The sequence below is a fragment of the Macaca nemestrina genome, chromosome 15 (genome assembly GCF_043159975.1).
Source record: "Macaca nemestrina isolate mMacNem1 chromosome 15, mMacNem.hap1, whole genome shotgun sequence".
In the NCBI taxonomy this organism is placed as follows: domain Eukaryota; kingdom Metazoa; phylum Chordata; class Mammalia; order Primates; family Cercopithecidae; genus Macaca; species Macaca nemestrina.
In genome coordinates, this window is record NC_092139.1 from 104668746 (window position 1) to 104806324 (window position 137579).

Here is a 137579-nt window from a genome sequence, read left to right on the forward strand (position 1 = left end):
TAAAGCACATATATATGTGTATATATTGTACATATTGCCTCTCTCTTTTTTGTCCATAGCATTTTGTTTTCAGATAATATGATAGTATGCCTGAAAAACCCCAGAGAATTAATAATAAAAGTTACTCAAACAATAAAAAAAAAAAAATCAATGAGGTATACAATTAACATATGGAAAATCAGGCTGGACACAGTGGCTCACGCCTGTAATCCCAGCATTTTGGGAGGCCAAGGTGGGTGGATCACTTGAGGTCAGGAGTTTAAGACCAGCCTGGCCAACATGGCGAAACCCCATCTCTACTAAAACTATAAAAATTAGTCAGGTGTGGTGGCATGCACCTGTAGTCCCAGCTACTCAGGAAGCTGAGGCACAGGAATCTCTTGAACCCGGGAGGTGGAGGTTGCAGTGAGCCGAGATCATGCCACTGCACTAAAGCCTGGGTGACGGACTCAGACTCTGTCTCAAAAAAAAAAAAAGAAAAAGAAAAAGAAAAAGAAAAAACTAACATATGGAAATCAGTAGCCTTCATACACTCAAACAATAGCCAGTCAGAGGATATAATGGTAGGCCAGGTGCAGAGGTTCACACTTGTAATTAATTCCAACACTTTGGAGGGCCGAGGTGGATGGAACATGAGAGGATGGCTTGAGCCCAGGAGTTCAAGACCAGCCTGGGCAACAGAGTGGGACTCTGTCTACTTTTTTAAAAAAAGAGAAAGAAAGAGAGAAAGAGAGAGACTCCAATGGTAGAGAAAATGCTCAGTTACAATAGCAACAAAAAAAAAAAATCAAAAGGACAAAAAAAGCAACTTAACAAGAAATGTGCAAAGCCTATTTAGGATAGCTTTAAAATAACCTCCTAAAAGACTCAAAAGTAGGTTTGAACAAATGGAAGACATTGCTCGTCCTTGAATAGGACAACGCAACGTCATAAAAATGTCAGTTCTCCCTAAGATAATTTAAACATTTGACCCAACCACAGTAAAAATATCAACACGCTTCTTTATTGGGCTAAAAATGCTCAAGTCCACGTGGAAAATCAAACATGCAAGAATAACAGGAAAACTTTGAAGAGAAAAAGCTACAAAAGGTCTGACACTACAAGAATACTCTAAAGACTCTGTAATTAAAACAGTGTGTGGCTTGTGCATGAATAGACAGACCAATGGACTAGAATAGTGAGTCCAGAAATAAGCTCAAATACTCAAGGAAACTTAGTGTATGATAAAGGCATCTCAAACCACTGGGGCAAAGATGGACTTCTTTTTTGTTTAAGAGACAGAATCTCGCTCTGTCATGCAGGCTGGAGTGCAGTGGTGTGATCGTGGCTCACTGCAGCCTCGAACTCCTGGGTTCAGGCAACCCTCCTGCCTTAGCCTCCCAAGTAGCTGGAACTACAGGTGCATGCCACCACACTCAGCTCCAAGTAACTCTTGAATGTGATATTTTGGCTGCTTAGACTATACATACTCAGGCAAAATACAAAATAAACAAAAAAATTCCCATAACAAATATTGAATTCTTGTTAATAGGTTTGTTTTTCACAATGTTATAGGTTACCAGTTATAAAACTAGGACTGGCCAAATAAGTGAATATATTAAATATACTGGGAACAAACTTTTTCCCTATTGGAAAGAAGACAAACAAATATGGAAAGGGAGAAGACTTGAATGTTGGAGATATCAGTGTGAACTCAGGATTTCTACTATAGACAGGTGCAGAAACTGTGTGTGTGTGTGTATGTGTGTGCACGTGTTTCCCAGCTCTAGCTCTGTTCCTTGAGATTTCCTGAAAGCAATGACATCCTAATGCAATAAACCCACCAAATGCTCAGGTGTTGGTTTTAGTTTTATCCTTTTTTTTTTTTTTTTTTTTTTTTTTTTTTTTTGAGACGAAGTCTTGCTCTGTTGCCCAGCCTGAAGTGTAATGGCATGATCTCGGCTCACTGCAACCTCCGATTCTCAGGTTCAAGCGATTCTCCTGTCTCAACCTCCGGAGTAGCTGGGATTACAGGTGACTGATGCCACGCCCAGCTAATTTTTGTATTTTTAATAAAGACAGGGTTTCACCATATTGGTGTCGAACTCCTGACCTCAAGTGATCCGGCTGCCTTGGCCCACCAAAGTGCTGGGATTATAGGCGTGAGCCACCGCGCCCAGCCTGGTGTTGGTTTTAAATACCATTAGCCATCAAAAGGAACTGGAGCTGCCGGGGCAGGGAAAGTATAATATGAGCCCAGACTGTTTTGCTGGGCCACAAAGGAAGGAAGTGCTCAAATGATAATGGGGATGAGTCAGAAGGATACAAGAGCCGGTTAGGAGAGGAGAATGGAGACCCACTGTTTAAGGGGTACAGAGTTTCAGTTTTGCAAGATGAAAAGAGTTCTGTGGATGAATGGTGGTGATAGAGTCACAACAATGTGAATGTATGTAATGTTACTAAACTGGACACTTAAAAATGGTTAAAATGATAACTTTTATGTGCATTTTGCTACAATGTTTAAAAAGATTCAGTGTTTAAGAACCTGTTTTTTAAAAACGACACAGGGGCCTGGTGCAGTGGCTCACGCCTGTAATCCCAGCACTTTGGGAGGCCAAGGTGGGTGGATCACAAGGTCAGGAGTTTGAGACCAGCCTGGCCAACATAGTGAAACCCTGTCTCTACTAAAAATACAAAAATTAGCTGGGCATGGTGGTGAGTGCCTGTAGTCCCAGCTACTCGGGAGGCTGAGGCAGGAGAATCGCTTGAACCTGGGAGGCGGAGGTTGTGGTGAGCTGAGATCACACCGCTGCACTCCAGCCTGGGCAACACAGAAAGACACCATCTCAAAAAAAAAAAAAGAAAAAAAAAGAAAATTCAAAGGGGAAAGAAGTAACTGTACAGCTCAGAAACCTGGCAGACACCAACTTCACAAAATAATCAGCCGTGATCTCACCAGTAATGGGACAATGGACATCAGGGTCCTTCAGACCTGATGCACTGGCAAGAACACAGCTTCTTTTCTTTTCTTTTCCTTTTTTTTTTTTTTTTTTTTTTTTTTGAGACAGAGTTTCGATCTTGTATCCCAGGCTAGAATGCAATGGCTCCATCTCGGCTCACCGTAACCTCTGCCACCCAGGTTCAAGCGATTCTCCTGCCTCAGCCTCCCGAGTATCTGGGATTACAGGCATGCACCACCACGCCCGGCTAATTTTTTTGTATTTTTAGTAGAGACGGAGTTTCTCCATGTTGGTCAGGCTGGTCTGAAACTTCTGACCTCAGGTGATCCGCCTGCCTCAGCCTCCCAAAGTTCTGGGATTACAGGTGTGTGGGCCACGGTGCCCAGCAACACAACATCATTTCTATGGGAGTCCTGCCAAAAATGCATACGCCAAATCAAATCATGAGGAAATATCAGACAAACCTACACAGAGGGTAATTCTACCAAAAAAAAAAAAAAATCACCTATACTTTTCAAAAATGAAAGAGAGAGAAACTGTCCCAGATCAAAGGAGAACGAAAGAGAAATGACAAGAGAATGCAATTGTCCTAGATGGGCTCCCAAAGGCTTTTAGCATTTTTTTTCCCTTTCTTTTGCTATAAAGGACATTAGTGGGACAAATGGAGATTGGAAGAAATCTGTAAATAAGCTATGGTATGTATCAATGTTAATTTTCTGACTTTGACCATTGTCCTGTGGTTATGGAGAGAATGTCCTTGGTTTTCAGAAATCACGTTGAAGAGTTTAGGAGTGAAAAGTCATTAATTTTGCAGTTTACTTTCATATTTATTTATTTTTAATTTTTATTTTTTTGAGACGGAGTCTCGCTCTGTCGCCCAGGCTGGAGTGCAGTGGCACAATCTTGGCTCACTGCAACCTCCACCTCCTGGGTTCAAGCGATTCTCCTGCCTCAGCCTCCTGAGTAGCTGGGATTAAGGCATGTGCCACCACGCTCGGCTAATTTTTGTATGTTTAGTAGAAATGGGGTTTTACCATATGGGCCAGACTGGTCTCAAAGTCCTGACCTCAAGTGATCCGCCGACCTCAACCTCCCAAACTGCTGGGATTATAGGCGTGAGCCACCATGCCCAACCTGCAGTTTACTTTCAAAAACAGTTCAGAAAAACAACAAAGAAGGTGGAGAGAGATCAACAAAGGAAGGATTGTGTGAACACTTGGTGAATCTGGGTAAAGGCTCTATGGAATTGTTTACCTTAATGTTTGTAACTTTTCTCTAAGTCTAAAATTATTTTCAAAGCGAAATGTTTTGTTGTTATTTTAATGCAGTTTTTTTTTCTGATTTAGTTTCAGTTAGGGCTGCTTGCTGACCCCACTTTCTTTTCTTTTTCTTTTTTTTTTTTTTGAGATGGAGTCTCTCTCTGTTGCCCAGGCTAGAGGGCAGAGGTGTGATCTCAGTCACTGCAAACTCCACCTCTGGGGTTAAAGCGATTCTCATGATGGGATTACAGGTGCCCGCCACCACGCCTAGCTACTTTTTGTATTTTTAGTAGAGACAGGGTCTCACCATGTTGGCCAGGCTGGTCTTGAACTCCTGACCTCAAGCGATCCACCCACCTCGGCCTCCCATAGTGCTGGGATTACAGGCATGAGCCACTGCACCCAGCCGACTCCACATTCTAAAACAAGGTGAAGTGATGGACTCTCGAAAGGATTTCTTGCTACTGAAGTGGTTAAGAGCTAGCTGTAGAACCCTAGGACCACCCCCCAACCCACACCTCTCCTGCCCCCCGCAGAGATAGGAGAGCTGCCACCAGGAGCAGCAGGAAGGTAGAGGATGCTTTCTCTAGCGGCAGGTGGTGCTGTCCCATGGAGGAGGTGCATGGGGTGCCTCCCCTCTCCACAGGCGGAGAGGGCTTCAAGGAGGCCATCTGCGGTGCTTCACCGGTGTGTCCTGGATTCTGGGGTCTCGGAGGCTGGGTGGACCCTTGCCTGGAAAAGCCTGCATCCTGGCCAGCTGCTCCTTGCTGGGGTCAGGAGGCGCATGTGCTCTGAGTCTTGTCAGGGTGGGGCCTGCCTGCAGGCTTTTCTGGGCCCAGCTGAGAGCTGGCTGAAAGGAGATGGCTTGGAGCTGTCCAGAGGAGGACTTGGTGCATGAGGGCACAGAGGCCGGAAGCGAGGTTGGAGAGTGGGTGGACAGTGGAACCCAGTAAGCTGATCCTTGAGTAGTATCCCAAGGGGTGAACCAGAGAAGACACTGCCCAGGAAGAGACCTGTAGTAGGAGCTATTCCCAGCAATGGGGGTACCAAATAACCCCCAAAGCAACCTGCCAGAAAACAAGGAGGCAGCTTGAAACATCTGCTCCAGTCACAGCAAAACCACACCAGAGAACAAAGGATGCCAGGCAAGGAAAACCTTTCCTCCCCTTCCTTCTACCCACATCCCCACTCCCGCCAGGGAGGAAACAGAGGGGCACCAGAGGGTAGAAGGAGCTGGAGGAAAGGCTGGGGCCACAGCAGCACCGAACACTCCTTGGGCTCCTCCTCTGTAATGTGAGATCACGGCCACATCTCCCTGTTGGGTTAGGATTAAAAGAGATCATCCACAAAAGTGCTTGGGCAGTGCCCGGCACATGGAAGTGCCCATAAACATCCCTCTGGCAGCAGGGGCAGAGTCCACGGGGCCCAGGGGGTCAGACGGTAGATCCCTGTTCTGTGCAATCAAGCTGTGGAATTACATGCGTGGGAGCCAAGGAGATGTTGAGGCAGGAGAGGGGAGTCCTGGGGAGGGGAGGCCGGTGAGAGTTAGGCCAGCTGCCATGGCCTCAGTCCTGAAAGCTGAGCTTCTGCAAAAGGAATCAGCCATAGCAGACACATAGGCAGGCAGGTGCCCTGGGGCTGCTGTCCAAGACACTCCCCAAGGACCTGGGCGGCGGGCGCACCCCCTGCTGGTGAACAGGAGTCTCCAGCCACTCTCCTGCCCAGTCAGGTCAGGCTGGGAGCCCGCTGAGCCCCACCCTCCTGGCTGAAGGGAGCCGAGCCAGGGGCCCAGGGGGTCCAGCAGGGGCCCAAGGGGCCAGCATCACTGCCGCCCCCACTGCACCTTCGGGCAAATTAGAGAAGGCACCCTTTCCTCCAGACATTCCTGCCCTTCCTTCTACCCGCATCCCCACTCCCACCAGGGAGGAAACAGAGGCCCGGCAGAGGGTAGAAGGAGCTGGAGGAGAGGCTAGGACCAGACATTCCCAAGCCTGTCACAAGTGCTGAGCTTCAGACTTTCAGAAACGAAGGAGACACAGACCTTCCCCTGGAAGAGCTCACTGGGAGGGCCTGTAATGTCTGCAGACTCCAGGGTTACCATCATATCGTGAAAGGGCTGTCAAATATTCAAGTCTATGAACCCAAATCTAGCCTCTCTGAGAACGATGCTTCCAGCCCAGGACTTAGCACATAGTAAATGCTCGGTGATAATGGCTAATATTCACTGTGTGCAATAGCACTAATAAGCAGGAATTACATGACGATGTAAATACTGCAAACGGTTTGAAGAGGTTGCATCACTAACTAACAAGGTGTCATGAGTGAGGATCCCAGCCCGGAGCAGAGATTCAAACCCTGGGCCGTGGGCCTCTGGAAGCCTGATCTCATGCACCCATAGCTCTGGCTGGTCAGGAAACACTCTCTCTGCTTGGATATGCCTGTTTCTCTCCTCAAATGACCTGAAAAGGTGCAGGCTCAAAACCAAACAGTCCTGCACCAAGGATAAGTAGCAGAATTGGCCCCAGGCCGTGATAGGATTGGATTTGACATAAAGAACAGAACATGGCTGATCAGAACGTTCTGACGTGCTGAATCTGGGGACGAGGAGAACTGAAACCAAAAAACCCAGCAGGGATGAGTGACGTCTTAGTCATAGAACTGACAGCAGCTGTGAAACGAGCTGCTCAGAAGTGAGGCAGAGACTGCTGCTAAGCTGAGAAGGTTCAAAACAGGACTCAGTGATGTGCTCAGGTGAGAACTTCAGGATGTATCTTGTGTTCTTTCAGCTCTATCTGGAGCAGAAAAAAAAAAAAAACTCCTGGGCCATTCTAGGTCACGGGCGGGGCGGGGTGGCATGAGGAAATGACAGCCAGCCTGCTCTGGAGCTGGGGACATCTATTGTGGCCTTTCTCCCTGCCTTTCCCTCCAACCCCAGGAATGGGGAGTTGGTGGGCTTGGTTCTTCCCTGACCAAAGAGAAATGGATGTTAAGGGGCAGCCTTTGCATCAGGCACTGATCTTGCGTCCAGACAATGATAGGCAGGGTGGCAGGACTGGCTTCACCAAAGCCAGTGTTCCCTGGTCTTCACACAGGTGGCCTGGCGAGTGGCCTCCACCTGCTACCTCTTTAAATCCTCACAACAGCTGAGGTAAGCACTATTATTGTTTTCAATTTAGAGATGGGGAAACTGAGGTTCAGAGAAGTTAAGTGACTTTCCAAAAGTTACCCAGCTGATAAACCACGAAGCCTCGGCTAGCATCCTTGTCTGGGGGCCTGTACCCCTTAACCATATCTCTGTTCTATTTCACTTTCAAGTGCAGTCCAGAGCCATATTAAAAAGCACTGAATGGGACATGCACGGTGGCTCATGCCTGTAATCCCTGCACTTTGGGAGGCTGAGGTGGGATGATCGCTTGAGGTCAGGAGTTCAAGGCCAATCTGGCCAATATAGCGAGACCCCATCTTTTAAAAATGACAATAAAAATAAAAATAAAAAGCACCAAAGCACCTGATCCCTAGTGGTCTTGTGGTTGGGGCAGGGCGCAAGGGTCGGGGTCCGGGGAAGAAGGAAAGGAGAAAAAAAAAAAGTACTTGAGGCTGCTCTTCCCAGAAGAAGACATCAGGGGGCAGTGTAACCAGCAGACATTTGAAATCTGGCCCTCCTCCAGTTTAACCATCTCCCTGAAAAGCAGCTAAGGAATGTTTGGATTTTTATCATTATCCTCCAAATGGGGAAGACACGCAAAAATCTATGCAGACTGACAGTCCATGACTGCTAATAGGACTATCTGGGATTCCATGTTTTGTCCAAGCCTCCCAAGCCCACCTACCCCAAACCAAAGCCTTCCCTAGGGCAGAGGCCACCTCTGGCATCTTCATCTCTGTGTTTCAATGTCTGGCATATATAGTGGGTGCTCAGCAAGTCCAGCCGTGGCCTGAATGCTGGGTTGGTTGTGGGGAGGGGCCAAGCGTCCTTTTCAGAGGTGGGTGCACCCTTTCCCAACCCAAACATGGCTTCATCCGGACAAAGCCCAGGCACGGGCAGGGACGTGGTGGCATCTGTCGGCTCTATGTAAGCATCCCGGGTCTTGCCACCTGGCTCTTGGCTGTGGCCCTCACCGGTGAGGTTGTGGGTTCAGATGGGAGCATTTTAGAAGCTTGTTGAGCAGAGTGCTGTGTCCAGGGATAGGTTGGGGTCTCTGTGGAAAGGAGGGGGAGTGACACTGGCCCAGACAAAGCCTTTCCCTCCACTTTGGGACCAAAGATGCTGGCCAAGTCCCTTCCTGGCTCCTCCAGGACTGTATCCCATAGGCAGCGCCTATGGGACGGCGGAGACCAGCCCTGCCCCCGGCTCAGACAGGCCTGTGTTGGACCAGCCCTGCGACTGCAGTTTCCTCATCTGTAACATGGCGTCAAGAGCACCTGCCGCAAGGGTGCTGTGGGGTTCCATGGGAGGCCGGAGAGCAGAATGGTTATCAGCTGTAGCTTCAGAGCCAGCGAGACCAGGCTTTGAGGCCAGCGCGGTTCTCAGTAGCCATGTCCAGCATGACCCAGTAAGGACCCCTGGTCTCTGAGCCATGGCCTCACCCTCTGTAAGATGAGGGTGGGAACAAGATGGATCTCATGAGCTTGCTGTGAGGATTACAGGAAAAACACATGGGCACTACTTGGTCCAGAACAAACCCTCAATAAATGACAGCTGCTGCTCCTGCTGTTACAGGATGCCTGGAACACGGTCCGTGGTACCTAGCAGATGGTAAAGTTGTCTTCATTGGATACACACAGTACGTGTGGTGTTGCACTTAGGACAGTATCTGGCACATGGGAAGCATGAAGCAGTGAAATAAAATAACATGGGGGCAGGTTCTCACATCTGTAATCCCAGTACTTTGGAAGGCCGAGGTGGATGGATCACTTGAGGTGAATAGTTACAGACCAGCCTGGCCAATATGGTGAAATCCAATCTCTACTAAAAAATATAAATATATGAATTAGCCAGGCATGGTAGTGGATGCCTGTAGTCTCAGCTGCTCAGGAGGCTGAGGCAGGAGAATTGTTTGAACCATAGGAGACGGAGCAAGACTCTGTGTCAAGAAAAAAGCAGGCCAGGCGCAGTGGCTCACGCATGTAATCCCAACACTTTGGGAGGCCAAGGCAAATGGATCACGTGAGGCCAGGAGTTCGAGACCAGACTGGCCAACATGGTGAAACCCTGTCTCTACTAAAAATACACACACACAAAAAAATTAGCTGGGTGTGGTGGTGCATGTCTGGAATCCCAGCTACTCGTGAGGCTGAGGCAGGAGAATCGCTTGAACCCAGGAGGCAGAGGTTGCAGTGAGCTGAGATCGCACCACTGCACTCCAGCCTGGGCGACAGAGTGAGACTTGGTCTCTAAATAAATAAATAAATAAATAAATAAATAGAAAAAAAATTAAAATAACATGGAAATACAGCATGAAGGAAGAAGACTCCATCTCTGCCCTGAAGACATTCCCAGTGTATTTGGGTTCTTGTTCCATTTATCCCCCTCCCAAGTCAGGCCCAGTGTTTGACATCTTTGACACCTGCAATACGGCAGAATGGGGACAGGGCCTGTCCTCAGGGAGCTCACACTGTAGAGTGAGGGAAACAGACCAGAAAATGGTGCTACTGGAAGTGGGGGTGGTCTCTGGGTAGGTCCCCGACAATGTAAATGTTGGCTCTTACCCTTCCCTCCCCCTTTCTCCCTCCCTGACCCCGGGACTTTCCCCCACCCCAACTATCTATCTTGGCACCAACGCCAGGTTAAGATTCCCCAAATGCCACACTGACGACGCTCCTCCTTTGCTGAAAGACTCGGTGCTATCCAAGTTCTGTCGCAGCATCCACATGCCTCAATAGAGAGAGGCAGCCCTAGGTGGGCAGGGGCTGGCCCAGGAAACGTGGGGGCTCTAACTCACCTTTCTGACTTTGGTTTTTTTGAGACAGGGTTTCACTCTGTCACGCGGGTTGAAGTGCAGTGGTGTGATCATGGCTCAGTGCAGCCTCGATCTCCTGGGCTCAAGGTATCCTCCCACCCCAGTCTCCCCAGTAGCTAGGACTACAGGCACATGCCACCAAGCCTGGCTAATTTTTTTTTTAATTTTCTGTAGAGATGGCGGTCTTGCTGTGTTGTCCAGGGTGGTCTTGAACTCCTAGACTCAAGAGATCCTCCCACCTTGGCCTTCCAAAGTGGTGGGATTACAGGCGTGAGCCACTACATCTGACACCTTCCCAACTTCTCCTCAGGTCAACTTGTTTCATCCCAACTGGCCCACACCTGGCCTCGGGAATGCCCTTATTCCTCCCTATCCAGCTTTGTTCTTTTCTCTTTCCCCACTCCGTCCACCCTCCCTTCTCCCCACCTCCCGAGACCCTCCCTGGACCCTTTTCTCTGACACTTTGTTGGCTGGGATTACAGGCGTGCACCACCACGCCTGGCTAATTTTTTATATTTTTAGTAAAGACAGGGTTTCATCATATTGGCCAGGCTGCTCTCAAACTCCTGACCTCAGGTGATCCACCCTCCTTGGCTTCCCAAAGTGCTGGGATTCCAGGTGTGAGTCACCACGCCCGGCCTGGGCTCCCCCTACTCTTGAACCAGATGCAGGTGGTCTCCTAACTGGTCTCTCTTTGCTTCAAACCACCCTCCCTGCAACCTAAGGTTGATCCATGTTGCAAATCTGACCGTGTCACTCTCCTGCCTGCCACCCTTGCATGGATGAAGAAGTATCTCCTGCTCTAGTTTTGCTTTAGCTGACAATGGTTAAGGCCTCACTAAGTGCCATCAGTCCTGCCAATCTTTCAAGGCCACTTCACATCCCGTCTCATTCACCCATTCATGCATTCAAACATAATAAATGCCAGGGACTCTGCTAGGTGTTTTTTTGTTGGTTTTCTTTCTTCTTCTTCTTCTTCTTCTTTTTTTTTTTTTTTTTTTTTTGAGACGGAGTCTCACTCTGTCACCTAGGTTGGAGTGCAATGGCATGATCTCAGCTCACTGCAACCTCCACCTCCCGGGTCCAAGTGATTCTCCTGCCTCAGCCTCCCGAGTAGCTAGGATTACAGGTGTGTGCCACCGTGCCCGGCTAATTTTTGTATTTTTAGTAGAGAAGGGGTTTCACCATGTTGGTCAGGCTGGTCTTGAACTCCTGACCTTGTGATTCGCCTGCCTTGGCCTCCCAAAGTGCTAGGATTATAGGCATGAGCCACCACGCCCCACTGTTTTTCTTGTTTTCTATCATTTTATTTTTTAAAAATAGAGATGGGGGGGCAGGCGCGGTGGCTCACACCTGTAATCCCAGCACTTTGGGAGGCGAAAGCAGGAGGATCACTTGAGCTCAAGAGTTCGAGACCAGCCTGGCCAACGTGGTGAAACTCTATCTCTACTAAAAATACAAAAATTAGCCAGGCGTGGTGATGCATGCCTGTCATCCCAGCTACTCAGGAGGCTGAGGCATGAGAATTGCTTGAACCCAGAAGGCAGAGGTCGCAGTAAGCCGAGATGGTGCCACGGCACTCCAGTCTGGGTGAGAGAGTGAGACTCTATGTCAAAAAAGAGAGAGAGAGAGAGAGAGAGAGGGGGGGGGGTCTCACTATGCTGTCCAGGCTGGTCTTGAACTCCCGGGCTCAAGTGAGCCTTGGCCTCCCAAAGTGCTGGGATTACAGGTGTGAGCCGCCGCACCCAGCCTATGCTAGGTATTTACAGACATTTCATAACTTAATCTTCACAACAATGCTCTGGGGTCACAACTATTGTAAGTCCCATTTGGCAAGGCAGAAAGCCAAGGCTCAGAGAGGAAGTTGCTCAGGACACACCTGGTGAATTTTAAGTAGCAGGATTCCAGTACACCTTTGATCCACTCCCTGCCAAGGAGAAAAGCTTTATGCAGAAACCAGGGCATTGAGTGGTAACAGGGAAACTTCTCCCAGTACAGGGCCAGGATGCCCAGTGTTCAGGCTAGCTGTGTGTGACATTGGATCAGTGAGGGGAGCCTCTCCCACATAGGCCAGGACCAGGACTGAAACCAGTAAGGAGAGGAAGCTAAGGAAACAGCTTCCTTGTCAGCCTCTGTCCCTCCCTGGTCCCAGACCACATGGTGGGGTCCCTTTCCCCATCCTGAGGTCCACAGAATGACAGTCCCCCTCCAAGTTAACTGGGAAATAACTCAGAAAGCCACCCGCAGAACTAATCCCTCCTCCTGCTTGGGGAGGACTTGGAAAAACTGAGAACAGCCAAAAGCCAGAATGGAAACTCAGTTCTCCTGACTGGGATCCAGGGCCTGCTCTACTCTTCCTCCTTAGAAGTCCTTCCCAAGGATCCCTGACATTCCATGGTCGGGAGCAGGAAAGAGGCCTTGGCGGGTACTCACTCACCAGCTATGTGAGTAGAGCGGTCACTTCGCTTCTGTGGCTTCATCTGTAAAATGGGTATAGCCCAAAATACCAGACTCACAGGGCTGCTGAGAGCTTAAATGAATAACACACTTACGCAAAGTGTCTGGCATACAGGTGCTCAGCCAACCTCAGGTCCAGCTATGTCGTTCTCCAAGAACTTAGATGAAGGAAAGAACCCACTCCCACCCACCCCGCCCCCACCCCGATACACACAACGGGCAAATGAAAAAATATGACGAAACACATGCGGGTCAAGGCTATGGGGATTCCTCGTCGGGGAAGTTTCTTCCCTTATCAGCAGTTGGATGACGCAGATGGCACAAAGGAAAAACAAGAACGCTCGGACCAATGGGAAGACTGCGATTTGGGGAAGCACTCATTCTTTTCCCAGAGATCGGGAGTTCGACCTTCCCCATACACAGTGATTTAGCTTCACTAGCCCAGACTGCGGGCCTGCAGGGAAGGGCGAAGCGGGGCGGGACCGGGGGCGGGAGCTGCGCGAGGAGGGAGCAGCGCGGGGCGGGAGCAGCGCGGGGCGGGACCCTCCTCGCGGCCCACGCGGAGCCAGGAGGCGCGGACTACAGCTCCCGGCCTGCCCCGCGCGTGATTCCCTCCCGCCCCCCGCGCCCGGGAGGAGGATGCAGACGCCGCGGCCGGCGATGAGGATGGAGGCCGGGGAGGGAGCGCCGCCGGCGGGGGCGGGCGGCCGCGCCGCAGGCGGCTGGGGCAAGTGGGTGCGGCTCAACGTCGGGGGCACGGTGTTCCTGACCACCCGGCAGACGTTGTGCCGCGAGCAGAAGTCCTTCCTCAGCCGCCTGTGCCAGGGGGAAGAGCTGCAGTCGGACCGGGTGAGGCCCCCGGGGTGGGCGGCGAGCGGGCGGTGGGTCCTCTGCTGGCCCGACGCAGGGCTGTCGGGCCTGGCTCGCCCGCCAGGCTGGGGACCCGGCTGCGTTCATTTCCGAGGAAGTGGAGGCGGGAAGAAGCGACAGGAGGAGAGAAGGGGGAGGTGGGTCTGGTAGTGAGGGATGTGCCCATTGCCGTGGCAACGGGACAACGCAGGTCGCGGCCATTAGAAGCTCTCCAGCCGCCCTGGATCGGGGTCTCACCTTCTCCTTTGGGGCAGTGGACAGGGAGATACCTGGGGCCTTTCCTCCCTCCCAAAGGGGACTCCTGCTCTGGGGAAGGAGTCGACGAGGCTACTTCTCCTGCCCTTTGGGATGTGGGTGGCGGAGGGGTGCAGGGAGCTAGCTGGATGGAGGAGCCCTGGGGCGCCTTTTGAGCGGGCTGAATCTAGAAGGAGCGCTGGCCCAGCGGGCACTGTTTCTGAGCACCCACCCTGACTCTGCTGCACGCTGCCTGCTACGACCTTGGGTCGGACCCTTCCCTGCACTGCGCTCAGCCTCCTTCCTCATCTGTAACACGAAGGGCTGGTCTGAAGATGACCTCTAAGGTCTCCTGTCCCCCATCCGTGACCTTCCGATGCTGTGGCCTTTGGCAAGTCGCCTCGCCTCTCAGTGTCTCCCATCTCTCTGTAGAGTCGCATGGAAGCCCACTCTGCCTCCCTGCCTGCCTGAATGTCCAGTGAGATAGTGGCTTCTTTGGAAACTTGTAAACATCCCCTGAAAGCCTGGGGACCTGGGGGCGACAGTGGGGCTGGCATCAGGGGACAGCTTCTAAGAGGGACATTCGCTGAGCCCTGTGCTGGCCCAGTTGCCACTCAGACCTCCTGTCACCAGATGCTCACAGCGACCCCTGATGATGGGGAGAGGAGTGAGGCTCAAAGAGGCCAAATCATTAGCCTAAGGTCTGAATGTGTATTCAGGAAAAGTCAGAAGCAGGGTTTGAACTCAGGTCCACCTGACCCCAGTGCCTTTTTGCTCCTTTGTGCCTGCTCCATCCAGGGAAGAGCTCTCCCTGGACTCGCTTCCCTCCCTGTGCATGTGTGGGGTTGGCCTGGGAGAGGCCTCACTCTTCGCTCACGGAGCATCCCTCACCTCCATAGGATGAGACCGGGGCCTACCTCATTGACCGTGACCCCACCTACTTCGGGCCCATCCTGAACTTCCTCCGGCATGGCAAGCTGGTGCTGGACAAGGACATGGCTGAGGAGGGTGAGTTGGTTCAGGGGACTGGCCTGGGGCCCACATCCTAGCCTGGCCCTCTGCAGCCTGCCAGGGCCCTCTGTGGAGGCCCCAAGCCATTTGGACAACCAGGATGGCCGTCTGCCTGCTTCGTTGTTTCCTGCCTCTTCCCATCCGGACGAGTCTGATTCCCAAGCATCTGCCTGTGCCCAGCCTGGGGCTCTGCCAAGCGGACGGGCTCAAGCTTTCCCAGGGTGCTGTCAGGGAGGTGACAAAGACACACGCGCAGGGGATAGAGGAAGTCAGCAATGCCCTGTGGCCTCTGCGGTGGGCTGTGATGCCCTTTCTCTCTGGCCTCCTAGGAAGCCAGATGTGGACCGTCACATCCGGAGGCTGGGGTGACAGGAATTTGGTGTTGACAGGCATGGGGAGAGCGCTCTCTCCCTCTTTCTCTGGCTGATCCAGTATCTCCAATTCTGCCTGGTGAGGGCTTGTAAGTGGGTGGAGCGGGTGACTGTTCACTAAGTCTGGCAGCCTGTGCGGCACAGTGCTGGTTGTGGGTGGAGGCAGGGGAGGGGGGAGTCTGCTTCCCAGTGGGGCTTTGGTTATCCCCAGGCCTAGGTGGCAGAGGCCCTGGATATGCCCATATCTGGGCCTAACAAACAGTGGGGAAGCCGTGTCTGGAAGAACGACCTGTTAGCAGAGCCCCAGCCAGGGGCAAGGACTAGAGTCAATGCCAAGTTAACTCTTCTTTGGGACACAGGGTGTGGCTCTGGGTCAGCTGATCCAGCCAGACCAGCTTGAACATGTCACTTCTCCTCGCTGCGTCTCCACTGGTATCTGTTAAATGGGGGCGGTGATCTGCCTCCTGGAGGGAGATGTCATGAATCCTGTGCACAGACAGCACCTGCATCTGTGCATGCCTTCCTGCTCTGGGCCATGGTCTGCCCTCCCTGAGCCCTGTGGGACACAGTGGTCTGGAGGCCCAGCAACTCTCTAGCAGGTCAGGGCCGCAACACCAGAGTCCACTGTGGGTACCTGGCCCTGCAGAACCCCACAGCTTCCCTGTTAATCCCTGCGGGAGCACAGATACCATGGGAGTGGCCTAGGCTCAGGAGCAGGCCCCGCCGGGAAGGAAGTAAACACCCAAGCTGCGTCACAGCCAGCACCTGTTTACACGCCCTGCGTTCTCAAAGCCCTGCTATTCCCACACCTGCAGACAGGCCTGTCCGGGACTAGAGGATCAGACAGGGCTATCCGGGGGCTAGGGGATCACGCAGGCCTGTCCGGGGGCTAGGGGATCACGCGGGCCTGTCTGGGAGCTAGGGGATCACGCGGGCCTGTCCGGGGGCTAGGGGATCACGCGGGCCTGTCCGGGGGCTAGGGGATCACGCGGGCCTGTCCGGGGGCTAGGGGATCACGCGGGCCTGTCCGGGGGCTAGGGGATCACGCGGGCCTGTCCGGGGGCTAGGGGATCACACAGGGCTAGGGCTCATCCAGGGGATAGGGGATCTGAGATGAGACTTACTAGCTGTGTGACATTGAGAAAGTGACCTAACCCCTCTGTGCCTCCATGCCCCCATCTGTGAAATGGGGGACCATAACACCCACCTCACCGAGCTGTCATGAGGATAAAAGGAGTTAATAGCAATGCATCATGGAGTTCAGTGCCTGGCCGGTGGATGTGGGTTGTGGTGCTAGCTGTCTGTCACCTGCAGGGCTCTGCCCAGGGCACTGGGGATAATTCTCGCAATCAGGTAGCAGCACTCCCTGACCTCCTGCTCTGTGTTCGGTCCTGTGTGGGCCCCGGGGACAGAGGGCAGATCAGAAATGTGAGCCCCATCTTAGCCATTTCAGGCGGCAATCATGAAGTACCATAGATTGGGTGGCTTGTGAAAATCAGAAATTTATTTCTCTCGGTCCTAGAGGCTAGAAACCCGAGATCGGGTCCCTGTGGCAGCTTCTGGTGAGGACTTTCTTCTGGGCTGAAGACTGCTGACCTCTGGTTGTGTCCTCACACGGCAGAAAGAGAGGCAGCTAGCCCCCGCCCGCCCCTTCTTGAGAGCTTGTTTGGAGGTTCTAGCAGGGCAGCGCAGCTACTCACACACCCTTGACCAAAGACTGGTCCTCTATCGGGGGTGGTCGCCCTCTTCGACGGAGCTGGCAGTTTTGGGAGGGACACACCTGGAGCGGTGAGGGAGGAAGGGGACATGCACCTAGCCAGCCAGATCCGCTAAATCAACCCTGGCGATTCAGTGGGGTGACAGACGTCACAGCCAGATCACCCTCACATCCAATCAATCTTTCTTATAGGAAGACCGATCCCACCCTGGGGACTGTATCCCCTGATCTCATTACCTCCCCTCCTAATCGCATCACAGTTTTCAGCAGGTGGATTTTTGGGGAACACACACATTCAGCTCATTTGAGCCCTGTCCCCAGGGAGCCCAGAGGCCAGTCAAGGAAAGGGCCCGAAGGTCCCCTGTCTTCTGGGAGCCTAGGGGAGTGGAAACAGCTGGAGGCTCATCGCTTCACTGGTAGGCTGACATCTTCATCTCCCAGATTAACTTAACTGTCAGATGGGGACAGTAAGGCCGGCTCTCCTCACATCCCTGGGACTTGTGATGAGCTCGTGTGGGGTGTTGCAAACTGTAAAGTGAGGCAGTTGGGGGAACGTGTGGTCACAAGGGTATGTACTTACAGTGGGAAGACAAGGGCTCTGGAGTCTGCGGTACTTGAGTTCCCTCTGCCACTTACCAGCTGTGTGACCTTGGACAAGCTGCTTCTCTTTGGGAGCCTCAGTTTTCCCAGTTGTTCAGTGCGGATGATGAAAGTACCTCCTTCTAGTTCTGAGAATTCAAAAACGTAATGCGCCTAGCACTTAGAGTGTGCTTAATAAATAGGAGCACATGATCGGGAGTTAGGCAGGGCCCTGCTCATGGTGACATTCTGGGGATCAGTCCCAATGACCCTGCTGTCTCTTGATGGCCCTAAAGCTGCCCCAGACTGTGGCCTGGCAGGTGCCCCTGGGTCACCACGCTCAGCACAGCAGAGCTGTGTGGCAGCCTCTCAGCCCCTTCCACAAGAAGCATGGGATCCAGTGAAGGAAATGCTCCCTTTTGCTTGACCCCTGAGCTCACAGACACTCAGCTCACCCTCAGGGCGGGTGATCGGAGCAGGAGGTGGGTTCCGGGGTGGAGGGAACAAGACGAGAATGGGGCATGGAGGCAGAAGGAGTGACCTGGGATCTGTTCTGTCTGTGCCAGGGGTCCTGGAGGAAGCCGAGTTCTACAACATCGGCCCACTGATCCGCATCATCAAAGACCGGATGGAAGAGAAGGACTACACGGTGACCCAGGTTGGGAGCAGGGGCAACATACATGCCAGGGCAGGGGCCGGTGGGGAGAGGGAGGCTGGGAGACGGGGCGGGAGGCAGAGGAGGTTGGAAAAGACAGGACCAGTGTTTATCATGGGGAGACCAGGCTGGCCTGTAAGGAGAGGCGTGGTTGTTCGGCTCCCAGGCTGCCCAGCACAGCCCCAGACTGGGAGATGGACACTGGGGTTCAGTCCCTGTCTCAGCCCCATTTGCTCTGTGATGTTGGGCCAGGCTCGCCCTCTCTGGACCTTGATTTCCTCTTATGGGATAGAGAGGGGTGGGAATGGCACACCCATCCCTTCCTCATAGGCAGAAGGGGGTCAGTGTGGAGGTACAGGGTGCCCTGCAGAGGGCAATGCAGGATTAGCAAATTGTGCATTTCGTGGCATCAGATGGTCGCCTGGTGGGCTCGGCACAGGCTGTTGGGGCTGGCGTTTGTGAGCCTGGAGCCTGGGCCTCCCTGGCCAGTCTGCAGGAAGAGGGAGGGAGATTTTCCGCCTGCTCTTGGGGATGTGTAAGGGTTGGGGGACAGGTAGTGAGGAACCATCTCCCAGGCCCACGGGATTGAAGAGGGGAGGCTCTGTGTCTCCTTGAGGGCCTGACTCCTTGAGGGTGACCCAGAATGTTCCCCAAGCCCCACCCATGTTCTTTCTTGAATTACCTGTGTTATGGTTCTGTCTCTACCCTTGAGCTGGGTGACCTTGGGCAAGTAACTGGACCTCTCTGAGCCTCAATGGAAAGTCCCATAATGCCTAGGATTCTTGGAAGGATTAAGTGAGATGGCGTATGGTGAATGCCTGGTGAGGAGCAGGCACTCAGAGCATGGCTGCCTCCCCGCAGCCACCTCTTCTTTCTCTTCCTCTCTCCTTCTTTGGGTATGTTGCGGGGGTGGTGGCAGGAGGTGCTCATGCCCCTCCTGGGGTGCCTGGTGCTCCCACAGGTGCCCTCTATGTGACCCTTCTGCCCCCAGGTCCCGCCTAAGCACGTGTACCGCGTGCTACAGTGCCAGGAGGAGGAGCTCACGCAGATGGTCTCCACCATGTCTGACGGCTGGCGCTTTGAGCAGGTGCGCTGGGGATGGGGCATGCCACCAGGACCACCCTAGGGCTTCCTGGCCTCTGACCAAGCAGGCCCCTCCCTTCCTGCAGCCCCAGCCTTGGGTTCCCCACCACATTCCCCGCTGCCCCAGGGGTCTTCTGAAATCAAACTAAACAAGGTTAGGAGAGACCACACTTTGTGGCAGGTTAACCGAGAGAGAGAGGACAGGAGCCCCAGTGGCCACAGGCCAGCACGGGGCATCCTTGTTGGTGGGAGTCCTCACAGCAACCAGGTGGTGATCTGTCTGGTGGCATGAGCGAGTCTCTGGCCCCCGAGTGACAGCCCAGGTACAAGGAGACCAGATCCACATAGGTGAGCGGAGTCCACCTGGAGTCAGCGCCTCTTAGAACTGAGTCAGCACCACGTGATCCAGCAGTTCCTGATGCACAGTGTTCAGGGTCTCTGCAGGGGACATGCCCAGCGGCCAGCATTGCAACATGCAGGGGAGCCCAAAGCAGTGACTTCCCGTGAGGTCTTTGTGGTGAGCGATGGTTCCTCCCAGTCCAGATGCAGTTTACCCATCGGGAGATCCTTATCCCAAGGCACTTTATCCCTAGTCATGCAGCTGACCTCCCACCTCTCAGGTTTCCAGAGGAGCAGAGCCAGAAAGTGAGCCCAGGGTCAAAAGTGCCTTTAGAGAAGGAGAGGGTCTTGGCTAACCTTTCTCCACACCTACCCACACGCTCCCTGGCACATGGAGACTGCAAGGCAGAAGGTCGGGGCCCCCAGGATGGCCTGGAGGGATGGAAGAATGGGCCCAGTGCAGAGCCAGAGGCCTGGCTTCACCCCTGGGCCTCGCCACGGACATGCCTGCCACGTTGGACAAGTTGCATCTCCTCCACGGGCCCATTTCCTCATCGGTGAAGTGGGCTAACAGTACCTCCTCTGTAGGACTGTTGTGAAGATTAGAAGGGCCATCAGTAAAGCTTACAGCCCTCCGTAGGACTCCCTATGTTGGCACTAGTGTCGTGCAAATCATTAGAAATCCATATTGAAGTATGCGACCCTCAGAAAGGACTTGGGACCCCCGATGCCATTCCCTGCTCCACCCCTTCCTGGCTGTGAGGCCTTCAGCAGGCCTGAGAGTCCCTCCAGGGTCCCTGAGAGCTGAATGAGATTCATCACCTGGAAGAACTTTCTTATTTCTTAGCCAGAAGGGCTCTGTGGGCGTGGTTATTCTAGGGACCCTGGAACAAAGGCAGGGCCACTCTGAGAGCCTCTGGGCATCTCTGGCAATTGCACAGGCTCTCAGAGGCTGAGCAGGCAGGCCAGGGGCCATTGGTCATTTGCCCTTTGGTCTCAGGAGTGGACCACCTGTCCCACCTCTGCTTCCAGGAGTGAAGGGAATATTCTGTGGGGCTCCACCTTGTCAATGCCACCCTGCAACCTTGTCCTGTGTCAGCCACATCTGGAACGGGGGACAGCCGCCCTTTAGAGGCCTCCGCCTGCATTTAGAGAAGGGCCGCCTGGCTCTGGTGCTAGGCTGGGGGTGCTGGCGGGGACAGCGGTAATGCTGCCACCCTCCACCAGGGATCGGACCAGCCAAGCCAGGCGGAGAGGCTGGTCCTGGGGCACAGACCACAGGCACAGGTTGCAAGGGGGAAGACTCCACTCTCCTGCCCAGAGGTGCCCTCTACAAACCCGGGAGCGGGCCCGGCAAGCCACAAGAGCAGAACTTGAGCTGGTGTCTTGATTTGAGTGCCGAGGTCTGCCCTACCCGGCCCCACGGCCCCCAACACCAACCTGCGTCTTTCTCCCCATGCTCCGCCCCTCTAGCTGGTGAACATCGGCTCCTCCTACAACTACGGCAGCGAGGACCAGGCAGAGTTCCTGTGTGTGGTGTCCAAGGAGCTCCACAGCTCCCCGAATGGGCTGAGCTCAGAGTCCAGCCGCAAAACCAAGGTGAGCCCACCCGCCTCAGCCTGTGTCCAGAGAAGGTTCCTGTCTCCCTCCACCCTCCCCGCCTCTCCCACCCCTGCGCCTGCACCATCCCTCCACCTCTCTACCCCTGCTGCCCATGCACAACCCCATGCTCACAGCCACCGCCATCCATCCCATGCCACCTGCCGTTACCCAGGCCCAGGCTGGGAGCAGTGAGATGAGAGCATCCCAGGGTGCGGCCGGAGTGGACTCAGAGGCTGCGTGAAGGGGGCCGCGTAGTGGCCACCAGGCACTGTGGCATGGACTAGGGGTCAGGGCACAGCGTGGCACTCTGTATGACTTAGGACAGGGCTTGTCCTCTCCCGGCACCTTTGCTGTGCTCTCTGAAGTGAGAGGGGAGGATCACGTACTCTTTGTGGTGCCTTGGAGCCTGGAGCTTCTGGGATCCCACATGGCCGTTTATTCCCCAGGGACGGGTGCATGTCCCCAGCTGGCCTGAGCCAGGATGGGGAAGCCACCGCTGTAACTCCTGCCCCTTTCCCAGGCCCCCTCCTTGGCCGCTCTGCAGGATGGGGGCAGCCTGGTGGCTGCCAGTCCTGTGTGTCTGCCTGGCCTGTTGAGGCAGCCTCCTGAGAGTGCCCTGGCAGCATCCACTGTACCACTGTGGGGAGGGGGCCGAGCGGGGGTCCTGCCACCCTGGACACGGTGCTGTGGTGGGAAGTCCCAAGGGCCTTCGGCAGAGCCACAGAGCAGGCGTGAACCAGGCTGGGAAGAAGGCAGGCTGCCCCACCTGGGGCCCAGCCCTGCACAGTGGAGGCTGATCTCTGGCTTCCTGTCTGTCTGTCCGTCTGCCTCCCTGTCCTGCTGGGACGCACCCTGCCTGCCCACCCACCCCCACCACTGCCAGGGCTGGTGCTGCCCTGCAAGGGTGCAGAGCGAGCCTGCTCCTTCTGCCTTTTTGGGCCAAAGCCCCTGGACCTGGGGTGTCAGAGACCTGGTGGCATCCCAGATCTGGGTGGTGTCTGCCCTGGGGCTTCCTTGGCCACATTTCTACTCAGGAGCAGTCTTTCCAAACAAGGCCTTCCCAGGCACCCCTCAGGGATACCCCAGTCCCACACCCTCCCCGTTCTGCTTCATGCCCTCGCTGTAGCCTCACTCTATGTAACAGCAGCCAGGCTGACCCCAGAGCATGACCACAGCACCCCATCCTCAGCTGCTTTCCCCAGGCCCTCCCCAAGCTGCCCGGGGGACTGGAGAAGATGCCCCCAGCTTCTGTGGCTGGAGCCCTTCCCTCTCCTGAGGTCCCTTTCACCTTGCCTGAGACTGGGTCTTTGGGGATAGCCAGCAGGCCCTGGCCCCTCTGTTAGTGTCTCCACTCTTTCTTCCCTGGGTCCGCCGGCTGGTTCACAGAGCACGGAGGAGCAGCTGGAGGAGCAGCAGCAGCAGGAGGAGGAGGTGGAGGAGGTGGAGGTGGAACAGGTGCAGGTGGAGGCAGATGCACAGGAGAAAGGTGCAGCCAACCCCCAGGAGGATGATTGCTAAGCAAAGTCGGAGCCTCCCGCCCACTCCCTGCTGGAGCCAGCTGCAGAACCGGGGGCCCCGGGGCTGCTGGGGGGGCACCAGGGTTAGCTCAGCCACTTGCCTGGCGCCTCACCCGCATAACCATCCCTTCTCTCACTTTCTCTTTGCAGCCCAGTCATCTCAGGATCCCGCTAACCTTTTCTCCCTCCCACCACTGCCTCCTCCTCCGCTTCCCGCTGGAGGTCCTGCCTCATCTTCATCCACCTCTTCTTCCTCCTGGATCTCATCTGCACCCTGCCTCTTCCCTCTCTGCCCCTGTCCGGGTTTTCTCTCTGCCTGCTCACGCCTCCATCCCGGGTCTGCCCTGGTCCCAGCCTCCCGTGCCCTCCACCCAGGCCCCCTGGCCCTGCATCCCAGAGCGTCCTGCCTGCCGCCTCCTGCGCCCCTTCTGGTACCTCCTGCCTCCCAGCCCGGGGAGGAGGGGCGCAACTGCACCTCCTCTGTGCCCACCAACCCTGCCGGGCACCACTGAGGCTGGGCCCCGGCCGCAGGCCCTGCCCCGCCTCCTCTCCTCCCGGCCTCCTCCTCACGTTTCCTCCTTGCAGGTTCCCGTCCGCACTCTCTCAGACCTGAGGCTGAGCTTGCAGTGAGGGCTTCTCCTCGGCCCCTCGCCCGCCCCCAGAGCTGCCATCCCTGGTTTGTAGCTTGGCGGTGCTGGAGGGAGGGGTGGAGCGAGGAGGGTGCTCATCTCTTGATCCTTGGACTTGAGCCGAGCTTTCGGCTGATTATCTCCACCCACCAAAGTTTCTCATCCGACCTTGGCCTTGGGGGTGAAGCTCTGAGAGAAGAAAGTTAGGGAGTGGGAACTTTCCCACCAGCCCATCAGCACCAGAGCCAGGCTTGCGGGGAGGGAGGGACCCGCTGAAGCCAGAGGCCTTGGCCGAGTCCCTGCACATCCAGGAGCTCCTGTGTCACTGCCTTGTGGCATCCCCTATTTCTGTGGGGATGGGGAGGACAGGCCACTTTCGGATACCCTTGGCCTATGAAGTGTCAGCCAGAGCTGGCTTAAGGATTGCAGAGTGTCAGAAAAAAACCTGGCCACATGCCTACAAGCCCCCACCCCAGTCTTTTCTTCCTGCTGTGTGAATTTGGGCAAGTCACTGTCCCTCTCTGGGCCACAATTGCCTCTAAAACGGGACAAACAGCTGCTCTCCGTGGCTCCTTTCGCCTGGGGCATCAGTGCTTTTCCCAGCCTGACCAACCCCCATCCCACCCCCTTAAGAGTCTTGGCAGAATCTGGCCTCTGTAGGTGGCTGCCACTGAGCCCAAGACAGGGCATGGGGCTCCTGGATGGGTTAGTTGGGCACCCTTCCTGCTCCTCCCCCACTCAATTCTGAATCCACCTTCTCTGGGCCTCAGCCCCATCGCCTTCTCCAGAAGGAAGCCTGTGACTCAACTGCCTCTCTCTCTCTCCCTCTCCCCACCCCTTCAATCTCCTCCACCCCCTGGCCCTGCATCACCCCCTCCTTACCGGCCCCACCTCCGTCCCTCCCATCCTCCTGTCCTTCCCCTCTTTTTTTTCTAGCTGTTACAAGCCAGAGGCACCCGGATGTGAGGCCCCAGATCACCTCCAGGGACTTGGGGTTCCCATCTGAAATCCTTTATTTTCGTACCATGGGGTGGGCCCCGGGCCTGAGAAGGAAGAAGCCTCCTCTGTCTGCACCTGTGGGGCTGTGACTCACCCCTGCCTCCAGGGCCGGGCCGGGGCGGGGGCCCCCGGGACCTCTCAAGGCCCAAGGTGGGCCCCAGGATCTCTGGGCAGAGCCGACTGCTCATGGTGGACGTGTGGCAATGTCTGGCTGTGTCTCTCCAGCCCCCGCGTCCCCTTTCCCGGGCTCCCCTGCTGCATGGCGGATGCACTCCTTCCTGGCCCAGTCACATCGCCTCCTTGAGCCTTAGTCCAGGGGGTAACTCCTCCCACCCCACCTACCTCACAGGGTTGTTGTGAGGGTGCACAGAGGAGCAAGGTCCCTGAAGGCCCTCGGGCAGTATATAGGGGCCGCCCACCTTCAGCTGCCCTGGGATGGGAAGGACCCAGCCCAACCCCTGGGCGTAACACTGTGTTTGCAAATGGAGATTCAGGTATTGGGGATGCAGGTTGTGGGGAGCTGGCCTGTCAGAGTAGGGGTAGGTGGCTTGGCCTTCACCTTGGTGATCCCATCCCCAGCCATTTGCATTGCTGGCCCAGCGCCTGGCCTGGGGGGCGGGGAGAGGCAGCAGAAGGGGCTGGGCAGGGGCGGTGGAGGACTCAGGAACTGCCCGGGGCGAGTGGGTGTGGCGGCTGAGCCAGCGGCCGTCCTGTGTTTGAATTCCTGGAATGGGTCCTTGCTTCTCGGCTATGTCGGACCCCACCGTGTAATAAAACCCGAAGGAACAGCCCAGCCTGGCTGTCACCCTCTCTTTCTCTGGGCCACTTTTGGGGAACTCAAGGTGTGGTAGACTGGCCCAGAGGAATGCAGCTTTCTCCTGAAAGCCCAGGGACGCTGCCCTGTTGTCATTTTCCTGGGTGTGTTGCAGGGAGGGCTTGGGGAACTGGCTACATCCTTTGCCCTGGGGCCAGATACCAAAGCACCTGCCCTACCTGGCCAGGAGCCAGAAAACAGAACTCTAGGGAGAGCCCTGGGCTGCCTCTGCCACATCCTAAACCTCTCAGGACGCCGCCACCCCCACTTCTATTCTAACACCTGGGCCACCTCCGTCCCTCCCTATTGCTGCCACCCCTCTGCCCAAAATCCCGGGAAATATAAACACCCCGCCCTCTCCTTTCTCTGAGCCTGCTGGACCCAGCCCAGACCCCAGACCTCCACCCACCCTGGCCAGTTCCTTCAACTCCCCAGTCCTGCCGAGCCTACCCGCTGCTCGAGGAAATCCTGCCGGGCAGTGAGCCCCTAGGGCGCAGGCCCTCCATAGGCTGGGGCAGGGGCACCCTCTTGCCAGCTCAAGCCTGGAGGGCCTCGCCACTTCCCCTGAGGACGCTCCACTTCAAAGCTGGCCTCACTTTTGGGGTCCAACTATCCTTGCGAAAGAGTCACCAGGAGGCTTGTTAGGAGAACAGATGACATCCCCCACCCCTCCAGGATTCCGACGAAGACTGGGGTAGGGCCCACGGTGATTCCAGATCACCCAAGGGATTCTGCATGTGTTCTGCCCACCTGCTCTGGAGACGCCCCCTGCTCGCCCAGCTGCCCCGGCTCCTCCTGGCAGGATCCAGGTGGGTGCTTCCCGTCCCTGGTTCCCCTTCTGCCTCATTCACCCACAGACCTGGAAGCAGCGCCCATGCTGGAAAAACCCCTCTTCAGTCTAGGGCCCCTCTGAAGCGCCCTCTGTCCCTTCCGCTCCCAGTTAGGCTTCCAGAAAGAGTTGTCCACACTTGAGCACCCACCCTCACCTCCAGCGGGTCCCCCAGCTCCGTCACAACTGCCCTCAGGGGTCCGAAATCATCCTCCAGTCCATCCCGTGGCGCCGCTCAGTCCCGGCCCATCCTCTCCTTCCCGGAATCCTGCAGTGGCCTACCCAGCCTCCCTGCCTGCCACTCCCTGCACACTGGTGCCAAGGCTGGTTCCAAAATGTGAGTCCACTCATGTCACCCCTATGCTATAGAGCCTACCATGGCTCCACAGAACTTGCAGGGTCAAATCCTTGGCTCAACTCCAGGCTCTGCTATCCCGCCTCGGTTTGCCCCTCTGAATTCTTCAGTCCTTCCCCTCTCAAGCTCTGTTGTAACACTCACTCGGCTTGCTGGGTCCTAGTGTGTCTCATTCTTCCGGGACTCTGTGCCTTTGCACATGCTCTTCCCCTGCCTGGAATATCCCTCCCGGATATTCCCACCTTGACTACCTCTGAACCTCAGCTCAAGTCTCACAGCCTCCAGGCAGCTTGCCTTGACTTGCCCGGTCTGCGCTCCCCTCCATCCCCTTCCCACTGGATCATCCCCATTGCTTCTGGGGTCAGGAGCCAGGTCCTTCACCCCTGTGGCCCCAGCACAGTGCCTACTCAATGATTCAAAGAATTCAAAGGGAATGAGTGTCGCGCTGGAGGGGGCCATGGCAGACGGGGAACTGGGAGACCGGAGTCTATGCCACCTCCACTCCTAACCCCCAGTGCCACCATGAGGATGTCTTAACCGCCTCTCTGAGCCTGTTTCCTTTAAGGTTCCAAAAGGAGACCATTGCTCCTCACATCCCTCCCTGTGACCTGAGGGTCCCCAAACGATTGCCTTCCCAGCATTTCTCCTAGGACCTGGGCAGCTCCCCCAGAGGTCCCAGCCCTCAGTGGCCCTCAGTGGCCACGCCTGCTGCCACTGAGCCCACCTTGGCCTTCTGGACACTTGTCAAACAGGCTGTGCTGGAAGCAGGGACTGCTTCAGTCAAGGGCATGAGGCTGGTGCCCGGGTCCCCATTTCAAACTCCAGCAGAGGGGCTTGGATCAGGCAGCTTTATTCCAAAGGGCAGCTGAGCTCACCTGCCGGTGAGGGTCTGGGCTGTGAGGGGCCAGGTGGCAGGCAGGGGTGGGGCAAGGACCTTGGAGTCAGGGCTTCCCCACCTTTTTTGGCTTACGGTGGCAGCCGGCCCACCTGGCAGTCCCCAGGGCTGTGAGGGTCCCCTCCTATGGGGGCACCTTCCATTCCCAGATCCCAAGTTAGACCAGGGGCTTCCGAAGCTGGCATCTGCTCTCTAGAGGCAAGGCTGCCCAAGCAGCCTCTGTACAGAGTGGGGCACAGCTCAGACACTCCTGGGGACGTAGAGCCAGCATTCTTGCTGCTGAGCCACTTCCTTGCAATAGGCAGCAGTGGAGGAAGGGGACAGAGGAGAGAGAATCGGGAGGCAGAAGGGCTGGGTGTGGGCCTGGGTCCCCAGGGGACGTCTTGACCCCCAGCTGCTGGCACTCCTCCATCCTCCTGCCATCACTGGAGCAGACATCAGGGACAAGACAAGATGCCACCTCCTGCCACCACAGGGCCTGCTGGCGCCCCCCTCCCCCCAGAATACTTGTCCCCCTGCTTGGCAATTGCCCTGGGCTCTCTGAGTCCAGAGGTGGGACCTGCTCTGCAGGGGGGCAGTTCCTCAGGTTACCACTTGCTGGATCCAGCCGATCACACCTGTGATGCGGGTGTAGACGCCGAAGTAGTTAGGCCGGCCACAGCCCAGGCCCCAGCTGACCAGCCCTGCCAGGAACCAGCGGCCACTGAGTGCCTTGCATACCAGCGGACCACCCGAGTCACCCTGAAAGGGGGAAAGGAGAAAGGACTGAAGCAGGGTAAGGGCACCCCCTTTCCAGGCGAGGGGCCATGGGGATTAAGTCCTGACTGTTGGGAATTGACTGGGTGCCAGAGACTCACGTTCAGTCTTAAAGCTCTGCTTTTTCCTCGCCTGCTAAATGGAGAGAGTCCAAGCCAACCCTCTTTGTCCTCCAGCCAGCCTGGGCCCTCCTGGAACTGCGGCTGTGTCCCCACACCCCCACTCTGCCTCCGCCGCCCTTCTGTGGCTGACACGCCTTTCTTCTTCCTTGCATCCACCTCACTGTGGGACCCTGGGCCTAGTGCCTTGTGATGGGCAAGGAGCAGAACTGGGTTTGAGCCTAACACCTGCCCGTCACAGCATCTCTTCTGATCCATGGCTCTGCAACCTTGGGCAAGCTCCTCAACCCTTCCAACCCCCAGTCTCCTCTTCTGTAAAGTGAGGGCGGCCATCGCCACCTTTCTGGGAGGATGGGAGGCTTCAGCAGGCTGATGTGAGCATAGGGCCAGCCCCTGATGATGTGAGCAGCATCCTTTCTGCTTTCTCCCTCCCACACTGGGGGTACTCACCTGGCAGGCATCCTTCTTGCCCTTGCGGTAGCCGGCACACAGCATGCGTGGCGTCACCTGGTAGCGATAGGCCTCGCTGCACAGGTCCTGTGGGATCAACTGCACGTCCACTTTCTGCAGAGCATTGCTGGTGGGGCCTGTCCGTGGTCAAGGGCAGAAGTGAGATCTAAGGAACCTGGAGCACCTGTTCTCCCTAACGCTCCTTTGCATCTCAGGAGCCTGCTTCTCTCCTGCTCTGCCCACCCTTACCTCTGCTGGGGTTGCACCTGCCCCTCTGCCTCCCTGTCACTTTATTCTAGCTCTTTCTCTGTGGGGTTCATGGAGACAGAGCCCCTGACCAAAGCCCATGTGGAGAGCCAGGCGAAGTGGCTCATGCCTGTAATCCCAGCACTTTGGGTGGCCAAGGCGGACAGATCACCTGAGGTCAAGAGTTCAAGACCAGCCTGACCAACATGGAGAAACCCTGTCTCTACTAAAAATACAAAATTAGCTGTGTGTGGTGGTGCATGCCTGTAATCCCAGTTACTCAGGAGGTTGAGGCAGGAGAATCGCTTGAACCCAGGAGGCAGAGGTTGTAGTGAGCCAAGATCATACCATTGCACTCCAGCCTGGGCAACAAGAGTGAAACTTCATCTTAAAAAAAAAAGAAGCCCGTGTGGATGAGTGTCTTACTCCAGCGTCTTGTCCCCCACCTCTGTCTGTTCAGGCACCTCTGGGCTCTGGCTGGCTCTTCGCTGCTATGTTATAGCACCTGGGGATGTTTCCAAAGCCCACATCTGACCCCTTCACCGTTTCCTTACAACTCTGCAGAGCCCCAACTCTGCAGTCCACCCCAGTGCTTCTCCAGGAGGGCAGCATATCACAGTCCCCTGGGAAGCCTTGATACAAGGGTTTTTCTTGAACCACGCATGGTTCTAAGGTGCAGGTAGGAGGGAGAACTCCTGGCCCAAGATCCTTACACTGGCTGCTCCTTGCCCAGGCACACCTGCCCCCCACCTTGGCCCCTCTGGCAGGCTGCGGATGTTCTCAGGTCTTCCTGTCTTGGCACCTGTGTCTTCACCTGAATGTCTTTTCCCTTTGTCTGGATGTTGCCAACTCATCTTCCAGGCCTCAGCTTAAACAACCCTCCCCTAGAAGCCTCCCTTGACCCTACCTAGGCAGGAGCCTCCTCTGTGTCTCCACTGTCCCTACACCTCCCCATCCATGCCAGCCCTTATCACTGTCTGTCTCCCCCGAGAATGTTCTCTCTCCATCCTGATGTACCCTTCCCTTAACCCCATACCTGGTACATAGCTGGTGCTCAGAAAGTGTCATTGAGTGACTGAATGAGTGAAGGAATAGTGAATGAACCAGCCTTTGCTTTGCCATGACCTCTGCCATCCCCTTGGGTAAGTCACTGTTCCTCTGAGCCTCAGTTTTCCCATCCTTAAAATATCTCTGCAGCCCTGCCTGCCTCCAGATTGTAAGTCACTGTACACATTTGTGAAGCCACCAACACTAAGGCTGCAGGGCATGTCTGTAGGTTTGCCACCTGGGTCTGTGTCCCCAAAACTGTACGGTGGCCACCAGGGACAGCCAGCTCTGGTTAGTGAAGGTAGAAAGGGGAGAGACCCTGTTTCTGAGAGCAGTAGCAGGAAGAGCGGGGGCTCTGGAGGCAGCCAGTCCTGGGTTCTAATCTCTGCTCCAGTCCTTTCTGGCTGTGTGTGGAGCCTTGGTTTCTCCATCCATAAAATGGGGCCACAGCATCCGCCCCAGGGCTATTGGATGGATTACGTGAAGTCATGTTCCCCTAAAATTCAGCCTGGATGTGGAAAGTGCTAATAATTAAGAGCCTCCGCCCTTGCAGGCCAAGGAGCAGCAGGTGGAGCTTGCACGTGGGCAGTGGCCCCCCCGACCTGCCCCTTTGCCCCACACATAATGCCCTTCCAGAATGAAGGGAAGAGCTAGGAGGGCAGGGGCGGGGGCCTATGGGCCGCATTAAAGGGTGGTTTTGTACCGTAAAATTCAGCCCAATTTGAATCCCAGGAGTAAAGGGCCTGTGGGGTGGAGCCCCGGGACCCCCCAGCCCCGCCCTTCTCCAGGCCGGGTGTGGCGAAGCGGCTCCGCACGGTCTCCCTCCGCCTCCCGCCCTACGTGCCGGCCGCTTACCGCCTTCGCGCAGGGCGCCCCAGCCAGTGATCCAGCAGTGCAGGCCGGGTTCGAAGAAGTGGGAGCGCGCGGGCAGGCAGACGGGACGCACGGCGGCCGAGCGCACCACCGGGTGGTCGAGCTGCAACAGCGCCACGTCGTAGTCGTGGCTGTCCTCTTCGTGATACGGGTGCAGGAGCAGGCGGCTCACCTTGAAGGACACCTCTCCAGGCCAGCGCGAGTTCTGCCACACCTTGCCCAGGAACACCGTCCACAGCGCCGGGGAGGCCATGCTGGGGTGGGGTGGGGTGGGGTGGGGTGGGGGGAAGCTGCCTCTCCCCATCCAGGGACCCTCAGGATAGCCAACTGCCGCCTGGGACAGTGCCCTCCACACCCAGCCCTCCCTTCCCTCCCTGAAGGCCGCCTAGCTGGTGGTACAGCTTTCAGCCTTCACCCCCTCGGCCTGCCTGGGTTCCAGGCCCCAGCTTTATCCCTCCCTAGACATGTGTGTGCCTCTCTAAGCCTCTGCCACCTCATCTGCAAAATGGGAACGGCATTTTCTACTCGACTGTTCTTGAGAGAATCCAGTAAGACCGTATATCTAAAAAATGTAGCACAGGGCCAGGCCCTCGACACAAATTTCTTTTTTCCTTAGCACTTTACGGACCCAGGCTGCTCTGAGTTCCCCGAGGTTGGTGGGTCCTGGTGGGGAGGGGGTGGGCGTTGACCGTGGAGGAATTGGACTGCCGCAGTCAGCTGCCTGCGTGGCAGGCGGGCAGCCTTCGGGTCTCTCTACCTGAGGGCAGTGCGGAGCCTGGGATGGGGTTAAAGAGAGCTAGGTGGTCAGAGCAACCTGTGCCCCAGAGAGGACACAAAAGAGGATCCCTGTGCAGGTTCTGGGGGCAGGATCTGGAGCCCAGATCTGTCTGCGGGTGGATTGGGGGAGGTTTCAGCCCACCAAGCAGATGGGAAAGATGGCCATGAGGCCTGATGAGATGTCCCCTGGGGGCTCCCTGCTACTTCATGTCACACCTGGGGGAGTGTCATAGCTTATGACCAGGTAGGGCAGTTCTGTCCTTTACTGTATCCCCAGCATCTACCATAGCCCCTGGCACATAGTAAGAGCACAACAAGTGTTGCTGAATGAGTGAATGAGATGAATGAATGAATCACTGGCCCAACTTAAAGCAAGATACCAAAAGTAGATGGCAGAGAGGTAGAACAATGTGTCCAGGGACCCAGTAGGTCCTGGTGGAGCCAGAACTAGAACCCACATCACAGTAGCCTGTCTGAGGGGTTCACCACCCTTCCCTCTATCTGCAAAGAGCTCAGACACAGTGCACCGCCCACCCAGCCTTCCCTGCCCTTGCCTCTTATGGCCTAGGCCCCCACACCCTCCCCCTTACCTGTCCTCCTGGAAGCAATGGGCAGCTGTTATCACCCAGCGGTCAGCGATGAGGGCGCCCCCACAGATGTGTCGACCCCGAACCTGGAGGCTGGCCTGCCATGGCCACTCACCCTCGGAGGACACGGCCCCACCAACAATGCGACTGGAGGGGCCCTGGAGGCCACAGTCTGGGGATGGGGGGCAGGTGGTGGGGTGGACAGAGGAGGAGGGGAAGGGGAGAAGCAGACAAACAGAGAGGAAGGGCAAAGGAAAGAGATGGAGAGACAGAGAACAGGAGAACAATGGAGGGGGAGAGATCATAAAGACCCAGGTGTGAGGGGGCAGAGGGTGGGATAGAGAGAGACCAGGGAACGGGGTGAGATTTCCCTCCAGCGTCCTGCTGTGGGCACCCCCCTCCCTCCCAAGCTCCAGGGCCCCAGGCAGCCGGGCAGGGCTCACCACAGTGCTGCTCGTCTGAGCCGTCCCTGCAGTCGGGCCGCCCATCACACTGTGGGTTGGGCTTCTTCACGCAGCTCTGGTCCTCACACTGGAAGGTGAATGTCCCGCAGGGCACCCCTGGGACAGAGGGGATGGGGACAGGGCACAGAAGGTGGGTCTCTGAGCCCCAAAGGAGACTTCCAAAGTAGGGTGCAGGAACGATGGAGCCAGAAGATCCAGGAGGTGACTGGAGAGTCTTTTCCTGAGTCTCCTTTAGGGTTTCCTAAAAGCAGGCCATGTCCCCCGCACCCCCAGCCCCTCCACTGAGACTGGTCTGTTGCGTGCAAAGCAGTGTCTCCATTCTCAGACTGGAGCTCCTGACCACAAGATCATGCCTCCCCCTCTGGTGTGGAACTTCAAAGCAGAACTATGCCTCCACTTTCAGACCAGAGTCCCCACCTAGCCTGGCAGTCTCCCAGGCTCTGGCCCTGCCCGGTTGCCACCTTTTCCTCCCTGCTCTTCACTGTAAAGAACTTTCCACTCCACCACTTGGTCTTTGCCGCTCTCCTTTCCTCCTGCCCATTTAAGTTTTAGCTCTCACCAAGGGCCAAACGCCTACCTCCTCCAGGAAGCTTTTCATGTCTGACCTCCTCCCTGCCCCACAATCTGCCTACACGGCAGGAGAGTCACTCATCGTATCGTCCTAACAGATAAGCCTTGGAAGGCAGGGGCCGCATCTCTGCTGTTTTATTCCCACTTCCTCACTGCACCTTGCCTATTGCTGGATAGTCTGCAAGTGATGGTCAGTTGGTCAGTTGGGTGGGTAGATGGATGGATGGATAAATAGACCCAGACAGAAGATTGAGCAGAAAAGCCAATGGGTGGAGTGGTGGTCCATTAGGGAGACTGACAGACAGCTAGAAGGTTGGATAAATGTGTGGATGTAAGGACCAGTGGATAGACAGGGTGCTAGGGAGATCAGTGGATGGGTAGGTGGATGGGTGGATGGATGGATGGATGGATGGATGGATGGATGGATGGATGGGTAGATGGATGGATGGATGATGGATGGATGGATGATGGATGGATGGATGGATGGATGATGGATGGATGGATGGATGATGGATGGATGGATGGATGGATGGATGGATGGATGATGGATAGATTGATGGATGAATGGATGGATGGATGATGGATGGGTGGATGGATGGATGATGGATGGATGATGGATGGATGGATGGATGGGTGGATGATGGATGGGTGGATGGATGGATGAATGGATGATGGATGGATGATGGATGGATGATGGATGGATGGATGGACAGATGGATGGAACAGTGGCCATTACAGGCAGGTAGTCAGCCAAACTAATAAGTGAGTAGATTGACAGTTTGATGATAGGAAGATCAGTGGTTGCAAAGGTCAGTAGATGCATGGATAAATGGGTAGCTGTATGAATCGATGGACAGACAGGGTGATTGGAGACCAGAAGATAGATGGATGGATGGATGGATGGATGGATGGATGGATGGATAGATATACAGGTGTAAATACAGAGGGGTTGGTGGGTGTTGGGACAAGAAGCTAGAAACCTTTGCTGAAGCATGTAGCAGGCCTAGACTGCCTTTGGTGTCCCTCCAGACACTCAGCCAGGCCCTGCCCTACCTTCCTGGCACCGCTCTTCATCGCTGCCGTTGAGACAGTCAGGCTGCCCGTCACAGACCTTAAGCAGTGAGATGCACGTGCTGTCCTCTTGGCACTGGAATGTGGCTCTGCAAACTGTGTGGAGATACAGAGAGGGGACAGGTGGGAGGAAGCCAGAGGAGCCAGCTGGGGCTTGGCGATGCCTGTAGAAGGTGTGCTGTATTGCACATTACCGATCACAAATCTCTCGCTGCTACTTTATTTTAATTTAATTTTATTTTATTTTATTATTATTATTTTTTTGAGACGGAATCTCACTCTTGTCATGAAGGCTGGAGTGCAATGGCACAATCTCACTGCAACCTCCCAGGTTCAAGCGATTCTCCTGCCTCAGACTCCCAAGTAGCTGGGATTGCAGGCTCCTGCCACTACACCCAGCTAATTATTGTACTTTTTGTAGAGATAGGGTTTCACCATGTTGACCAGGCTGATCTTGAACTCCTGACCTCAGTTGATCCGCTCTACTCGGCCTCCCAAAGTGCTGGGATTACAGGCGTGAGCCACTGCGCCCGGCCTCTTTCTCTGCTACTTTACACCCAAAGTTTCACAGCAACCCTGTGAGATACCCCATTTCATTGGTGGAAACAGATGAGGTGACTTGTCCAAGGTCACTTGGCTGAGCCAGAACTTGAAGCCAGATGTTCAGTTTCCGAATATCAGGCACCTCCCCCAGCACCGTGGCAGGATCATCCCCCCGGCCATGAACATCTTGCTTCCCTCTTCCCACATATTTAAACCTTTGACAGGGCAGAGGAGGGGGACATCTCCCTCACCCATTCTGTTCCTTCTTGGAAGGCTGGCTGGGACAGGGGTGGGGGTGATAGCCCTGAGCTGGAAGTCAGGAGACCTGGCTCCCCACTTGTCCCTGCCACTGTCCCACGAGGTGGTGTCATCTTGCCACCCCCGCACAGTGAGAGAACCCCACTTCCTGGGTGTTGATAATGGAAGCTACATGTAGGAGTGGGGTCTCCACTCAGCTCAGAGCAGGGAAGGTGAGGAGGGAGGAGGGATTGGCGGGGAGAGGAGGGATGCGCGGGCGGGTTGCTCACCGCAGTTTCTCTCATCCAGGCCGTTGGGGCAGTCCTTGACCCCATCACAGGCAGGGACACAGAGTCCGTTCACAGAGCAGAGGAACTCTCCAGGGCAGGCTGCGAAACCACAGGGGACCGTGGAGGCAGGGAGGGCGCCGTTAGGCCATGCATAGCCCCGGAGGCGCACAAAGACATGAATGCACCTGTTCACTCACACACACATGGACAGGCACCATGTGTTCCTGGGCACCCGTGTACACATTCCAAGCAGACATACATATCCAGACACACGCACAGAACACACATACATATCCAGACACACGCACAGGCTATGTATGAGTGTGTATTCTTGCAAACCCGTGTGGCTGCCTTGCACACGTGGGCACACACAAAGCTGCATAAATTTGTGCAAGCACAAACACACTCTCTCTCTGTCTCTCTCTCTCTCTCTCTCCTTTTGTTCGGCCTCATAAGCAGCTGCCTACAGCCCCCTTGGTGGTTCCAGGGATGGCCAAGAGGCAGGGAGTCACTGCAGGGGGTTCCCCCGGCTGCCCATACTCACGGTCCGACTGGTTGTACAAGCCATAGTGCACCCGCACACCAGGCCCTGTGAGGGAGATCTGGGAGGTGAAATTGATGGTGATGCCGGCCGTGGCCACCACGGGGATCCTCTCGGCGTAAGGCTGCAGGATGCGCAGGCCACACAGCCTGGGGGAAATCAGACACAACTCAGGGCTGCACTGGCTGGTCTCCTGGGTCCCGTGCACAGAGCAAGGACAGGGCAGCCAGAGGGGCAGGGGGAGCTGCACCCCCACTGCGCCTCCTCTGCCCTGATTTCTCCCTTGGGTGACTGTTCACCCCCAGAGTTATCTTCTAGAAAGTAGCCTGGCTATATCACTCCCCTGCTCAAAATTCTTCAATGGCTTCCCATTGCCTGCCAGATAAAACTCAATTCTAGTCACAGTGACCTGTGAACTGTGAGGTTCTAGCAAGTCAGGGTCCTTCTTTGAGCCTCACTTTCCTCCCTCATAAAACAAGAAAAATTGGCCAGGAGCAGTGGCTCACACCTGTAATCCCAGCATTTTGAGAGGCCGAGGTGGGTGGATCACCTGAGGTCAGGAGTTCGAGACCAGCCTGACCAACATGGAGAAACCCCGTCGCTACTAAAAATACAAAATTAGCCGGGTGTGGTGGCGCATGCCTGTAATCCCAGCTACTCTGGAGGCTGAGGCAGGAAAATCACTTGAACCCAGGAGGTGGAGGTTTTGGTGAGCCAAGATTGTGCCATTGCACTCCAGCCTGGGCAATAAGAGCACGAAACTACATCTAAAAAAGAAAGGAGGGAGGGAGGGAGGGGGAGAGAGAGAGAGAGGAAGGAAGGAAGGGAGGGAGGGAGGGAAGGAAAAATTATTTCTGTTGACCTTGAATCTGACAAAAGGCTTCAATGTGTCAGTCGAGGCAAAAGCCCTTGACTGGCCTACTGTCCGCAGATGTGCAAGGTTATTCGCCTTGAGGTTGGTGTGGGACGAGGGGGCAGCAGTGCTCCCCGTTTAGGCACCATCCTTCCTGCCTCCTTGTGACACTGTGGGTTTGAGGGAAGGACCAGTCCTTCTCCCATGACCAGTAACTTAGTGCTGATGGGCAGCACCTTCTCCATGCATGGCCTCACGGGGTGGGACCACCCCCAGCTGTGGGAGCACCCTCACATCCCTGCTGGACAACACCGCCCCTGCTCCCCTGCCACAACACCACCAAGAAGATACACTTGTTTAAACAGAGCAGGTGGGGGAACCTCCAGAGAGGCTGAGTCTTTCTCTCCTACCAGAGAACAGGTAGGAGCCCTCCCATCTCTAGGTCATAGGTCCAGGGGCTCCTCCTGTAGAGAGTCCGGCGCACCTCGTCCCCCAGAGGAAGTGGGCAGCGGCGTGCCTTCACAGAGTGGGTGCAACCACTCCCCGAGAACAGTGGAACCCTCCCCTCCACAGCCGCCGGGGGTTCCTTTTCATCCCAGGTGGGACACGCTTGCAGAACAGACGGGGACAGCTTCCTCAGCTCATAGAAATGCCTGCCACAGAGCAAATCAGAGCGCTTTGCAGATGGGGAAAACACACACAGGGCGCAGGCTGAAAATCTGCAGGGAGAGCTGAAAATGCCCCCTGGCAGAGAAAGCAGAAGGAAATCCAGAGAGCATCAGGAATACCCCTGAGGGCCGATGGAGATACCCCACAGCAAATCCAAACCCCTGGGAGCCAGCCATGATTCCCAGGGGCCAGGCACTTCCCCAGAACTTCTAGAACGTGGTAAGCACTTAACCGTTCAATAAGTTAATCAATTCACCAGCCACTGAACAGCTGAAGATGAGCTTTGAGGCTGTTTTAACATCTCAAGGTGTGTGGCTGGGGCTGAGCCTCATCAGCTATGGCATCACAAGGCCTCGTTGCATGGGGATTCTGAGTTTCAAGCAGCATCTCCGCCCAGGGAGGGAGGAATTGCTCTCATCCCATTTTACAGATGAGGCTCATGAGCGCAGGAGCCAAGGTGTCGTCAGAATCTGGCCTCAGGGCCCAGAAGAGCTCACCTAGCTTGCTTGGCGGGAGGGATCCTGATTCCCACTGCACCAGTAGCTCTGAGGTCTGAGCCCTCTACATCCCCCATGTCCTCCACAGACTTGGCCTAGACTCTGGCACCCCCATAAGTCTATCTGGCCACAGTGATCACGATCTTACCCTTACACCAACCAGCAGTTCTCAGAGCACAGTCAGGGGACCCCCTGGGGTCCAAAAGTCATTTTTTTTTTAGTAACATTCAGATGTCATTTGCCTTTTTTGCCCTCATTCTCTCATAAGGTGACAGACGAGTTTTCCAGAGACTACGTGACGTGTGACATCGGGACTGATGGAACTCGGAGGCAGATTCGAAGGTCCCGCCTGTGGTCTGTGAAGCCAGTTGTTAAAGAAATGTACAAAAATGTAAAAGGACAGTGCTCTTGCCACTAAATGTTTTTACTTTTGGAGAATGCAACTAATTTGCATAGAATATTATTTATATTCAAATGTGTAATGGGCTGATAATTACATTAAAGGAATTAATAAACATTTTAAAATTTTGTTCCAATTTCTAATGCTACAGGTATAGATCTATAACCTGTATAAGCAACAACTCTTTAGGGTGCTCAGTCATTTTGCAGAGAGTAACTGGGTCCTGAGACAGAGCAGGTTGGGAGCCGCTGCCTCCCACCGTGGTTCCCCCAGCCCAGCAGGGCCGGTGGGGGATGAGGCACCGCCAGGGGGCGCCCCTGAGCAAACCCGGCCCTCTTGCCCTCGTAAAACCCAGGAAACCCTGGTTTTGATGTCTGTTTATAAAGTTATCATGGATTGTTTTCCTCACAGAAGGATCTCAGGAAGTAGACAGGGGAGCCAGGGGTTGCAAAGGACTGGTCCGGGGAATGAGGAGTCAAGCACATCCCATGGGCCTTGGGGTGTCCCTCCCACAGTCACAGGGAGATTGTGGAGAGACAGAGAAGGAACCCAAGCCGGGGTTGGAGGGGAGTGGAACGTTTCACCCTAGAAGCAACTGCGTGGAGGGCTGCAGTGTCACCCAAGCCTTGGGCAGGGGCTGTAAGGCAAAGGCACCTGTGCCTGCTACAGGAAGTTCTCTCTATTAACCTCCCGGGAGAGTCCTAGAACCAGCCTGTAGCTGGCAGCAACCTTTCCCCAAGGCTTCACCGCGTACCCGGGAAACTGTCTGCCTGGGTGGCATTTGGTTCTCACTCTGGAGGCCTGGAGCAGGGGTAGAGGTGGTGGACCCCTAGGACAAGCCTCTGCTTAGAAAGCACCAGAGAGGAATTCAAGGCAGGGGCTGAAATCTAGTGGCCCAGGGGGAGTCACTCAGCATAAAGACAACGTGTTTATGCAGCGTGTAGAAATTGCTTCATTGAGTCTCGAGCTAATTTCACATAATAATCCAGATTCTTGCTCCTCTAGAAGGAGAAGGAGAAGAGGAAGAGGAAGAGGAGGAAGAGGAGGAAGAAGGAGGAGGAGGAGGAAGAAAGATGAAGAGGAAGAAAGGAGAAGGAGGAGGAGAAGGAGAAGAAGAGGAAGAAGAAAAAGAAGAAGAAAGAAGAGGAGGAGGAGAAACAGAAGAAGAGGAAGGGAGAAGGGAAAAGGAGAAGAAGGGAAAAGGAGAAGAAGGGAAAAGGAGAAGAAGGAGAAGGAGGAGGAGGAGAAGGAGGAAGAAGAAGAAGAGAAAGAAGGAAAGAAAGAAGGAAGGAAAGAAAGAAAGAAAGGGAAAGAAAGAAAAGAAAAGAAAGAAAGAAAAAAGAAAGAAGGAAGGAAGGAAAGAAGGAAGGAAGGAAAGAAAGAAAAGAGCCTGGAAAACTACCCCCGTCATAGGCTCTAGCCCTGGCCTGGCCCCTTGGCGCATCTGAGTTTTCTGTTTCTGCTGCAGAGCTTTCTGGGAGAGGGTGCACATTCTCTGGCTCTCCAGGGCCTCCTGTCCATCAAGTGCTCCTCTCTAGCCCTCTCCAAGAAGCACCAGAAGCCTGACTGCTGCGATGCCTGCCAATTCATCTCGGCTACAAAGTACTGAGTGTCTGAAGGCACATTTTTGCACCGTGTGGCCTGCCTTGCTTCCTCACCTCGTTGAATATGGGGAATATTTCCTTCTTGCCTCATCCAGGAGGTACCCTGTCAGGAAGGGACCTGTCAGGAAGTACTGCCTGGAGGGATAAATGCATGGATGGGTGGATGGATGGAAGGGTGGGGAGAACACAAGAAGGAAGAAGGAAGGAAGGGTGCATGGGTGGATGAGTGCACACCACCATGCCCTTACCTACAAACAGGTTAAAGGGGAAGGAGGGTCACAGAAGGCAAGTGCTGAAGAGGGGAGGAGAGCATCACCCAGCATGGCCAGAGCTCTGGACCTGGGGCTGCAGAGCTGAACTGACAGCCTGACTTTGCCCCAGGAACAAGCTGTGTGACCTTGGGTCACCCTCAGCAAGCTCTAGTTTTCACATTTGTAAAATGAGTGATCATATCTCCCTTGTGGCATGGTTTAAGGCATGCATAGGAAATGACTTCTTTGAAGCACCTGCTGACGTCAGGTTGTGAGCTCATGGAGGAAGTAGCGGGCGCTCTCCTGCATGGCCAGCCCAGCTCAGGTCAGCCACACTGAAATTCTCACTGAGCGTCTGTGGCTGCCGGCTGTACTGGCCACCAGGGCTCCAGAGAACACAAGGGCCACCCAATAGCCAGGCCAGGCCAGGTCGGGGGTGGCTTCAGCTGGCCTAGGGAACCCATGATTCTGCCTGTCCCCACTGGCTGGGAGTGAGTGGAAATGGTGGAGCGGATCACAAGAGAAGTGATGTCACAGGAGAGGAAGCTGGCAGGAGGCAGGTTCCCAGAAAGGGGGAAGCCTGTGCTTTGGTGGCAGCCCGTGAGAGTGGCTTCTGCTAAACGGAGCAGCCGTGGTCAGATCTCACAGGCCAAGTCCTTCTACCACCCTCAGGCCTCTCAAGGGCATGAGGCCTCAGCTGGGCTCAAGTGGGCACCAGGAGAAGCTAGGTAGACAGCAGGTAGGTCGGGGTGAAGGAGGCACCACGGGCTCAGAGGAGTCAGGTGAGGTGCCTAAGGATGCTCAGCCCGTGGGAGGCCCAGGCCAGCCTTTCCTCATCACTACGCTGGCACTTGAGGGTTAAGATATCCTCTCCCCTGACACACCCTCTCCATCAATGGGCATTCTGGGCCAAAGGACTGCACCTCCCCCTCCCTAAAGTGCCTTGTCTGAAAATCTGCTCTTCCCTAGACCTCTCATGTCTTTGCCACCCACACAAGCAGATTTCCAACATCGCTCATTCTAAGAATTTCTCAGCATCTACATGGGATGATCACTATCGCCCATGATCATAACTAGAGGGCACGGTGTCCCAGTGCAGATGGTTCGCAGGTACCACCTCTGCCTTCCCTTCCACAGTCATTCGCACAGGAGGAGTCTGCGGGGAGGGGACAAGAGTCAGCCCCTGGGGATCCTGGACCCTTAATGAAAGTCTGAGAAGAAAGGGCTGGGACTTCCCAGGCCACTCTGCAGCTGGTGGGACAGCCACAGAAACCATCCATCCCCCCATCCGGATGCCGGTGGGTTGGCTGGGGATGGCTGAGGGAGTCACCAGCTGGCATGGGCCACTAGAGGCCCAGAGGGAAGAATCGCACACGTGGACCACACACACATGCATACACACGTGCACAGACATGCATGGACGCCCGCACACAGACATGCATCTGTGCACCCACGTGCACTCCGGATCAGGCTGCCTGGCCTTAGGTCTGGCTCAACAAGCTGGGTGACTTTGTGCAAATTACTTCGTGTCTCTGTCTTGGGTGTCTCACTGGTCTATGAAGTCTGTACAGGCACGTGATTCCTTGCTGGGTTGTTGAGGCTGAAAGAGCCAGCACCGTAAACCCCTCAGCTTGTGCCTGCCCAGAGCGGAGTGACGGCCGGTGAGGAACGCAGGGTCGCTGCACTTGACCCACGCCCACGTGTGCAGTGTTCTCCATGCACTGTCTCATTTAGTCTTCCCAGGGCGGGGGTCTCTTTCACGACCTTTTTTCAGATGAGTTACCTGAGGCTGGGAGATCTAAGTCCTCGCCCAGGTAGGAAGCAGAGGAGACAGGTGCTGAGCCTTGGCCTGTCTGGTTTCGACACTAAAGCACTTTCTGCCTCACCAGCCTGACTTGGAATGGCCTTTGGCCAGGAATTAATAAACGCAACTTGTATGGGAGACAGCATCTCCCTGATGGGTAAGTAATCAAAGGTTGGGGCTGGCCTGAACCCCTTGTTTCACAGACAAGGAAGGGAGCGCATCTAGAGATCCATGCAAACCCTGACGCCAGATTCCACTGAGCGCTTCCACCCCCATGTGGCAAGGGAGGCCTGGACAGAGAGAGGGGAGCTATGGGGGCACGGGGAACTGCCAGGCCTCATCCTCACCACCCAGCCACCGCTTAGCTACACCCTGACGTCCATCTCCACCACTGAAAGGCAGAAAAGACAGGGACAAAAGGCCAAGTCCTTTTAACCATCGCTGATCCCAGTTTCCCCACCTGTACCATAGGTTGGGTGCTAGGACCAGTCCAGCCCACACGTTCTATAGCTCAATGGTGCTCAGAGACTCTGGGGAGATCCCTCCACCCCATTGGAAGCTGTCCTAGCGCCTCAAATTCACCATTGAGGCATCATTCCTTTGGATTAGGGAAAAGATTCTCCCATCCGTGTTCCACACTCTCTCTGTCATTACCCAAGGGTAGCTCACGAAGTACCTGTCTCCCCAGTACCCAGACCCTTGCCCGACTGCATCAGGGAGGGAGGAGGGCCCTCCCCCAGGAAGCATGGGGTGGAGCATCCTTTGGCCTGCTGTTTGTGGCTGGCGGGGTATGGGAGAGACCCCAACTGTGGACCTATCTGCGTGTTACCTAATCCTGCTGAGCCTTGATTTTCTTCTCTGGGAAATGGGAACGGTGCCAATGACCACACAGGTTGTTGGGCCAATGCACTGAACACCTGTCTTAGCCCCTAACTCCAGGCCACTGAACTCCCCACAACCCCTGAATGCTGGGGCCCCACCTCTGGCAAATGGAATTGCCATGGGGGTGAGGGATGAGATGGGGGTGTCAGACCCAAGACTGTTCCTTCTCCTTTCTGAGCCTCCCTGAGACATAAAGTTCAGCTCTGGGGTAGGGCGGGAGGCAGGAAAACATGTTCTCATCATTCGCAGAACTGTGAATCATGGATCCATCTCAGCGTCACCCTGCGGGTTCCTGTGAGCGGGGGTGAGGCCAGCCATCCTCAGCCTAAGTGAGCAGCAAGGCAGCCCCAAGGGAGCTCCATGAGGGTCAGGGCAGCCATTCCCAGAGGTGCCCCCATCATGCTACAGATGCCTTCTCTCCAGACAGCACAGACCTGATGTCACCGGACCAGCATGTCACCCCAGCAGCACAGGCCTGATGTCACACTCCATCAGCATATCATCACCAAATGCAAAGCCCTGAAGCCACTGCTTCACCATGTCACCCCCAACAGCACAGGCCTGAAGTCACACCCCATGTCACCCTCAACAGCACAGGCCTGAAGTCACATCCCATGTCACCCCCAGCAGCACAGGCCCAAAGTCACTTCCCATGTCACCCCCAACAGCATAGTCCTAAATCATACCATGGGTAATTCTTCTCCTTTCCTTTAATCCTAGTCCCAGATAAATTGCAAAAAGGGAGTCAAGCAAACCTTGTCATTCTCTGTCACCTTTTGTCTGGATGATCCTTTTGAATAGGATCAACCAACAAGCAAATTACAAGTGTTGGTGAATGGGAACTCAGACCCCAGAAATCCAAGAATTCTAGAGCCCCAGAGCCTTCCAATTTTGGCATCTTCCAAGACTGGCATCTTGGATATTCAAACTCTGTGAAACCAAGAAATGATGAATCTTGCATACTAGACTCTCAACCCATTAGGCCCCCAGAATTCTGGGGTTGGAAGGGAGGGCAGAGCCCAGTCTGTGATGAGGGGTAGTCTCCTCTTTCCTGACGCTGACACGATGACCGTTTTCACCCTGGATTCCCAGGGGAAGGGTCTCCCTGGCTCTGCCATTGCTGCTTCAATATTCCTCTTCTCTCTCCCCAAACCTCTGCTCCCCAACAATGGAGCCGTGGGAGGGCCTCCCTCTCCTCTTGCCCACCCTCCACCCTCTAAACAATATTACCTGTACCTGAGCCTCCTTCTCTCCCTCTGGGGATGCTGGGATGATCCACACATTTGAGATACGGAACCTCTCCTGTCTTAAATGCCCCTTCCTTGAATTGCCTAGTTCTCTTTTCTTCCCAGACAAATGAAAACCTGTCCATATACCCTGTCTCTGTTTCCCTGCCTCCCTGCCCACCCCAGGCCTCTGAAGCTGCTGGCAACACCCATGGCCTCCTGGTGGCCAGGCCCAGGGGGCACTTATTGGCCTCATGCCATAGTGACCCTGGTGACGGTGGTCGCTTAGCCTAACTCTGCTGTCTCTTGCTCACATCCCTGGAAGGACTCACTTCTTTGTCAGAAACTTAGTTACCAGAGGGGGCAAGGGCAAGAGCAGGGAAGAGGGCAAGTGCCCTGTTGGGGATTCGGGGGATCCGGGGCACCCGTGATTTCCATGTTACCCTGTGCAATGGGATTGGACCTGGCTGTGCATCAGGGGGTCATAATAAGGGAGAGGTCCCTTGGATTGTACACCTTGGGTTTAGGGGGAAGGCACCGAAGTGCCCATGAGTCCTTTGGCTCTGGAATCATTTTATTGAAGAATTGAGGGTGCCAGAGGGGGTTACAGCACCCAAGGAGATGAGACTATTTTGCTGTAATTAGAACCAACATCCAAGGTGTCTGATGACCAAGAGTGTCTGAGACTGCTGGGGTAGCTAGAGAGGAAGCTGGGGCCACAGCGGGGGACCGGGACGAGGACAACAGGCCCAACACCAGCCCCAGCCTCTGCTGGCTCTCCCTGCTGTCCCTCTGAGGCTGGGGACTTGGGCTTCCAATGAGGGGGTCACCTGTAGGGGAGGGAGGAGAGGGAGGGGGAGGGAGGAAAGGAAGCTGGAGGGAGGAGAGGAAGTAGTACCTCCTGTTCTGGATCGTCCACTGGCCCTGGGTGCACGGCAAATCATACTTCTGCCTCCGCAGTGCGTAGGCGTCAAACCAGAGGGCCAAGCCGTAGTCCAGAGAGGGCACCTGGGAGGGAGGAGCGGGCCATCAGGTGGCCCATGGGGTGTGGCCAGATTGGTGAACCCACCTCCCTAACAACAAAGAGAAGGAGACATAGAATCCCAGGTGGGGCTAAAGTCTGTCAGTCACTCAACAAACAGGCATTGCTGTGATCCACAGAGGGAGACCTCGCCCATACCCCTCTCCACCCTAGCAGGATTGGTACCCAGGGCTCAGCCTGTGGGCGCTTCAGCAGAAGCAGGACACTGCCCGCTCTCATCCCGGGTTACCAGGGACCGGTGCTGTGCTTGGGGCAGAGGACAGGTGGGCAGGCAGGGTGGGGTCTCACCGTGAGGTGCCAGGAGCAGTGGGTTCGGGGCGAGTAGTAGCTGGGGAAGTACGGGGTGCTGAGGACGCCCTGGGAGTCCAGCCTGTCATCCAGCGTCAGGTTTACCTCGCAGGCTGGATGAGGAGAGCAGCCGTTACACGGGGTCCCCTGGCTGCACCTCCCAGCAGGCGAGCGCAGCTTGTAACCCCACCACCCCTACCACCTCTGCCAGCAAAGTGCTGTGGTTAAGTGTAACTGTGTGAACTTGGGTCTCAGTTTCCTCATCTGTAAAATGGGGACAATAATAGCACACACCTCATAGGGTAGTAAAGAGGATTAAAAAGACATAAAACATTCAAACAGCCTGGCATGTAGTAAGTGTTCGATCCGTGTTAGTTATTGACATTTGCGGGACAGCACCCACCAGTTTACAAAATGCATTCACACCTGCGCAGGCCTCACGGTGGCGGCTGGGAGAGAGAGAGCTGTTCCCCTTTTCCAAGATGAGGTTTGGAGAAAAGGAGTGGCTTGGTTGAGGCTACACAGTGAGAAGCTGAGGGGTCCAGGGGTCAGGACAGGAGCACGCTCAGCTGCCCTGGCCATCTCTCCATGGAGCCAGGGCCCCCAAAGCCGTTTGTTCCCTCCTGCCTTGAGCCTGTGTCAGACTCCCAAGAGAACAGCTCTGCTACCCATTTAGAGCTCCAGCTTGGCCAGCTGGGGACCCTGGTCCCTGCCAGAGAGTTTAGGGATAAACTGAGAAGAGGGCAGGGACCCTGAGTGGGAGGGAGCAGACTGGGGACAAGGGTCGGGGGAGAAGCAGCTGCCAACACTCTGTGGCTTCCTCTCTGCCATCTTCCCCTCCCAAGCTCCAGAAATGGCAAAGTTTGAGCTTCCTGCCCAGAGGTATGGCTGGCCCCGGCCCAGGACAGCTGTCCAGTGCAGAGTGGGACGTGCCCTTCCTAGGAAGGGGGCAAGGGGGGAGGTCCTGAAGCAGGAGGAGGGTGGGGGCTGGGAGGGCAGTGGGGGACCTGTCACACCGGTGGCCCTGGCCTGGCTGTGCTGCCATCATGCCTCCCCAAGCTCCCTGTGCCCTCTTGGCCGTAAGCGGACTGTCTAGGGCAGAATCCAAGGAGTTCTGAGTCCTGCTGCAAACAGACCTGTGTTCCAGGCCCAGCCACTGGTGGGTGCCGAGGGAAGAGGGCAGGGAGGGGCAGAGGGGAGGGGACACAGGTCCAGGAGGGTGAGGAGGGAGGAGAGGCAGTCAGCACAGAAAAGAGAAAAGGAGGAAGAAGGATGGAGAGGGAAAGAGGAGAGAAGTGAGGGAGCGATGCCGGGAAGACAGAGACTGCGAACGGGTAGAAGGGTCAAGGGGCAGAGCGGGGTGGAAGTGCAAATGGCGGAAGGAAGAGTGGGGCCAGGGTGGGGAGTGGAGAGCAGCAGGAGCTTCCAGAACCTTCCCTCTCCATCCCGTCCCCAAGTTGGGCAAAAAGGTGAGCAGTGAGCCCAGTGGAGGGCCCTGGGGTTCTACCACCACCCCTCCCCTGCCCCAGAGTCCCCTCACCCCTCACCCTGGAAGACCACCGACTGCACGGAGAGCATAAAGGGGTCGTAGTAGCTGTGCAGGCCCTTCTTCCAGACCACCGCCATGATGGCCCCCGATGCCAGGACTTCCACCACAGGCTCCTGGCGGCTGCAGCCATACACCCTGGCAGAACAGAAAAGTGGCAAGGCTGGGCCGGGGTCTGGGAGGGGAGTGGCAGGGAGGGTGGCAGGCAGCTGCTCCGGGATGGTGGATGAGAGTCTGGACATCTGGGTTCTGGACCCAGGTCTGCTACTAGAGACCGCTGTGTGTCCATGGGGAGTCTGTGTCTCCCTGGCCTCAGAGGACAGACTGAAGGCCCTCCAAGGACCAGGCCAGCTCCTTGGGTGAGAGAGGCCTGGAGGTTCCCCAGACTTCTGGAGCTTACAGTTCAATGATGATGGCTGGCTCAAGTCTCATGCTCCCTCCCCAGCCTCCTCCACCCTGCTACGGAATCACCTGTGGCCCCTAGCATCCCTGGCAGGAAGACTAGACTGGCATCTGCAGGGGCCACCCCTTCTGGCTGCCTGCACTGCAACTCCTGGCCGTGTTCAAGGATGCGACAGGGAGAAGGCAGGTGTGGTCTGGTGACCCCCAGGGTGCCCCAGAAATCTGCCCAGAGCTTGGTGCCTGGGGGGCTCGGAACAAATAACCGTATCTTAGACTTCTGGGCTTTTAGAAGTCTGGAATGTCAGCCCGGAAAAGACTCCAGTGACACTGTTGAAGTCAGCTTCTTGATTCCCAGATGGGGAAACTGAGGCCTCACCGGCAGTCCATGGCAGAGACAGGCCTGCGCTAGGCATTGCCTGTGATGACTGGTACCCTCCCACATACACAGATGCCCCTGGTCTTCCTGTCTCAGACACGGGTTCCCCAGCGCCCCTTCACCCTCTCACCAACCTCCACCAAACTTCCCAGTGTCAATGACAATACCCTCTGGAGGCCCAGCGCATCTGATGGGCCAATTTATAAGAAACTAACAGCCCTGCCTGCCCCTGAGTGGGTAACCCAATAGCCTCCCTGCCTGCTGACTGTGTGTGGGCACCTGGGCCTTGACAGGAGGAAGGGGTGCCGCTGGAGGGATTTTGGGCACCTTGGCAAGCGAGTACCTGAGCTCCTCCAAGGACAGCCGCAAAATCACTACACGTGGCATCCAAGCAGCCTGCAGCCGGTTGAAGGCGTGGTGTGCATAAGCCCAGGGGGTCTCCCTGGGAAGGTCTTGGTGCCCAGAGTCCGGAGATGGGGCAGTTCCCCTGGCCTCTCGCCAGAGGAGGGAGGTGGCCTCGAGTAGCAGGCACCACCCCGCTCGCCCCCCAGGCCCTCGTCCCTTCTTCCTACCATTCCAGCTTGGTCTTCCTGCAGTGCTCTAGTCTCCCCAGCCAGACCGCGCCCCCCCCACCCTCCCACACAGCCATGTCCTTTTGGGCCTTACTGGCTCATCTTCCCTGGGAGGTGGGAGATACGATATTAGGATGGAAGAGACCTGGGGGTCACTTTTAAAGGGGGCTTTTGCTTTCATTGTTGGGGGGGGTTATTTTATTTACCTAGCAGCAGAGCCCTTGTCAATGAAACATGGAACGCAGAAACAAAGCACATGGTTGAACCTGGGCAAGGGGCCACCTGCTCTGTCTTCCTGTCACCACCAAAGGCCCCCTCACTCCCATTCCCTAGCAGGTTTCTGGGGTACGAGCTTGAGAACCCCAAATGTTGTCTGACCTGTCATTTTAGAGCTTCTCCAAGGGTCTGGGATGAGGGAGACACCAGGAGCCACAGTGACTAGGAACAGAGTTGGGCCTGGCAGTCAGGTCCCCTCCCAAGCTGAGGGGCACCTGGAGAAGCCCCAGGGGAAACCCCTAAGTGTCCCCACCCTTTTTGGACCTGGAAGTCAGATGGTGTCTGGCTTCTCTGTGCTTCCCAGAGCCCTCCAGGAACTCAGCTCACGCACATGCCGCAGATCTCAGAACTTTCAATAGCTCCCCACTTATCAAAGTCCAAACGGCTCCTGGTACTCAACGCCTTTTGTGGCCCAGTCCCAGTTAGACTATATATAATGATAACAATAATGGCTAGCATTTACTGGGCACTCACTATGTGTAAGGATCATGGTACAGATAGTCTGATTTAAATCCTCCAATGATCCCGCAAGATGCAAGGTAAGAAGGTTCTGAGAGGCAAAGTAACTTAGGGCACACAGCTAGGAGGCAGGGGGTTCCCCATCACACCCCCACACCCCCACCCCACACACCAGTAAACCTCTCCGCTCTTACATTTAATCCATGAGCTCTGATGCATTGCTAGAGCTTGCAAAGCAGTACCACCTACATCATTCATTGGTTCACTCAAAATAGATGCTGCACACCAACTGTGCGTTTGATCTAGGCACCAGGGCCCGGCAGTGAAGATATCCCCTCCCATTGCGAATCTAGTGTCTCATTTAAACCCCACCAGCAGCCTGGAAGCAGGGAGGGTGGGTGCTCTGCCAGGAAGCAGTCAGGATTTAGGAATGAGCCCAGAGGTTGAAAGTCCAGGCTGCAGCCAGGCTCTGAAATATCCCAACAAGCCACAGTGCCTCCCAGAGCTGTCTGTACGGGTCATCTAGAACAACAGCTTTGTTACAAATGGGAAAACCGAGGCTCGGGGAGGGGAAGCACTCGCACTACACAACCATCTCCAGCCTCCTCTCTCCTATCCCCTCTAGACTAGCCGTCCTGTCTCCCAGATACCCAGGCCCAAGGTCCTACCCCCACTTGTCTAAGAATGTTGTGTGTGACTTTTAACCCCCTAATCAGCCATTCCCCTTTCCAGCCCTCCCTCCCGCCCTCCTTCCCAGGGACTCACGAGGTGATGAGCCTCTTCTCCAGGGGCCCAGCCACGTCATACATGGCCAGTCGGTCCCGGCACTCGGCCAGCGTCCACTCCAGCCGGAGTTTCAGCATGAGGTCTTCGGGGCCCTGCAGGTGCCACAGGCAGCTGGAGGCCAGGTGGTCGGGTCCCTTCAGCCGGAGGACCTGACCCTGGCCCACGTAGCTGTAGCGGTAACAACCTGGAGCGGGAAGAGGGGCAAAGCCCCTGATTCCTGTGACCCAGAAGGAGGGGACCCTGGGGAGCCAGGTTCCTCAAGGTCCTCCCCAAGGCAGGATGGGCTGGGCAGGGGAGCCAGGTGGGGACAGTCAGACACGCTCTACCCGATCCTTCTCTTTCCCTGCCAGTATCCTCATTCACGCATTTGTTCATTGGTTCAGTCATTCACTCATGGAACGGACACCCACTGAGCTTCATGGTTTCTCAGTGCCCAGGTAAAGATACAGTCACTGCCTGGGGACATGGATGACAGCGGAGACAAACAGACACAGAACAGGCAAGAATAGCTCAGGAGGTGATGGTTCCAAACCCAGCCTATAGGCTGGGGGCGTCCTGGGGGTCCCCGCGTGAGCAAAGAGGCTGGGGCGAGCCAGGCAGCTTTGAGAAAAGTACACACAGGGCACATGTGTCTAGAGGACAAGCTGAAGGCAGGGAGGCCCGGACCAGGCCACTCCCAGGACCGACGCTGCTTTCTCCTGCAGCCATAGGGAGCCACAGAAGGTTGAGCAAGGCTAGACATGGGCTGGCTTGGACCACACACTCCTCTGGCTGCTGCGAGCAACACTGTGGAGAACAGCGATTCCACACGCAATGAGGAGGCAAGGGGATGAGGGCTTCACTTCTGGTAGAGAGAAGGGACTGCCCCAAGGAGGAGTCTGGGAGGCTGCCTTGAGGGGAGGACGTGAGCTTTGAGCTAATCATGGTGAAGTCGTCAGAATAAAACAGGTGCTTATCAAGCATTTGCTACAGGCCAGAAACCGAGCTGAATGCCTTCCCTCAGTGTCTCACTGAATGCCCACAACAGCTCTATGAGATACGTTCAATGATTGTGCCCATTGCACAGACCTGGGCCAGACACATCTAGGTTTGCCCAGCCACCACCTAATCTTTCCTGGGCCTTGGTTTCCTCATCTGTAGAATGGGACAATAACACCACCCTTGCAGGGTCATCAGCAGGTTGTGACATGACGCACGTTTGAGTGCCCAGCACGGCGCCTTGCACAGTAGGGGCTCAGTAAAGACATTGCCTGTTCCTCAGGTGGGTGTGATGGAAACGGAGCAGGTAGGGCTGGGAAGAAAGGCCTGTGACTTGTCATCCTGCCGCTGGCCCCGCCTGAGGCTCAGACCTAGCCCATCTCACGGCTGCCTCGCTTCACAACTCCTTCACCATTACACCCTACACCCCTACCCCACACACCAGTGAGCCTCTGCTCTTCCATCTAATCCATAAGCTCTGATGCGCTGCTAGAACTTACAAAGCAGTACCACCTGCATCATTCATTCATTCATTCATTCATTCAAAACAGTGACTGTGCACCTACTGTGTGTTCCATCTAGGCACCAGGGTCTGGCAGTGAACATATTCTCTCCCATGGAGCATCCAGTATCTCATTTAAACCTCACTAGAAGCCTGGTGTTCTTCCAGGAGCCAGTGGGGATTTAGGAATGAACCTGGGATGTGGGAGGCAGCCTGGTGACATGAAATTATAAAACCTGAGTTTTCAGTCTATTTTCTCTGCTTTAAATCGTCTTATTTGGAAGGCCACCGACAAGCAAAGGTCCCCCTGTTAGCTTGGACAGACTGAGGGCAGCTCCCTAGGCTAGCCATCTGCTGGGCCCCCGGGGGAGGGGGGAGGGGGAGAAAACTGGAGAGAAGGAAGGAGGGGCACTACCCTCCCCACCTAGCACCAACACTCATCAGCTGTGTGATGATGTCATTCTTGGTCAGGCAGCAGTGGACCAGATTCGGTGTCCAGGCTGCAGTGAGCCAGTCTCTGTCCCCAGGCATCGTCTGATTAAGTCCCCCGGAGGCTCTCAGGAATAATAACTCTGACTTACTATTGATTGTAGATTATCAACCTCGGACTCTGTAGAGGTAGATGTTCACTACCTCTGGGTAGTTAACTGAGTCTGGGCCAGTGGCTTAGCCATTCCAAGTTCTGTCAAATGGATGTGATAATAATCCCTGTCCTATGACCTCCTCCGGGCAGTGCTGAGGACCAGGAAGGGAATGAAGGTGAATACACCTTGCTCTGATGCTGCCGCCTGTGGCTCAGCTCCTTCTCCCTGACCCCTGGCTGTGCTGACTGCAGTGGGGAGCCGAGCTCCCCAGGGAGAGACCAACAGTATCTGCCTAGGGAAGGGACAGAGCCTCCACCAGCAGCTGGGGAAAGATGCCTGGCTCTTCCTAGGGTTTTGTGTTCTTTAAATCTTGCTCTAAGCAGATTCTTTGTTCTTGCCACTTTAATAATTACTCTTTTTTTTTTTTTTTTTTTTTTTAGGTGAATTCAGTGGAGAGGTGTGTGCTAACCTCTTGTTAATCAGAAGTACCGTCAGGGAGCCTGGCACCTCTCGGGGCTGGGAGGAAGTAACTGAACATGCCTTGGGTGTTGCTCTCCCTTGGCCTTTGCCCCTGCCATTCTCTCTGCCCAGGGAACCCTTTCTCCTTCTCACCCTGACAAATCCCTGCCTACCCCCACGCCTGAATTTCTTTTTCTTTTAAAAATTATTTTATTTTATTGTTGAGACAGCCTGTCACCCAGGCTGGAGTGCAGTGTTGTGATCACAACAGCTCATTGCAGCCTCAACCTCCTGAGCTCGGGTGATCCTCCCACCTTAGCCTCCCCTCCTCCACCCCCGAGTAGCTAGGACTGCAGGTGCACACCACCATGCCCGGCTAATTTTTTTTTTTTTTTAATGGAGTTTGCTCTTGTCGCCCAGGCTGGAATGCAATGGTGTAATCTCAGCTCACTGCAACCTACACTTCCTGGGTTCAAGAAATTCTCCTGCCTCAGCCTCCCAAGTACCTGGGATTACAGGCATGGGCCACCACGCCCCACTAGTTTTGTATTTTTAGTAGAGACGGGATTTTGTCATGTTGGCCAGGCTGGCCTCGAACTCTTGACCTCAGGTGATCTGCTCAACTCGGCCTCCCAAAGTGCCGGGATTACAGGCGTGTGCCACCACGCCCAGCCCATGCCCAAATCTGATGCCCCCTCCATGAAGTCTTCCAGGATCCCCCAGTCAGGAGCACCCCTTCCTCCTGTAGATCTGGGACTCTGTGTGAGGCTCTTGATTTACCCCTCCTCTGCTTTGGAACAAACAATTCCCTCTCTCCACTGCCTCTGGGGCCTCTATTTTCACACTGGCACTTGATGTTATGAGAGTCTGTTTATGTGCTCTGTCTCCCTCATGGGGCTTGAAGCTCCTCCGAGGGCAGGGGTGAGGACACGGTCGTCCTGGTGTCCTCAGCACAGGAATGGGGCCTGGCATAAAGGAAGTGCTCAGAAAGTCCACTTCAAGGGTTTAAGTTGTTACCGCTGCTCCCTGAGACTCTGCCCTGGACGCACACTGAACCAGTCTCCTCATTCATGTTTTCATTCATTTGTTAAATCATTCACTCATGAAACGAACACCCACTGAGCACAGATAATTACAGAACAACTGTAGACAGACAGATATCAAGAGAGGGATGATAGACAGATAGAAAGATAGATAGATAGATAGATAGATAGATAGATAGATAGATAGATAGATAGATAGATAGACAGACAGACAGATCAGTTTCTTGCATTCTTTACCATTCCGCTGGTTCCCCTGTTAATCAGTTAAATACATATTTGACACGTGGTCACTCTATCTTTGTATGAGAATCATGATTTCACCTCTTTGAAAACTGTACTTTGAGCTCATCACCTCCATCCAACAAAGAAGCAAACATTTGACCAGCAGGATGGGAAAAGGGGAAGTTAAGGAAAAGTATAACAAGGATTTAAACTCTGCCTCCCTCCCTGAGAAGGGGTTGAGACGCTCACCCCCACCTTGGCTCTGGGTGACAATGCTAGATACTGTAGGAGGAATCTGAGAATTTAGGGGCCGTACAGTCCAGCAGCCCAGTTGGTGCACTGTACAACTCACACAAACTACAACTTGGACAGCACCTCCTGCCTTGTGCAGTGCGGTGACTCTGCTGGTCAGCTGAAAGATTATGGGTCCACTTGGAGAAATGCAAGGTGACTCTAGCAATATGGCACCAGGTAGGGAGGGAGGGCTGATGAGCCTGACTGGGAAGGAAAGGAAAAGGTGGAAGGAGTGTTTTTGAATGCAATGGCACCGCTACCTCCAAAAGACCTGACACACCGTGAATTGGCGAGGTGATTTTCTACCATCAGTGGAAAAATGGCTTGTGGGCAGGTTGAAGTCAATGATAGAGAAGGAGAGTCACGTTTGTGGACCACTAAATCTGACTCATTCTCACACCCACACAGGAACACATGCACACTTGTCTACAAGACACACACAAAATACATGCGTGCACAAAGCCACCTCCTCTCCCCCTACAGGTTCTAAGACTTGCTGGGGACACATCACTGAGTCCACCATGGCATCCCCTGGGTGACTCTAGGCCAGGGCTCTCTGCACCCACGACAGAGGCCATGTGTCCCCCTGACACACAACAAAGTCAATACAAACACCAACTCAAAAGGAAAGTGGGGAGGGGAAAAAAGTAGCGTACCCAGCGTGGAATTCAGTGCAGCTATGTCTTTCACACTGGCTTCTGATAAAAGGAAATGAACAAACAAATAAACAAGGACAAAATAAATAAAAGAAAATACAATGAAAATAAAATTAGAGGAGACTCTTGGAGCCAGCCTTGTCTGAGATTGACCCTAAGCACCCCTACCCCACCTTTCCTTCCTGGCTCCTTGAATGCAATGGCTCTGCTACCTCACCTGGGGGGTCCTCCTGGGGGGCCCACCCTGAGGGCACCCCAGCCCTGGCAGGCAGCCTCCCCAGGCCACACCACAGCTTGTTTCTCCCAACCTCACGAGGCCAACCCCACGTTTCCACTCCCAGTACCGACCTAGGATCACTAGGCCCTCGGGGTCCACTTCGTACTCGGCCCTGTAGGGGACGGCCGCCGAGCTGTTGACTGTGGACAGCAGCTCCTCCACCAGCAGTGCCTGCACCACCTCGGGGCTCAGCATCAGCCGGCGGTGCTCGGGGATTTGGAGAATGAACCAGAAGAAGCAGGTGAGCGGTCCCTCCCTAAGGCAGGCAGAAATGAGAGGGGCCAGGGAAGGATTCTGAGGTCTGGCCCCTGCCCCGCCCCTGCTCATGCACATTGAGCACTTTCCACACCCCAGCCATTGCTGTCCGTCTTCACACAGAAGCCTCCTAGCAACCTCTGAAGGAGGCGCTCTCATCATCCTTATTTTACGAATGAGAAAACTGAGGCACGAGAGTTGAACTTGTGCCTCATAGACTATGCTGCAAGGCAAGTAGCAGAACCAGATGCGAACAGGGCAGCCAGGCCATGGAGCCAATGCTCGTAACCCCATCGCCCTCCAACATGGCCTCACCTGATGGTGTCAAGCCCTTGATCACCCATCACAGTCATTGCCTGGTGCAAACCTATCACACCCATGTTTCCATTCTACAGATGAGCCCAGTGAAGGGAGGGTGACATGCAGGAAGCCAAGTTCCCTCTCCGTGCCTTAGTTTTCCCATTTGAAACATGAAGGCATTGCATCAGAAGCCTACAGAGTCCCCTCCCACTCTTTGTATCTCAGCTTCTTGCAGGAGCTTGTCAGGGGCAAGGACAACTCACCCAAAGGAATAGACGGAGCTGGAGTTGTAATAAGTTCCCAGGCGGGTGCTGGCGATGAGCTCCTTGAGCTGTAAGAAGGGAAGACAGGAGCTCCTGGGACCCTCTGCAAGGAGGGCCACTTCCTACTTCAGGGTGCCCTTTGCTCCTCCCGGCAGCCCTGCTCCATGCAGGAGCCTCCAAGGTGGACAGGCTTGATCACAGTCACACAGTGCTGAGTGGCCAGGCCGGGGCATGCATGAACCTCACACCCCATCCCCTTCTTTCCCTTTACCCTGTACCTGACTCTCACCTCCACCCGCACTGCCGATGACCCCTCTGCGCCTTGCCAAAAGTCACTCCTCAACTCTGAAAAACCCCACTCAGCTCCTGGGTCCCCTCCGCACCTCCTCCCGTGGCCTGGGACAAGCCAGCAGCTCTGATGGGTAGCACAGCTGGCTGGATTTTTTGCACATCTCCAACTACAGCGCTGCTGGCAGGATTACAGGCTCTCAAGCATTTGCGCGGCGTGGGAATAGTGTTCGTGTTATCTCAACTTCACTGCAACCCGCAACAAATCTGCAGCCGGGTCCTGTTGTTATCACTCCCATTTCATGGAGGAGGAAACAGGCAGCCTCAGGCTGGGTCCCTCAGAAGCAGACCCTCCATTGACAAGGTGGGGCAAGTGGTTTATTTGGAGGTGATTCTGGGAAACAGTAGTTGGGAGGGAGAGACTGGAAAGTGGGTAACCAACACGGGGCCATGAATGTGCAGTGTAGAGCTGAGAGCTTCTGAGCTTAGCCCAGCAGGGCATCTCTGGGAGACAGCCTGGAACACTCTCTGAACCGTTCCCCCAGCCAGGGCCAAAGAAGCTGTGGTATTGATCCACCCACTCCAGCGCTCATGGCTCAGGGGTGTTCCTGGGAATAACTCCCTGGCACTTCTGGCCTGCCTTGCTGGGCACTGATCCTGCAGCCTGAGAGTGGCAGGCAGTAGACCAGCCTCTGTGCAGTGAACCACCGTCCTGTAACGGAGAGGCAGGAGCAGGCCACGTCCTGTAATGGAAGGGCAGGATCGGGCCCTTGACAGTGTCAGCTGCACTGTGGGAGCTTTCCCAAGGTCATGCTCCACCCCTGGTAAGAGGCAGGATCAGGATCTAATCCGAGTGCGATTGACTCAAGCGTCCGCTAACTTTCCCATCACCCTCAACCTCATCTGCTTCCATGGTGCCTGGAGCAGGGCTGTGGTCCCCGTGAGTGCTCCAGATGGGTTGACCAACTGGCTCCATGTGATCAGACCCCACTGCTCTCTTTTCACCCCCACATTCCCTCCCTCTCATCCCTCAAATCCTTTCCTACCATCTTCTGGGCTTTGGCGGTTTCACTGCGGAAGGCACTGGATTCCCGGCGGGTAAGATCCTGGGAGAAGTGGCGATTGAGCACGCGAAGGCTGCCTGAGTACACCTGGCTGACCGTCACCTCCGCCTTGTACCCTGCCCAGGAAGGAACCAGCAGGGTTAATGGAGGAAGCTGATGGGAAAGGCCCCTGTCTCTTCCATGCCTTCTCCTGCCACCCACACCCTCCGCTCAGCCTCAGTGTCTTGGGTCTCCACAGCACCATCATCCTCATCATCATCATCTTTGTTACTGCCATTGTCATCATGGTCATCCAAAGTTTATTGGATGACAAACTGGTTGCACGGTGCCAGGGAGGTGAGAGGCTCCCAGATGGATGGTGTCCTACAGGTTCCCAGGGAGAGGCTGACACAGCGAGCAGTCCAGGACACCAACGACAGGAAGGCCAGGAAATCCACATAGGCCCAGGAGGCCAAGGCTGTGGGTCAGCACCACTAGGCATCCTTCCATTCGTGAGCTCATCCAGGGATCCCACAGGTGTGTGCTAAGCACCAACTACATGGGGTACGCTAGTTAACCAAGACAGATGTGTCTCCCCTCATGAAGCTGACGGTGGATAAGAAAGGCGTGGCGCTGGCAAACACACAGCACGCGGCACCCATCTGTAAGCAGTGCCATCAGGGAGCAGTGCCACTCGGTGCTGTTGAGGGGACGTGACGAGGACACTCAGGCTGGGCCAGAGTGGAGTGACCCTCCAGCTGGTATGTAGGGATGGGGAAACCGTAAATTGGTAAGAGAAGAGGAAGAGAAGTACCTTCAAACAGAGGGAGCAGCATGGGGCACAGGACTGGTGGCACGGGGACCATGGTGAGGACCCGGGCTGAAAGCCTGTTTGACTGGAGCAATCAGGGATGGGGAGGGGTGGCAAGGAGCTGGGGCCTCCGCAGGGCAGGGCCCACTGGGTCTTTACCCGAAGAACAAGAGAAACCGTGAAAGGTTTAAAATCAGGAATGATGTCATCATACTTCTGTTTTGCAAAGACTATTTTGGCTGAAGTGAAGAGGGTAGACTCATAGCCCTGGTTTACACCCCTATCTATCCACTCAACAAATACTTCCTGAGAGCCTGCTATGTGTAGGAACTGAGCCAAAGCACTTGGGACTATATGAGCAAAACAACGAACAGAACAATCAAGAAAAAACTGCCCTTAATAGCTTGCAGACTAGCAAGGAATCAGACAGTAAACCACACATAGCGTATAACAGGTTAGAGGTGATCAGTGCGGTGGAAACCAGGGCGTGGGGCAGACTGCAGTATGGAGGTCAGGGAAGAAGGTGATGTACATCTGTGGAAAGAGTATCACAGGCAGGGGCAAGTGCAAAGGCCTGGTGTGGTTCAGGAGCAGCAAAGAGTGAGCAACAGGACAGCAGGAGGGTATGAGATTGGGAAGGGGACAGCAGGAGGGTATGAGATTGGGAAGGGGACAGCAGGAGGGTATGAGATTGGGAAGGGGACAGCAGGAGGGTATGAGATTGGGAAGGGGAGAGGCCGGGTAGGGCTTGTCAGGCCTGGGAGGACTCAGGCTTTCACCCTGGGTAAGATGGGAGGAACGGGAGGTATTTTGTTTTGGTTTTGTTTTGTTTGGTTTGGTTTTGAGACGGAGTTTCGCTCTTGTTGCCCAGGCTGGAGTGCAATGGTGCGATGTTGGCTCACCACAACCTCTGCCTCCCGGGTTCAAGTGATTCTCCTGCCTCAGCCTCTCGAGTAGCTGGGATTACAGGCATGTGCCACCACGCCCTGTTAATTTTGCATTTTTAGTAGAGACAGGGTTTCTCCCTGTTGGTCAGGCTGGTCTTGAACTCCCGACCTCAGGTGATCCATCCACCTCGGCCTCCCAAAGTGCTGGGATTACGGGCGTGAGCCACGTGCCTGGCCCCACGTGAGATTTTAAGCAGGGAAATTAGAGGATTTGGTTTGCTTCATCAAATGGTCCCTCTGTTGTTACGTTAAGAAAGGCTCTAAGAAGGCTGGACAGAGGCAGGCAGAGCATCGAGGACACACCTGCAGGGCTCCAGGGCAGAGATGTCCAAGGGGACAGAGCCTGGCCCCGGCTGCGGCAGAGGAGAGGGTGGGAAGTGATTGGCTTCAGCCGTTTTTGATGTATTTTGGAGTCAGAGATGACCAGGTTTGCTGGCAAATTGGGGCTGGGGTGGAAAAGAAAGAGAGGAGTAAGGGGAAGGTGCCAGAAAGAAGTGGTCTTGGACTGGGATGTGGGAGATGCAGGTCTGGGGGAAATTATGCAGAGACCTCACGGTCTGAACGCCTGGGGTCTGAGATGCTCCTTAGACATATGAGAGGAAGAGCAGGGGCAGCTCTAGAGTCAAGCTCAATGGAGAGGCCCAGGCTAGAAATGCAAATGTGGGTGTCATCAGGGTATAAAGGGCACTCGAAGCTAAGGGTAGCAGATGAGATCACGAAAGAAGTGGTGGGGAGAGAAAGGAGAGGCCCCCCCCCATCAGCAGGGACACAGAAAAAGCAACCCGCTGAGCAAAAAGGACCCAGTGGCGGCCCAAAGTCAAGAGAGGAAAGGGCTTCTGGAGGTGGGAGTGAGCCCCCGGGTCAAGTGCAATGAAGACTGAGAACTGGACATTGGATTTAGCAACCTGGTGAGCTTGACAATGGCCGTTGGAGTTGGGGGGCAGGGGGAACCAGGTTGGAAAGGGCACAGAGAGACTAGGTGTGTGGACTGACAGCTCCTTCAAGGAGCAGAGAAATGGGGGAGGCACCCCAAGGGACACTGATAGACGCTGCTGCTGGGGGAAAGAGGGCACCCTTGCTGGTGCCGGGCCATTGTGTGCGCAGAGGGGGCGGGATCGGGGGCTCCGGAGGAGTGCACGTGATGCAGCTGGGAGGGCAGGTGGGCCGACGTGTGTGGGGCTTCTCTTCTAAGCCATTCTGTTTTCTCACTGAAGCAAGAGACAGGGGCAGGCGGGTGCTGGGGGCTTGAGAACATATAAAACTCCTGCCTGGGAGAGCAGGAAAGGAAAAGGACCCAGGAAATACGGTTGGTGGTATTAAGGGCTCTGCTACCATCCTCCTTGAGAAGCCGGCCCCACCCTCTCCTTGGGCCAGGCTGCCCTCCTCGCTTGGGGCCTGTGCACCAGTGTCACCGGCCACTTGTGTACCTCCTCTTCGAGACGGGGCGGGGCATGTCTCTGATCCACCTCCTTGCCCAGCTCCCAGTCTCAGGAGCACAGCCTGGTCCAGGCGGGAGGAGTCTTTCAAACAGCTCCCGAAGTGCCTCCTCCAACCCTTAATCCCTCTGTGGGGGAGTTGGCTACCCCCAGCCGAGGCTTGGGAGCACTCACCCCTTGGGTCCTCAGCCCCGTGGAGCACCTCTCCTGGGGTGGGGATGATTTACCCCAGGAGCATAATCGGGGGAATTAAACTCCTCTGCAAAGAGAAATAATTGGCAGGTGAGTTCCTGCCCCTCCAGCCCAGTGCCCCATGGTTTACCCTTAAGACTCATTAGCCCGAAACCTGAGGAGGCCCCCACAGCCCTGTGCTATCTGGGGCACTGGCTTCTTGCCGGTGGTGAAATGCACACAGCGTCTACTGCCTGCGTTGCTCAACTCCGGGTAGAATCACTGTAAGTCATTGCAAGCAGGCCCACGTCAGACCTGGGGTTCCCAACAGCGTCACTCCCAGAGGCTGGTTCCAGACACCACCAACCCTGACCCCCTTGGATCTAGGCCTACGTGGATTTCGCTCCACTGCTGCAAGGTTGGTCCCCAGGTTGCTTTCAACAGGCCTGGAATTCCACCAGGAGATTCGGCCAGTAAAAGCACTAGCTAACCTTTGCAGGATGTTTAATGGGATGCCTCTGATCACGCAGGCAGCTGGATTGTCCCTGCCGTGGCCTCCCAGCCCTCAGCTTTCTCTGTCCCAGCACATGCTGTGCTTTAGCGTAAGTGTCAGGTCTGACGCCTTGGCTAAATCACAAGGACAGGGGCTGACCCCAGTACCTGGCACACAGGAGGTGCTTGGCACTGAATAAATGAACGAATGAATGGGTCTTCTACAGCGTACAGTGTATAGGCACAGTCTAGTTTGGTTTCTCCGTTACTTCCCACTGTCAAAGGCAGAAGGAAGAGGATAGACTCCATCAATCTTAGAGAAAGATAATAGATGCTCAAGAGCATTTATTCAATGAATGAATGAATGGAAGCCTGGATGGATGGACCCAGAGCACAGGCCAGTTGCTCCCCAAGCACCAGGACACTGACTGAGGGTTGTGTGCCGGCCATAATTAAGGACATGGGAGAGGCCCCTAAGGCTAGCTGCTCTCCAGCTGCCCGCTCCATCCCCCATTCATGCTGGACCCTGGAGACCCAGAAGGGATAGAGCTGTGGTCCCCACCCTAGAGGAGAATGCAGGCTGGGCTCAAGTGAGCAGAGGCACTAATTGGTACCAGGCACCATGAGTGCCTCTGGGCCTCCTCCTTCAGGCCTGGGTTGGCTCCAAGCCTCAGGGGCAACCCAGGAGGACTGTAGGCAAGGGAAGGCAATGTTTATGCTCTGGGGGATGCTGGTTCACAAGAACTGACTGCTAGGAGAGCCCATTTTCCCCACCTGGTAGGGAGCCTTGGGGCACTTTGCCCAAGCAGGAAGCAGGCCTGAGCCATAGGACCTGGAGCCAGGCTCTGACAGCGTCTCCATCTGGCAGGACAGGGAGGGAGACCCAGAGAGGAGAAGTGACTTGCCCAAGATCACACAGCAACATGCTAAGCATGGCTGAGCCTGGAACCCCGTTCTGTCCTGCTGTGCCTGCTACTAAGTCCTCCCCAGGTGCCTCTCCCAGGCAGTCCCACGACATTACCTAGGAAATACCAGAGTAGCACCCCCACTGAAGTCAGCACAACCAGGGTCAGCCACAGGGGCGCCAGGCGGAGGTAACCCTGGGCTTTTCTCTTGGAGTCCTCACAGGCCTCGAACATCCCCTCTGGCTCCGCTTCCTCGCCATCACCTCCGTCCCCCTGCCCGCCAGCCACCTGGGGGACCTTGGCCACAGGCATCCTGCCAGAGAAACAGACCGAAGTTGGAATCAGCCTCGCATTTGCAAGGGAGCCTCTGCTGAGCACTGGTGGGGTACAGAAGCAGGACTTCCCTGCCTTTCGGAGTGGAAGAGTAACAACATCAGGCGGCAGTGACCGGAAGTGGGTGCCGAGACAGTTCACAGAGGAGCGAAGTGCATCTCAAGGCAGCTCACCCCAGAGGGCAGGCACCAGAGCTGGACTGGGTGTGGCTCAAGAACCCCACCTTTGCTTCCCACTGGCTTCCCTGTGGTCAGAGGACAGATGGAGGTCTCAGTGCCTGAACACCCACCTCCCTAGAGGCTGCACCCACAGACAGAACTGAAGTACATGGGGTGTAGACTTCTGTAGGCATCGGACCTTTTGCCCTCATTTCCCTTCCACTCAAGGAATGCTGTTTCTTGCTCCTGGTTCTGGTTCGCAGAGCTTCCCACCACGCCCACACAGCCCATGCACTTAGCCCCTGCCCCAGAATCCCCTGAGCTGGCACTGTGCTGGGCCAGGGACCTGCCTTCCTTCACAGAGTACCGTCTCTCTCACCTTTCTACTCTCAAACTCTCACAGCAGAGGAAGGGAACAAAAACTAATATTCATTTCCTGCCCTCATGAGACATTTCACACTTAATCTTCAGGTCACCCAGGGTTGTGGAACCATTGTCCCATGTTTTCTTCCTCAAGCCCACACCACATGGGTACTTCACCTGCATTATCTCACTTAAACCTCCAGTTCTGTACCCATTGAACAGATGAGGAAACTGAGACCCAGAGTGTTCTAGCAATAACGCAGTCTAGGGCTTTTCCTAGCTGCATTTTTCCATTGTGAGTTGAATACCTGGCATTCACTCTCAGATGCATTTTACAGATTAAAAAAAAAAAACCATGAAGCCCAGAGAGGCTAAGCCACTTGCCCAAGGTCACACAGCAGGAAAGCGGAGGTTGAGTCTGGATGTCTGACTCCCTGCTTTTTCCACTAATCTAAGATGCCTCCCATAACTGAGCTGTTGATTAACAAATCATGATTAAATAGCAACTGAATGTCACCCCTCTCCATGTTCCAGGGTTCCAACTCTATTTTGAGAGGCTTTGAAGCAAATATCCCAATGTATGTGGCCTTTCAGGCAGGTTTCCCGACAGTACAGAGAAAGCCTTTGACCCGCCCACCAGGAGAGCAAGGGCTCCACACTACTGGGAAGCTCATCTTCTCTTACTGTATCCACAAATACTGAGTAGCTTTAAAATGCACCCCAGGGCCGGGCGCGGTGGGTCACGCCTGTAATCCCAACACCTCAGGTGGGTGGATCACCTGAGGTCAGGAGTTCGAGATCAGCCTGGCCAATATGGTGAAACCCTGTCACTATGAAAAATACAAAAATTAGCTGGGCGTGGTGGTGGGCGCCTGTAATCCCAGCTACTCGGGAGGCTGAGGCAGGAGAATCACTTGAACCTGGGCAAGGGAGGTTGCAGTGAGCCAAGATCATGCCATTATACTCCAGCCTGGGTGACAGAGCAAGACTCTGATCAAAAACAAACAAACAAACCGTTAAAAAAAAAAAAATGCACCCCAGATGCAGGCGGGGGCTCCCTTTGGGCTGTGTCTTAGGATTTTACAAAGTGGGTTTCCAAAAATGCGGCTCTTTAGTGACGCTCAAAATCCTCCCAGGTGGATATGACGGGTCCTGGCCCTTCTCCCAGCTTCCTGGCTCCCTCCAGCTCCCCTTGGCATCCTTCCCAGCTAAGGGTCTTTGGTGTCCAGCCACAGTGACTCTGTTGAGCGGTCCCCATCAGATACAAGGAAGGGAGGGACTGCAGGGGACCCTCATTGGGCATGGCACCCCCCTCCACACCCTAAGCTAGGATATTCCCACATGTGGGATGGGCCCTACTGGCTTTTATGGGGCCAAGGCCAGGGAATGGTAAATGATAAATGTCCGGCAATGGGCAATGGGTGGGAGAGCCCTGCCCACTTCCTCAAATGTTCACAGTATCCCTGGTGCCCTACTACCTCTCAGATAATCAGTGTAAAGAGAGGGAAACTGAGGCTCAGAGAAGGTCATGGGTCCATTAGAGGAGCCCCGAAGAGGGGCAGCTCAGGGTGAAGTGCTTCTTGGGCCTCCCCTCCCCTCTCATCCTCCAAGCCAGGCCTCCTTCTCTATGCAGATTTTGCCTCCCTCTCAATACCCCTCGCATCCATCTGGGAGGACTTGAGCATCACAGAGGGGTTCGTTTTCAGGAAACCCTCTGTAAAAACCCAAGCCATAGTCCAAATGGTGGTAGTAGGAAATTAACTCCCCCAGGCTCATCATAACTTCCCACCCAGGCCGGGCGCGGTGACTCAAGCCTGTAATCCCAGCACTTTGGGAGGCCGAGGCGGGCGGATCACCAGGTCAGGCGATCGAGACCATCCTGGCTAACAAGGTGAAACCCTGTCTCTACTAAAAATACAAAAAAAACACTGCGTGTTGTCACTATGTGCCCTGTCCACGAGCCTCCCACGGCTTCCATCCAACTAGAACTCAGTCCCACAAGGCCCAGGGGCTAGGTTTTCTGTCCTCTTTGCCGAATGGGAGTTTGCTCCTTGCTGAGCCTGGGATGCTTTCCTTTCTGCTTGCCTCATAGCTCCCTCCTTTACCTCCTCCAAGGTGTCACATGTCACCTTTCCAGAGAGGCCTTCCCTGGGCATTCCCCTGTCTCTCCTGCTTTTTTCTTTATAGCAATGACTGAGGCCTAAATTGCCTGATATGCAAATACGTTGTTTATCTGTCTCCTCCCTGTCTGTAAGCTGCGTGAGAGCAGAGTCTGGTACTCAGCGGACACTCAGTAATTGTTGAACAAATGAATGACAAGGTCCCAGCTCCTTCCTCCCCACGGAACTCCAAGGTGCTGTGTGCATATGTGGCCTGGCCACCTTCTCCTGCCTCCTCTTTTCTCACCCTCTCTTCTCCCCGTCCCACCCCGGGGACACTGGACTTCCTTCCCTTGGTAAGAAATTTTAACAATGGGATGGTGGCAAACATTTACGGATTAAGAGCAGCCAGCCAGCACCAAGAGCCCTCCTGGACCTTGAGCCCTGTCAGTGCTTGTTCACGGCCAGGCATCCCCACACTCTTCCTTCTGCCTGGACCCCCACCTCCCAGCCTGGCCAGCTCTTATGCAGCCTCTGTCACCTCCACTCAGACCTCACCTCTTTGCAGCTCTCCCAGAGTGTCCTAGAAGGAACAGCTGCGCCTCGCGATGTGCGGTTCACCTATGGGCACCCTCTCTGCCCCCCACATTGAGCTCCTGGAAGCGGGGACTGTGCTGCAATTGCCACAGGGGCCTGAAGCAGTCCCGCAGCTCTGAGCACCTGGACCCCACCCTGGCACCTGCTCTTCACTCCCTCCTGCCCTTCTGGCCATTGGCGGGTCTGGAGTCTGCCCGCTGGAGGCTGAGCTCCTTGGGGCGGGGCCGCCACTCCCCGGCAATGCAGATCTGTATTCAACCACTGCATGTGAACTCCTACCATGTGCCAGCCCTGCGCTGGGCGGCGCTGCGAACTCCACTGCAGCCTCCAACAGCCTGGGGTGTGTGCTTTGCTAACTCTGTTTAATGGCTGGGGAAACTGAGGTAGAGAGCAGTAACATGACTTACCCGAGGTCCCTTAGCCAGGGCAGAGCAGAGCAGAGCGGGGACTCTGGGCTAGGGTTGTAGGTGCATCTTTCAGTGAAGTCATTAGGCCCTAGAGACCTGAGAGTGTGGGAGACTGGGCGGGGCTCCCTTCCACACATATAAACACATTCACAGACCCACAGATGTACACAGGTGGAGACACGCGAGGGATATTCATGACACAAAAATTCACAGATGCATGCCCTTCCCCCCCCCCCCCCCACACACACACACACACGCCAACTCTGAGCCTTCGAGCCCAGGGTCCCGTGCTTAAGTCAGTACACAGGTGCAATGTGGGGCTCTAGGCCTGTCTCCTACACCAGAAGGCCCAGGTGGGGTACCGGGTATGGAGGGGGCAGCACGTCCAGTCCTGCGAGGCAGGCGTAGGGTGGCCTCTGCCTTCCTCCTGTCCCTGCCGCCTGAATCCCAGGCCACTAACCACCCAGCACTGATGCTGTGCCTGTCCACACACCTGGTGTCACCCTGCATGGTCCCTCCCCTCCCCAGCTCTGTGGGCCCCTCACCTTCTGCTCACTGATCACCCTCTGGCCGATGAGGCCCTGCAGGCCTGGCCTTGGAGCAGGGTAGGTGACTCAGGCCCCAGGGAGCCAGGCCCAGCTCTTAGGGTGGACACTGTCACTAAGTCATTTATAGATCCTGGTCCCCTGTTCTGGAGGCCCCCGCTTACCTTTGGGAGTGGCGGATAGGTGCTGGGCCTGCACGCAGGCCTCAGAAGCCTTTGTTTGTCCAGGCCAAGGCCTCCCTACCCCCACCGTGCCAGCCCGGCCTGGATCAATGGCCTAGAGCCATGGCCAGGGTGTCTGGCCCTTGTCCCCTGTGGCCTGTGGTCCCAGGCTCCATGGGGCTCCTCCTGCTGGGCCCAGGACGGCACTGTGACTGAGGACAGGTAAACAGGCAAGAGGCAGGAGAAGGCAGGGCCGGCCTGCCCCATCCCCCCGCCCATGGGCACCCCAGAGGCTGGCAGGCAGGTGCGGGAGATCTGAGCTCTCCCCCGAGGCCTGTTGCCTGGTGACATGCCTGCCTGGTTACAGCCCCTGGTCCCCAAGAGCATGAGGTAGGGGGGGTCAAGGACTGGGGACTATGCAGAGCCCAGTGCAGGTGAGTGTAGGGGCTCACACAGGTAAGGCCAGGTGCTTACCCGGACGGGAGAGACTAAAGGAGCTACAGGCCTGAGAGAGAGTAAAGGAGGCTGGGCCCATGTACTCTGGGGACTGGAGAGGAGAAAGGAGAGGCAGGGGTGGGGTTTGATGCTATTTTCTGTTTATTTGAATTCCTACCTTGTTCCTTTTTTTTTTTTTTTTTTTTTTTTTGCGGGGGTGGGGGATAGAGTCTCACTCTGTTAACCAGGCTAGAGTGCAGTAGTACGATTTCAGCTCACTGCAACCTCCACTTCCCCAGGTTCAAGCAATTCTCTTGCCTCAGTCTCCTGAGTAACTGGGATTACAGGTGCCCACCACCATGCCTGGCTAAATTTTATATTTTTAGTAGAGACGGGGTTTCACCATATTGGCCAGCCTGGTCTCGAACTCATGACCTCAGGTGATCCCACCCACCTTGGCCTTCCAAAAATGCTAGGATTACAGGCATGATTACCACCATACGCAGCATGAATTCCTACCTGGTTCCGTAGCCCTGTGCTGTCCATGACGGTAGCCGCTGGTCACCCGCAGCTCCTGAGCCAGTCTGAACTGAGAAAAGCTGCACAGGGAAGACGCACAAGAGGTTTCCAAGGCCAAGTGCAAACAGGATGTCAACCAACACGGTAACAATTTTTTTATTGATTGCATATTGAAATAACACTTTGGCGATCATGGGATAAATAAAATGTATTATTAAAATCAATTTTCATCTGCCCCTCTTCACTGTTTTTTTTTTTCAGAGACAGGGTCTCATTGGGTTGCCAGGCTGGTCTGGAGCTTCTGGGCTCACATGATCCTCTTGCTTCTGCCTCTCGAGTAGCTGGGATTACAGGCGTGGGTGACCACCCCCCTTGTTGCATGTGGCTATTAGAGAGGTTAACTCACAAGTGTGACCTGTATTGTTGTTCTATGGAACAGCATTGCTGTGTAGGTGGCTTTGAGCCATATGTGTGCCAAAGTGCTGGCTGGGAGCCAGGGCTTTCTAGGGTACATGCAGGCTGGCGGGCGTCTGTCTCAGACAAGGCTGACTTTCAGTGAGTGTACATCCTGAGGCCAGAATGCGGGGTGCACACCTGAGATGCTGTGTGCTGTGGGTATATGGGTCCCAGAGTATGTGTGTGTGAGAGAAAGTCTGGAATTTGTATGTGTACAATGTGTACACGTGTGTGTGTGTGTGTGTGTATGTGTGGAGAGTAGGGATTGTGAGTGGAGTATAAGATTTGTGTGGGGGTGTGTCTGTGAGGTGTGTATGGTGTGGGGTGGGGGGGGTGTGGACTGTGTATGTGTGTGCAGTGTGGGTGCTGGGAATGTGCAGTGTAAAGTATGTGTGTCTATGAGGTATGTATGGTGTGAGGTGTGTGTGGAGCATGAGAGGTGTGTGCAGCTGTGTGTGTGTGTGTGTGCATGCTCACAGTGGGTGTGGAGTATGAGGCATGTGTTTAGTGTGAGGTGTGTGCATAGAGTGAGGTGTGTATGTGTTGTGTGAGGTGTGTGTGTAGTGTGAGGCATGTGTGGAGTATGAGGGATATGTGTTTAGTATGAGGTGTGTTCATAGTGTGAAGTGTGTGTATAGTGTGGGGTGTGTATCTAGTGTGAGGTGTGTGTAGTGTGAAGCATGTGTGGAGTGTGAAGTGTGTGTGGGGTGTGAAGTGTGTATGGAGTGTGAAGCATGTATGTAGCTTGAAACATGTATGGAGTATGAAGCATGTGTGGAATGTGGAATGTTGAGTGTGTGTGTGGAGTATGAGGAGTGTGTGTGTGGAATATGAGGCATGTTGTGGAGTGTGAGGTTTATGGAGTATGAAGTGTGTATGGAGTGTGAAGCATGTGTGGAATATGGAATGTGAGGTGTGTGTGAAGTGAAGCATGTGTGGAATGTGGAATGTGAGGTCTGTGTGTAGTGTGAGGCATGTGTGTGGAGTGTGAAGTGTGTGGAGTGTAAGGAATGTGTGGAGTGTGAAGTGTGTTTGGAGTTTGAGGTGTATGTGGAGTGTGAGGTGTGTGTGGAATTAAAGTGTGTGTGGAGTGTGAAGTATGTGTGTAGTGTGAATTGTGTAAGGAATGTGAGGCATGTGTGGGGCATGAGATGCGTGGAGTATGAAGTGTGTGTGTAATGTGAAGTATGCATGGAGTATGAAGCATGTGTAGGATGTGGAATGTGAGGTGTGTGCGTGGAGCGAGAGGTGTGTGGAGTGTGAGGCATGTGTGAAGTGTGAGGTGTGTATGTGGAGTGTGAGGTATGTGGTGTGAGATGTGTGTGTGGAGTGTGAGGTGTGTGGAATTGAGGTGTAAGCAGGGTATGAAGCATGTGTGTAATGTAAGGCATGTGTGTAGTGTGAGGCATGTATATGTAGTCTGAGGCATGTGTGTGGAGTGTGAAGTGTGTGTTTAGTGTGAGGTGTGTGTGTGGAGTCTGAGGCGTGTGTGGAGTGTGAGGTGTGTGTTTAGTGTGAGGCATGTGTGTGGAGTGTGAGGCATGTGTTTAGTGTGAATTATGTGTGGAGTGTGAGGTATGTGTTTAGCATGAGGCATGTGTGGAGTGTGAGGCATGTGTGTGGAGTGTGAGGCATGTGTGGAGTGTGAGGCATGTGTGTGGAGTGTGAGGCATGTGTGTGGAGTGTGAGGTGTGTGTGTGGAGTGTGAGGCATGTGTTTAGTGTGAGGTGTGTGTGGAGTGTGACACATGTGTGGAGTGTGAGTTGTGTGTGTGGAGAGTAAGGCATGTGTGGAGTGTGAGGTGTGTGTGGAGTGTGAGGCGTGTGTGGAGTGTGACACGTGTGGAGTCTGAGGTGTGTGTGTGGAGAGTAAGACATGTGGAGTGTGAGGTGTGTGCGGAGTGTGAGGCAGTGTATTTAGTGTGAGGCATGTGTGTGGAGTGTGACACGTGTGTGGAGTGTGAGATGTGTGTGTGGAGAGTAAGACGTGTGGAGTGTGAGGTGTGTGTGGAGTGTGAGGCAGTGTATTTAATGTGAGGCATATGTGTGGAGTGTGAAGTGTGTGTGGAATGTGAGGTTTGTGTGGAGTCTGAGGCATGTGTTTAGTGTGAGGTGTGTGTGTGGAGTGTGAGGTGTGTGTTTAGTGTGAGGTGTGTGTGTGGAGTGTGAGGTGTGTGTTTAGTGTGAGGCATGTGTGTGGAGTGTGAGGCATGTATTTAGCATGAGGTGGTGTATTTAGTGTGAGGCCTGTATGTGGAGTGTGAGGTGTGTGTGTAGTGTCAGGTGTGTGTGGAGTGTGAGGCATGTGTGTGGAGTGTGAAGTGTGTGTGGAATGTGAGGTTTGTGTGGAGTCTGAGGCATGTGTTTAGTGTGAGGTGTGTGTGTAGTGTGAGGTGTGTGTGGAGCGTGAGGCGTGTGTGGAGTGTGAGGCATGTGTGTGGAGTGTGAGGCATGTGTGTGGCGTGTGCAGCGGGTGTGGAGTGTGAAGCGTGTGTGTAGTGTGAGGTGTGTGTGTAGTGTGAGGTGTGTGTGGAGCGTGAGGCATGTGTGGAGTGTGAGGCATGTGTGTGGCGTGTGCAGCAGGTGTGAAGTGTGAGATGCTTATGGATTGGCTGGGATGGCACACGGCCCTGCGCCCAGGTTTTGCCATGACCGCAGGTTTTCAGCCCTACCTGGCCCCCTTTAAGTTGCAGGAACCTAGGCAGATTCCCTGACTTCTAAGCTGTGGTTCTTCCATCTGTTGAATGAAAAAAAATCGCCCCTTCTTGATGAATGAGAAACAACATGTGCAAAGGCCCAGAACTGTGGGGGGCGCCCAGAGAGGGGTTCTCCTCTTCTCATGGTGACACACTGGTGTGTCGGGCCCAGGTCTGCTTGTGCACTGAAGTCCAGGCAAAGACAGGTTGCGTGTGTGTGGTGCCTACCTGTGTGGCCCCTCACGCATGTCTCGAGCACACAGATGTCCCATGCTCTCTGGCATGTGCTCCCTAAGGGGGCCTGTGGCAGCAGGGAGGGACCTCCCTGACATGTGCGTGGGGGGCACCCATGTGTCCTGAGGTGTGAAGGCCCGTGCCCGTGCCCATGGGGGCTGGGCATGAGCTCAGTACAGCACCATTTCCAGGCAGGGCCAGGACTGAGCCAGGGCAGGAGGGAGCACTGTGGGGCTGGTTAGGATTCTGGGTTAGAATCCTAACCCACCTTCCCTCACCTTCTCCTGCTCCGTAATCCTCCCCAGAGCCCTGGCCCCTGCCCATGGGCCTAACCCTGACCCTGAGACCGAACACCATAGCCCTGCCCACTGTCCCTCGTCCCGACCCCAGCAACTCTCCCTCCTCCCCACAACCTCCCCTCTTCCCAGGCCCTGGCCCCCACCTTGCAAACTTCCCAAGGGACAGGTGCTTGGGACAGAGCAGGGATAGTGTGTGTGTGTAGGGGGTAAAGACACCCCGAGCCCAGCCTCTGTACCCCATCCTGTCCTTTGGGAGGTCAAGAGGCCCAGGCCCCCAGCCCAGGCAGGCTGCTAGCCTGACAGTCTGAAAAGCAGACCTTGCACAATCAGTGTCCTCTAGACTTGGCGGCCACCTGGCCATCGATCCGACATGGCCTGGGGGGAGGGGCTGGCACTAAGCAGGCAGCAGCAAAATGCTGAGAGAGGTGTTTGAAAGCACGTAAGCGGTGGCTTACCCCCACACCTATAATCCCGGTACTTTGTGACGCCAAGGCGGGAGGATCCCTTCAGCCCAGGAGTTTGAGACCAGCCTAGTCAACATAGTGAGACCCTGTCTGTACAAAAAAAAACCCAAATTTTAATTAGCTGGGTGTGGTGGTACACACCTGCAGATCCAGCTACTAGGGAGGCTGAGGTGGGAGGATCACTTGAGCCCTGGAGTTGGAGGCTGCAGTGAGCCATGACTGTACTGCTGCACTCCAGCCTGGGTGACAGAGCAAGACCCTATCTTGAAAAGAAAGAGAAAAGAAGAGGAAAGGAAAGAAGAGAAGAGAAAAGCACGGACAAAGGTCCCAGAGAGCCGTGGAGGTGGGGGACAGCCTGCCAATGACTCAGGGATTTCCTCTGTCAACAAGGGACATTCTTGTTCTTTTAGCAAAGAGACACGTTCACGCAGATGGCACAGAAGCCTTGTTGCTCTGGGAATCTGCATTCCTAACCAACACTGGGCCTCAACCTCTTTGATCCCCAAGGACAGTGAAGCCTCCGGGAGGGCGGGTGAGGGGATGAGGGGAGGCTTGGAGGCTGGGCATGGTGGGGGCCGGACGGCGAGAAGCACAGACCTGCACCAGCAGGACAGGGCAGAGCAGGCCTCGGTGTGCCCACCACACTCAGGTGACCAAGATCCAGCTGGGTGCTGGAGAGTGGGCAGACCCGGCCGAAATCCCAGTCCCTCCACCTGTTGATGATCCACAAGACGTCCCCAAGCTACCACCTCATGGCCTATGGACTGTGGGTGATAAAGTGGGGCTGTTGGAGCCCCCCCAAAAAAAGTATGGTGGGCTCCTTGTCCGTATGATTGGTGTCCTTATCCAAAGGGGAAATTTAGAGACAGAGACACACGTATGCAGAGAGAATGCCGTGAAGGTAAAGGCAGAGCGTGGCGATGCTTCTACAAGTCAAAGAACCCCAGTGATTGCCAGAAAGACACCAGACACTGAGAGAGAGGCCCAGAACACTCTTCCTCACACCTTCGGAAGGAACCAAGCCTGCTGACACCCGGATCTTGGACTCTAGCCCCCAGAACTGTGAGACACGTTCCGTTGTTCAAGCCCCCCGGGTGTGGTATCTTGTGAAGGCAGCCTTAGCCAATGAATATGATGCCCTTTGCACTGGTCCTGGGTAAATGCTGTGCAAAGCCTGTTCCTGTGACCAGCTTCCTCCCAGGCTCCTGCACACAGCAGGTGCTCACTCATTGTCCATTGAAGAGACTGAAGAGCCAAGATATTTGTATTTTTATCAGGAGCCTTCAGGCAATGTGATGCCTTAAGCCATGGAGTGGACGCTCCGGCAGGGCAGGCTTGGGGGTAACCTTGTCTGAACTCAGAGAAAGCCCTAGAAGCAAGAACGCAACAACGTAGCTCTTATGTACAAACCGCTGAGTCACAGCACTTGTTCTGCGAAATTTTCCAGTTTGGGGTCTATTTGTTTCTTTCCCTGTTCTCCCCACCCCCTTTTCACTGTGAGTCCCATGAAGATTTCTCAGTCTGCAACTTGTCGGTCCCGCTCTCTCAACACGCTTAGCCTAGAACAGTGCCTGGCACACAGGAGGAATAAACATTTGTTGACTGAACAAATGACTGTTAACTCCTTTCATGATAACACAGTAAGGATTTTGGCAGCTGGGCCCTCCACACAGTCGATCACAGATGCCACAAATCTAGGCTTCAGAGTGGGAATATGCGTCTCCACTTAGCAGAAGAGGAGACTGAGGATCTGAGAGGAGAAGTTGACCTGCCCCCGGTCCCACAGCCCACCGGAGGTGGAACATGGACTCTAGCCTGGTCTCTTTGATTAGGGGGGTGTCACTGTTTCCAGGGGCTGCCATAACAGATGACCTCAAACTGGGTGGCTTAAAACTACAGGGATTTGTTCCTTCACAGCTCTGAGGCCAGATGTCTGAAATCAAAGTGTTGGTAGGCTCATTCCCTCTCCAGAGGCTCTAGGGAAAAAAAAAAAAAATCCTTCCTTGTCTCTTCCTAGCTTTCGGTCCTCTGGCAATTCTTGGTGTTTCCTGGCTTGGAGGTGTAACGCTCCAATCTCAGCCTCCATCGTAACACGAGCTTCTTCCTTGTGTGTGTGTCTCGGTGTTCAAGTGCACACACTTTACAAAGACATCAGTCATCATGGATTTGCACCCCACCCGAAACCAGCAGGACCCCATTTTAACTTGCTTACATCTGCAAAGACCCTATTTCCAAATAAGGTCATATTCACAGGTTATGTGTAGGCATGAATTTTGAGGGGACACTGTTCAGTCCTAGTACAAGAACTGACGGTACTATTCTGGGTGGGAGGAAGGGATCAGATAGTAGGAGGGTCACCCTCTCCTCATCCTCCTGTCCTGTGGGCTAGCCACGTCTCCGAGCTCAAGGAGGCTTCTGTGGGAAATACCTCACCACCTTCTCCACTCTTTGCTGAGCCAAACCTCTCTCTGAAACCTGCAGGGGAGGCCCAGGGTCTGTGGTGAGGAGGTGAGGGGCGGGCTCTGTGTGCCCCAGCCAGACGCTGTCTAGACGGTGGCTGGAAGCATGGGGCTTTTCTGGGCTCCAGGGTAGGGTATGAGCTTCCCAGGGCTGCCAAAACAAACTGCCACCAATAGGGTGGCTCAAAACAACACGCACGGCCGGGCACGGTGGCTCACGCCTGTAATCCCAGCACTTTGGAAGGCCAAGGCGGGCAAATCACGAGGTCAGGAGTTCGAGACCAGGCTGGCCAACATGGTGAGACCCCATCTCTACTAAAAATACAAAAATTAGCTGGGCATAGTGGCAGGCACCTGTAATCCCAGCTACTTGGGAGGCTGAGGTAGGAGAATCGCTTTAACCTGGGAGGCGGAGGTTGCAGTGAGCTGAGATCAAACCACTGCACTCCAGCCCGGGTGACAGAGTAAGACTCCATCTCAAAACAACAACAACAACAAAAACCAGACACTTATTCTCTCCCAGTTCTGGAGGCAGAGGCAGGCAGACCAAACTCAAGGTGGCAGCAGGGCCACATGCCCTCCCTGAAGTCTCCAAGAGAGGATCTTTCTTGCCTCTTCCTGGCTTTGGTGGTTGCTGGCGATCCCTGGTGTGCCTTGGCTTGTGACAGCATCACTCCAATCTCTGCCTCTGCCATCTCATGGCTTTCTCCCTGTGTGTGTCTCCGTGCCTCTTCTCCTCTGCTTAAAAGGACACCAGCCATGCTGGATTAGGGTCCATCCTAAGGACCTCATCTTCTTCACATCTGCAAAGATCCTATTTCCAAATAAGGTCACACTCATGGGTAAAGGGGTTAGGCCTTCAATTTATCTTTTGGGCTGACACGATCCAGCCCTTACTAAGCAGGGTGAGGCAGGCAGGGACAGGCTGGCTGTTGACAATGCTGTGGACAAGTGTCCCAAAGGTTCCACGTGACCCTGAGTCCTCAAGTCACTTCTGAAGCGTGTCCTCTCTCTACACCTGAGCTACCACCATCCTAACTCTCCTCCCCCAAAATCACAGTTATGACCTGCTTCCTTCCACCTCCCACAGGCCTCTAAAGCCTGAACTGCTCAATAGATGAGACTTTTCTGAGGCCACCCAGGCAGGGTCCCCAGAAGCCACCTTTCCCATCTGTTTCCAATGCACGGTGTCCCTACAGCAATTCCCTTGTTCATTCATTGATCTGGTGTTGAGCCTCAACACAGCCACAAAAGAGAACAAGAAAAATAACATAAAAAGGATAAGGAGTCTGGGCAAGGTGGCTCATGCGTGTAATCCCAGCACTTTAGGAGGCCAAAGTGGGAGGAATATTTGAGCCCAGGAGTTCAAGACCAGCCTGGGCAACATAGCAAGACCCAGTCTCTACAAAAATACAGACATTAGCCAAGTGTGGCAGCATGTACCTGTAGTCCCAGCTACTTGGGAGGCTGAGGGGAGAGGATCACTTGAGCCCAGGAAGTTGAGGCTGCAGTGAGCCATGCTCCTGCCACTGCACTCCAACCTGGGCAAGACCCTGTCTCTAAATAAATAAAAATTTGAGGAGTTTAGGAAGCAGCAAGGAAGAATTTTTTTTCTAGAGCCTTCAAAGAGGGAATGAGCCAGCCAAAACTTTGATTTCAGACAAGAATAAAAAGAGAAGGGGGCCAGGCATGGTGGCTCACGCCTGTAATCCCAGCACTTTGGGAGGCCGAGGCAGGTAGATTATGAGGTCAGGAGATCAAGACCATCCTGGCTAACACAGTGAAACTCCATCTCTACTAAACATATAAAAAAATTAGCCAGGCATGGTGGTGCCTATAGTCTCAGCTACTCAGGAGGCAGAGGCAGGAGAATCGCTTGAACCTGGAAGGCAGAGGTTGCAGTGAGCCAAGATCCACCACTGCACTCCAGCCTGGGTGACAGAGCAAGACACTATCTCAAAAAAAAAAAAAAGAAAAAAGAAAAAAGAAAAGAAAAGAAAAAAGAAAGAACAAGAACAAGGATGTAAAAGAAATAGAACAAATCTCAGTTGCTGCCCTTGAAGAAAGCTGCCAAGCCTAGGGAGACAGACAGTGGGATAGACACTTGGCAGGCACTTGGCCGTGGTGCTTCCTGTCCCTGGCTTCCCATGTCACAGCACCCGGTGGAGGACAGGACCCTCAGAAGTACATGGAGATGCTCCTATGTGCTTGGAGGAATAAGCATCCATCGGAATGGCCTGTCACCGACAGGTGTGAGACCTCTCAGGAGTCCCCACCACCGTGGCTTGTCTTCCTCCATCTGTACAGGGATTTAGGGGTTCTAAGGCTTAGAATACTCTATGGCTTACAATACAGCTAACCAGACCCAGGATAGGCCTGATCTCCAATAAGAAAAATGGTCACTTCACCCCATTTTAGAGGTGAGAAAGTGGAGGTTCAGAGCAGTGATTTGCTCGAGGTCACACAGTCAGGAAGTGCTAGGAGCTGTATTCAAGCCCAGGACCCTCTGGCTTCAGAACCAGTTGTCCTTCCCAGTGACACTTTCTCCTGTGTCTGTGTTCCTCCCTACTGCCCACACCACCACTCCTGAGCCCTCACCCTCCGTCTCTGCCCTGGGTACTGGCCTCTGGCCTCTGTCTGAAGATGCCGCTGGGACAAACTCACCACCAGGCCCTGGCAGGCCGGTCGCTTCTTTCCCAGATGGGCGGTCGGGGTACAGATGCTGACAAGGGGCTTGGGGTTTGGGAGGGGCTGCTTCAAGCCATCTTGGGGACACAGAATGGAAACTCTGCATGCATCACTCAGCCTGACCTTCTCCTCCACTGTGGGATTGTTGTAGGTGGGGCTCCCAGAACAGACAGGGGGGCTGTATTAGTTCATTTTCATGCTGTTATGAAAAAATACCCAAGACTGGGTAATTCATAAAGAAAAAAGTTTAATGGCCTCACAGTTCCACATGGCTGTGGAGGCCTCGCAATCATGGCGGAAGGCAAAGGAGGAGTAAGGGCACATCTTACATGGTGGCAAGCAAGAGTGTGTGCAGGGGAACTGCCCTTTATAAAACCATCAGATCTCATGAGACTTATTCACTATCGCGAGAACAGCACAGGAAAAACCTGCCCCCATGATTCAATTACCTCCCACCTGGTCCTTCCCGCTACACGTGGGAATGATGGAAGCTACAATTTGAAATGAGATTTGGGTGTGGACACAGCCAAACCATTTAAGGGAGCCAGACCCAGAGAGTGGGTGGAGACTACCCAAGATTGCACAACAATGCTGAGGCAGGGTTGGGACTGGAACCCAGGTGACCTGATTCCCAGCCTGTACTCTTCCCAGTATACTGTCCAAAAATGAATTCCAAAAACTAAAATGAACAATATTACTCATTTCCATATACGTAAGACTTTAGGCAGAGAGTTAACAAAAATTTCCAAAGGACACAAAATGGCAATTTTCAATTTTTTTTTGTTTTTTTGGCTCAAAACGTTGCAGGCAGAGCCTCCTCTAAAGACAGTCCAGTCTGTGGGACTAGCTCTTGCCCTTGAAGGGGGGCCCTGTCCAAGGTCATAGGCACCCAAACTTCCCCAAGGAGGCTATTTCCTGCTGCTCTTTCATGGGAAGACCCCAGCACTCACTCACGTTCCCCGAGTGCCTCTATTCTCCTTGGTCATCTGTGTCATCAGACAGCTGTTGACTTGGTGGGTCCGAGAGAGCTCCTGATAGCTGTCGGCTCTGTCCCTTCTTCCCTCCACGTTGGTTTCTCAGAACCTCGGTCATTCCAGGTTCTCAGAGCCTCTGTGTAACTGCCCCTCCCACCTTTCCTTCCTTCCTTTCTCCTTTTCCTTTTTCCTTCCTCCCCTTTGCCCATTTACCAACCTACACATCCATTCAACAAACATCCTGTGGCAGGTGCTGGGATTCAATAACTGATGGGTCACCGAGGATCGTGACCTGGAGAGAGATGCAGCTGAGCTCAGAGAGCAGGGGATGGGGGCACGGAGCAGCCAGCACAGCCGGGGTCGGGAAGAAGTGACCTTTACAACAAATCCCGCAGGATGGTTTTCCTTTCTCCCTCCCTCTCTACTGTGCAGGCACATTTTGCTTGACTTGCCCATTTTCTGTTTTTAAAAGATGAGTGGCCAATATTTAAAAATAAGGACACTTTGCAGGAAAAACTGAATTTTCAGCTTCTCTTAAAAATATAGAAGATCGGGCCGGGCGTGGTGGCTCAGGCCTGTAATCCCAGCACTTTGGGAGGCGGAGGTGGGCGGATCACCTGAGGTTGGGAGTTCGAGACCAGCCTGACTAACATGAATAAACCCCGTCTCTACTGAAAATACAAAATTAGCCAGGCTTGGTGGTGTACGCTTGTATTTTTAGCTACTCAGGAGGCTGAGGCAGGAGAATCGCTTGAACCCGGGAGGCAGAGGTTGTGGTGAGCTGAGATCACGCCATTGCACTCCAGCCTGGGTAACAAGAGTGAAACTCTGTCTCAAAAAAAAAAAAAAAAAAAAAAAAAAAAGCAGACAGTCTAGCCAACCCTGGAGCAATTTTGCTTTGACACAGACCCCACCACTCCCTATTGTATCACACTGCATGGGTTAAAAACAGATACTAGAATCAGGAGTCTGGATTTGAGTCCTGGCTCCACCAATTATTAGCCACAGGCCCTTGAGCTACAAGGTATTTGATTTTACTGGGCCTTCATTTCCTCATATAGCAAATGAGACAATAAGCGTAAGTGTTGTGAAGATGGAGAGAATCTGTGTGAGGAACTCAGAATGGGGCCCGCATCTACTGGGTGTACACTGTCAGCATTTCATCACTGCGGCTAATATCTACCCAAACCCCAGCCCCTGTCAGCATCTGAGTTTGGGATCCCAGCAGCAAAGGTTTCATTGTTAGTTTCATATTTGCATAAATTATAAGCAATAGAATTCTCTCGCCAACATGTACTGTTCCTGGCTGATTGCTCGGACTGACACTGTAACAGGTGCTCTCCTACACCCACTGTTACGAGAATCACTGAACCGTTGGCCGGGAACAGCTGGCCACCCACCCAAACACTGGGATTGCCCATCAAGCCATTCCAAGCAATCCCAGCTCTCTCAAACTGAAATGTCCAATTTGAACAGTCCAGTGCACATAGTAGAAGCTCAATAAATAGATTAGAATGAATGAGTAGTAGTTGCTGGGCACAAGGTAGGCTACCAAACATTGAAATTTCATTTCTTTCTTTTTTTTTTTTTTTCTTTTTTTTTTGAGACAGAGTTTCACTCTGTTGCCCAGGCTGGAGTGCAGTGGTGCGATCTCAGCTCACTACAGCCTCTGCCTCCCAGGTTCAAGCAATTCTCCTATCTCAGCTTCCTGAGCAGATGGGGCTACAGGTGCAGGCCACCACACCCAGCTAATTTTTTTGTATGTTTAGTAGAGACGGGGTTTCACCATGTTGGTCAGGCCGGTCTCAAACTCCTGACCTCGGGTGATCCACCTGCCTCGGCCTCCCAAAGTGCTGGGATTACAGGCGTGAGCTACCGCACCTGGACTTTGAAATTTCACTTCATCCCGTTTTAGATGAAGAGGCTGAGGCTCAAAGGGGCCAAGCGGTACAGAATTGGGAGGGACACAATGTCCTTGGCCCTGAACTAGGCTGGTGGCAGCTAGCATGGCTGGATTTGAGAGGTAGAAAGAAGACCCCACAGGTTTTCTCCAGTGTTTGTCACACCTCCTAGAATCTTGTCATCATAGATTTGGGCCTTATCCCAAACCGTCATCCCCCAAGATCTACCCAGGTACTTGAGGGAGATGAGCTGTCAGGGATAGGAGGTTGGAAAGGGCAGGGAGGTGTCAAGAGACACCCAGCCTGCAGGTGTCCGCCTCATCCCCTGCCCCAAACAGCCATCACCGACACAGCAACAGAGTATCCAAAAGGCCAGCCAGCAAGTCAGCAGCTTCCACATCTGTGGCCCCTGGGCTGCCTGGTCACATCTCTGTGCCTGTCTGTCTCTCCCATGTCTAGCTCTTCTCTCCTAAGGACTTTACATTCACTTACTTCTTTTTTTTGTAACAGGGTCTCACTCTGTTGCCCAGGCTGGAGTACAGTGGCACAATCACTGCTCTCTGCAGCCTCAATCTCCCATGCTCAAGGGATCTTCCCACCTCAGCCTCCCTAGCAGCTGGGACTACAGGTGTGTACCACCATGCCTGGCTAATTTTTTTGTGTATGTTTTCTGTAGACAGAGGGTCTCACCATGTTGGCCAGCCTGGTCTTGAACTCCTGGGTTCAAGGGATCCTCCCACCTGGACCTCCCTAAGTGCTGGATTACGAGTGGGAGCCACCACACCCTGCCATGTTCGATTATTTCTTTCATCCTCACGACAGTCCTGGTATTGTCCCCTTTTACAGATGAGAAAACCGAGGCACAGAGAAGCTTAGGTATTTGTCCAAAGTCACAGCTGATAGGCAGCAGGGCCAGTACTTAACCCAGGCTGTGGGGCCCCAGAGTTAGGGCTAACACCACTACACCACACTGCCCCAAAGCGGCCACAAAATCTGAAAGGGTAGAACGAAGGGGGCTTTGTTCACTGCTGGATCTCCAACACCGTGGTTTGCGCATACTAGGCCCTCCTAATGTCTGTTGAATGAATAAATGAATGAATGAACAATTCCTTCCTCTTCTAAGAACGATCCTCAACCAACTATCCAAAACCAGCTGAACTCTGGCTCAGCCTGTCTTGCGAAAGCCCCACACAGCATTCCACAATTCCTCCACACCGAGGGAGGGCTGTGATCAGCTGGTCTACTCATGTGTGTCCTCCAGAGTCACTCCCTCCGGGACAAGGCTGGAGACTCTTTGTGGACCGAGCAGTAGCCGGCCTGCTCTCTGTGGCCAGTACCCGGTATGAGGCCAGGCACATAGAGGAATGGGAGATGAGACATCGTCTGCCAGCTCTGCTCCTCCCTCCCTCTGCATCCTGGCTTCCTGGAATCATAGACCGGGCACTCCCCCTCCACTACCCAACCTGCGTCTCTCACCACTCAGCGCTTCCTGCCTCACTTTCTGCCAGGCTCTGTGATGGGAGCCTCAAGTGTGTCATAGCCCTGGTGGTGGAAAATGTCTCTAAGCAAGTCAGCCTAGGGGATGTCCCAGGCCTGTCACAGGTGCTGGTGGTGAGCTCACATTTAATCAACACTCCCTCCCCCACTACCAAATGCACTGTGTGGCCTGGGACATGGCACCGCCATCCCCTCAGGGCCTCCGGGCCTCAACTGAGGAACAGGACTCAGAACCTCTGTCATTCCTATCTTGTGAGGTCACTGTGTGATTGTATGAGATACCAGGGGTTCACACACTTTGGAGCTGTAAGGAGCTGTGCCATGTGGGTACTAAATATTGCCTGGATTCAACTCCTTGCTCCACTGCATTCTAGCTGTGTGATCATGGGCAACTCACTTGACCACTCTGAGCCATAGGCTTAGCTATAAAATGGGCTAAGAATAGTACCTCCCTCATGGCATTTGTTTAAGGATCCAGTGAGTTAAGGATCCTTCTAGCGAGTGGAAGGATCAATGTGCTTAGAACAGAGTCTGACGCATCTAAGTACTCAATACCTGCAGATTTTGAAGGACCGAGAACATTCCACAGTGGCTCTCACAGATCCTTGACCCCAAAGCTGTCCACCCCCCACTGCCTGTTAATAAAGCCCAAATTGTTAAATCGTGGCTGCTAATCTGCAAGAACAATTCCTCTCTCTTCCAAACACCATCCTCAGTCAACTATATCCCAAACTAGCTGAGTACAAGCTGAGCCGCCTTGCTAAAGCGTAACCCAACATTCCACCCTCCTTCCCCAATTAGAAGGTCCTTTCAGACTGTTCTTGTGCCTGGCTTTTCTGACTAAAGGCTTGAGCTAATGGGGCTCTATCTGATGTTCTTCCAAAGCTATTAGTATCACCCTTAGATCCCCAGAATGTAGCCCAGGGTCTGACTCACGGCACAACAGTTGGTTATAACAGAGGTAGCTCAGGACTGGGACAGGAGGAGGAAGTAATCTACTCTACTTGGGGGCAAATCAGAGGGCCTGCCAGAAGCAGAGATGCTTGAGTGGGGTTCTGAGGGATGCATAGGAACCTGAGGGCAGACTGTTTGGGTGGCAGGGCTACTTCAAACCCAGGATCAGCTGGTGCCAGGCAAATGAGTCAGTTGCAGTCCCTACTCTCATCCCCACCACCAACACCTGACATGAAATACATGTAGTCCAGGCCTCAAGCCATATTCCACGTGGCACCTGGAACCACAGAATGTCAGGGCTAGGAGAGCACTTAGAAATCATCCACTCTGCCTGCCCAATTCATAGATGGGGCAACTGAGGCATAAGAGCCGATGGGACCTCCCCAGAGTCCCCCAAGTCATGGAGGATCACATTAAGGGCCTCAGCCATTATCCTGAAAATGACAGTGGGTCACTGGAGGTTTAGCAAGGATGGGGTGTGGCCAGATATGACCCTTAGCCACATCAGCCTGGCAGGGCTCAGAGGTGGAAGGATCAGAGGGGCAGGCGGCCATGGGGACAGGCAGACCGAGGAGGAAGCTGAGCAGGAATACGAGTGATGGTTTCAGGTCTGTGGCACAGGGGTCACCAGGGTGGGGGTGGGAGCAACCAGTGAAATGCTGGCCCAGAGGGACATTGGACCAGCTTGGAGTGTGGAGGCAGCAGGAGGGGCCCAGTTACAGAGGAGGAGGAGGGGGTAAGACCACCTCGGCCTCACCAAAAAGCATCGCCCTCAGCCTCCTCTCCTGGCCACCGTTCTGCCCCATCGACCTGCCAAGCTATCAGAGGGCTTTGTTTTTTCTCCCACAATCACAGTCATGGATCGTGACATCTTTTTCCCCCCTAAGTTGACTGCCAGGAAGCTGAGAATGAAATTTTAGTAGGTATTTTCCCATCAGTATAATTATCCCCTATGTAGCCTTCTATATGCTAAGGGTTGACAGCTCTGGAGTCAGTACCTGAGTTTGAATCCTGGTGCTACCAACCATCAGCTGCGTTTCTCCACCTCCCTGGGACTGTTTCCTAATCGGCAAAATGGGGAATAAAGTACCTGCTTCTCAAGGTTGTTTCGGGATGATGAGAGACGACGCCCAGGCCATGCTGGCACAATGTGTAGAGTGGAAGTATTGGTTCTCTTGCCCCTTCTTACTGTCCTCCTTGGTCTTTTTATTTCAGCTGTCAGTAATGAGGAGGACAGTGGTGGGTGATTCTCCCTAGATCTGGGCCTACACTTTCCACCATAATTTACTTTGGAAATGCAGGCACTGGAAGTTGCTTCGAATGAGAGATGGGAATTGGGGGAACGGGGGAAGCAAAGGAACAAATCTAGTTCAACAAAGAGGAAACATGAGAGGCTGAAAGGCTCCCCCACCACCTCTGCTCCTTTTTCTCTTACCCACCAGATCTGCCCTGGCTCCTGGCTGCCTCCTGCTTCCCGCTCCGCACCTGATGGTTCTCCAGGGCTCCAGCGGCTGCCTGGTCCCCAGCTGGTGCCGCTCCTGTCTCCTGAATCTGACCCAGGCCCCTCCTGCAATCTGACCACCACCCCTGCCACCAGCTGCTTCCTCTTTGTCTCCTCTCCCAAGATCCTCACTCGGATGCACACTGAGCATGAAACACAGTGACCGCTGGCCCATCCCTCCATCTGCACCTGGCATAAGATGACCTTGACTCTGCTCTCTGCCAGATCAAGTCTCTCACCAGACATGGTGGGGACACCTGGGCTCCCTGGGCTTGCCTCTCACAGCTGCCTCTCAGCTTTCCAGTCTCCATCCTCTCAGCTTCAGTTTTCCCTGCCTGGGAAATCGGAGTTGGGAAACAGAAGAGCTCCTTTTGTGTTAGGAACCTGAGGAACTATATGGTCCAGAGAAGTCATCAGTTATCAGCTGTGACCACCTGGGGCCTGCCTATAGCACAGCGTTGCAGAATCTGAAGCTGCACCCAGGCTCTGCAAGAGGAGGGCTGTGGTCAATTAGAAATGTCTGCCGTGCATGGGTGCAATTGATTAGCAATGTCTGCCGTAAGTGTGGATTTATGAATGCCAGGAATTGCCATCCATGGTCTGGTCCAACTTTTATCAGGACACTCTCTATCATCTATCTATCTATCTGGAGGGACAGAGGGAGAGAGAGAGAGAGAAAGAGAGAGAGAGAGAGAGGGATCTGTCATCAAGTGCAATACTTCCCCAGGCATAGACTTGTGGGATATGAGCTGATACCTGGACACAGAATATGACAGACAGTCCTGACTCCTATTAGTGAAGAAGATATTCCCTTTACAATCCTTTTCCTTTCTCTCAAGGAGGAAGTTTGCATTTGGCCCTGGGATGTCTTTAACAGCTCCCCAACAGCTTCTCATTTCTCCTTTAAGAGACAACAGGTTTACTGCAGGCAATGAATATCAACACTATTTTGCTGCATTGTACTTATTTTGTACAGTTACCTTTTATTTATAGCGAAAATCTTTTTTTCATTTACAGAGTAACATGAAGATTCTTCTTTAAATAAATGTATTTCAACAAAAATGAATTGACTTAAAGAAAAAATATTAAGAAAATAATCACAAAGATGGTACACACAGACCATTGAAAGATACGGATGTATACATACATATATCACAAATGATTAAGACTTAAAAAAATATAACCCTCCCAAGAAGTGGGAGCCTCCCAAAGTGGAGCAGGCAAATACAATTTCCATTTGGGGGGATAAGAAAACTGACTTGCAGAGAGGTTTAGTATGTACCTGAGTTTGAATCCTGGTGCTACCAACCATCAGCTGTGTTTCTCCACCTCCCTGGGCCTGTTTCCTAATTGGCAAAATGGGGAATAAAGCACCTGCTTCTCAAGGCTGTTTCCAGATGATGAGAGATGACGCCCAGGCCATGCTGGCACAGAACACACAGCAAAGGTGTGGAGCCCCTTGGGGTCTGAAACATTCAGGACCCTATGGCAGGAGGTGAGACTGTCCCATAATTAAGCTCTTTTCAAGGCACAGACCCAAGACTCAGACAACCCCAAGAAAAGGGAGTTTATTTTGGATATAAAGGCAACAGGAATCCTGACCAAATGGTCGGCAGCCCTCTCAGCAGTAAGTATTTTTGTATTGGGAGCCCAAGGTCCTCTGCTTAGTGGCTCAACGCTTGTCTACCTTTTCCAGGGAGCCTCGTTCACAAGCACCTGCACCCACAGGCCTCCCTCCCTGAGTTCAAACGCCCGAGACAGAGATGATCTGATTGGCTAGTTCAGGCCGGGGCTACCTGATTGGACAGAGCTTGGTGCCAAGCCCCCTTATAGGCTGCTGGTCAGCCTGTAGGGGTGTGTAGTCAGGTGCCCAATCAGTTGTGAGCAGGGCCTATAAGTGCAGGTGCTTGAGGACTGCCAGGTCAGAGTTAGCTGGGACTGGGCCACTGTCCTGCTGGGATAGAAGGTTGTCTGAGCCATTGCAATGTTATCTGCCTGAGGCAGAGGAAAGATAAGTGGAGGGGTCGTGGTGGGGGGCACGAGAAGGAAGGGGCCAGTTGTGTGAGAGGGGGAGGACTGCAAGGTGGAGGGTGAGCCCCTTGCAGTAGGGGGCATGCCAGACCTAACGGGCACGGGACTCTGCCTCTCTGTGTGAATGTCATGTGCAGGGAGCCCAGACGAGGTGGTGCCAGGTAATTAATTCATTCACCCAGGGTATACCATGGGGCACTGGGCACTGTGTCTGGGGCAGTGAAAAGATGATGAGGCCCTGCCCTGTGAAGCTGTCCTTCTGAAGGCCAGTGTGCCAGCCCCTGAGCTGCAGAGGAGACTCTCCGGTGGAGGGGGAGTGGGAGGTCCCAGGCCTGGCAGCATCAGGGCCCACTACTAGGAGGGGACTGCTGCCCGGGCCTCAGACTCCAGGGTTTACTCTCTAGCAGCTTCTCTTGTGGGTCTGTGAAGCCACTGTGGGAAGACGCAGCAGGCGTCCACTTTGTGGGGGCATCTGTGCCCATACTTGGGCCCCAGCATTAAGGATGCAGCAGCCAAGCACTCTGAGGTCTCAGAGATCCCAAGGGAAGAGTAACAGGGCCTCTTTCTCCAGGCGCCCTGGGTCGCTGACAGCTTCTCCCTCCAGCACTGATGCTAGAAGTTTCTGGCAGATTAAGGGAGGCAGTGCTTCCCTCCAGGGGAAGCAAAACCGGCATTTGAGGGGTCAGGGAAGTTTGTCACCCAGATAAGGGGGAGAGCACAGCAGGCCCAGGGAATAGCCTGAGAAATGGGGCTGAGAAATGGGGCTGAGAAATGGGGCTGAGGGCAGTGCGGCCCGTGCAAGGTTTTGAACCGAGGAGGAGCATGGCCATATTTGGGTTTTGGAAAGCACATTCAGGCTGCCCTGTGGAGGTGGAGGGGAGGGGAGGAGGCTGGGGCCGAAAACCCAGGGAGGAGGTCAGGGCAAGGAGCCCTGGAGAGCCTCGAGGACTGATACTGGTGAACAGCTGCAGGGCTGGAGAGGAGTGATGCTTCAGAGCCTAAACTCGTGGGACTCTGTGATTAAAGAGGGAGTTGGGGAGTGACCGCCCCCCTGCAACACACACAGTTCCTGGCTCGGGCAGCAGGACCAGGGAGCAGCAATGGAGGTTTGGAAATGGATGGGCCAAGTGTGCAGGGTGGGGGCCATCTGGGTGGAGACATCCAGCGGCAACTGGACACTGAGTGTCCTCATCAGTGCACTAAGTACCCTGGACAGGGTCCTCCTCAGGCTGGGCACAGAGCAGGCAGCTGCCTGCCTCCCCGGCCATCTGTCTACACCAAATGAGTTGGGTCCTGATCCTGGAGTTCTTGGAGGGACAAGTAAGCATCAGTGTTCAGGGGCAGGCGAGCATTAAGGGCCCTGACCTCCCCCTGCCCTGGAGGCCTCGCCCAGGGGAAACTGAACGTCTCCCTGGGGCCAGGATCAGGGACCTGCTCTCCAGCCTCTCGCAGCACCAGCTCAGGGCGTGGCTGAAAATCCACCAGGTCTGGGACTCCTGGGGTGGGAGGCCCCAGGGGCTGGGGGTCCCAGTCTCTGGGGACTCTCTCCTGCAGGGAAGGGGGTAGCCTCTCTTCACCAGCCCCGCTGCCCCCAGGGGCAGTGCTTGGGGGGCTGGGGCCACCAAGGAGACTTGGGGAGAAGAGCAGCAGGTCATCCCCGGAGGGGAAGGTGCAGTAGGCATCGTCCTCCGCTGACAGAGGCCGCAGGGGTTGGGGGGAAGACCCTGTGGGCGCGTCGGCCCCACCCTCATCAGGCTCTTCCTCTGCGCAGGGATCATAAGTAAAGTACACCTGGCAGGCCTCTATCTCCAAGGCATCCGGGAGGTGGAAGAAGAAGTAACCCTGGTTGGTGAAGCAGCTGGTCAGTGAGCGGTTGCTGCTTAAGGATGAGGGCTCAGGCACCTTGTCCTGCTGCAGGAGCAGCTGTGTCACCTTGTCCCTCTCCAGCACTTCCAGTGGTGAGATCTCAGGCGCCAGGCCTCCAGGGCTGAAGGACGATGAGGGGAAGGGCGAGGAGAGCCACTTCTGGAGGGAGAAAGGCGGGGGGTGGGTGAGTGGGGGCTTCCTTCACCTTCCTTCACCCTCCACCCCTTCCTCTGGATTCTCAGCAGCTCCTAACTCCTCCTCCTGAAGCAGTTGGCCCAGGGATGCCCCCTCCAGGAAGCCCTCCCTGACTATAGCCCCGTACTCCCCCAACTCACCTACTGGCTTGGGGAGCCCTCTGGGCCACCAGCCCAGGGAGACTGCCTGACCCACAGTCCAGCATAGGCCTGCCTGGCTCCCAGTAGTGCCCAGGAATGTTTGCTTGCTGAAGAGTGACTGTTTATTGGAAACCTGCTGTGAGCCTGGCACTGTTCTAGATGCTGGGGACCCAGGAAAGCAGAGAATCCTCAAACTGTCCAGTGGGTACTAGCACAAGTGTGTGAATCGATCCATCCATGCCAAAGCAGAAGGGCGCTGAGAGCACAGCCTGTTCAACTTACAGATGCCCAGAGACGGGACACGCCCCGGCCCGGATCACAGACCGGCAGGCGGCAGAGCTGGGACCCAGGGTCTCCGCTTACACTGTGGTGGGAACGTCTCTTGTGGGAGCTGATAGTTTCCTGATTCACCTCTCCCCCAGTTCCCTGTGGTCCCCACCCCTACCCACTCCACCTCCCATCCCCAGAGAGAGGAAAGTGCCCATCAGAGCACTTCTCAGTTGCTCGGGATTCCAGAGAGCCCTGGCAAGGAGTGGGAAGACCTGGGTTCTAGCCCTGGCCCTGGCACTCACTAACTGTGTGACCCTGGGCAGGCTCCTGCACCTCTCTGGGCCTCAGTTTCCACAACAGTTAGCCGAGTCTCTCCTGACTTCCTTGCTGTCACCCATCGGGTCACCAGGGAGACATCAGGTGAGCAAATGGAGATGTAAACACCCAAATAGGGTAAGACACAGACTGCACAGCAGAATGGGGACAGCAGGCCCTCGGGTGGGCGAGTTTGGGAGCCCTGACAACCCTCTGTCCCCGGAACCCTCAGCAGCTGGACTTGGCCCCCTAAGCACAGGGGCCAGGCCCAGTGGGCTCCCCAGGCCTCTGTGCTCAGCACGGGGCTGGTGGGTCCCATGGACCTATTTCAGATGAATTAATGAACCAGCAATGAATGCCCAGTTCTCCTCTCCAGGGGGAGTCCCTGAGGCTGAGTCAGCTGCTCCACAGACACACACACACACGCTCACAGGCATGCACACATGCACACACGTGCACACACCACTCAATTAAATCCACTCCCTTCCCGCAACCAGGAGTTACGTCACAAAAGAAAAGGCCGAGAGAGGCAGAAAGGATAAACTGAGGATGGCAAAGAGGGGTCGCTGGCTGGGCAGAGAGGGAAAAAGCACTGTTCGGGTGAGGTTCATGATATCCGGGGCAAGGGTGGAGCCAGGCAGCAGCCCTGAGTTTGCAGCCAGAGAGGGAGCGGCCGGGCCTGTGGCCAGTGCCGGTGAGCCAGGAACCCAGTGCCTGTGGCCAGCTACTTCCTGGGCCTGAGCCTCTGCCCACAATGCCCTGAAAGGGGCTTCAGGAGAAGTTCATGCCCCTCACACACACTCCCACACTCGCACACACATTCCAGGATCCCCTGGGAAGTGCGGTGGGCCTTGTGGCCCCTGTGGGTCCTAGGGTAGAAGGGTAGGTCTCTCACCCAGATGCGGAAAAGGTGGGGCCGGCTTTGCCAGCCCCAGTCCCCAGCCACATCATACCTTCCTCCTCGGGACCCCGCTCCACACACTAGACCCAAGGATGCCCTCACAGGAAGCTGGAATGGTTTGCAGCTCCCACCTCACAATGTTCTAGGTCCATAGAATCAGGACTTGAAGCTGGAAGGTATCTGAGCATGCAGCTAATCTAGCTCAGCCTCCAACCAGTTCAATGGGGGAATCTCTATGCTTCTGACACACTGGCAGCCATGGCTTGCTGGAATACCTTTATAGATGGAATCTTGCTACCCTCAAGGCTGAGGGAAGAATTTTAAGGTAATGCATTCCTACACATTAAGAGTGCTGCAACTAATGGCCAGGCACAGTGGCTCACGCCTGTAATCCCAGCACTTCGGGAGGCTGATGTGGGCAGATCACCTGAGATCAGGAGTTCAAGACCAGCGTGGCCAACATGGCAAAACCTCGTCTCTACTAAAAGTACAAGAATTAGACAAGCATGGCGATGTGTGCCTGTAATCCCAGCAACTTGGGAGGCTGAGGCAGAAGAATCGCTTGAACCTAGGAGGTGGAGGTTGCAGTGAGCTGAGGTCGCGCCGTTGCACTCTAACCTGGGTGACAGAGCAAGACTCCGTCTCAAAAAAAAAAAAAAAAAAAAAGAGTACTGCAACTAAGATATTCTCATCTTGGGAGTTTTCCAAGGAATTCCAGAAGGGGGCCCTTGATCAGCCCTGATAGAGAACTACAAAGCCAGGTCATGACAGCTCTGGTCCTGCATGGCTTTCCTCGCCCACCACTCCTCTTGACCTCCCTCTGCCCCTACCTCACCCCACTCTCCAATCTTAGGAGCCTAGAGTAGGGCTAGGGTGGTAAAAAAAAAAAAAAGTACCCCCCACCTCCCCCCTTCATTCTTGAAGCTTCCTGCCTGAAGGGGACACGGGCTGGGGAAGAAGAGACGGCTGAATTTGAGACGGAGTTCAGAGCATTGCTGCTCTGTGGGCCGGCACTTTAAAAATGAATCGGTGTTTTGTGACTCAAAGTGACTGGAAGACTTGTTAGTATCCGTGCTAAGTTATGGAGCCTGCTCAGGAATTTTGGGCAGGGACAGGAGAAGCACGGAGCACGTCTACACAGACAGTAGGGCGGAGAGAGCTAGTGCTGGCAGATCCTGTTCGTTCAGCACACTGGCAACGGTAATACCAGATAGGGAACTTTTTTTTTTTTTTTTTGAGACGGAGTCTCACTCTGTTGCCCAGGCTGGAGTGCAATGGCACCATCTTGGCTCACTGTAACCTCCACCTCCTGGGTTCAAGCGATTCTCCTGCCTCAGCCTCCTGAGTAGCTGAGATTACAGACCCGCGCCACCACGCCCAGATGATTTTTGTATTTTTAGTACAGATGGGGTTTCACCATTTGGTCAGGCTGGTCTCGAACTCCTGACCTCATGATCCACCTGCCTCAACCTCCCAAAGTGCTAGGATTACAGGCGTGATCCACTGCACCCAGCCTGATAGGGTTCTTTTGAACACTAACTGTGTGCCAGGCAAAGTTCTCAGGGCAGGACACATAGTAACACAGTTTTTCTCCCCATCTAACCGGTGGGGAAACTGAGGCCCAGGGAGGCTCTATAGGCCCAAGGTCACACAACCAGAAAGCGGTGGAGCTGGGATTAAAACCCAGGCAGTCTGGCTCAGACAGAAAGTGCCAGAGCTGGAGAAGAGACCCATGCCCACCCTGGAGGCTGCTCACTTCAGCGTTTGGTCTCCTCTCACAAAACACAAAATTAGCTACTCCCCTACCACCCCCTCATCCCACTCACACCCCTGGCCACCTCTGCCTCTCCATCCCAGCCTCCTACCTGGACATCTCCTCCATGCTCTGAGGTCAGCTGGGAAAAGAACTTCGAAGGGTCCGGGGTGTGACACTTCAGGACCTTCTTCAGCCTGGACAGAGGAGAGAAGGGAAGGAGGAGGGTGAGAACGGGAAGGGCCATGGTGTCCTGCCATCAGCGCCACAGCTCTGGATGCCAGGCGCAGAGCCACACCACATTCACTCATGTATTTATTCCACCATTACTAAGTGCTCACTGTGGGAGGACGCTGTGTTGGGCACTGGGGAGACAAGAATAGCCAACAAAAGAGGTCCCTGCTCTCAAGCTGACATTCTGATGGGGAGACAGACACAAAGCATGTTGCAACATCATCATTCATTCCGTGGAGACAGAGAGCAGAGTGCTACATGAGACGGGGAGGTGGGGGTCAGAGGAGGCGAACACACAAGCCAGAGCAGTCAGGGATGGAGATGGCTAGAAAAAGTGGAGTGAAGCAGGAGGGAGAGAGGAGAGAGGCTTCCTTGTCAGGGCTGCCATGGATGGTGGTTCAGGTTGTGCACTGCCCAAGGGCATTAGGCTTGGGCAGGAAGTGGGAGAGGTGGTGGTGAGTGAGGCTGAATTCCAGCCCATGTTCTGCTTGCCAAACTGAGTGCCTGGAACCTGTGTACATCGCCCTGAAGAGGCACCATTTTTGATTTGCACAAAGGTTCCACATGATTGGTGGAGGCCCTCAGGGGCTGGGGTGTATTACAACGCAGTAGGCAGCCTCTGAAGAGCGTTAAACAGGAGAATGACGTGGTGGAGAAAGGACTGAAGGGGCACAAGAATGACAAGGAGGAGGGCATTCTGGAGGCCACTGAACCCACACCTGGGAGAGGACCTCTCCCCCTACAGGAACATGGTTTCCCTGAAGGCTTGCAGGGAGCTGTGGGTAGAGGGAATGGGTGGGTGGAGGAATACCTGTCTTCTTGGGAGGAAAGAGTAAACGGGCTCCAAATACTGCCGAGAACCACGGCTCCAGGACGAGGGTCAGGAGAGCAGCACTCACTACTAACTGGCTATGTGACCTTTGGCAAGTCAGCTGACTTCTCTGGTCAGTCCTGGCATCAGTTAAAAGTCAGTGGTAGCCCCTGACTCACTGCCTTCCCGGTGCTATGGAAAATCGAGTGAGGTGATGCAGCTAGGCACGCTTTGCAAACCTCTTGGGAGAAGAAGGGCTCTCATCAGGGGGTCACATAGCCTGGTCAGAAGTGTCACCTCCTCACCGCTTTGCCCTCCACCAGGTCACGCTCGGCACAGCAGCCAGAGCCACAGAGGGCAAAGTGAATCCTGTCCCACTCCTGGGGAAACCCTCCATGGCTGCTCGGCACACCGCCCAAGTCCTCACCATGGCCTGAGGTCCCAGGAAGCCTCACTGCCGCCACATGTCCAGGTTCAAGTTCAGCTTCCTCCCCAACCCGCTTCTGTCTCCAGCCACACCGCGTCCCTGCACTCTGTTCCTGGAAGGTTCTTCCCTCCTTCCTGCCCAGGGCCTTTGCACACGCTGTTTCCGCTACCTGAGACACTCTCCCTATCCCCTCCACCCACCCCCACCATGGGCTCCTGCTTCAGATTTCAACAGAATCACCACTTCCTCGGGGAAACCAGCCCTGGCCACGCCCCAGCCAAGGTTCCCCTCCCTGTTGTCCGCTCATGATACAGCCAGCAGTCAGTATCCGTGGGTTCTGCATTCACAGATTCAGCCAATCCCTGATCAAAAATATTCAGGGGAAAAAAAAACCCCATAGCAATACAACAATAAAAAATAATACAAATTTTTAAAATACAGCATAACAACTATTTACATAGCATTTACTTTGTATTAGGTATTATAAGTAATCTAGAGATGACCTAAAGTCCCTGGGAGGATGTGTGTAGGTTACACGCAAATACACTGCTGTGTTAAATCAGGGACTTGAGGCCGGGCGTGGGGGCTCACACCTGTAATCTTAGCATTTTGGGAGGCCGAGGCAAGTGGATCACCTGAGGTCAGGAGTTCGAGACCAGCTTGGCCAACATGGTGAAACCCTGTCTCTACTAAAAATACAAAAAATTAGCCGGGTGTGGTGTCGTGTCTGTAATCTCAGCTACTCAGGAGACTGAGGCAGGAGAATCGCTTGAACCCTGGAGGTGGAGGTTGCAGTGAGCCGAGATCGCGCCACTGCACTCCAGCCTAGGTGACAGAGTGAGACTCTGTCTTACAAAAAATAAATTAATTAAATAAAATAAAAATCAGAGACTTGAGTATCCACCGGCTTTGGTATCTAGAACCTGGTCCTAGAACAGGTTCCCCATGGATCCTAAGGAATGGCCGTACATCGACATCCTCCCCCACCATCCTGATCCCGGTGCGTCGTTACACACCTGCAGGATTGTCTGCCTTCCCCCACTGGGCTGTGAGCTGCCTGGAGCTGGGTTTGCACGCATGTGGCCTGCCACTGTGTTCCCAGCACTTTGAGCTGTACCTGGCATGCAGCTGGTACTCAGTGAATATGAGAATAAGCGAATGACAGTCAGACCTAGATGGACCAGCAGGGACCCAGACACAGAGACAGCTGACGTGGGCACACGGGCATCCCCAGTCCTGAGAGCAGTCCGAGGGCCCCAGGGACTCTCCCTGGAGGGCTGCACCTCCCACCTTCCCCTCAGGTTGGTTCCACAGGGTCCCCCTGTGGGGATGGGACACAGGGAAAGGCCAGGTTTTGGACAGGAAGGACTCTCTGGAGGGTAGAGGAAGCACGGGTGTATCAGAGCAGGGGGCTCGGTCCAGAATCTGACCCGGCAATGTGGCATGTGCGCATGTAAGTGTCTGTGTGTATGTGCGCATGTGTGTATGTGTGCTTGTGTGCGTGTGTGTGTGCATGTGCATGTACGTGTGTGTCCATGTGTGTGCATGTTGGAGGGGTGGGAGCACGAAGGAAGGGGAGGAGAACCTTCTTACCATGGCCCGGTGTTCCTGCAGTTGATCAGCAAGTACACTAAGATGATGAAGCCAAAGGCCCCGCTGAGGCCCACGAGGAGGTGGCCGAGCCACGGAATGGTGTCCTTCCCAAGGGCTGCCCGGGGGTGGGAGAAACAGCAAGGACAGGGGTTAAAGAAGTGCCGTCACTCACCCTGGCTCACTCCAACACCCTGGTCCAGGGCCCCGCCAGACACTGCTGCGTCTGGAGGGCTGGGGACAGGGTTTGGCTAAGCCCGTCCTCTCTGGGAAGCCACATTTCATACTAAAAAGAAATGGCATTCCAAGAGCCCCTCTGGCTCCAGACAGATCCCATGGGCCCACCTGGTGAGCCTACAGCCCCCCACAGCAGCCTGGGCTCCACCTGGCTGCACCCCTCTCTCCACCTGCCTCCAAGCACCACTTAGAGGACCCCAGGTCTTGCTTGAACTTGAACTCAAAATGTGATGCGATGAGGGACAGATGTCCGGCAGACCCGCTGAGGGCCAGGCTGCTGGAATGTCACATGTCTTCCTCACAGCAGCTCTGCCTCACAGTCAGTGTACCCGTTTCACAGATCAGGCCGAGAGATGAAAGCAGCTGCCCCCAGCCCCGGCAGAAACCAGGAGTTTGAGATTTCAGGGTGGAGAAAAGTGAAAAGAGCCTTTCTACCCCTCCCCAACTCACAAGTCCCATGGCAAGCCCCGTCCGCTCACTGAACCCCTGTTCCTGTAGGAAAAGCGGGCCCCCTGCAGGGTTACAGCAAGTGAGGCATGGAGCTGACCGCTGTACCCTCGCTCCAGGCAGGGAGAGGATGGAGCAGCTCCTCCCCCAACCACCCCCTCCTGCCTGAGCCCCCTCCCACCCTTGCTGCCCACCAGTACCTGCAGGCTTTGTCCTGAAGGCCAGGGGCTGGCTCCAGGGGCTCCAGGTCGTGAACTCGCCTTGCAGAGGCTTGACCCGCACCTGAAACTCATACTGGGTGTCTGGGGTGAGCGTCTCCAGGCAGATCCATTCCTGCTTCTGCTTGAGGGTCATCAGGGGGGCCTCCTGGGTCAGAGACAGGACTGTCAGCGCTCACCTCACCTCCCATGGCAGGGCCAGGAGGCTGAGCACCACAGCACCCTCCTCAACCCCCGCCAGTTGCACCCCCCCTTCCTTGCCCCCTAAGGCTCCCTCACTTCCCAGTCGCTGGGGCCTCAAACCCCGGGGTCATCCCCTAAAGCCCAAGTCGTCAGCTAATCAGCTGGTTCCACCTCCAGAACCTGGTTCCACCTCCACAGCCGTTCCAGAACCATCCCCGCTCTCCGAGCTGCACTCACCCCAGGCCTGAGCTGCCGCCCTCTCCCAAGCCTGCAGCTGGTCTCTGGTTCCCATCCATGCCCCTCTGCAGTCTAGTCTCCACAGGACCAGAAAGCAGGACATCTCCACACACCTCACCACCCCGGGTCGCTCTTTTCGCCTCCTCTTGCTCTCCATACACATAGCAGCACCCTGCCTTTGCCGTGGCAGGTCTTTCTAATTTTGCAAAACTCTCCCCAGATCTTTGCAGGTGAGCTCCTTCTGGACGCCCAGGTATCCAAGGGGCCTTCCCTGGTCACCCGAGTCTGAAATAGCCTGTGCCAGTCACTCTCAAATACTTTGCCCCATTGGGTTTCTTGGTGGAACTTATCCCTGTCCCGTAGCCTCACTATCCCAGACCCTGTCGCTGTGTCTGCTGACTGCCTGCCTGCCCTGCCCCAGTCTGAGATTCCTGAGAATGGAAGTTTGCTGAGCTCACCCTCCACTCTTTCCCCATCATCCAGCGCATAGTAGGTGCTCAGCAAATATTTGTTGAGTGAGCAATTGAGTGAATAAAGAAATGAATGTAAGTGAATGAATAAGCAACAGACCCACATGGATGTGGAGCAGATGGGCTTTGACACGTGGAGGGGTGGCTTCCCTGGCCTCTGAAAGCCCATGGGGCTGGGCAGCTGCCTGTCTCCCGGCTTTCTGAATCTTTCCCTGAACCTGCTGCCAGCCGGATCCCCAGGGTTAGGGGGGCTAGATAAGGATGTGGAAGTCGGGCAGGCAGCCCCAGGCAGTGCAGAAAGAGCACAGGAGTGAACTCAGCCACCCACCATCCACCTGGGGCTGATGGGACCTCACCGCAATGAAAAAGGGACAGGACAGGGACCAGGACAGGAAGGAGGAACCAGAGCAGGTGGGGACTGGGCCACATTCTCACCTCCCAGGTGTGGCCTGGGGACAGCGTCCGGGCCTCAAACTCCAGGTGTCTTTCAAAGTAGTGGGAGGCTTGGGAGATTTTCCAGCTTATGTTGCATCTGTGGGTCTCCACGTGGACGACTTGGAGGGAGATGGGGGCCATCAGGCGAACTGGAGGCGAGAAGGGGGAAGGGAGAGCAGCCAGGCATGACCTCCACTTCCCACTTTGTACCTGCCACTCCTCCCTCCTGGCACCCACCCTACCCCCCACCCAAAGCCCTGCCTCCCTCCCTGCCTCCAGGCCTCTCTCAATGATCACCTCTTCAGAGAAGCCTTCCCTGACCACTCACCACTCTGCATCCCCCTTGCCCGTTTCATTTTTATTCCCAGTGCTTATCATTACCTGACCTATGAAATATATGGTTTGATTTCTTTATTCATTTTCTGCCTCCCCCAGCAGACTGTGAGCTCCTTGAGGGCAGGGACTTGGTTGTCTGCTGTGTCCTTGGCGCCTGGAAGATTACCTGGCACTTGCTTCAGTAGCTGCTGGATGAATGATTTACCGCAGCTTTTCTCTGCACTTAGAATTGACCTGAGAGCTTTCCATGGATCATCTCATTCATTTCAAGTGTGAATATAACACTGTGTGATTCTGAAGTTAAATGAATCTCAGTTTCTATACTTCTGAGACTCTATAGAACCACATAAGCGATAAGCAGATGCTGAGTGCTGACTACATGGTAAGCAGTTTCTGTGTCTCAGTTCAAAGATGCCTCACAAGCCTGGTGGGTAGGCAACTCTGATTCTCCCCAAAACTCAGGCTCGGAAAGGTTCGATAGTCTGCCAGTCAGATCACATCCAGGTCAGGCCTGACTCTCACTTTCCACCCCACTGCTTCCCTGGAGATGGACCCCAAGGTCAGCAGGCAGGCACTCAGGCATTCAGCAAACCTTCCCAGACCACTGTCCTCATGAGATCTAGTGCTGGGTTCGTGGCAAGGAGACAAAGGGGTGGCAGAGACTCTACCCTCAGGTTGCTCACGGCCCAGTGAAAAAGACAGGCCTACAATCAGGCAGTGACAACGCAGGACATACATGCCCAGAAAGAGGAGGTAAAAAGGGCTAGGGGAGTCTAGGAAGGCCTCCTGGAGGAAGTGACTCTCAACTAAGCCTCGAAACATGAGTGGGAATTTTCCAGGTGTCAAGAAGGATTCCAGTGGGATCAGCATGCGCAAGGGCTCAGAGGCATGAATAGGCAAGGTGGGTTTGGAGAGCTGGCCTTTGGTTGCAGCAGAAATATAGGCCTCAAGAAGAGGAGTGCCAGGGAGGAGGCCCAGGGCTGGATCCTGAGTGGCCTTGAATGCCAGAGTAAGGAGCCAGGACATCATCCCGAGAGCAGCGGGCAGTGAGGTGGTCAGATGTGGGTGTGGAAGCTGCGGGGGAGAGAGGCTGGAGCAGGGAGGATCCCAGAGGAGGTGGGAGGAAGGAGGTGCCCAGCCCTGCCCCAGCCCCACCCTGGCTTCCTCACTTACGGTTCTCAAAGGGTTTGAAGTCCTGGATGGCCATCATCCTCCATCGCACCCCTTCACGGCACATCACCCTCAGGGTGACGATGTCCACTGCGGTCAGTTTCTGAGACTGCGGGGAAGGAGGGCAGGGGTGAAACTTCTAGCAGCTGGGGGCAGGGGAAGGGGGAGGCCACAGGGATGACCAGGGAAGGATGGGAGCTTCTCCACATGCCCCGCCACCCAAGGCAAGGGCAGCAAACGTTTTCTGTAAAACATTTTCTGTAAAAGGCCACATCGTAACTATTTTTGGCTTTACGGGCCACACGGTCTCTGTCACAATGACTCAACTCCACCACTGTAGTGTGACGCAGACACAGACAACATGTAAATGAACATCAGGGCCATGTTACAATAAAACTTTATTTACAAACACAGGCAGTGGGCTGGATATGGCCCGTGGGTCAAGGTAGTTTACCAACGCCTGATCTAAAATGAAGTGAGCTGCCTTGAGAGGGAGTGAGCTCCCTGTCACAGGAGGCATGCAAGCTGAGAAGCCCCCACAAAGGTACAGATCTGGAACTATACCTGTTTAACATTTTTCAGTGTGAAAGGCCCTCCCCTCCCCTATCTCTTCCCATCCCTATGCCTTGAATTTTCTGGAAGAAAACGGCCAGGTATTGAGCATCTCGTGTGAGCAGCCACTGCTCAGATGCCTTAGCCCCTCAATGCACACAGCATCCATCCCATGGTATGGGTGGGAAGCCTGAGGCTTGGGCTGGTCAAGGGACCTGCCCCAGGTCATGCAGCTGGACAGCAGGGGAGCCCAGGTTTAAACCCAGGTCCTCTGTGTCCCCCTACAGCGTGACTGCATCTCCGAGTCCTGGCCTGTCATGCCTGACAGAGGGCTGCCGAGTGAGCAGCTTAGAGCAGCCTCCCACTGTAGGGGTGCCAACCCTGCAGCCCGGCAGCCCTGCGGGAGGAAGCTCCAGTGCAGGCCTCTTAGGATCTGGGGTCCAGGATGCTGATTTCACGGCCAGGACCTCGGGCACAGTCCCTCTGATCTGCATAAGACCCGCTATGAGCAAACCTTGAACCTCATCATTAGAATTCCCCAAACCGGCCAGTTCCTCTCCACCCCATAGACCCTGTCCTAGCCTTCTTATAGCTGCTAGGCAGACTAGATTTTCCCAGGTAATAGTAGTCTCATTATTATTACTATTATTGTTATAAAAATATTGCCAGTCATACATTCTCATGAGCACTCACACCGTGCCAGGCACTCTTGAGAGCACTTTACTATTATCTCATTTAATTCTGTCAACACCCTTGGACACAGGCACCGTCACTATTTCCATTCTATAGCTGAGGAGACTGAAGCACAGAGAACCTTAGGGACTTGCCTGAGGTCACACAGCTAAGAAATGGTGGAACCAGGATCAGAAACCAGGCCACCTACAGAGCTCCCTGCCGGGCACAGCGTCCGGTTCCGGGGGCTATGATTTTCTCAGCTACACTGTGTGACTCCATCTTCACACTCTCCTGCCCCTCAAGAAGACACATAACCTGATAGTGGTTAGAAGATGTGGTCTGGGTGTCCTTGGAGCCCGCTGCTGCCCAGGACGCTTTGACAGACAATAATTTGATATACACCCATCTGAACACGGCCACATGCCCTGCAAGAGGCAGCCTAGTGCAATGGTGCAAAGCCCGAACTGGGAGTCCACAGGCTTGGGTTCAATCCCAGCTCTGCACTTCCTGGCTGTGTGACCTTGGGCAAGGACCATACCTCTTTGAGCCTCAGTGTCTTCATTGGTAAGAAAGAGACAGTGCTGATGTCTACCCATGGGGCTGTAGGTGATGGCAGCAGCTGCCCATCTGGAGTGGCCGCTGCTAAAACTCTGGCTGCAGTGGGGAGGCGTAGCTGGGGCCTCCTGCTCCACGGGGTGGGTAGGAGCCCTGCCCTCCCAGGCAGGGCTGTAGCTGCCTAAGTCTTGGCCGTGGGCCCAGACCTCCTGTTGCTCTTGGGGGCTGGGATCAAGCAAGAGCCCCACTCTCGTGGGTGCAGCTGCAGGCACCCAAGTCGCGACTGCAGAGCCAGGCGTCCCTGCACTCTCAGGGGCTGGGAAGGTCTCCGCTGCCTCCGCAGGCTCAGAGCTGTCTGTTCCCACTGCCTGGGCTCTCCCCTGCTTCTGGCATCAGATCTGATCCTGGAGGCACGGTCGGGGCTACACACTCCGTGGATCCAGCGCGAGTTGAGGACAAGCGGGACCCCCGCCCCTTCTGAGGTAGCCAGGAACTCTCCTGGGGCAGCTGCAGCTTCCCAAGCCTGGACCCAGGCATCTCTGCTCCCCCTACAAGCTCAGGGGTGTCTGCTCCCATTGTCTGGCCTCCCCCTGCTCCAGTGCCCGCTCCAATCTCAGAGCGGGGCCAAGCCCAGGCACTACCACAGCCTGGCACGCTCGAGGCAGCACTGAGTCACTGGCTCCAGCTGCCTGGGCCTCCTCTGGACTTTAGGTGCCAATGAGCACAGGGGGATGGGAAGCCACGGGGGCACAGGGGGCAGCTTGACACTGGCCTGCAGGTGTCCCTTGGCCCGAGCAGCCTGGGCAGAAGGGGGCGGGTCTCTGGTGAGGTCCCACCTTCAGGCTGGGGAGGGCCTGAAAAACAAGGCCCTTGTTGGGCCTTGACCCAACAAGGTAGGTGCCATTATTATGCCCATTTTACAGAAGGGGAGATTGGGGCACAGGGGTTGCCCAATGACACCCAACTGGCGAGCCAGGGCTGGAGCATCCAGCTCCAGAGTCTACACCCTTTGCCCCCCACACTGCGCTGCACTGCCAAGACCCCGGAAAGAGCTGGGTGTGGTCATTACAGTTACTGGAGTGCTGTCTTACTTGATAAGGAACACAAGTGTCACAGGAGCCACGAAGCGCAGGGGAGACGGCAGGAGCAGAAGATGCCTCACATACAGAGGGCACGTCAGCCCTGGGGCAGGCCTGAGTCCGTGCCCTGGGGCGTCACCTGTTTTCCTCTGCCTCCTCCTCAGCGCTGGGCATCCTGCTTGGCCACAGCCCCGGCCACTGGGCCCCCGTTCTTCCCTTGGCATCCGGCCCACCCTGAGATCGCAGCCCGGAGCTGGGAGACCACCTTCTCCCTGCACTCTCTCCCTGGGTGGGTTACTCACATCTGGGGTTCCGAGGATCAGGTTGCAGGCCCAGGATGCTTGACTCACAGGGAGCAGCTCACAGGTTTGGTTCCACCGCCTTTCATGGCAAAAGACCCTCCTTAGAAGAACAGGAAGGACCCACACAACTGGCCCAAGGGACCTTTCTCAGATGTCTCTGCTGCCAGGATGGCACCAGGCAGCAAGGCCAGGCTGGGGCTCCTTTGCCAACCTCCATGAGGGGCACTGCCTCCCCGACTGGCTCCATGGTATTCCTCCCTCATGGGTACCTTGTCCTGCCCCCTCATCCCAGCCTGCTCCCACGGCCGCTGGAGTGATCTAGAAACACAAACCAGTTCAAGACAGGCAGTCTTCCCCACCTAGAGCCCTCCAAAGCTCCATGAGGCTTAGGATGAAGACAGATCCTTAATTAGGCCTTCAGAGCCCTGTGGAATCACCACCCACCCAGAAGCCAGGGCCCCAACCTGCTTTGCCCCTCCATCTGCCTCCCCATTTTCCCCCGCCCCACACCCTATGGAATCCACCAGGGCCCAGCCACCTCTCTGTGACCTTCCCCTTCTCCCTGACTCCAACAAGCCTACCTGGGGTCAGTCCCTCACTCACTGGCCACCTGGATGTTTACATCACAGTGACATCTCTCTCCCAGCCCCCAGTCACCCCAACCATTCCCAGGTTCCCTGCCCCCACAGCTGCCTACAGGGTCTCTCAAAATCCAAGATTATCCAAAAAGCTTGGGGACCCTCCTTTCTCCCCACTTCCTCTCTGCTTGCCTCTAGAGTAGAGTCCAGCCTTGGCATAGCAGGCTTGCAGCTCATTGTCCCCAGTCTACCCTGTCCAGTTCATCCCCAGCCCCTCCACTGCAGCCTGGACTCCACCCAGGTTCTAGAAGTCTACATAGCTGACTTCCAAATTATCTTAAACGATCCCTTGATTCCAGGTCTGGGCCCTAACTCCCATGATTCGAACAGTCTGTGGGTCCCATTAGTCCAAGATTCTGTAAATGGAGGCCAATGCATAGGATCCAGAATATGAGATCCCACCATCCTAAGATTCTGCAGTGTGGCCAGTGGGCTCACCGTCTGTCCGGCCAGGCGTGGACTTGGCAGGAAGTGTCCTGCAGAGCCCCATCTTGGCTCCAGACACAGGAGATGTTGGCTCTCGAGTTGTAGAAGCATGTGAACCGGGAAGTGCCTGCTGGGCAAGACGAGGTGTGAGTGCTGACTGCAGGTGCCCACGGCCCCCTAAGGCATGCCCGCTGCCCCTGCACCTGGCACCCACGCCTGCCAGAGGAGAAGGTGGGTAAGTCTGGCAAGTAGAGAAGGGATTCACGGACCCACTTCAGAGAGGAGGAAATGGAGCCTCAGAGCCTGCAAGTTCCCACAGGCAAACTAAGGCAAGGCAGGGACAGAAAGTAGCGCATGCCTGTGGCTTGGAGTGTGTGTGTGTGTGTGTGTGTGTGTGCATTCGTGCATGCGTGCCAGGGAGGGGGTCCAGGACAGAGGGTGAGGCGGGAGGTGGACACCTGGTCTCTGGCCCCATCCCCTTCTGGGAAGAGGCTTTAGCAGGGCCTTAGCCATCTCCCCGTAGAGAAAGCACAGCTGTCCAGATGTCAGGGTCCTTACCGTTCACCGCTGCAGATGCCGAAGAGGTAGCCAGGGGCAGGAGGAGGATGAGGAGGGGCAGACACCAGGACAGAGCAAGGGTCGCCATTACATCCACAGGGTGGAGCCGAGGAAGGAAGCCCTGATGGGAGAGGAGAAAGAGAGAGCACATGTAAATACACATCCCAGGTCTCACGGTCCCTAGAGGCAGGCTGGGCCTGCGCCCTCAGTGAGCATGGTCTGCACTCCCCGGTGCCAGCTCAGTCCAGCCCCAGGGCCTTTGCACCTGCTAGTCCCACCACCCCACACATACTCACACCCTTCCTTCAAGTTTCTGCTCAACTGCCGCCTCCTTCGAGAGGTCTTCCTTGACTAGAATACATAAAGAAGCACCCATCGTGGCCAGGTGTGTGGCTCACGCCTGTAATCCCAGCACTTTGGGAGGCTGAAGCAGGCAAATCACCTGAGGTCAGGAGTTTGAGACCAGCCTGACCAATATGGTGAAACCCCGTCTCTACTAAAAATACAAAAATTAGCTGGGCGTGGTGGTGGGCACCTGTAATCCCAGCTACTCAGGAGGCTGAGACAGGAGAACTGCTTGAACCCGGGAGGCGGAGGTTGCAGTGAGCCGAGATGGTGCCACTGCACTCCAGCCTGGACGACAGAGTAAGACTCTGTCTCAAAAAAAATAAAAGAAGCACACTTTGTTAGTCACCACTCCCCGACATTTTCATCACAGCATTATTTATTTGTTGTTTATTGACTGATTTATGTTTTCCTCTATCTCTCTTCACAAACACACAGAGTCACGTAAGCTCACTAAGGACAGGTATTTTTGTGTTTTGTTCATTGCTAGGTCCACAGTTCCTAGAACAGTGCCCGGCACATAGTAGGCATCGGGCAAAAAAATTCTTGAACAAAGAAGTGATGGAATAAATATAGACAGAGCTAAAGTCAGCAGGCAGAGGGTCTTCCAGAGGGCTCTGAGGCTAGCCCCTGCCTCTGCCCCTCACTCTCCCTGGAGGGAGGTGAGGCAATGGTGTGAAGGCATCAGGACATGAACTCAGAGAGGCAGAAAAGCAGACAGGAGCTTTGATCTCAACACCGAAGAACCCTAGAGGACAGGGGAAACTGAGGCACAGAGGGCTGCAGTAGCCTTTGTGGAGGACCTTGTCCACGCTCGTACTCCCCTACCTGCCTGGAAGCTCTCCCTGGAGGCAGGGCCAGGTTGGTCACCCAGATTATACCCCAGGGAGGAAAGAGACATGAAATATCTAAGCCAGCCCTGTCAGAGGGAGGCTCAAAAGGTTTCCCGGAGTGCCTATTATGCACTGGCCGCTGGCCGCTGGCCGGTGCTTTTTGTTTGTTTGTTTGTTTTTGTTTTTGAGACAAAGCCTTGCTTCTCAGGGAACCTCTAGCTGACCATGGAAGCTCCCGTTCAGCACACAGGTGAGGCAAGACCACGACTGTCGCAGTGGAAACGGGAAAGAAACGTAGCTGCCCCTACCCTCTGCAGGGGCTGGGTGTGCGGAGGGGAATGAGAAAGTGAGCACATGGTCGCTTCGGGAAGATAAGGGGACTGCTTCCAGGAGAGGTGTTTGGAGCAGGCGAAGCGGGGAGGCCGGGAGATGAGGAGGGAGCTTTCCAGGGAAAGGTGAGGGTGGCCTCAGTCAGAGGGGCAGAAGCAGAGGGGCAGGAGCAGAGAGGACAGGAGCAGGTGAGTCGAGACATGCAGAGGAGGTGGAGAGTCCTTCCCTCCCTCCTGCTCTTCCATTCTGAGAGCTGCCAAGGCCCCTGGGCATTGGGCGTTTTTCCCCTCTGTTCTCCCTTCTCCAGCAGCTCCGAACTCGAGCTCTCATTCCCCTTCCCTTCTCTCTCTGAGTCTCTCACTGGCTCTAACCCTCAGCTTCCAAGGGTCTTTCTCCAGCTCAGCCCCAAGCCTCCACGTCCCTCCCGATGGTCTGCAGGACCCCCTCACAGCGGGTGCTCCTGGACCCAGCAAAAACCCAGCTCATCCCTGGCTCTTCTCCTATCTGACTTTCAGTTCTGGGACAATTGTACCCTTCCTGTTCCAGGGGACCTTTGCCCCCATACCTAGCCAGCCAGGACACTCCATAGACAGCAGGACAGTCCAATGACTACTTGTTGTCTCTTCCCTGCCCTCACTGGGCCAGCCTCGTGCCATTCTAGCCCAGACCACAGCACGATCCCATCTGTAGGCTCTCACCTGCCTTCCCTGAAGCCCCCCTCCAACCACCCACCTCCCTGCCCAGGAACCTGCAGTGGCCCTGTTGCAACCAAAGCCTAAATTCCCACTTTCAGGGCTTTCTGGGACCGGGATGAGGGCAGTCAACCCTTCCAGACTGCCCTCACAGCAGCAGGTGCATGTACCCAGGCCAAAGCACATACACGCCGTACCTACCTGCCTGCACAAGCCAGTGGCTCCAGGCGGCCAGGAAACCGACACTCACCCTCCAAAGGTTCTTCCCAAGTCTATCCTTTCCCTGGGTCCCCTACAGATCCTGCCATCCTTCAAGCCCCTTTCAAACGGGCCCTCATGCCTTTTTCCATGAAGTCCTCCCTGATTTCCGTGATGGAGGGCGAGGGCTTCCACTTCTCAGTGCCTTGCTCCTCCCTCTAGGCTGGCAGCAGCAGGGCCAGCATTGGCCAGGGGCTGGCCCACCAGTATACTTGCTCCAGGGACTGTTGAGCACAGGGCCGAGCACACAGTCGGTGCTCAATAAATGTAGTGAAATGAATGAGTATAGTCAGAGGCCTCAGTACTGCAAAGAAAAGCAGAGCTCTTTGGGTGGCCCTGGATTGTCTCGTGGCTTACATCGGAGCCAGCATGGAACAGGGACCCGCGCCCTGGTCCCGAGAGCCATGGGTTCCATCTCCTAAGGCAGATGTCACAGGAGGGAGAATCAGAGGCCCGCACATTGTCAGAGCTGCAAAGGTTCTCTGAGCAAGCCCAGTCCCTTATTCTACGTTTGAGGACATTGAGGTCCAGAGGTGGGAAAGCCTTGCAGAAGGTCACATCAGGAGCCCAGCACAGAGCTGGGATCAGAACCCCCCTCCACACTGCTCTGCCACCCCCTTAACCACACCAAAACCATTGGCCGACGGGTTGCTGTAACCCAGGCTCCATTTGAAACTCTTTAAACGCAGCAATAAGGGCCTCTGGCAGGGATACTCTCATCATCCCCAATTTCCAATGAGGAAACGGGAGGCACACAGAGGTGAAGTGCGTTGCCTAACTGGAATCTGAATCAGGGCAGACTGCCCAGTGCCCAGGCAGGGATCCTCCCCTCCCGGAACTCCCCAGACGCGTCTTCCCACCACGACAGCTCACACGACGGTAAATATGCACTGGTGACCTAATAATACTCATGACGTGTACTGAGCACATACTCTACGCCAGGCCTGGGGCCAAGGGCCTCACATATGCCAGCTTATCTAAGCTGCCCAACGGCTTTATTATCCCATTACACAGATGAGGAAGCTAAGGCTCCAAGTCCCTAACTTGCCCAGGGTCATATACACAGCAAGAGGCGGAGCTAGGCCTCCAGGCTCACTCTCTCAAGCTGTCCCACCCTGCCAGACACTGGTCCCAGAGGTGACACTGGTCCCAGAGGTAACACTGGTCACAGAGGTCAGGCTGCCACCCTCCCTGCCCTGGGAGTCAGGACCCAGCAGCTCACAGACAGACCGGCAGGTGCTTCTCCTGGGCACCATGGGTTCACCTTTGCCTGGCCCACTGTCTCCATAGGAGGGCGAGCTCCCCAGGGTGGGGGCTGCTTACCTCTTTCTTGGGATCCTCAATAGCAGAGGGCACAGGGTTGGGACCCCAAAGAGTGCATAGCCCAACCAGGGACTCCCACAGCCTCTGTGCCCCTTCACGCTCAATCATGTCAGCCTGGCCCTGGGGCAAGGGGACCATCAATGTTTTGTGTGGGTGTCACCCCAGGTCGGGCCCAGCCTCAGGATGACCCCATGCCCAGCACAAGACCTGCAGAGAGCTCCAGTGTGGGAGGAAGGTGCTGGGGGACAAAGGGGTACCAGGTCAGAGGAAGGTTAGGTGCAAACCACAGGCCCAGCCTAGAGGCAGCCAGGCAGGATGAGAAAGCGCCATCTGGAGTCTGCTTCCTGCCGTCTGGAGCCCAGGGGTGCCGCGATGCTTGGAGAGGGCAGAGTCCGGGGAGGACGGTGTGGGAGTGCCAGAGGGGCGCAGAGCTGAGGGAGTGCCTGACAGTCACTGAGGCTGCACCCTCATTCTGCAAGGGGGAAGCTGAGTCTCAGGGAGGCCAAGGAACCCACTCAAGGTCGCACAGCGAGGAGAAGCCCAGCCTCGGGTGACAGCAAGTGGAGCCCGGGACCTCGAGTTTGAGCACCCCCTCCTGGGTCCTCAGGCACACCCATACGTGCCCTGTCGTTCATGACTCTGAAACCGGTCACACCCACAGATGCCTACGTCCCCACCACAACCCTGCAAGGTGGGTCTCGCTGCCCCATTTGATCCATGCCAGAACTGAAGCTCGGAGCGGCTGACCCCAGCCATCTGATTTCCAGAAAGATGGTGCTGGGGACAGGGACTGGCGCCTGCTCTCTCTCTGCCTGCACGGTCCTGAGCACTCGGGGGTAGTTTGGTGTTTAGCCCCCGCTACAGCCGCACGAGGAGGCTCTAGTATGCTTCCTTTTTGCCAGATGAGGAGACTGAAACACAGGTCAGCCTCTCGCCCAGGCAAGAAGGGCGTAGAGCTAGGATTTGAACCTGGTGAGGTGCAGTTTGGGGCCCCTGCTGCCATTAGGGGTACGTGGTGGCTGGGGCAGGGCGGTAAAGCAGGAGTTCGGGAGCCCATGGTGCATGCCACCTGACCTCCGAACTCGATGGGGCCTATGTCCCCTCGTCCTCTCTGGCCATCTCCACCTGCCACCCCCGTGCTCCCACACACAGTGCTTGTCTCTTGCTATTTAACTTCAGGGGCTTCCCCAGCCGGGTGCGGGACCCTGGCTATGGGGGAAGGAAGGGAACCCTTGGGGATAGCTCAGCCCCTCACTCCACCTCCCTCCCCCGAGGTGCTACAAACACAGTTAAGGGTGGGAGGCTTCGGCCCCCAGGAGAGGAGAGAGCTTGAGCTCCAGGCAGCCCCAAAGATAGGGTCCCATCCCCAATGCCTGGAGATGCTACTGACCTAGCCAGTCATGCAGCCAAGGGAGAGACAAATCCAGACTCAAACCCAGGGCTCTGCCTCCAGCCTGGGGCTCCTAGAGGCCTCGCAGCACACTTCACTTCACAGATGGCTCTCCAAGGGGACCCTTCTCTCCCCACTTACTCCACACGCCTCCTGATGAGCACTCGACACAGAGATACCTCCCCCAGTATATGGGCCCCACTCCACAGAGGTCAGGAGGGGGCTCCTGCCTGTCCCACCCCATATCCCGTACCCTCTCTGGGCACCCAGGCTATCCACCCACCCCTTCTCCACCTCTCCGGGTTGGGGGCCCGGCACACAGGGCCCAGGGAAGCCCCCCATCCCATAGCAGCCCCTAGCCTCCCCTGAATGGGTTGGGAAGGAGGGGTGACCTGGGACTGGGGAACGCTTTTTCCTCCAGCCCGGAGCCCTGAGAACTGGGCCTACGCCCTCCCCAGGGGAATTCTAAGATAAAGTTGGGGGGATGGGAGGACCGGCAGAAACTGCTGGGGGAACTGAGTCAGAGCTGAAAGTCTTCTCTGTGACTTTCACTGCCAGCCCCCTGGCTGGTCCCATAGGGGCCGGGAGGGAGGCAGGGGAGCATCACCTGGCTGAGGCATGGGGCGGTGGCAGCGCGCGCTCTCCAGTCCTCCCTGCTGCTGGGACCGTGGCCATCTCTCCAGGGCCCTGCTCAGCTCTGGCCCAGGAGACGGCTGCGGCTGCTGGGGCCACAAAAACTAAAAGCCCAGAGCCAGCCCACTTCCTGTGCAGAGGATAGAGGGGCAAGGCCTGGGGTGGAGAGGCGGGGAGACGAGGCTTATGAGAAAGCCTGAAACTCCTCAAGCACCCAGGGCCAGATAAAGATCTGCCTCCTACGCTGGGGGCGGCACACACACACACACACACACTCACACACTCACACACACACTCACACTCACTGTCAAATAGGGGCCTAGCTGCACACACGAGCTAAGGGAACGCAGACCCTCCCTCTCTCCCCTCCTACATCACCCGCATGCCCACTCACACGGGCTACCCAACACCTCTGATGCCTCCATCCGGTCACACACATACCCACTAACACATAGGCTTCACACAAGCAGGTCCCTCTAGGTGACCCCAGAGTCTCACCAGCCTGCAACGCACCATCTTTCAGAGACTCCCTTTTCACCTCGCCTTCCAGAAAGCCCCTTACTCCATTTAGCATTCAGACACAACTGGTTTTTTTTAATTTTTAATTTTGTGGGCATGTGGTAGGTGTCTATATTCATGAGGCACATGAGCTATTTTGATACAGGCATACAATGTGTGATAATCACATCAGGGTAAATGGGGTATCCATCACCTCAAGTATTTATCCTTTGTTTGTGTTATAATCCAAATATACTCTTTTAGTTATTTTTAAATGTACAATAAATTATTGTTGACAAAAGTCACCCTGTTATGCTATCAAATACTAGATCTTATTCATTCTATCTAATTATGTTTTTGTATCCAACAACCGTCCCCACCCCCCCAACCCCCACTGCCCTTCCCATCTCCATCACTGCCCTTCCCATTTTCATGAATTCAATTGTTTTAATTTTTAGCTCCCACAAATAAGTGAGAACATGTGAACTTTGTCTTTCTGTGCCTGGCCTGTTTCACTTAATATAATGACCCCCAGTTTCAAACATGTTGTTGCAAAGACAGGATCTCATTCTTTTTTATGGCTGAATAGTACTCCATTATGTATACGTACCACATTTTCTTTATTCATTCATCTATTGATGGGCACTTAGGTTGCATCCAAATCCTGGGTATTGTGAACAGTGCTGCAATAAATGTGGGAATGCAGATATCTCTTCCATATATTGATTTCCTTTTTTCTGGGTATATACTCAGCAGTCGGATCGCTGGATTATATGGTAGCTCTGTTTTTGTGTTTTGAGGAATCTTCAAACTGTTCTTTATAGTGGTTGTATTGACTTACATTCCCACCAACAGTGTACGAGGGTCCCCTTTTCTCCCCATCCTCATCAGCATTCATTATTGCCTACCTTTTGGATAAAAGTCATTTTAACTGAGGTGAGATAATATCTCATTGTAATTTCGATGTGCATTTCTCTGATGATCAATGATGTTGAATACCTTTTCATAGACCTGGTTGCCATTCGTATGTTTCCTTTTGAGAACTATCTATTCAGATCATTTGCCCAATTTTTAATGGAATTGCTATATTTTTTTTTTTTTGTAAAGATGTTTGAGCTCCTTATCTATTCTGGTTATTAATCCCTTGTCAGATAGTTAGTTTGCAAATGTTTTCTCCAGTTCTGTGGATTGTCTCTTCACTTTGCTAATTGTATCCTTTGCTGTGCAGAGGCCTTTTAACTTGATGTGATCTCATCTGTCATTTTTGCTTTGGTTACCTGTGCTTGTGGAAAGAAATCTTTGCCCAAGAAATCTTTGCCCAAGAAATCTTTGCCCAAGAAATCTTTGCTCAAGAAATCTTTGCCTAGTCCCATGTCCTAAAGAGTTTCCCCAATGTTTCTTTTTAGTAGTTTCATAGTTTGAGGTCTCAGATTTAAGTCTTTAATCTATTTGGGTTTGATTTTTGTATATGAAGAGAGATATCCAGTTTTCCCAGCACCATTTATTGAGAAGACTGTCCTTTCCCCACAGGTATGTTTTTGGCACCTTTGTTGCAAATGAGTTCACTGTGGGTGTGTGGATTTTTTCTGGGTTCCCTATTCTGACCAATGGTTCATTGGTCAATGTGTCTGTTTTTATGCTAGTGCCATGTTGTTTTAGTTACTGTAACTCTGCGGTATAATTTGAAGTCAGATAATGTGATTTGTCCAGCTTCGTTCTTTTTACTTAGGATAGCTTTGGCTACTCTGCATCTTTTGTGGTTCCATATAAATTTGATGATTATTTTTTCTATTTCTGTGAAGAATGTCATTAGTATTTTGATAGGGATTACATTGAATCTGTATATTTCTTTGGGTGGTAAGGACATTTTAACAATATTGATTCTTCCAATCCGTAAACATGGAATATCTTTTTATTTTTTGTGTCCTCTTCAGTTTCTCGCACCAAACGTTTTATAGTTTTCATTATAGAGATCTTTCACTTATTTGGTTATGTTTATTCCTAGGTATTTTATTTTATTTGTAGCTATTCCTAATGGAGTTATTTTCTTGATTTCTTTTTCAGATTGTTTGCTGTTGGTACACAGAAATACTGCTAATTTTTGTATGTTGATTTTGTATTCTGCAACTTAATTGAATTTGTTTATCAGTTCTCGTAGTTTTGCGGTGGAGTTTGTAGGCTTTTTGATATATAAGAACATATTGTCTACAAACAAGGATAATTTGACTTCTTCCTTTCCAATCTGGATGCCCTTTACTTCTTTCTCTTGTCTGTTTGCTCTAGCTAGCACTTCCCAGAGATGACTATCAGGTCTTTGTGAACAATTTGACAGCCACTTATTGAACATTCTAGAACCTTCCTCTTCCTCTCAAGTCATGGTTCCTAACCTTTTACCCCCTTTCTTGGCAGGGGAGAAGGGTGGTGTGGGAGCTCAGCTCAGGGCTCTTTTTTTTTTTTAATGATGAAAACTTATGAACTGGTCTTTAGAAAACTGCACATCCTTACGTGCTGCATCACAGCCCCATAGACCCTGTGAAGTTCCATCCTCAGAGCCCAGAAGCAGCAGCTCTGCTTCTTCCCTTTCCTGATTCCTTGCTTCAGAGGGGTTTTATTGCAGGCTGCGGCCTCTTTTTTTTTGTTTTTTGTTTTTGTTTTTGTTTTTGTTTTGAGACAGAGTCTAGCTCTGTCACCCAGGCTGGAGTGCAGTGGCACAATCTCGGCTCACCGCAACCTCTGCCCACAAAGTTCAAGCGATTCTCCAGCCTCGGCCTCCTGAGTAGCCAGGATTATAGGCACGTGCTACTACGCCCAGCTAATTTTTGTATTTTCAGTAGAGATGGGGTTTCCCCATGTTGGCCAGGCTGGTCTCGAACTCCTGACCTCAGGTGATCCACCCACCTCAGCCTCCGAAAGTGCTGGGATTACAGGCGTGAGCCATTGCACCCAGCCTGCCACCTCTTCTGAAAGGAGAGAGAGAAGAGCAGGGAGGGCAGCTCTGCAAATGTGAGACAGTGGAATTCAAGACTCCAAAAAGAGAATCAGGCCCAACTCCCATGTGCAAAGCCCGGCACTGGAAAAGAAGCGTGGAGCAGTGCTGCCCAAGAGGGGCAGGACTGGAGATTGAGGCTGTGACCTAGGCCTCCGTGTGCTTCAGTATGCACACCTATCAGATGAAGGGGTGAATTGGACAAGAAGGTGTGTAAAAAGCACTTAATGTGACCATGCACCGCAGGCTTGCTGTAAAGGCCAGTTCCTTCCACACTGCCCTTCCCTCTCCCCTAGAGTAAGGCTGTCTGGCGGCAGGAGAGGATACTAAACACACAGCCACAACTAAGAGAACAACAGCCAACATTTAAGCCTCAAATATTCCTGGAAGCTTTGCAAGAAATTAGGAACGCTGGTTTTCTCGGGGAGAAGAGCCAGGTGAGGAACGATTAGGAAGGATGCTTTTCTCTATAGACCCTTTTATATGGCATGAACATATTTCCTGCCCCCAAATAATGAATTCAGTTAAAACTTTAAAAGCACACACATATAAAGAAAAAAGAAACGCATCCCCAGCCAAAACCAGAAGTCACAGACCCAGCTTGTAAGGAACAGCTGTGTATAGCTGTTTCATCCGTGAGACAGCATCAGTCTACCTGGCACGTACTGCCCAAGACTCTTCTTCCTCCTCACCCTGCTTTCCTTCTTTTATTTATTCAACAAACATTTACTGAGCACCCCAGATGCCTCAAAGGCCAGGTCAGACACAGGAAGCCTGAGGTAGGTAGCCCAGGCCAGCGGGGTAGGGCCAGGGAAGGGAGGCAGGCCACTGTCCACCCTCATGCCCCTGGGATGTGCAGCAGCCAAGGAAGTGGGGAGCAGAATGGGGGAGGGTGCAACCCCCACATACAGAGTCTTCCACCCCCAGCGACAGGGGATGGAGCGGGTTCGTTCTTTTGTCAAGGGTCCTAGCCCAGAACACCTCAGATGGAGAGGCGGGGAGTGTGCTATGCAGAGAACGATCCTCCTTCACATCCTCTACGTAACACCTCATGGCCTGTGGGAGCACGTAGGAAAGAAACCTGGTGCAATGTGTCTCCAGGCCATGGCATGCACCCTCCTCCCGGCTCAGCTAGGCTCTGCTTCCCAGCCTCCCTTGCAGTGAGCTGGGGCTTCGGGACCAAGTCTGGCCAATGGGATGTGGGAGGAAGTGATTTGTTCTACTTCTAGGCCTAAAAATCTCACCTATGATCTCTTGTGTCTCTTAATCCCTCTATCTCTCTCTCTCTCTCTTTTTTTTAGACGGAGTCTTGCTCTGTGGCCAGGCTGGAGTGCAGTGGCACGATCTTGGCTCACTGCATTCTCCAATTCCCTGGTTCAAACGATTCTTCTGCCTCAGCTTCGCAAGTAGCTGGGATGACAGGCACACACCACCACGCCCAGCTAATTTTTGTATTTTTAGTAGAGACGGGGTTTCACCATGTTGGTCAGGATGGTCTTGATCTCCTGACCTCGTGATCTGCCTGCCTCGGCCTCCCTAAGTGCTGGGATTACAGGCGTGAGCCACCATGCCCGGCCATCCCTCTATTTCTTTCTCTCTCTCCCCTCCCCTGCCAGAATCCAGTGAAGTTTTGGGTAGAGGGCCTGGAGTCCCCTGAAGGACAGGCCCTCAGCCCTCCTCAGATAATTCAGACTGGACTATAACTTGAGTGAAAAATAAACCTTTATTGTTGGGCCTCTGAGACCTGGGGACTGCTGTTTCCGTTTTCCCTGACTCATACAGTCTGTCCCCCAGGTGCTACAGCTGAACATAAAACCAGGTGAGGAGGGGTGAGACGGGATGCCAGCAGAAGCCCAGAGGCATGGGTGGCCAGCAGGGGTGTGCAGAGAGGTGCACCTGCTTTCTCCAGCCCTCACCCTGCTCAGAGCTGCGTCATCTCCCACCTCAGCCGGCCCATGGTGGCCTCCACCCTGGTCTCCCTGTTTCTATTAATACTCTTGACTCTCTGGTCTGTTCTCCACTCAGTGGCCAGAGCAACCTTTCCCAAACTCAAATCATGACATTTCACCCCCCAGCCACTCCCCATCGCACACACTCAAACCTTCCCAGTGCATTCACAGTAAAATCCAAACTCTCAGTCTTGACCCACACGTCCTACAGGGGCTGCCCCAACTTCATCTCTGACCCTGCTTCCTGTGCTTTCTCACTCTGTCAGGGCTTTGTGCATGCTGAGCCTGCTCTTCCCTTGCCATGTTATAGGCCAGGAAACCGGGGCTCATGAGTCATCCTACTAGAATGTGGCAGAGCCAGGATTAGAACCTAGGTCTGTCCCAGAGGACATCCGATTCTCTCTGAAGCAACCTGAGATGTAAATCCAGAAGCTTCTCTGATGGCAGGGCCCTGACAGAGCCCACTCAGGCCTACCCAGACCTAGGTCTCAGGAGTGCTGGGGTTTGGACCCAGCCTCCTCCAGGAGGCCCCACACCTTGCTCCTATAACTACTTCTCTTACGTCTTCCACATCCCCACCTGACCCTCTGCAGTGCACTTTCACAGGCCTCACTGGGAACCGACCGCCTTATACCTCTGTTTCCATGCACCCAGTCCCACAGCTCCCCTACCACTGGACCCAGACCCCTCTTCCACAGGGGCCATGGGACAATGGCATATTGGGGTCTTCCAGCCCTGATGTCCTTTTCTGACTGTGATTTTTCCCCTACCCATCACGGGACTGTCTTTTTTTGGGCCAAGCCAGACTGCATCCTTCTCAGTCCTGGTATCTGCCAAACGCCCTACCCTTCCTCCCTCTGCTCACTGGAGTGCTTGGCCCTTGCACTCAGCCTCCCTCTCCACGCCACCTCCCAGGAGATGCCAGGGTTTGTGCTGCAACCTCCAGCCTCCTGTTCCCTCTGACCTGCTCCATACCAGTCCTATGCCCAGGCCTGCCCTTGCACCCTGCCATCTTTCTGACCTGTGTTAACCCAGACCCCTTGAACTGCCACCTCAGCCCACCCCTCTTGCTGCCATCGCTCCCTCCACTGTACAAGAGTGTCCCAGTTAGGATGAAGTTCAGCTGCGTGTGTCCAAAGAGAACAGAAGAAGAAAACAGTGACCTAAAATAAGAGAGAGTTTTATTTCTCTCACACATAAAAGAAGTCCAAAGAGAGGCTGCCCAGGCTAGGTGGGGTGGCTTTATGATGTCAGGATCCTGAGCTAAATCTGTCCCGCTACTGGGACCTCTTCAATATCCTTCTCCCGCCTCCTCATAGACCAAGAGAGCTATTCAAGCTCCACCCATCACCTCTGCGTTCCTGCAGATGGAAGGGAGAGGAAGGAGAGAAGGAAGGCTCACCTCTGCCTATTAAGGACCCTTCCCCAAAGCTGCCGTAGCCACTTCTAATGTACATCCCATTGGCTATGCCTGAGTCACATGGTCAACCAAGCTGCAGAGGAGGCTGGGAGATGTAGCCGGCTATAAGTAGAGGGCACACGGGCAAGGGAGAGCAGAGGTTTGGGGGCACCATTCACTGTCTCTGCCACCACCTGTCCTCTGCCACTGTGAAGACCTCCAGTATCTCCGGGGCCACCTCCCTTCCTGCCCTCCCTGGCTCAGCCAGCTGACACTGTCACCCACCCTCAAGTCCTTGTGTTCTGCCCACCCCTGCTCGGTGCTGTGACCTGTCTTCTAGAAAGTCAGCAGGTAGCCGAGTCCCCACCGGGAAAAAGTCCTGCCCCCACAGTGCTGGGCCTCAGCAGTGACCTAGTTTTGAGTCCTGCGCCCAGGTCAGGAGGACCATGCTATGCATAATTTGGTGTCTGACCCTCTGCCCAGTCCCCATCAGACTGTGGGGTACCCCTCACAACAAATGAGGATCACAAAGCTGGAGGGGTCCACAGAGGGGCCAGAGCAGAACAAGGAGAAGGAGCAGGCTAGTGGTCAACTTCCTGAGGGCTCTCCTCCGAGCATGGCCCTCTGCTGACACCTGCTCTTCTTCAGAGGCACCCCATCCACCAGTACCCAAGACGGAATGTGGCCATTCTCCCTGACTGCTTCCCTCCCTCACCCCCTCCTTCCAAGCCATCACCCTCATTTCCGCTTTGCCACAGTAGCCACCTCCATGCCAGCCTTCCCGGGCTCCAGACCTGAAGCCCAGTGTTCTCCCCTGTTCATCTGGCAGCTGCCTGTTTCATAGCCACACCAGCACCAGCACCCTGAGCAACTCGTATCTCGTGCAAACCATGACATTCCTTACCAGGATTGCTCCAGGGTGACCAGCTGTCCCACTGTGCCTGGGACTGAGGGGGGTTTCCAGAACATGAGATTTACAGTGATATGGCTAGGACAAAGTTGGTCACCATATTCCTACCCTACTTATTCAGACTAATCAGCTCCCCGATTTAAAACCAGTCCTTCCCTTATCTCCCATTCTGGCCAAGGCAGATTCTGGGCACACGCCAGTTACCATATCTCATGTCATAGCCTTGCTTATGAGTCTACACCAGGAGCTCTCGGACAACAGGAACAGTGTGGGATTCATCCACACCACTCCAGAACCCAGAAAATTACCTGACACACAGACAGTGTCAATATGAGGGGAAAGAAGGGAAAAAGGAAGAGAAAGAATCAAAAGTGCTAAGTCTCTGATACCCTGAAGATTCCTGAGAATACACATTTAAAACAACGCCGGGATAGTGTATTTGAAGTTTCAAAAGCTTTGCCATCAAAGGCAGGTTGAAAAGGCGAGTCACCCTGCTGGCGTGGGCTTCAAGCACCTCCCTGGAAAGGCAATCTGACATCTACCAACATCTCTGACACGTGACCCAGCAATTCCACACCTAAAACTCATCAACAGAGTGACCCACGTGGAACATGTGTGTACAAAGTAATTCCTGCAGTCACGGGACCCGAGACCAACAAAATGCGTATCCATAGTGGACAGGTGATAAACAAATTAGGGAACTTCCATCCAGTGGAATGCCATGTAGCTGTGGCAAAATAGGAAGGGGAGGGCCGGGCGTGGTGGCTCACGCCTATAATCTCAGCACTTTGGGAGGCTGAGGTGGGCGGATCACGAGGTCAGGAGTTCGAGACCAGCCTGGCCAACATGGCAAAACCACATCTTTACCAAAAATACAAAAAAAAAAAAAAAAATAGCCGGGCATGGTGGCGGGCACCTGTAGTCCCAGCTACTCAGGAGACTGAGGCAGAAGAATCACTTAAACCCAGGAGGCAGATGTTGCAGTGAGCCAAGATTGTACCACTGCACTTGAGCTGGGTGACTGAACAAGACTCTGTCTCAAAAAAAAAAAAAAAAAAGAAAGGGGAGGGTCTCTGGGTCCTGATATGGAGCAATCTCCAGGACGTATGGAGAAGAGAAAACAATGAAGTTCCGAATACATGTGAGTGCACCACCACTCAGGTAAACATAAAGGGGGTAATCTCTGTGTTCGAAGGCATGAGTGTGGTATGCATTTGTGAAGGTGCGTGGGAGCGTGTCCGTGAACTAGCACGTACCTGCACTGAGCCACTCTGGCAGGAATCCCTGGAGGCTGCTAGCAGCCAAGTCCTCCAGTCAGTTTCCTACTGAAACTGTCCCTGAGTCACCAGGCCTGTGGAACCACCCATCCTCCACCGTCTTCACTATGCTGAGAGCGCCCAGGGAGGGAAGCATTTTGTCCACAACACTGGTTGGCAAAAAGGCAGACTCCTAACCCAGGTCTCCTCACAGCCAGGCCAGTGTCCTGTGATGGGGACAGTCAGGAAAGCCAGTACCCACAACGGTTTCCGCTTTTCCCGTGGGAAACAGGTAGAGTGAAAACATTATCTTTGCTTTTTCTTATTCTTCGGCAGGTTTCACCAAAATCTGCGATCTTTCTCAGAAGACAATCTAGGTGTTGCTGTGAGGAAAAAGGACGTGTGATATTTGCAAAGTGTCTGTGAGAAGTTCCTCTCTATCGAGAAGTAACATTTGCTTGCTTTTTTTTTTTCTTAGTGTTTTTATTAAAGAATCGGAAAAAAGTTAAAATGTCCCTCTAAGAAGGTTATGCCTGGCTGTCACCATTGCCTGCAAAGTCTGCTTGGGGAAAAGCAAAAAATGGGGTCAGAAACATGCTCTCACTCAAGTGTGATGATGCCCTCCGTCAGGCCTGGCTCCAGGAGCCGGCCACCCTGGGCTCGCTGAGAACACGGGACTCTGAAATCCCCCGAACGGGAAAGATGTACATTTCAGGCAGGGGGAGGGAGCAAGGCAGGCTAGATCTGGGTATCACCTGGCCCTACAACATATAGAGAGAGAAACTGTAAAACCTCTGCCTCCTGGTCTCTGCCTCTTGGAGTCCTAGCATTTGTGTTCCGTTACCATCTCAAGAATCTAAACAATGGGAGGCGGAGGGGAGAGAAGAAGGTGCATTTTGGCAGATCCTGAAACACGCCACAGTGAGGATGCAGAGAAAACCTCCCCAGAACGACGGGGCTGAACTGAGCCTGCAGAAGGGAAGTTCTGGACTAGGGCACAGCCCCCAAAAGTGCCCAACTAGTGACAAGGATTCATGCAGAAGGATCCCCCACTTTGGGCGGCACTCAGGGGTGCTGGCGTGGGGACCACCCGTTGTTATTCCCACGGCTCCCGCATCTGCAGCCTAAAGCCTTCCCCACCTGTGTGCTCACGTAGCACCCAGCCTTGTTCCCAGCCAAGTTTAAAACACGATTCTCTAGATATCATTTCTGCATATACAGGTTTGTGAGCACATTGCGAGGCCCACTGCATTGTAAAGACCTCACTCATTGTAAAGACCTCATGGAGTAAACAGCATGTTTGGACAATCAACAGTTAGCTAAAATATATCCTACTGTTGACCCCTCCCAGCATCAAAGATTCTTCGCATCCATGGGCAGAGGCAACTAGGCACACCCTTACCGATTGACAACAGACCCCAGTGTCTGACTGGCCAGGGCACTGATTGGCTGAGGCAGCGATGGCAGCTCCCTGTGGGGAGCAGAGGGATGGCAGCTTATCTGTGGCTAAGGGAGCATCACTGGAGTGTATGAGATTCAGCGGGGCCTTGGTCTTTCTCCAGGCAGGCCCAGTGGGTACAGGAGAAGGTGGGGGCTAAAGGAACCAGTACCACTCAGCATGATCACTAAGGAAACCTAGTCTCTCCTTCAGGGAGGGTTTGGGCAGGGAACTGAGATGCCCATGGGGGCCAGGTAGGAAGTGAAGTTACATCAGGTGGATGGGTGGGGACCATAGCACATTGGAGACTCCAGTTACAGGAGAAATGGCAGATGGAGATGTCTGCACCACGCTACCAGGAAACTCAGTTTCAAAAAGAAGCTAAAATTGGTATTTTTAAAAACATGAAAGACCAAGGTGGGTGGATTGCTTGAGCCCAGGAGTTCGAGGCCAGCCTGGCCAACATGCTGAAACCCTGTCTATACCAAAAATACAAAAAATTTAGCCAGGCATGGTGGTGCATGCCTGTAGTCCCAGCTACTCAGGAGGCTGAGGTGGGAGGATCACTCGAGCCTGGGAAGCAGAGGTTGCAGTGAGATCGTGACACTGCACTGCAGCCTGGGTGACAGGGCGAGACCCCGTCACAAAACAAACAAGCAAACAAAAAAAGACCGGACGCGGTAGCTCACACCTATAATCCCAGCATTTGGGGAGGCCAAGGCAGGTGGATCACTTGAGGTCAGGAGTTTGAGACCAGCCTGACCAAAATGGTGAAACGCCATCTCTACTAAAAAGACAGAATTAGCTGGGCGTATTGGCGCATGCCTGTAGTCACAGGTGCTTGGGAGGCTGAGGCAGGAGAATTGCTTGAACCCCGGGAGGCGGAGGTTGCAGTGAGCCGAGATCGTGCCATCGCACTCCAGCCTGGGGCACAGGCAAGATTCTGCCTCAAAAAAAAAAAAAAAAAGCGAAAACCTCCCATTTAAAATACTCGCCATTAATTCTAACTTAAACATGCAAGAAAACTCCACTACCACAGCTGACGCATATGTGAGGACTGAGCACTTTCAGAGGGAGGAGTGCAGCTGAGGGTGGCATTGACAAAGGGACCCTCTGCCAGTCCTGTTTCTTCTCAGGTGCTGTCCTGGATATTTAGTTTACATATTTAGTTTACATCGTGGATGTGCTGCATCTTTGCAAACCTTTCTTGCGTTAGAGTCATCTCCTTTTTTAGGAGTCTCCAGCCTCCCTTGCAGCTGGGGCATAAGCATGTGACCAGGCTGCCCAATCAGAAGCCTCCATTCCAGACCTCAGGCTGGAAGAGCATGTGACCAGGTTCCCCCAGTCAGAAGCCTCAGTTCCAGACCACAGGCTGGAAAAGTGAGCATGTGACCAGGCTCCCCCAATCAGAAGCCTCAGCTCCAGATGGCAGCCTGGAAGAGCATGTGACCAGGTTCCCCCAATCACAAGCCTGGGTTCCAGACCACAGGTTGGGAATGTGATCATGTGACCAGGCTCACCCAATCAGAAGCCTCAGCTCCAGACCTCAGTCCTGAAGAGTCAGCCTGTAATTAGGCTCCCCAAATCAGAAGCCTCAACTCTAGGACCTGGAGGTTGGTGAGGGTGGTGTTGGAACATCGTGTCCAGGGCACAGCAATTCTCCAAGCCTGATTTGTGGGTCCTGCCAGAGATTCCTGAGCTTCAGAATATCCTGAATAATTCCTTTTCTAATGACAGTAGCCAGTAGAGTTTTTGCAACTGAAGTTCCTGGTTGGCACAGGTGCCTTAGCCAAGCACAGGGGCATGCATGCATTTAGTACAGCTGTCAGATTTGAAATAATCTTTTTTTTTTTTTTTTTTTTTTTTTTTGAGATGGAGTCTCGCTCTGTCGCCCAGGCTGGAGTGCAGTGGCCGGATCTCAGCTCACTGCAAGCTCCGCCTCCCGGGTTTACGCCATTCTCCTGCCTCAGCCTCCCGAGTAGCTGGGACTACAGGCGCCCGCCACCTCGCCCGGCTAGTTTTTTTGTATTTTTAGTAGAGACGGGGTTTCACCATGTTAGCCAGGATGGTCTCGATCTCCTGACCTTGTGATCCGCCCGTCTCGGCCTTGAAATAATCTTTAATTACAGCAATGACTGAGCACGTTGGGTGATGGCGATCGAGTGAGAGGACAGCGAGGGGAAATGTGCCCGCCCCCACGGTTTTCTCTCTGCAGGGCCTTGGACTAGGACCACTGTTGTACCACAGGCCCTGGCGCCAGTGTGAGCATTGGATGCTCAAGGACAGCACAGGAGGTCTTTGATAAAAACCTCCTCTGCCTAGGGTGCTGATGGGGTAGGTGACCCAAATATGGGGGAGGGCTGACCCTGAGCTCACAGGCCACGGACTTGCTGGAAGGCTACCGAAATGCCCACTTGGAAGGCCTGGTGAGGCCCATGCACACACCAGTTGGCTGGCTGACCTTGAAGTTGTCTTGCTAACTGGTTTCTACTTTGGGTGGCTGGTGAATAAAGAGGCTGCCAGAACTTTCAGAACCAGCAGGGGCCCCCATGTTTGGTGAGTGGCTGGTTTCACTTTCAAAGTGAGTTAGAGACAGTCCCACTGTGCATCCTCTACCACACAGAGTCACAAAACCATTCTGGTTAGTCTGAATAAGGTCAGGCACAGGCTCTGTTTACCAAATCCTTGTTCCCTGGAGGACCCGGCATCCCTGACCCCCACCCCACCCCTCTATGCCAGATCAGAGATCCTACCACATGCCAGGGGTTCTGGGGAAGAGGCAGGTGATGGTGAAGGTCAAAGGCTACCTGTGTGATTGACCGCATCATACCCCTGCCTGCCTAGTTCTATACACCTTCTCACACTCTGCCCAGCAGCCAAACCACCAACACCCACACTCCAGCACCAGACCATGAGATGAGAACACTCATTTCTTCCCTTCGGTTCCACTTCATTTCAGTCCCACCCCTGTCCCCAGGCCAGAGGCTTCTCCCCAGGGGCATGAGCACTGGACTGAGAGTCTGGAGACCTAAGTTTGAGCCCCAGCTGTGCCACCGACTCACTAAGGTCCCTCCCTGTAGTCATCACTTCTCTGGAGCTACAGACCGCAGGAATAGGCTGTAGCTAACTTGAGCCAAACAGAACTAGTTAAAGGATCTGGAGTGGCTCTCAGGTTCTGGCGGGAGCTGAAGACCCAGACCTCAGGGACAGGTAGATTCCAGACCAGCCGCACCCACAGCTGAGTGTGGTCCAGTTGCAGAGACCCCTTTGAGGCACCAACCTCCAGCTGTTTCCTGGCTTTATTCGCTAGAATTCAGAGTCTCACTGGCTAAGATCAGGTCAAATGCCCACCCTCCAGCTGCAAAGGGTGGGGTACTTTGATTGACAGCTCAACCAAGACTTCATCAAATGCAAGAAGGTAGATCCCCCAAAGAGAAACGGGGGGTCGCTTCTAGAAGCAGAAGGCCAGATGCCTGCTAAGCAAGCAGGAACCAAAAATGCCCCGTAAGGACGGGCTTGGGTTGGACAATCCCAGAAGCTCTTCCAGGAAAGGCATCCTCTGATTGGAGGAATCCAAACTGGGCACCTTGCCTCCCTCAAGGGAGGAGGGACTCTCCTTAGCTCGTGGGAGGGACTCCTGGCATGAGGATGCCTTACACCCCTGCCCTGAGGCCCCCCATTCGGGAGAAAGCCAGGAAGGGTCGGGGCTGCTCCCTGAGCAGGGCAGAGGGACGCTCGTCTCCACCACCCACATGGGCTTGAGCCTGTGACCTTGATTTCATGGGCCTCCGGGAACTCATGAGCAAACCTGAAAGCAGCAGGGGATGAAGGGCCCCATGCTTGTCACCCTCTTACTGGGCCAGGCTGGAGGAAACTGAGACCAGCTCATTCCTCACTGCCTGGAGCTGCTCTGTGAGAAGCGGCCCCAAACCAGAGCTCAGGTGGCAGCCAGCAGCACAGGCCAAGAGTGCCACAGCTGCTGCTCACACACAAAGGTGCTTTGCTGTTCCCACACCACTTTCCGTGGGTTGCACATGGGACCCCTGGAAACAGCCCTGAGACCATCACCTGTATCACACATGAGGGTGTGTGAGGAGAGGTGGCCTGCAGAGCAGAGCGGAAAGCGACAGTCACGTAGCCTCTCAACACAGGGTTCTCCCACTGTGCTCCCTGCCCCTTGGCCCCACTACTTCACCCCCAACCTCTTCCACCTCTCCCAAAGTACCCGAGAACCCCAGCCTCACTCCTCCCTAAGCCAGGCGTCAGGGCCCAGGAGAGACCTGGCCAGTGCACAACGGGTCAGAGGAGGGGAGCAGAGTGAGGAGGGTGCGCGGGGGCGCTTTGATCGGGAGGATGTGGTCAGTGGCTTCAGGCCTGTGGTTTGAGCCCAGAGGTGCTGCTGACACTCTGGCTGAAGGCATCCATGCCGTTCCTGCATGAAGCAGTGTGGCAGGAGTGAGGGGTGAGGGGCCGGGCCGGCGGTGGGTGGAGGCCAGGGGGGGTGGTGGAAGCTGTGAGATGTGTGGTTTAGATTGTGAAGCTCACATCAAGCCTGGACATTCAGGTGAGTGGGCCAGGCAAGCCACCTCTCCCCACTGGGCCTTCTTCCTGTTTCTCTGTCTCTTGAAATCACCTCCGGTCTGTCCCTACTCAGGCCAAGAATGCAGACCACCAAGGAGGCTCTGAACAGCCCACCTCAGAGACATCAGAGGCTCCAGCATCACCGAGGCTCCAGAAAGCAGAGGGCCACCAGGGATGCAGAGGGCAGAATGCTACAGGGCAGAAAGTTCTAGAAGCATAGCCTTCCCAGGGAGGTACTAGGTAATTCCTCTAGCCCTTACTATGCACCAGGCCCCTATTCTAAGTACATGTGTTGATTCCGGACTATGCCAAGGGCAGTTGGAGGTTCAAGAGCATCAGTGTTCCCTGAGAGCTGGTCATAAATGCAGATGCTCAGGCCCCAGCCCAGACCTCCTGAGCCAGAATCTGCATTTTCATCATGTCCCCAAAGCGACTTGAGTGCACACGGAAGTTTGAGAGGCTCCATGTTACCTCAGTGAATCCTGACAATAGCCCTTGCAGATCAGGACTCTTATCCTATTTTGCAGATGAAAAAACTGAGGCACAGGGAGGTTAAATAACACGCCCAGGGCCACACAGGTGATGTTTCAGAGGTGAGATGTGGGCCTGGACCATCTGGCTCCTAAGCACACGCTCCTAACGGCCAGCCTGCCGCCACCTTTGGAAGAAGAGAGTCATGGGAGTTTGAGCTACGGCTGGCCGCATCTGTGCCTGCTCTGGCTGTGTGGCTCTGGCCTTCCAGAACCCATTCTGTCCTTCCTACTGTTTCTCTGACTGTGGCCTCTCCAGGGAGAGTCTGAATCATGATTTTCCCAGGCATGGAAGGTAGGAACACCTGCCAGTCAGCATGGAGCGTTTGTCAAGCATCTGTATTATCCCAGCTCATGGCTGGGAGTTACAGCGGCCACAAAAGATGCCCAAGACCCCACCCAGCCCTCAAGGAGCCCAGAGTCTGGCTGCAGGGACAGGAAACAGGCCTGGGAACGAATGCAATATAACCACAGCTAAAGTTTGTTTGAGGTGTGCAGACGCTCCTGGGCAGCTGCCTCTTCAGGGCAGGCTTCATGGAGAAGAGGGTTTTGAGCCAGGCCTACCCAGGGCAAGTGCCAGAGGGACAGAGGCGGGGAGGACACAGGTGCAGACCGGCCTAAAGCAGACACCTGGAGCTGAAGACATCCTAAATCCAACTGTCCACAACTCCCCTCCACAGCATCTCCCCAAGAAGGCCCGACTCCCCTGAATTCTCCCTACGGCAAAGAAATCATTCCTTGCCGGGGGAGCGAGATCATGGCAGGAAGAGATGACCTCCCCGCCCATGCTCAAGGTCTCTCTGTTGCACCGGACAGGGCCTGCCCAGCCTTAGGCCCTTGAAGTCCTGGCTCCTTGGAAATGCTCCCGCTACTGGGGGGACCCTCCGCTTCACCAAAGGACCGCAATGGAAAGGGGGCCCTCAGCACCGGAGCCTCCTCACGCCGCCACCTCCTGCCGAGAGGAAGCCCAAAACTGGCCACCTCCACGCACACAGCCACACGCCCCCTTTAAAGGCGCTGTGCCGCTGCGTGTGTTGTACGTGAAGCCTGTGCTTCCTGGGCCAGAAGTAAGGCTAAGATGCACTCCACGCATTCAGCCGTTGAATCCTCATTGCAGCCATAGGAGCTCTGCCACCACTGCTCCATTCCCACGGTGGAGGGAGGAAGCCTAGGCCTTGGGAGGGATCAGGAGTCCCTCATCCAGGAAGCCTTCTCCCCCATCCGGACTGCCCACCTACTTCATGCCTGCCTTGGGACTTTGCATGCAAAAGGCACTCAATCATCGCTTTAAGAATAATTGAGTTAGTAAACAGCAGGGCACAATGACGGGTGGGCCCAGAAGTTGCCACCAGAGGGCAGTGTGCGCTCCTCTGCAGCCTCCACGGGGCTTGTTCTGCAGGAGGGAGGTGAGGTCGCGGCCAGGAGTGTGGCCACGCTGGACAGTGTCTGCTCCCTCCCTGGGAGTCCCAAGTGCCCACAGGACAAGCAGGGGAAGAAAACTGGGCCGCTGGCTTCTGGGAAGACGGTAGAGGGCAGACCAAGGAAAGACAGCCGAGACCAGCAGATCTGCCAGGGATCTCAGAGGCTGTCAGACCCAGCTCCTCGCTGCATAGGTGATGATGCGTCTGGGCCCAGAGAGAGACAGCTCTCAGCTTAGGTCACACAGCAGGGCAGGAGTGTGAACTCTGGCCTCCAGCCTCCCGGTTCCCCTCATCCCACCTAACCCCCAGACTCAGAGAAGGACACTCCACCCAAGCAGTTTCTCACCTTCCCCTTAGTTGGTACTGTTGGTACAGATCAGAAACAGGAGCACCTCCTTCTCCTGGCCTCCACGTTTAGGGTTCCCAGGACAGCCTCTGGCCCACCCTCTGCCCCTCCTGCATCCCTTTCCTTGGCCCTGGGTAATGGCACCCCTAACCAGACCAGCTCTGACTGCCTCCAAGTACAAAGCACTCACAGTCCTCTACCCCCCAGCCCCAGCCAGCACCCTCAGTCTTGTCCCGCCATCCCTCTGCCCCCTGAGTCCCTCCCTAAGTCCCATGACCTCTGCCCCAGCGACTGCCCTTATAAAATGAAAATCAGACACCCCCCCCCAACACTTCCTGCTGCGTTTATGCAGTATCCAGTCCTCCTCGCCATGGAAAGCCCAGCCCTGCGGCCTCTCTGGCTTCTTCTCTCCCTTGCCCCACTGCTCCTGGCTGCCTGGCAGTTCCTGGAAGTTTCCAAGCTCTTCCCTGCCTCGGGCCCCTGCCCACATTCTCTCGTCCCAGGCCTCAGCCTGCGGTCACTTTCTCAGGGCAGCCTTCCCAGCACCCCATGCATCTAAAGCGGACGCCGCCCTGCTCTGCCCATCACTGGAGCAGGTGCTTGTATTCCTAATGGACTGGGCATAGGTGGGAGGATTTGCCTGGTGCCTGTCTTCCTGGCTGGACTGCGGTGCCTCAAGACCACAGGTGAAGTGCATGGAGTCCCACAGCTTCTCTGAGCCTAAAGCTTGGTGTGACAAATGCATTCAAACTGCGTTTGTTGAAAGATGGGAAGGAAGGGAGGAAGGGAAGGGATGCGGGAGCGAGGGAGGGCAGTCCTGGTGTTGGGCTGAGGCGGTGTCTGTCCCCCTTGCATGAGTTCAGTAAGGATTTACTGAGCACCTGCTGGCAGCACCATTCTGGGCACTGTGGGAATGACAAGGATGCGTGGGATTTGAACTCTAACTCAGGGTACCTTCTCTTGGTATGGAGGTAGGACAAATATGCAAATGATTATAACTAAGGAAATCGTGTCGATGTGGTGACCCTTGGCCTGAACTTTCAGAACAGTCCTCGTATCACGTGAGAAGAGTAAATACATGTGATTTGATTCTAATCTGGCTAAGACTTTATTAAAGAAAGTAACGAGACAGAAAAAATACTTTTTCAGGCTGTCTGTGCAATTTTGTCTTTAGAAAATGTGGTCATAATGAGTACGAGAGCATTCCCAGTTTGAAACGCCAGTAAATGACAAAACACAAAAACACAAACCCAAAAATAGAGCCTGGCTTGGCTGGAGCCATAGGGGAGGCTCCAGAGGATGTGGCATCGGTGCTGTGGGCAGTGAGTCATTGTGCAAAGGCAGTGAGGGCTGGGTCCCCATCCTACCTTGGCCACTTCCTAGCTGTGTGATCTTGGATAAGTTCCTTTACCTCTGTGAGCCTCTGCTTGTGCATCTGAAACATGGGACTACTCACTCCCCACCTTTTAGGTTCATGGGGATGGCATGAGATTGTGCACACAGAGAAGCCAACACCCACAGTTCCTGGCGTGCAGGAGGCACCTGAGGAAGGCTGGGTTCTTCCTCTTCTCTGGGAGGATGGGGATGAGTGTTCCATAAGCAGTGATGGGTCAAGAGAAAGGGCCCGAGACAGAGGGAGCTGCAGGAGCCAAGGCACAGACTAGGTGGTTGAAGGCAGGTGGGGAACAACAGTTATCGCCAGAGCCTAATATTTCCCCAGCTCCTTCTCCTTCCCTCCATGCGCAAGGCCAGAGGGGCGCCGCTTATAGAGGGGTTCTGTTTACAGAGGGGTTCTTGCTCACACAGGGGTTCTGTTTACAGAGGGGTTCATATTTGTTAACAGGACCCAGCCATGTCGTCCTTCACTCTGCAGACAGAGCAGTTCTTGCACACAATTCTTCAGGGGCTCCCCACTGCCCTCAGGACCCTATCCAAGCATCCTGAGTCTGGTTTCAAGGCCCTCCCTAACTGGAGGCCCACACCCCATCTTGAAGATCCCCCTTTGCATCCACTCCTCTGGCCACACAGAAGGCAGAATGACTTGCACGCCTCCCTCTCCCCCCAGGGTTTGCCCCCTCCCTGCCCTGCATGTGGCATCCTTCCTTTGCCTTCTTATCCTGCAGACTCATCATCCTTCAGGCCCCAGGTTCACATCCTCTGTGATGCCTCCCAGGCCTTTACCCTTGCTTTCTAATGGGGCTAGTTACCTGTCAAGAGGCTTTCCTTCTCTCCCCAGCTAAAGTGGCTGCTCCCCAAGGGCAGGAACTGAGTCCCATTCATTCTGTATTTCTTTATGCTGCCTGGTATGTGCCTGGAGCATAGGAGGTGCTTAGTCATTGTGATGTGGATGGAAGGGTGGTTAATGGATGAATGAAAAATGGACTGATGGATGAACAGAAGAAGGATGAATGGGAGATCATGGAGGGAATGATGGAGGGAGAGAAGGAATGATGGGGGACAAGGATGGATGGATGGATAGATGGATGGATGGATGGATGGATGGATGGATGGATGGATGGATGGATGGATGGATGGATGGATGGATGAACAGATGAACGGACAGACAGATGGATGGACAGACAGTGGATATGGATGGACAGAATAACAAGACTCTTTCAGGAAGACCAGAGCACAGCAGAAAGGCCCTGAAGAAAACCAAAGCAGCTGCAGGAAGTTTGGTGTTTGCCAAGGTTGGGGGTGAAATGAGCTACCTGTTTTGCAGAGGAGATGGGCTGTGTTTTACCAGCTGACATCACAGAAGATATCGGTCCCAAGACCTAACAGGAGAGCAGCTGAGAAGAGCAACAGCTCCTCATAGACAGGGATGGACACTCTAGGCCAGCAGTGGGGGCAGACTCTGCACTGTCCCCACTGCCCCCAGCCATGGAGAGATGCGTGTCTGCCACAGGGGAAGCAGCACCACCCAGGGGCTGGGAGAATGACAAGCTTGGCCACTTGGGGGTGGAGAGTCTAGAACCCAAGCTTCCATCCCTCTCTGTGGAGGCACCATGGGCATTGACTTGCCCCTTCTGGCCACCTCTCAGTCCCAAGGGTGCCACATTTGGGGTCCTCCACCACGCGGTCACTGCTTGACGTGGCTCATGGCCTCCCAGCCTCACTGCACGGGCCACACACTTCCCCCAGTTCCTTTCCTCATTGTCTCCACACACAGATTCCTGCTGCCTTTAGGACTTTACTGCTGATCTCCAAAGAGATGAAGCAATTTCAAAGATAAACACGCAGCAAATCCAAAGAAATCCTGCAAAATCCTGGGAGCGCCTTTCTCTGGTTGGAAGCTGGGCACATGGTGGGATGATCCTGCCAGCCTTTGGAACTTCTGATATTATGGATGAGGATAGATTTTACTACCTCCCAAATTCTAGGACTCACGCTCTTTTTTGGGGGTGGGGGCTGGGGACAGAGGCTCGCTCTGTTGCCCAGGCTGGAGTGCAGTGGTGCGATCTCAGCTCCCTGCAACCTCTGCCTCCCAGGTTCAAGCAATGCTCCTATCTCAGCCTCCCAAGTAGCTGGGACTACAGGTGTGGCCACCCTGCCTGGCTAATTTTTGTGTTTTTAGTAGAGACAGGGTTTCACCATGTTGGCCAGGCTGGTCTCGAACTCCTGACCTCAGGTGATCCACCTGCCACAGCCTCTCAATGTGCTGGGAATACAGGTGTGAGTCATCACACTTGGCCTCACACTCTTTCATTCAAATAATGTTTATTGAGGAGCCTCTATGTGCCAAACTCTTTTTCCAGATGCTTAGGACACAACAGTGAACAAAACAAAGATAACTGCCCTTGTGACATTTACAGTCTAGTGGGGAGTGGGGTGAGAAACAGACAACAAACGTAAGGACTTAGTAAGTTTCATAGGAGGTTAAAAGATGACAAACTCTATCAGAAAAGAAAAAATGGGAGACAGAGAATCAGGAGTACAATTTTAAACAAGGCAGTCGGGGTAGATGGACCTCACAAGAAGGTAATGGGAAAATCTGAAGGAAGGAGGGAGCCAGGCAGAGCTGGAGGAAGGATGAAAACTACGGAATGCTTCCTGAATATGCGAGGCAATTTATAACTCCCTGAAATGTGCCACACGATTCCCAATGCATGCCTTTGCCCACGCTAGACTGTAAGCTCCACGTGAGAACAGACTGCTTGACTTATTCCCAAAAAGTATTTATGAGATTTATAGATGCGATTGTACAGAATAGAATGCTGCTCACAATCCTCTTCTTCACCCTTCCTCCTAGAAAACTCCTACCCAGCCTTTAAGACCCAAACACATATAGTCAGAGTTGGTTGCTCCTCCTTTGAGCTCCCTACTCTTGCGTCTTATATAAACCTCTTTTATAGCCTCAATACACTTTGTTTCCCTCGTTCTACTGCAGGTCAGAACCTTCCCCTGGATTGAGAACCTACAAGGGGATCTGACCTGTTTGAGCTATGTATGGATCCCCAGAGCTCCTGGAACAGACCCTCGGTTAACGTTGTCAGAATTGAAATGACCTGTTACTGCTTTAATGATCCTTCTCAAGTAGGTGGTTTGCATTTCTGGGACCTTTGGCACCTCAGTTGAGGCTCTTTGGTTGTGAGCAAGAGAACTCAACTTCTATTAGCTAAAGGTAAAGTAAAAACAACAAAAAAAGAAGTGATGTTGGGGATGGAGGCAAGGGGCTAGAGCCCCAACCAAACCTGCAGGAAGGAAAAGCCAGGGTAGCCCCAGGACCTTGGCACTCGCTGTGCTTGGGATCCCTGGCTGCACCTCCTAACGCACTGAGCTCCATCAGCTCCCAGCTGTGGTTCTGCTTCCCAAATCTCCAGAGCAGGACTCAAGCTGGCCCCGCTAGGGTTGGGGCCTCCGTTGGAGCTATCAACCACCCAATAAGAGCCAGAATGAGGTAGAGAGATGGGCGCGAGGGTGGGGTAAGGGGCTGAGGTTTTGGGGGTGGGCAGTGGTGAGGGTTCCCTGGAGAAAAGGAGATCTTGTGAGCCTGGGGCCACACCCAAAGTGCCTCCTTCACTGGGCCCAGTCCCCACCCAAGCCGCATTTCTAATAAAGGCCTTGTTTTGTAAGAATTTTTAAATGCTTTAACTAGAAATTGACAAATTGCCACATGTAAGAATTGGCAAATTGGCAAATTTTTAAATGCTTTAACTAGAAATTGGCAAATTGCAACATGTAAGAATTTTTCAATGCTTTAACTAGAAATTGGCAAATTGGCAAACTGCACCATAACCCATTTCAAGATAGCATTGTGATGTCTCTGAACCTGCGGCTGGGAAGACATGCACGCAGTTGGCTCTGGTGCAGGCTGGCTCCAGCCACCATTGGCTGTGGGGCTGAGGACACAAGGCTCCTCATAGACTCCTGTAAGGAGTCCTGCCCTGTCTTGAGAACCACCTAAAGAGTTTGAGGGTGTGTCCCATCCTCCAGCCATCCTCTGAGAAGTCATAGCTCAGGTCCTGGATGAGCTTCCCCTCTTTCCCAGGAACCATTCCTTCTTTCCAGTGTGGCCCACTGGACAAGATCCAATATCCCAGGTCCTGCAAAACCTGGCTCCTTCCGGCCTCTGGGTCCTTCTTTCAGTTCCTGGGAGGGGCTGAGCAGCCACCTACCTCCTGGCCTTGACCTATATTGGCCCCGCTACCAGCTGTGCTGTGTCTCTCATCTTTGGGTCTCAGCTGAACCACCTTTTCCTCAGAGAGGCCTTCCCTGACCACTTCTCCCTCCCAAATTTGCTTCTCCCTTGATAGCACTTACCCCATGCTGAAGCTCTGCTGTGACTGTGTAATGTCTGTCTCCCCTATTAGACTGGAAACTGCATGAGGACAGGGACCGTGTGGGGTTTTGGCTCACCACACTGTCCCCTGTGCTTAGCACAGGGCCAAGGCTATAGAATGGGAATCAATCCATAATTATTGATTGGGTAAACAAATGACACATGAAGGAAGGAAATTAATCAGTTTCTCTGTACTTCACAGTTTCTTCTTCTGTAAATATAAGAAAGTGTCTACCTTAAAATAACTTTTAACATTTATAGAGCACCTCCTATGTACCCAGTATTTTGCATATACTCCTTTAATCCTCACAACAGCCCTTTGGGGTAGTGTTAATATCGTCCCCATTTTACAGGTGACAAAACTGAGACACAGAGAGGTTCAATGACCTTCCCTAATTTACTCAGATTTGAACCCAGGCAGTGCCTCCAGCAGCCTCAGCCTTAACCACACACTAAGCTGCCAAAGGGGGGTTGGGGAGGGGTCCCAGAGGTGGTAACACTGGCTGCTGTAGCCTTGCTGCCCCAAGAACTTGAAGCCTCACGAGCAGAGCCAACTATTGCTAAACACTATAACCAGGAGATGCTCAGGGATCCAGCTGCCTCTCACATCTGGGAAGCTTTCCTGGAACCAAGACACCCTGGCTGAGTCAAGTACCCGCATCTGACAATGTGGCCAGAGAGCTTTTACAAAATGTGAACCAACCGGACTCTCGACAGCTTTTCCCCACCCCACCCCAACCTGTGGGTGGGACTCTGATCTTGCCTGGGGCTCCAGCTATCCCCTCAGGGTTCAGGGGTAAATCTTGCTTCCCCAAGGTTGAGTTAAGTACAGTAGTCATGTGACCAGCTCTGGCCAATGAGAAGCGAGGAGAGGCTTCTGGACAGAAGAATCTCTGATTCTGTTTCACTCACCCTTGCCATATCCATGAAATGGAAGGGTTCGTCGCTGGTTTTGAGACTTTCCGTGAAGCTGAAGGCCAAGGGAGCTGAAAGCCTTGCCACTGAATGCTGAAACTTAACTTTCACTGGCTACTTTAGAGGTAACATTCATAGGTCACCATGATAATGGTGGCTTTGGTTGTTTTTCAGGAATTGGGCCAGCTGAAACTGGTTGAGATCCTTCAGCTGGGCCATATATGTGCCCAAGAGATGGCCATTTGATACTGGAGGACCAAAAGCTCCACCCACAGATCAGGCTAATGCATCCCTTTTCTGTATGTGTCCTATGAAATGCCATGAACCCCAACTATGCTTGTACAGAACAAACTGGTTACTTCATTCTTCCCCACTGCCAATCACCTGTCCCCACACCTTAGACCACCCACTTCTCTAACCCGTTCGTATCCTTAAACCTTATCTTTGGGGAGGTAGATTTGAATGCTGTTCTCCCACCTCCTTGCTTGGCAGCCTTGTGAATCAATCTTTTCTCTTTTGCAAAACCCAAGTCACAGTGATTGACTGCACACTGGCAGAACAAATTGGGACCTGGTGGGTGACACCCAGATGTGACACCTGGACCCAGAACAGAAATCTCATGGCCACCATCTTGGGACAGCCATCTGGTGGCCCTGAGGGAAGCTGGCTGTATTAGTTTGTTCTCACACTGCTATGAAGAACTGCCTGAGGCTGGGTAATTTAGAAAGGAAAGAGGTTAATTGACTCACAGTTCCACATGGCTGGGGAGGCCTCAGGAAACTTACAATCATGGTGGAAGGCAAAGGGGAAGCAAGGCACCTTCTTCACATGCCAGCAGGAGTGCAGAGTGAAGGGGGAAGAGCCCCTTATACACTCATAAGACCTCGTGAGAACTCACTCACTCTCACGAGAACAGCATGAGGGTAACCGCCTTCATGATCTAATCGCCTCTCACCAGGTCCCTTCCCCAACATGTGGGGATGGCAATTTGGATTACAATTCAAGATGAGATTTGGATGGGGATACAGAGCCAGATCATATATCACTGGCCTAAGGGCAAAGCTGTTGTGCTAAGAGTGGAGATATGGGACAGACCCAGGTCCTTAGTGAGCTGCTGAGCTGCTGAATTGACAGACCCTGAGCTTCCCTACTTGGGAATTAGGATTACTTTTCTCTCTTGCTGCTTTGGGTTGAATATGTGTACCTTGCACCCAAAAGCATCCTAACAAATACAGAGGCTACGTAGCAAAAAGCAGAGGAGGAAAGGGAGGCTTCTGCAGGTTCTTAGGTTTCAGAACAAGGAGAGCCCCACCAGAAACTTTGGGAGAGGCTGCCTTGAGCCCTCTCCTGACATTCAGAGGAGCTCAGGTGAACTCAAGGAGCGTCACCCCCAGGTGACGAGGTGGGGCGGTGCAGAGGGGAAACAAGAAATGAGTTAGGGTTGGGATTCCTGGCCAAAGTGATCCTGTCCCTTCCTCCCCAGGCTGACCCCAACAGGTCTGGGACATCTGAGCTTCAGAGGGGCCATTCTTCTCTTCCTAGGCAGAACCCTAGGAAGGTGCCTGAGACCCCAGGGAAAAAATGGCCCCAGTGTGTATCTGGGCAGATGGGGCTGGGTGAGACAGCCCTCAGAGAGGCAGCACCCAGGTGTCCCAAGAGGGATGAGGACCCGGGGGGGCACTGTGGGAGTGAGCGTGATTCAGCAGGTGTGGGAGTGGGACCCGGAGCCCAGAGCAGACAGGACATTGCCAAACTCAGCAGAGGATACGTGGACATGGAGTGCCCCAGCTCCTCCCTACTGGCAGGGAGGGGCACTTAGATACAGCCGCAGGGAAATGTCGGGGGGTGGGGAGGAATCCCAGCTGGCCAAAATCACATTTCTTTGACTTCAGCCCATGGAAATGCCTAATGGGAGTGAAATTTACTCAGAGAAATAAAGCACAGCCTGTTTTGTATACATCTGCATGTGTGGCATCCATTCCTTCCCACCAGCAGTGAAGAGCAGCCAGCCACCTGCAGGAACTGCCGCACCCTCCCACCCTACTGCTGACCTGCAGAGGGTCCCCTCTTTCCTCCACGTGCCTGCAGCAGGCTCTCTCCAATGACCCCTTCCTCCCCCAAAGCAACCCTACTTCTGCCGCCAATGCCACCACCTCCAGGCTGCAACTCCACAGCCCACCTGACTGTGCGCTATGACCCCAGCCCCCAGGTGCTGGCCACCACCGCCTCCTGTCCTCCTGGGTCTGAAGGCCAGCTGCTCCAAAGCCACGCCAGCTTAGCCCCGCGCACTCTTGACTCGTGTCCTGGAAATCCCTCCTTCCTCTCTGGCTCCTGCGGCCACCCGCTGGCCTCACCCATAATGTTCTTGACATCTGTTTCTGGTCATGTTAAGTTTCTGCCTGTGTTTCTCCTTTCCTCCAGATGCACACGTGGCAGTATGTGGCTACTGTGATGGGCCTGCCAAGTGGAGGTGGAGGCGGGGAGAGGAGAGGGGGCTGCAGGGCCTCCTCCCTGGCCAAGGAGTGTTGCTTCTCACTTCCCTCCGCACCTTTCCCAGGATGCTCAGAGAGGTCACTCATCAAACCCATGCCGTTTGAGCACGGCTGTGTGCCAGACACTGCTAATACCCAGATACATTGTCACACTCAGTCCTCTGTCGGAACAAAGCCAAGACTCACAGCGAGGAAGTGACAAGCCCAGGTCATACTATAGGAAAAATGTTGTCGTGCGCCCTGAGCCAGGAGCTGGTCTAAGGAAAGGGTGTACTGGGATCAGAACCCGCAGCCTGGCTCCAGATTCCATACTCGCCAGCGTCTGAGCACTCACCACCTCTCTCAGGCTTCCCCAGCCCTGTCCCGTGCACTTAGTATTCTCTGGGACAACCGCTGCTAACTTCAAGTTTTCTGCCCCACTGCCACTTCTCCATGGGTCCTGGTTTGGGGTTCTGAAAATAGCCATGCCCCTGCAGCCTTGGATATCCGGAAGTCCTCAGTGGGGTAAGAGAGAAGGGCTTTTGCATCTGATGTTATGGATAAGGACAATATGGGGGCCCCAAAAGGCTAAATGATTTACCCAGCACCCTCCAGTCCTCCAGCCAAACAAGGGACTGTCCTGGGCAGAGCTGCCACAGGAGCCCACCTCCTGGCACCCCGGCCTGCTGACTTCCCACTGTCTGACAAAAGCCTTGTGGGAGAAACACCCTGGTAGACCCTTAATCCAAGCTCGACCCGCCCTTCCCCTCCCCTCCACCTCCCCGGCTGCCCTCCTCCCTCCTCTCTGCTGTTGAATCTCTCACCAGCTTCAAAGTCAATTGGGGACATGCTTCCCCGTCCAGGATGACATCATGATTCACCCAGTTTCTAGGCGTTCTATATCATCCCCTGGACCACGGCACAGGCCTCCTCACTGCCTCCAGCTTCACCTTCTGCAGCCTATGCTCCACCTGGCTGCAGAGTGATCTGCCTCTTAAAGACGCCCCAGCACCTAAGAGGTCAACCCTAGACTTAGCCTGACATTCCATGCCTTTCCTGTCTCAAACCCCATTCTGCTCTCCTTGCCTCCTTTCCAGACATTTATCTAACCTACTGGTCTCTCCCACTGCCCAGAGCATAGACTACATTGGTCCACCTGCAACCCTTTCCTCTCAGTGGCTCCTTCCCCCGTGTCAAGTGCCTTTGAAACTCCTATTCATCCTCCAAGGCCTTTCCCAGATATCCCCTCCACTAAGAAGCCTTCCCAGATCACCACATCAGAATTCTCTACTCCCTTCCCCACACTCCCATGTGGCAGAGGAGCTCCAGTGCAAATCTTCCCAGGAAGGCTGAACACTTTCAGACACAACCTAACCTAGCCCGTAAAATGGATCCAGCCCACCTATCCAGACAGCAGGTCACCAGGGACATGGTCAAGCTAAAATCCCTGCACCAGCTCTGCCCCTGATTTTAACTCAGGTTCCCATCTAATCACCCTTTTCCCCTCAATCTTCCCATCTCATCACCCTTTTCCCCTCAGTCTTCCCTGTATTTGTCTCAGGTCACTCAACAAAATGATGGCAAAGTGGGCATGAGGCCGCCCTGTCTCAGGTACACTTCTTGTCAGGGGTATTTTTCATTTCCCAAGGCTGCTTCCACTCTTGACCCCCCTCTCCTTCCCCTTCCTCATTGCCTAACGTTTCAGGTGGAAAACATTTTCAAAATACGTAACTGAAAGCGATTGCCCAGAGGTGGTTACACGGGCATTCAGCCAGCTTGCTGAGGTTACCAGTACTAAGCATGGCAGATCTCCTGGGGGATGCTCTGCCCCACAGACCTGGCAGCAGGATTGGGGGCCTCCAGTTTCCCAGGACCTTTGCCCAACCCCCGCCAAGAATGTGCCTGTTGGGAGAAGCTTATCACAAAGATCTAGTGGCTCTTAGCACCCATCCGGGCCATGCCATTGAGTCAGAAACCTGGACCTAGTGCAAAAAAACCTGGCCTAGACAGTCCAGAGGCCACATCTGAGCCCTGGGTGGAGGAACGTGTGCAGTGGGTCAGATGGGATGACAGAGAGACAGCCAGCCTCTGTTCCCTGAACTAATGTGGCCTGGAACTGTCTGGGGAACTTGGCTTCAGTTTACAAAGGACAAACTTCAATCCTCCTGCAAGCACTTGGCAAGAAGTTTCAAAGCTTTGCTGCCTCCGCGATCAGCAAATGGCTCATCCTGGTGCTGTCCATGACAAAAGGCTCCTGGCTGGCACCCTGGGCGGTCTTTGTCCCGAGGGCCGGAGCTGGGATGCTGGTAAGGCCGACTATGTACAAATAGAGCCTGCCAAGAGACATGCTGTGAGATCGTTCCCTTGGGTAGCCTCTGACATGGGAGGAGCCTCTTTGGCAAGAGCTGTATGACATTGAGGTGCAGCGGGAAGCCTCCCTTCAGTGTCCGGGGACCTCCGAGGAAACGGAGACCTGGCTGCCCCTGTAAGGTGGGCTGCTGGGCTGGGCTGAATCCTGGCATAGGTGCAGATGGTTGGTTCTTGATAGCACACTTCTTCCACCTGGTGCCCAAAAGCCAAGCAATGCGCCAGGGACAACACAGAGGAGGGCGGATGCCCCGTCAAGTCTGTCGGGAAATCAGCGTGGGTCACTTTAAATATATTTATGTGAGTAGCCACCAGGTTAGCCTAGAGAGTCCAAACTTGACAACATATTAGAAAGCCAGGCCGGGCGCGGTGGCTCACGCCTGTAATCCCAACACTTTGTGAGGCTGAGGCGGGCAGATTACAAGGTCAGGAGTTCAAGATCAGCCTGGCCAATATGGTGAAACCCCATCTCTACTAAAAATACAAAAATTAGCCAGGCGTGGTGGCGGGTGCCTGTAATCCCAGCTACTTGGGAGGCTGAGGCAAGAGAATCACTTGAACCCAGGAGGTAGAGGTTGCAGTGAGCTGAGAT

At 54.3% G+C, this 137579-nt stretch overlaps 3 protein-coding genes and 1 long non-coding RNA gene across 11 annotated transcripts; 2 read left to right on the top strand and 2 right to left on the bottom strand.

The window, feature by feature from the left end:
* Window positions 1-13241: 13241 nt before the first annotated feature.
* Window positions 13242-25014, top strand: LOC105464500 (potassium channel tetramerization domain containing 17). Of its 6 annotated transcripts, none has more exons than XM_011712469.3 (9): window positions 13243-13464; window positions 14619-14727; window positions 17964-18055; window positions 19044-19139; window positions 20948-21073; window positions 22463-22562; window positions 22744-23024; window positions 23179-23269; window positions 24159-25014. In XM_011712469.3, the coding sequence occupies exons 1-8, from the start codon at window positions 13255-13257 to the stop codon at window positions 23221-23223; spliced, it is 1059 nt and encodes a 352-aa protein (XP_011710771.2). In that variant the 5' UTR covers window positions 13243-13254; the 3' UTR covers window positions 23224-23269; window positions 24159-25014. The 6 variants fall into 6 exon arrangements, 5 of the variants coding, with proteins under 5 accessions (XP_011710771.2, XP_011710772.1, XP_011710773.1 ...); XM_011712470.3 differs by having other exon boundaries at window positions 13246-13464; window positions 22744-22815; XR_011614130.1 differs by having other exon boundaries at window positions 13242-13464; window positions 22744-23269; window positions 24159-24216.
* Window positions 25015-27039: 2025 nt separating this feature from the next.
* Window positions 27040-67357, bottom strand: LOC105464499 (transmembrane serine protease 6). 3 transcript variants are annotated; one of them, XM_011712465.2, is made up of 18 exons: window positions 67162-67357; window positions 61661-61857; window positions 56786-56919; window positions 55452-55519; window positions 54705-54889; window positions 54357-54398; window positions 49598-49802; window positions 46749-46885; window positions 45202-45314; window positions 44770-44879; window positions 35689-35834; window positions 35145-35243; window positions 34057-34170; window positions 32413-32529; window positions 31973-32141; window positions 30588-30859; window positions 28440-28576; window positions 27040-27855 (listed from the first exon to the last, which is right to left on the bottom strand). In XM_011712465.2, the coding sequence occupies exons 1-18, from the start codon at window positions 67353-67355 to the stop codon at window positions 27697-27699; spliced, it is 2598 nt and encodes an 865-aa protein (XP_011710767.2). In that variant the 5' UTR covers window positions 67356-67357; the 3' UTR covers window positions 27040-27696. The 3 variants fall into 3 exon arrangements, with proteins under 3 accessions (XP_011710767.2, XP_011710769.1, XP_070936637.1); XM_011712467.2 differs by lacking the exon at window positions 67162-67357 and adding an exon at window positions 66211-66430; XM_071080536.1 differs by lacking the exon at window positions 67162-67357 and adding an exon at window positions 65502-65533.
* Window positions 40495-43422, top strand: LOC105464498 (uncharacterized). The gene is made up of 4 exons (XR_976839.2): window positions 40495-40698; window positions 41849-41920; window positions 42895-42974; window positions 43069-43422. It is a non-coding gene; the product is annotated as an uncharacterized lncRNA (long non-coding RNA).
* A 17478-nt stretch (window positions 67358-84835) lies between the features above and the next one.
* Window positions 84836-108220, bottom strand: LOC105464497 (interleukin 2 receptor subunit beta). Its single transcript, XM_011712464.2, has 10 exons — window positions 108113-108220; window positions 102335-102455; window positions 101789-101903; window positions 100713-100791; window positions 97553-97658; window positions 96044-96192; window positions 94701-94866; window positions 93820-93934; window positions 90867-90951; window positions 84836-87339 (listed from the first exon to the last, which is right to left on the bottom strand). The coding sequence occupies exons 2-10, from the start codon at window positions 102420-102422 to the stop codon at window positions 86587-86589; spliced, it is 1656 nt and encodes a 551-aa protein (XP_011710766.2). The 5' UTR covers window positions 102423-102455; window positions 108113-108220; the 3' UTR covers window positions 84836-86586.
* Between the last annotated feature and the right edge of the window lie 29359 nt (window positions 108221-137579).

Coding starts and splice junctions, on each gene's coding strand:
- LOC105464500 (XM_011712469.3), top strand. CDS start 13,255: ATGCAGACGCCGCGGCCGGCGATGAGGATGGAGGCCGGGGAGGGAGCG. Junction 13,465..14,618: donor AAGAGCTGCAGTCGGACCGG/GTGAGGCCCCCG, acceptor TCACCTCCATAG/GATGAGACCGGGGCCTACCT. Junction 23,025..23,178: donor CGCCTCCTGCGCCCCTTCTG/GTACCTCCTGCC, acceptor TCCTCCTTGCAG/GTTCCCGTCCGCACTCTCTC.
- LOC105464499 (XM_011712465.2), bottom strand. CDS start 67,355: ATGATCGCCAAAGTGTTATTTCAATATGCAATCAATAAAAAAATTGTT. Junction 54,399..54,704: donor CGAGGGCCTAGTGATCCTAG/GTCGGTACTGGG, acceptor TCCTTTTATCAG/AAGCCAGTGTGAAAGACATA. Junction 45,315..46,748: donor GCAGTCGGTGGTCTTCCAGG/GTGAGGGGTGAG, acceptor CTCCTCATCCAG/CCTGCGAGGTAAACCTGACG.
- LOC105464497 (XM_011712464.2), bottom strand. CDS start 102,422: ATGGCGACCCTTGCTCTGTCCTGGTGTCTGCCCCTCCTCATCCTCCTC. Junction 101,904..102,334: donor GGCATCTGCAGCGGTGAACG/GTAAGGACCCTG, acceptor CTTGCCCAGCAG/GCACTTCCCGGTTCACATGC. Junction 90,952..93,819: donor TGCAGGAACACCGGGCCATG/GTAAGAAGGTTC, acceptor TCCTCTGTCCAG/GCTGAAGAAGGTCCTGAAGT.